Source organism: Lacerta agilis, chromosome 15 (genome assembly GCF_009819535.1).
Source record: "Lacerta agilis isolate rLacAgi1 chromosome 15, rLacAgi1.pri, whole genome shotgun sequence".
Lineage (NCBI taxonomy): Eukaryota > Metazoa > Chordata > Lepidosauria > Squamata > Lacertidae > Lacerta > Lacerta agilis.
The window spans coordinates 37910860-38037793 of record NC_046326.1 but is presented as its reverse complement, the minus strand read 5'-3'; the positions used below and the strand labels follow the sequence as shown (position 1 = coordinate 38037793).

The 126934-nt window shown below is 46.4% G+C and overlaps 7 protein-coding genes across 14 annotated transcripts in view; 6 read left to right on the top strand and 1 right to left on the bottom strand.

The window, feature by feature from the left end:
- Positions 1 to 1171, top strand: part of LOC117059831 (lysophosphatidic acid receptor 3-like) — a 1982-nt gene extending 811 nt beyond the window's left edge. The window contains exon 1 of the mRNA XM_033171690.1: positions 1 to 1171. This exon is cut by the window's left edge and continues 811 nt beyond it. Within this exon, the coding sequence (XP_033027581.1) occupies positions 1 to 869 (869 nt within the window). The 3' untranslated portion in view covers positions 870 to 1171.
- A 4188-nt stretch (positions 1172 to 5359) lies between these two features.
- ZNHIT3 (zinc finger HIT-type containing 3) lies at positions 5360 to 12953 on the top strand. The gene is made up of 6 exons (XM_033171693.1): positions 5360 to 5496; positions 7050 to 7081; positions 7960 to 8043; positions 8454 to 8534; positions 9710 to 9925; positions 12849 to 12953. Exons 1-5 carry the CDS (start codon positions 5402 to 5404, stop codon positions 9898 to 9900), a joined length of 483 nt encoding a protein of 160 aa, XP_033027584.1. The 5' UTR covers positions 5360 to 5401; the 3' UTR covers positions 9901 to 9925; positions 12849 to 12953.
- MYO19 (myosin XIX) lies at positions 10379 to 37653 on the bottom strand. The gene is given in 33 exon segments (XM_033171691.1): positions 10379 to 11860; positions 12356 to 12664; positions 12833 to 12918; positions 13896 to 14025; positions 15088 to 15263; positions 16344 to 16453; positions 16991 to 17061; positions 17617 to 17724; positions 18603 to 18761; positions 19630 to 19806; positions 20895 to 21002; positions 21132 to 21188; positions 21190 to 21227; positions 21230 to 21253; positions 22198 to 22215; positions 22218 to 22270; positions 22606 to 22667; positions 22669 to 22734; positions 22736 to 22768; positions 23130 to 23219; positions 23566 to 23602; positions 23604 to 23640; positions 24058 to 24129; positions 25326 to 25441; positions 25664 to 25733; positions 26539 to 26671; positions 28121 to 28234; positions 28741 to 28850; positions 28853 to 28888; positions 29390 to 29450; positions 29452 to 29535; positions 30164 to 30305; positions 37371 to 37653. Coding segments are annotated over 32 exon segments (2934 nt in total). The 5' UTR covers positions 30224 to 30305; positions 37371 to 37653; the 3' UTR covers positions 10379 to 11731.
- An 88-nt stretch (positions 37654 to 37741) lies between these two features.
- Positions 37742 to 45352, top strand: PIGW (phosphatidylinositol glycan anchor biosynthesis class W). Of its 3 annotated transcripts, none has more exons than XM_033171687.1 (3): positions 37742 to 37871; positions 39246 to 39432; positions 42533 to 45352. In XM_033171687.1, the coding sequence occupies exon 3, from the start codon at positions 42554 to 42556 to the stop codon at positions 44063 to 44065; it is 1512 nt and encodes a 503-aa protein (XP_033027578.1). In that variant the 5' UTR covers positions 37742 to 37871; positions 39246 to 39432; positions 42533 to 42553; the 3' UTR covers positions 44066 to 45352. The 3 variants fall into 3 exon arrangements, with proteins under 3 accessions (XP_033027578.1, XP_033027579.1, XP_033027580.1); XM_033171688.1 differs by having other exon boundaries at positions 39243 to 39432; XM_033171689.1 differs by lacking the exon at positions 39246 to 39432.
- A 3251-nt stretch (positions 45353 to 48603) lies between these two features.
- On the top strand, positions 48604 to 79793 carry GGNBP2 (gametogenetin binding protein 2). 5 transcript variants are annotated; one of them, XM_033171683.1, is made up of 15 exons: positions 48604 to 48690; positions 52069 to 52206; positions 62013 to 62093; positions 63465 to 63718; positions 64317 to 64415; positions 66009 to 66134; positions 66257 to 66370; positions 69253 to 69456; positions 73234 to 73408; positions 73666 to 73860; positions 74623 to 74767; positions 76855 to 76980; positions 77304 to 77449; positions 77881 to 78123; positions 79005 to 79793. In XM_033171683.1, exons 1-15 carry the CDS (start codon positions 48640 to 48642, stop codon positions 79206 to 79208), a joined length of 2301 nt encoding a protein of 766 aa, XP_033027574.1. In that variant the 5' UTR covers positions 48604 to 48639; the 3' UTR covers positions 79209 to 79793. The 5 variants fall into 5 exon arrangements, with proteins under 5 accessions (XP_033027574.1, XP_033027572.1, XP_033027577.1 ...); XM_033171681.1 differs by having other exon boundaries at positions 48605 to 48690; positions 69253 to 69462; XM_033171684.1 differs by lacking the exon at positions 48604 to 48690 and adding an exon at positions 49102 to 49227 and having other exon boundaries at positions 69253 to 69462.
- Positions 79794 to 84033: 4240 nt separating this feature from the next.
- On the top strand, positions 84034 to 106553 carry DHRS11 (dehydrogenase/reductase 11). The gene is made up of 7 exons (XM_033172198.1): positions 84034 to 84231; positions 98082 to 98291; positions 99901 to 99995; positions 101065 to 101194; positions 102609 to 102701; positions 103971 to 104036; positions 106299 to 106553. Exons 1-7 carry the CDS (start codon positions 84100 to 84102, stop codon positions 106338 to 106340), a joined length of 768 nt encoding a protein of 255 aa, XP_033028089.1. The 5' UTR covers positions 84034 to 84099; the 3' UTR covers positions 106341 to 106553.
- Positions 106554 to 108683: 2130 nt separating this feature from the next.
- Positions 108684 to 119805, top strand: MRM1 (mitochondrial rRNA methyltransferase 1). 2 transcript variants are annotated; one of them, XM_033172380.1, is made up of 6 exons: positions 108684 to 108770; positions 110131 to 110936; positions 111941 to 112034; positions 114809 to 114929; positions 119207 to 119326; positions 119746 to 119805. In XM_033172380.1, exons 2-6 carry the CDS (start codon positions 110152 to 110154, stop codon positions 119790 to 119792), a joined length of 1167 nt encoding a protein of 388 aa, XP_033028271.1. In that variant the 5' UTR covers positions 108684 to 108770; positions 110131 to 110151; the 3' UTR covers positions 119793 to 119805. The 2 variants fall into 2 exon arrangements, with proteins under 2 accessions (XP_033028271.1, XP_033028272.1); XM_033172381.1 differs by lacking the exon at positions 119746 to 119805 and having other exon boundaries at positions 114819 to 114929; positions 119207 to 119325.
- The last annotated feature ends 7129 nt before the right edge of the window (positions 119806 to 126934 follow it).

Here is a 126934-nt window from a genome sequence, read left to right as displayed (position 1 = left end):
TCTCTGTGTTCTTCAACTCTGCTGTCATCATTGCCGTGGTGCACTCCAAAGAATTGCACAAGCCCATCTTCATCCTTTTCTGCAACATGGCCTTCTCTGACCTCTTCACTAGCTCTTCAGGCTTCTGGATCGCCCTGTTGTTCATCACCAACCCTCAAAGTACCATCAGTGGGTCCAAGGAACTCCTCACAGCGTATGCCTTCCACGCCATGTCAATCCTGGCCACCATCTACAACTTAGTCCTCATTGGGATTGAGCGTTACTTGGCTGTGGCGGAATGCCTGAGGAGAAGATGGCGCCTTGGCAGGAACCAGATCCTGGTCATGGTGCTGGGTGTCTGGGGGCTTGGCTTCTTTTTGGGCTTCCTGCCCCTGATGGGCTGGAATTGCTTGGATAGAGACAATGCCTCTGCCCTTTACAGCCCTCTGTGTATCGACTACCTTATTTTCATCACTATCCCTCACTGTGCGGTGGTTTTGGTCCTCCCTTTCTTCACCTACTGCAACATCATTGGGTTTTTGAGGAAACACAAGATGGCAATGGGTGCCTTGGGGCAAACCCATGCCACCTACAGGCTGGCCGAGATCCAAGTAGCCCGGACAAGTATATTCATCTGGCTGCTGGCTGTGCTGTCTTACACACCCTTCTTTGCTGGCGTTGTCCTGGATATAACCACTCAGCAGTGCCCCAACGATTTCTCCATGAGTGTCTACGTCTTCCGAAACCTTACTGCCATCATGATCACCATGAATTCGTTGGGGAACCCCATCATCTACACCCTGAAAGTGAAAACTTTGTGGCACAGACTCAGGTTTTTGAAGTCCCCTTCCAGCAACCGCATAGAAGTGCAGGCCATTGGGAAAATGTGACCCTGCTCGGACACTGACCAAAGTGAATCCAGTCTTGTGCGTTTTCACCCAAACGTCTTTAAATGTCCGCACTGAGCAGTCGCTGAGAGTTCAATCCTATGCATGTCTACTCAGAAGTTCAGTGGGATACATTCCCCAAGGACATGTGTTTAGAATTGCAGCGTAAATCTCTTTATAGGGGGCTACGGGTAGTTGGCAGTTGCAGAGATCTGAATTAATGTTTCAGCTCACCAAAGCGAGCCAGCTTCAGCACTGGACAGTTCTCAAGTACAAGGGAGAGGGGGATTTAATTCATGGGCTCTCTCCTATTGACAACAGAAGTGCTACCTACACCTTAGTAGCATTCATGAACAGGACCGTGTTGGGTTGAAATTATTTACTGTGAACTAAATTCAGAGTGAAGTTATTAGACAGTAGCATTTCGATTAGTTGCTTAAAAGGTTCACACCACCCTGCTTTTGATTAGAATTAACAGCAACATTCAAACTTCAAGCAGTACAGGAAGTTGGGCAGGTGTAACAGGAGTCTGGGAAACACCAGCTTAATGTAATTATATATACATATATATTTGGACAGATTAAAATCTTGTTGTTGATTGAAAAAACATATTAAGATAGGATGAAAAATAAATGCTGCATCAAATTGTTTGTGACGCAAGGTGACTTTGGATAATGCGCTTTCTTATGGAACAATCTGGGGCAGCCTTTGGCAACCTGGTGGCCTCCAGATATCTTGGACTACAACTCCCATTGGCCTCAATCAGCATGGCTATACAGTGCGGGGCTGATGGAAGTTTTAAGTCCAAAACATCTGGAAGGTTGGCAAAGGCTTCAGCATGAATAAAACTCAGCTGAGAAACCTCAACCAATACATGTAGCAGAACTGGAAAATCTCATGCAGCAATTCATCTACTAAAAAGCAGGCCCCATTGGGTTCAATGGGATTTACCCTCAAGCAGAACAGCCTTAGAAGGACTTTGTGTGTGTATAAAACCAATGTAACATCAGAGCCAACTGGGAAGGCTTTGCAGTGTTTGCTTTGGCATGACATTAATAAAATGCAATCCTTCCTTTTGGTATCGTTAACCTTTCTCCGAGCAAAGCCAAGCTCACCACATTTAATTTAATTCACTGGTACATCAATGCACAGGAGATAGTGATGTTTCACAATGTTTACAGAGGGCAAACATTAGCATTTTTATGTGGCTTAGCTCCATCATCTGGCCTCAAAGGCAACCTCAAAGAATACACACACATGCACGCATATTTCCTGGTTTTGAACACATTGGTCACCCAGTTATTTTTCTGACTGCAACTTGTTTATTTCATAAAAATTACATCACTTGATTGTGAAAAACTGCAAAGCAGTTTATAACAAATAAAAAACAATAACATTATCACTAAGAAAAATTAACAATAATTTAAGACATTAATTTTTTAATAACAAGACTAAAATAGATTAAGAAAAGCAATAAAAAATTATATCCTGCCTTTCCTTTGTCATAAACATATGCAGTTTATGCAAGACTTCACAACATGACTACAAAATCATTAAAACATCAAAGATTCCAAAATGCACAATCAGTTTACAGCTTATGATGATGGTGTAATACACCCGGTAGTAGCAGTAGCAATACTACTGAGTTTTATTTATTTATTTACTTACTTTGTCTAGCCAAAACCATTACAAAAGATAAAATATATAAAACAGAATAAAATACATAACACAGTTAAACAAATTATTAAAACCAGACATTCTGTCGAATAAGAGTTTGCGACCCCCTGAATAATATAACAATATCGTCTGTAATTATACCTTGCCATTACTCTTGGTTCATCTAGTCCAGTATTGTCTACTCTGACTGGCAGCAACTCTCCCAAGATTTCAGGGAGAAGCCTTTCCCCATCAACTACTGGCTCAATTGAATTACGAGAATTTCTGCGCATGTTTGGCACCAGCTTGGCTGCAAGGAGTTGCCAGAAGGAGGCATCCACAGTGCCAGCCAACCTTCTTAGTGACTCCATCCCAAAGGTGTGTGGGATTTACCCCTTAGCCCTGTTTAGGGAAGCTTTTAATGTTTGATGGATTGCTGTATTTTAATATTTTGCTGGAAGCCGCCCAGAGTGTAAATTTGTTGTTGTTCAGTTGTTCAGTCGTGCCTGACTCTTCGTGACCCCATGGACCAGAGCACGCCAGGCACCCCTATCCTTCACTGCCTCTCGCAGTTTGGCCAAACTCATGTTAGTAGCTTCAAGAACACTGTCCAACCATCTCATCCTCTGTCATCCCATTATTATTATTATTATTATTATTATTATTATTATTATTATTATTATTATTATATTGAAGAAATCCTTATTCTATTGAAAAAATCCTGCAAAGCAGCGGAGGTACAGGATCAGCGTTTTTTTCCTTCTGCAAGATGGGCTACCTTCCCACTCTTGGTCTAGTAGTCCACTCAATCCGCAGGAGCCTCTCTTCCCCTGCAGGAGAAGTCCCTAACACCCCGAGTGTTTGAGACCCATTGGCTCCCCTCACCTGGTTTATCCGGCCAGGGTGTGTCTGCTGTCACATGCCGACAGCTTCTAGGAGCCACACGTGAGAGCCAAGTACAGGGTGGGGACCAAAGAGGCACAGACGACCTAGGAGGAGCACTGACGTGTCTCCCATCAGAGGTACTACCTCTCCCCTAACACCCCATACACCCCAATACCGTTAGCATGGGCGTACCCGGGGGGCAGGATGGGGGCAGGTGCCCCCCCAGAAGCAAAAAAATTTAAATGGTTATCGCCAGCCTAAAAGGAAACAAAAGCTCTCTTCCTAAAAAAAAAAAAGCTCAACGACTGGTCTTTCTCCCCCTCACAAAATCTCAATAACAATTGAGCTCTTGCGAGAGCCAGCTAGCCACTATGTGTGTTTGTGTGTGTGTTGTGCCGGCTGTTTTCCCCTCCCTCATGCCGACAAACAGCTGATGTGCCTATCAGAGATGGTGCTGGCAAGAGAGGAACAGTTTCTGATTTGGGGGAATCATCGTTGCAAGGGAGCTTCGGAAACTGAGTTCCCTTGCATGGTGAGTAGTTCCATTGCGAGGGCTGAGGATCCAGGGAAACTGAGTTTTTCAGCCAATTGGGGCTTTCTGTTGGGGGGGGGGGAAGTTTCCTGTTTTTTGAAGCTGTTTTTGTTTGATGTTTACATAATGTGGTCAGTAATCAAATAATTCAGGATTTTGTGAGCTCTTGCTTTCCAGTGCTACTGCTTAGAAAATTAATTAAAAGGAATAATTTTTTTAAAAAAATAATCATTGTGCATTTTATGTTATCAAAGAGGGTAATTGAGCCATTGGTGCTTCAGCTTGTCCCAGGTTCCTTTTGTGGGGCAGGTTCCAGCCTCCATTGGGGGTGGCATTGTTGTGCAGCAAGGTTTGATTTCTAGGTGGTTTGCCTGTGCAGTTGCAGGGGAATACAGCTTTTGTTTTAAGTTCAGTTCTGAGGTTTGCTACTGCATTTGCTTTTAGCTTTTTGGTTTACTTTGGAGGTAGTGTGGTGTGGGTAGAGTTGTTTGGGCGCCATATGTGAAATCGAAGGCCTAGCACGCATCAACTGGCTCCTCAGATCTGTATAAACTAGTTAGCTGAGTTGCTTTTCCTTGTCTGGGTGTTTTGTACCTCAAAGGCTGTCACACTTTACAAAGCAGGCAGTCTTCTGTCTTGCTGAGTTAGTTTTTAAATCAATTATTTTAGAAGGTCTAGTCCCTAAAAAAAGCTCAACAACTAAAAACGAACCGAACCCCTAAAAAACGGGGCATTCCTCATCCCCAAAAAAGGTCAACAACTTTGAGCTGAACCCCCCAAAACGGGGGTAGATCACCGCCAGATTTTAATTCTGAAAGTAGATCAGTCTCTTGGGAGTTGGCCACCCCTGGTATTTTTCAAGCAAATAATTGTAATAACTACCATAATAAAGCACTGCTATAATTATATATAATTTCCCTAAAATTTTGGTTTCATTCGCCTTTCCGTGCTGAAACGTCACAACCTGAATGACCATGGCTTGCCCCCCCCCCCCGCTAGTTTTGATCCTGGGTACGCCCCTGGCCGTTAGCCCTATTATTATTACTGCTACTGCTACCATTCCTAAGATTTAACAACAACGGTATATGATTATTATTAATTACTTCTGCCACTACCACGATTTACAGCAACCACCACACACACACACACACACACGAGATCGGGGTTACAAACTTAAAGGCAGCAAGAATCCCCAAAAGAACACCTTAAAAACAATGCAACTGAGAGAAAACCATTCTCTCCCCGCCTGCACTGGGGCTTCATCAGAACGCGCAACACAGGACTTCTCTGCCATTGCAATCGAGCGCGATCCTGTTTCGAATGGATGCAAGAGCAGGAGGCGCGGCCTATCGATGGGCTCGGGCGCTCTGCTGGCCCGGCCTGGCCCCAGATCCCCGCCGGCCAGGAAGGAGACGCACGTGGGTGTTTTTCCCCCAGCCGAGATCGGGCAGCAGCGTCCGCCATGCAGAGGCCGGGCGGCTCCCGCGTGTGCATCGTGTGCGGGGAAGGCGGGCGGGGCGGCGCCAAGTACCGCTGCCCGGGCTGCCGGGAGAGATAGTAAGTAGCGGGCCGGTGAAAGCAGCGGCCCCCGGGAACCCTTTGGTGGGCTCCTGTTATTTAGGAACGGGAGGAACTCTGTGTGTGCTCAGAGGTGGCTCTGCGGGACGAGGGCTCGGGGGTGGGGAGCCCAATTTTTGTCGCGAAAGTGTGTATGGGGTTACAGCCCCAAGGGTGAAAGAGATCCCGTGTTCGCTTGGATGTGGGGGCAGTGACCCCCCAGTGGTGGTTTAAAGTGTTGGACGAGGCCCTGGGAGCCCAGGGTTTAAATCCCCACTTAGCAACGAAGCTCCCTTGGGATCACATCCACACCAAGTATTTTTAAGCGCATGACTCCCGCATCTGACCCGGAAGAATTATTATAGCTCATTCTTGATTGAGCTAATGTGCGGTTCTTACTTAAAATCAGTCCCTAAGGCAAATAAAAAGTAAGTGAATAGCAGAGGTGAGTAATATCTGTTCCATAACTCAGGAAGTGGAATTCCATGTACGCTTCTGCCCCCCTCAAGTAAAAAAAAAAAAAATAAATGGTGGGAAAAGTTAGAAAAGGGCAACCAAAACAATCAAGGGGATGGAGACACTCCCCTAGGAGCAAAAGTTACAGAATTTGGGACTTTCTAGGTAATAAAAAAAGCAAGTAAGAGGTGACACAATAGTCATTTATAAAATTATGCATGGGATGGAGAAAGTGGCTGGAGAAATCCCCCCCTCCTTTCATAACACTAGAGCTTGTGGATGGTCTGGGTAGCTGAATGTTGGAAGAGTCAGGACTCAGGACAGAGAAAAGATAGGACTTCTTTGCACAGCACGCGATGGCAATCAACTTGGATGGTTTTGAAAGAGGATTGAACAAATTCACGGAGGATGAGGCTATTCATGGTGATGGAAAGTTACCGAAGTGCTGTACAATAAAATATCAATGAAGACAAACTAAAGCCACTGAAACCGTTTCTGCCATTATGCAATTATACAGCTGAGAAGTGGCTAATATATAAAGGAGGAGGCCGTTTTTGTGATCCTGTTCATTGCCCATTATGCACTGACCTGCTGCTAATACTATGAAGGAGCTGCAAATGTTTTGGTTTTAACACACATAGTTATCTTACTATTGTTGATGTTGCAAAATTTTCAGGAGTAGCCAACATGGTGCACTCCAGATGTTGCAGACTTCAACTCCCACCATCCCTGTTTCGCCATGGGAATCCAGAAGGCACCAAGTTGGCCACTGCTGCATATCTTATGTAGCAGAAACCAATTTTTGAGGAAGGGCAATCCATATAAATAATTGTGCAGCGGTAATATAAGGAGCCTTTGTGGTGTAATTGTGGCATCAGACCTAAGTCTTGGGACACCTGGGTTCAAATCCCCGCTCAGGCATGAAGCTCACTGGGTGACTTTGGGCAGGTCATATTTTTTTTCATCCTGATCTATCTCAGGTTTGTTGTGAGGATAAAATGGTGGGAGGGGAGAGAAACACCATATAGCCTGGCCTTGAACTCCTTGGGATAGAAATAAATGCCTCCACTTAAAAATACTTCTCTTTGTTGTTGCAGTTGTTCAGTGTCCTGCTGCAAGAAACATAAAGGTAGGATTATATTTTTTTAATAATGACTAGGCTTGCTTGAGCACAGTGGTACCTCGAATTACAAACACTTCAGGTTACAAACTCCGCTAACCTGGAAGAGTTACCTCGAGTTGAGAACTTTGCCCCGGGATGAGAACGGAAATTGTGTGCCAGCGGCGCAGCAGCAGCAAGAGGCCCCATTAGCAAAAGCGCGCCTCTAGTTAAGAACAGTTTCAGGTTAAGAACGGACCTCTGGAACTAATTAAGTTTGTAACTAGAGGTACCACTGAAATTTGCTCTGCAAGGGTGCGTTTATAGTGCACCTTTGTGATGTACCATACTTCTTGACAGATGGCTACTTTTTTGGTCACAACATCAGCCAGGGGCACGAAGGGCTGCGAGGAGTTTTAGAATTCCTTCTAATTCTGATTTTAGCCAAATCCCCCCCCCCCGGTGCACAAGAAAATTGGTGGACTTAAAAGCCTGAGGTTTTCAGAAATAACAATAATATCCCAAAACCTTAGTTGGGTGGTGGTGAAATAGTTTGAGCCTGAGGAATTGAAGGTGCTGCCAGAAGGAGGGTCCATGTTGCCTCTAACCGCCGACAAATCTGGAATTATACTTCATAATTGATGACATTTGTTATTTTAACCCATGGCAACTGTACTCATTCTATTGTTTTCCATATTTTAATTTTTGTCTGTTGTTACAATTGTTCTCTGTTATATATATATATATATATATATATATATATATATATATGTATGTATGTATGTATGTATGATATAAATGGCAGGGCGGGAAAAACATATGGCGGGGGCAACCTTAAGCAAAAAGAATGGCCTCAACCCTTTTCTTCCTCTGGCTTGGATGTAATGAGATGTGTGGCGTTTGAACAGAACAATGTGCCCCCAAAGCAGAGCCGCGTCCGCAGCCTTCAAGTCAAGAAAACTTCCCAGAGGATGGCATCATGAACAGTGAAGGTATTTGCACCCTTTCCAGCTCGCTTGCGAAAACAATCAGGCTTTTAATTGGCATTGATAGTTGGGGGGGGGGTCAAACTTGAGGGAAGAGAAACAGTTGAGTCAGAGCATCATAAGGACCCTTTTGGATCAGACTAAAGTTTCTTCTAGGACAGTATCCCGTTTCCCCACTGTGGCGAGTGGCAGGTGACAAAGGCACCATAGACAGGCATAGGCAACCTTCGCTCTCCAGATGTTTCGGACTACAATTCCCATCATCCCTGACCACTGGTCCTGTTAGCTAGGGATCATGGGAGTTGTAGGCCAAAAACATCTGGAGAGCCGAAGGTTGCCTATGCCTGCCATAGACTGATTGGGTACCAAGTCCCGGCACTTTTGCTGGCCACTACTTTATTCCTGCTTTTTTCTTAGGACGTTCTGGTCAGTGGATGACATTTTGACAGAAGATGATGAGGACGATAAGGTGCCCCTGCAGAACCTTCGGCTCTTGGGTAAGTTTTCAGTGGAAAATATTGTTAACTTTTCCTGTGAAACAGGGATGGGGGAGCTTGTGGCCCTCTTGCTACTTTTGAAATACAACACCCATCATCTTAATCACCTGCTTGCTGTGGCTGATGGGAGCGGCAGTCCCAGTAGCCATCTGGAGGGTGACTGGTTATTCCTACTATAAATAAATTCCTATGTGTGAATTGAAGCAGTTGGTTCTTACATGAGCAGATGACCCTGAGATTGTTATTTTATGGGTAGGGGGACACCACTGCTTTAAGAATCCATTGTCTGATTTCATGCCCAAAGTTCCTGCATAGCGGGGATGGGGAGCATGTGACCCTCCCAGATGTTGTTGTCTTTCTGTCCCTGACTGTGGGTGCGTGGGACAGATGAGTCTTAGGACCACAGCTCCCTCCATAAGCCTTTGTCCAGTATTTTCTGCTAAAATAAAATAAAATAATAATAATAATACATTTTAAGTTCAGATAAAATAAATCAAAATTACAAGGCTTGGGAGCAGCACAAAAGGTGTATTTTTTAAATAAACAGAGGGCAGATAATGTATTTTTTTAAATAAACAGAGGGCAGATAATGTAGAAAAATGAAAGCAACAAGGCACATAATGAAAACTAAATGATGCAGTTTGTTGGGGGAAGAGTTTGTATACCTGAATTTGACATTAGAAATGAAATCCCACCAAACAGCATAGAAATGTTCTGGATCTTACCCTTAGAAATATGTAATTTGGTGTTTCCTCTGCAATAGCCAAATTCCACATATTTGGGGGGGGGGGGTGGAGTGAGAAGTTTAAGTTCTGTAGTGTCTTCGCTCTATTGTCTTCTCCTGACAATGGCTCTTCAGGGTTTTGGGCCAGAAAATGGTTTTCCCCATCATCTCTTACCTTAGGGATGGGGAACCTTTGGCCCTCCAAAAGTGGCTGAGCATTGGCCCTTGCTGGCTGTGGCTGATGGGACAGGATGAACAGCAGGATGGATACAGGTTCTCGGGCCCTGTGCTATTTCATCTGGAAATGCCAGGGATTGAATTTGGGGTTTTCTGGATGCAAAGCCAGCACTCTACCCACTGAGCTCCGGTCCTTCTCCTAAGGGTGGGCAACAGTCACCAAGGATCTTCCCACCCTCCTTCTTGGAGTCATCTCCCTCTTTTTCTGAAACAGGAGAATCTGAAGAACTCAAAGGCCTCCTCCTCAACCCCCACCTTGGCCAGCTGCTTCTCACTGTCGACCAGGCCAAAGACAAGAGTGCCGTCCTGAAGACATACATGCAGGAGCCCCTCTTTGTGGAGTTTGCAGACTGTTGCCTGAGGATTGTCGAGCCTCCCGAGAAGGAGAACGAATGCCCAGAGTGATTTTTTGTCTGTTTGTGCGGAGCAGGTAGACGATGCCCCTCTGGATGGGGAAGCTTGTTATTTGCAAGGATGGAGGGAGGGCTAACCCTTGGAGCACCATAAGCTATATTCCTAGCCCTCTTTCCTAGGGAGGGCACACCATTCCCCTGGTAACCATGCGCCCTATATTTGGGGGGAAATTGTTTACACACACTGCCTTTTCTGTGTTCCAAAAGTAGCCTCTCCACCACCTTGGATTATCTTCAGGCTGTAAAGAGAGTTCAGGTTTGGAACAGGAGCAAGAGCCAAATTTCCCACTGCCCTTGCCGTAGCATCTTGATCTTGCATTGGATGGGAATTAAATGCAATTGCAGCTAAAGTTGCATTGCCCTATTGATTTCAGTGATAGGCTTCCTTGGGGTGAACCTCTCCCCTGGTTTTGCTCCCATTAGTTCTGGAGCCATTGACAGAAGCAGGCTGGAGAAACAAACACAGTAACTTATTTCATAATCATGGACGTTTTTATTGAGTCTTGATTTGTAGAAAATGGCCTAAATGTACGAAACTGATCCCTGTTTCTAATCCTAAGGAGTGTACTTACAGACTGAATCTTATCTTCCTGACTGAGCACTGTTTGGAATTCTGCTTACTGAAATTTTGAAATGACTGAACCCATAAACTTGGTCTTGACCCAGAGTAGATTTGCCCACCTGGTGTCCACCAGATGTTTTGGATTGCAGAATCCCATCTGCCCTAGCCAGCATAGCTGCATGCCAACTGGGGTGAATGGGTGCTATGGTCCAATATAGTTGGAGAGAACCCAGTTGGCAAAGGCTGCAATTTTTTTTTTTAAAAAAAAGTCCCAAAGCAACAGTGGGTTTGCTTCCCTCTCTTTATCTGAGAGAACAACCACCCTGTATTACAATAAAGTTTAAAAATGTTGTTTAAAACAGACCTTTTCACAATACTTTTAAAAAGTTACCTTTGGTTTAGAACTCAAGACAGTAGTTCACGATGTGATTTTCCTGAGGTATGGCCTTGAATTCTAAACCCCAGTTGGTTTAGAGATTTTGCTTCCAACTCCTGATTATATAAATTGGAGTAAGAGAACTGACGTTTAAACCAATCTGGTGAATAAGTTGCTCACCTGCCATTTTAATTTTATTTTTACTGGACAGGAAGCTAGTAGCCTACACAGCTGCAGAGGAGGAAATACTGGCTAGTAAAAAATAAAATAAAAATTAAAGCTTTTGCTTAAACAGGCTTGTGGTAGGATCAGGGAGATGCATTCCACCTCCACAAGTCTTTCTGAGGAAACTGCTTCATTTCCTCTGTGGCCAGAACAGCCCTGAGGGTTGCCAGTCTGCTTGCTCGCCTGCATGGAATTCCAGATCACCTATGGTGACCAGGCAAGTTGTTAAATGCAAGGCTGGGTGAAGTGGAGTCTCTGTCTCTGGCAGGTGTTGGTGTAAGCCGCTCAGCTTTTGTACATTGACACGAGGCCCCCTTGGTCCCCAGAGAAGTGTGTGTATGAGGTACAGCCTGTCCTTCTGTATTTTGACAGGATGGACAGAACACGTATGTTGCACAGAAATTCTGTGATAGGACCCCCCCTGACATCATGTGTGTATAGTGCTTGTAGTAATGGGGAGGTGTGCCTTCCCCAGAGAATTGCCCTTTGTCCTTCCACCAAGAGATGCTACATACCACATGACAGTCTGAACCATTTTTGAGGAAACAGTATCCTAAATGCAGTGGGAGAGATGCAGCTTGATGAAGGTTCTTGGGTGAGAAAGCCACAAAAAAGGTGCAGTAAATAGTATATAAAAGCATGTACAGTAGAAGTCAGTTTTCAAGCTGAAAGGAGCTTGTAGTTGTCGAGGAGAATCTGGTTGAAGCCGGTCATGGTGCAGTTGTGGGTGTGCGGCCTGGTGTCTGCGTAAAGCAGCGGAGATTTCCTGCAGTGGAACTTGATAGAGCCCTAGGAGGAGAAATGGGTTACTCTGGTGAGCCATGTCCAGGCAGCATGCGCAACACTGAACGAGGTGAACCAATGGACTGACTCGGAATAAGGCAGCTTTCTGTGTGGTTGGATTCCCAACTTCCATCAGCCGTGGGCAGCATGGCCAGCGGTTAGAGATGATGTGATATGTAGTCCAGCGACATATACATTGCAGGGGGTTAGACTAGATGGTTCTCAGGGTCCCGCCCAACTCTACAGTTCTATCGGGAGGGACACAGGTTCCCCACCCCTGCCTTCTTTATACAAAAGGATGAGCCTTGGATGTTTCAGGGCAGAGTTTGGCATCAAGCTTCAGAGTTGTGCCTTTTTATTTTTACGTACGTTTTGAGGTTTTCTAACTGGCACTGACTCTGAAAGAGTTCTGTCCACCTCCCTTCCAATTAAAGCAACATGGGAGACAGTAACCAACCAGTTTTTTGGGGGGGAGGGGGGTGTTAGTCGCATGGTCCTTACCTGTGGGAGGGCTCTGATGGAGGTGACCCCTTGTGTGCGCTGCTTGGTCTCTGCCTGGTGGTGGTGGTTCTGCTGTAGCACTTGGAGGCAGGCCAGGAGGGCGAGGTCTCTCTGAAAAGCACCCAGTGTCACTGGGCCGTTTGAAAGGACCAGCCCAAGAGGCCAGAACTGGATTGCTGCATTTAGGGGGCATGGTTTTTCCAACTTGCTATGTGTCTCACTTAATGAAACCGTTGCCCTAAGGCTGGAGGAGAGGGGGCTTCCTTCTAAGTCATCCAACTCCTCTGCGGCCAGGACATCCATCTTGGCCTACAGAAAGACAGAAAGTATTTAAAACTTTTTTGGAAAAAAGAAAAAGCAGAGATTCTCAGAAAGCAGAAATCTGTGTTGGTACTATTTTTTTCTGTTGTGTAACTGCAGCCTCATTTCCAGCTTTCCAAAAAGCTGCTGGGAAGACTTTGTGTATAAAACTCTTACCTTCCATTTCTTCCAGGTCCGTTTTATAACCCTGACAGCTTTCCGTAACCTCTGGAAATGTTTCCTGGCCAACCACGAGCGAACAGCTGAGAAAGAAAGACATTGCATTAAGGGAGTATAAGGAACAGCAGGAAAGGACCTGGTACCAAGTGTCCATGCAGCCTAGTATCGTCTGCTCTGACTGTCCGGGGTCTCGGGCAGAGAGAAGGCTCCACCCCATCCCTTGCTACCTTATCCTTCCAAATGGAGATTGAATCTGCAACCTTCTGCATGCAAAGCAAGTGCTCTCCCACTTAGCAAAGTCCCCTCTCTAAAATGTACATAGAAAGCCTTCTGCCCAGTCAGACTGTTTGTCCACCTATCTAACCTAGGGGTGGAGAACCGTAGGCCTGGGGTCTGAATACAGCCCTCCAGGTCTCTCTTCTCTCCTCAGGTCACACATTCTCTCTCTAGACCACACCCCTCACCAGGCTTTTTGCCTGGCTGGGATGTGTCCTTGAAATCTGACATACCGCTTTTGCTCGTCTGGCTGGAGCATAGAGAGAGGAGTGTGTGTTAGAAGTGTATGCATTCACAAAGCCCAGAACAAGCTAGGTCCAGGGCACCTTAGAGACCTCCTGAACCTTTCTATCCTAGTTCGATCACTGAGATAATCTGCGGGAGTCTACTTGGTCATTTCCCTCATTTGACAACATCAAGAAACCAAGTCTTTAGTGTCATTGGCCCAGCCTCGTGGAACACACTGCCAACAGAGATTCAGCAAGCACCTTCTGTACCAGCTTTTAAATGCCTGCTGAAAACTTTTGTTTTGCTAATCTTATGCAGGCAATTAAGAAGACATTTGCACAAAAGTTAGCTGATCTTTGATTTTATGTATAATTGTTGTAAACCATTCTTTTGTGCTTTTTATGAACATTTGTATAGGAGTATTTTTAAAAATACATGAAATAGCACAGTGCCACGGTAAAATTTGCCTTTATTGCTGAGGGCATGTGACCCTCAGAAGGGAATGGAACCCCTTGGCCTGAAAAAGGTTCCCTGCCCCCTCCTACTTTGCCCTCACCTGACTGGATGACTGTGGCCGACACTCTCTCTTGAGCCAGCTTCCTCCTCTTGAACCTTCGCCAGCAGCACTGGATGCAGAAAGCTTTGTCAGCTAAGACTCTGGCTCGCCCCTCTTCGAGGAGCTCCAGCTACAGAAGAGAAAAAGTCTGTTAGTTGGAGCCACATGCAATCAGGCTTCAGGCATATCTGGCCTTTAGACTGCCCCCAAACAAAGGATTTTATTTTATTTTTAAAGGGAATGATTTAACCTCTGAGATGAGAAGAGTTTCAGAGTCTAGAGGAGGAAGGAGATAATTTAAACCTTTCATCGTGGCCAGATGCCCTGTTCTAAGTACAAGTAAGCAAACCTACCTGAGTGGAGATGCAGTGTGGTGTAATGGTTAGAGCAGAGGCAGCTAGCCTTTTCCTGGCAGACCCTTTGGAGGCCACATGCCAAGGTTGGCATGATAAGAACTGTAGTTCTCAATGCTAACTTCCAAAACACTTTCTTGCCAGCTATTCTACACTATTTAAAATAATTTATATATATTACTGAACAACATTTTGGCATAACTGCGGACATATGGGAGGAGCCACTGAATTAAAAAAAAAACCTATTTAAAAACACATTTTAGCTTGGGGTGGGGAGGAGTACAGCCTGCAGGTGAGTGAACCTTGGTTGAAAGTGTTGGATTAAGATTTATTTCATTTTTAAAAATGTATTTGGTACATTCCTATCCAACCTCCTTGTGCAAATCCAAGAAAAACAAACCAAACATTGGCTCGTTCCTGTTTTTAAATGAAAACCAAGGCTACATTCACACAATACATTTAATATGACACAGCCATGGCTCTCTCAAGGAATTCTGGGAGCGGTGGTTTGTTAAGGGTACTAAGAGTGGTTATGAGACCCTATTCCCCTCCCATAGCTACAGTCTCCAACGTTCCCTGACAAGAGGGACTGACTGTTAAACCACCCTGGCACTGCAGTTCTGCGAGGGGAATGGTTTCATTGACAACTCATTCAGAATCCCTAATTAATGGCAGCTCCCAGAATTCTTTGGGGGGGGGGAGCCATGTCTGTTTAAAGTGGCATCATAGCACTTTAGAACCATTGACATATGGTGTGATTTGCAGGAAACTGAATCCTGTTTATGATGAGAGTGAGGATGGCTCCGAGCTGAAGAACCCACTGAAAGTGTCCCCCTTACCGTGGAGTTGGTCATAAATACTTTGGTTTTTCCACAATATACTGGCACAATACAGGGTTGGTTCTCTGTAGGCTTGAGGGGAGGGGCATCAGGGGGGCACATTTGCTGAAGGATCTCCTGGACTGCAGAGCGTAAAGCATCGCTTTTGTCCTCTGCAGAAGACGCCGTCATCAAATCTGAGAGAAAAGAAAGGGGAGTATTTTATAGTGTATTATTTTACTGCTAGAATCAGAAATTGTATTATTTTGAGGGGGGAAATGAGGCTGACTTTAGCTTTTAAACATCTGATTTCATTGGTAATTTTAATATTTCATGTAAACCGCTAAGAGGTTTTAGGATGAATGAGCAAACACATCTTGTAGAAATAAAAATAAAGACCAAAAACACAGCAGACCACTTAAGACATGGCTGGCTTGACACATATAGCTCCACATATAGCTTGACCTAACCTCATGAGAGACCTGACCCTGTGCTTACCTCCGCTGGCTGGCCTGGTCTGCTAAAGCAAACAGAGAAAGAGAGATGCGGTTCGTTGCTTGAAAGGAGAAACAGCCCCGTAGAGAGAAAAGTGGATTTTTGCAAGAGCAGCAGAAGAATCCAGGGTGGAGCTGGAGAGACGAAAAAGTGTAGTTGGAAGGGTACTGGATTCATGCACAGAAGAGGAAAATAAAGTAGCAGTATTCCTTACATAAAAGCAGGTTTCTGACAATGCCATTTTGACATAATAAAAATTCCATTCTGCCACTTGTATAAAATTTTGGCTTGTATAAGATCATAAGAGGCTGCTGGACCAGGCAAAAGGTCAACTAAATGCCTACAGGGAACCTGGGTGCAAGAGTGCTCTTCCCTTCTCGTGATTCCCAGCAACCGGTCTATAGAGGCACGCTGCCTCTGACGGGAGGGAGAACACATTTGCATCATTGCCAGTGAGGGATGATAAAAATGTGCATCAAAACCCACACCAGAGCTAGACATAAATACAATCTTAAAAGAATGTGAAATAAAGATTCCAAGGTTGCTTATCCACACTCAAAATGGGACAGGCGCAGGAAACATGACCCTGTGCCCAAGCATTGTGCTCTTCGTTTTTAGCTGGCTCCCAGAAATAGCACCAGAAAGTCTGAAAAGAAAGACAGGAATTTAAAGTGGGGGACAGAGACTCTTAGATGGCTTTTCAGTGCACCAAGCTGGGAAAGATCAGTAGATTTCAGACATATTTCAAGTTGCTAAGGAAAGACTTGATTAAAGAAACACACCGTTCCCCATAATGTGCGAGAAGCCATTCTCCTGATGCGTGGTGTTTGAGTTTTGCTTTGGTGATCTCCTCAGCACTTTATAACGCTCCACGAAGCTTTCAAAGGAAATCCTGCCAGGTCAAAGGGGAGGGAGAGGGGGGGGGGAAATCAGTCCAAAGCATTGTTGATTAAACAAGTGCAGCCCGAGGCATCCTGAACACAACTCCCACTGCTCAGCCTCTCCTACACCAAACATGCCCACATTTCATTGGATGCCAGGACTGAATGCCCCACCTCCCTGTCTGTTCTGAATAAAAGAGAAGTGCTAAGAGTTTCTGTCTGAGCAAGAGTGGTAGTGGCCTTTCCACACAATGATATTGGGGGGGGGCGTGCACACCCTGTTTTGTGATCCCCCTCTTTCTACTTTTTTAGACATGGCAGCACAAGATCTCCCTGTTGTGATAGATACCTTATCTACTTTCAATCTACTTGTATTATTGGGGGGGGGGCACAGCGTAGTGTGGTTGTTGCCAGCAATCAGCCTGAATTTATACAATCTACTCCCCCACCTTAAAGGAAGGGCGAGGGAATCCAGATGAACATGGGCAAATCAGTGTCCCCCGAAATAAAAAAAAACAAGGGGGAAATGCAACTCTGCACGGCCTTACCGAATTGGAAAGCCTGCAGCGCTGATGTGGACAGCTTCCACGATGCCACACGCCTCCAGCTGCTGCAGAACCTGACAAAATAGGATGATTTTTTAAAGGCAGGGTTGAGAGCTGGTGCCCATTGTAGTGAGTTTAAATTAAAAGCCAGAGCTATGATGCTGGAGGAGACTCTTCAGAGACCCAAGGACTGCAAGAAGATCAAACCAATCCATTCTGAAGGAAATCAGCCCTGAGTGCTCACTGGAAGGACAGATCCTGAAGCTGAGGCTCCAAAACTTTGGCCACCTCATGAGAAGAGAAGACTCCCTAGAAAAGACCCTGATGTTGGGAAAGATGGAGGGCACAAGGAGAAGGGGATGACAGAGGGCGAGATGGTTGGACAGTGTTCTTGAAGCTACCAACATGAGTTTGACCAAACTGCGGGAGGCAGTGGAAGACAGGAGTGCCTGGCGTGCTCTGGTCCATGGGGTCACAAAGAGTCAGACACGATTAAACGACTAAACAAAAAGAAATGAATTAAGAGGTCCCTGGTTCAAATGTCACCTGTGCCACAGGTACTTATGTGGCCTTGGCACTGAACCCCCTCCCCCAAGCCGGCTTCGAAAGTTCAGTTCTGAGTGCATTACCTCATCCTTTCGGAAAAGAGCTGCCTGGCAATCTGCATTGGGCTTGATGCAGCGGATGTAGTGTGGGGTGGTGCTGTGCAGGATCTCCATCAGCTTCTCGAGCGACCCCTGCGAGACAAACAGGACAGGGCATTGTGCTCATCATTCCCTCTATTTCCGATGCTCAGGCTGTGAGCGCTGATGCCTAGGGAGGTAAAATACTGCCTATGCCCAAGGGTCGGGACGGGGCAGAAATTTGTTTCAGTTTGTGCTTAAAGGCCAATTCAACTAGTTTGCACTTTCTGTGCAGAGTGAAACACAACCATCCTTAGAAATGCACACGCCTCTGAATTTTGCTCTGGAGTTCTCCAGCCAAACATTAATACGTTAGGGTGGAGTGTGCATAAAAATGCAGACGTTAGTAAAAATAATACAGACAAATGCATTGTTTAGGGGAAATTGCATAGCAAAACTGTCCATTAAGAGAAAGTCACATCATGACACTGATGACATTTAAAAAGGTAGGTATATATTGCAAACCGATGTGGAAATGCAGAGAGCTGAATTTAAGATGGACCAGTGGGTCTCACTCAGTGTAATGCAGTCTTTTGTTCCTAATACCCTGACATGGTGAGAGTTGTTGGCACTCTAGGCACACACAAACACATACCCAATTTGTGCAGAGGAACAGTGAGTCTGATCCTGCATGGCCCGAGCCTGCAACCTAGCAAACTGCCTAGAATGCTCAGCGAGACACAGCTCTATGACAGGATGCTTGGGAAACTGGTTCCCAGCCGCTGGGCATTTTGGAAACATCTAATCTAACATTACTGGCGATTGATCTGTGTACAGAATCACCATTTGTTCTGAGAATCCCAGGTTTTATTCCGTTTAACAAACACTAGCTTCTAGCTCTCACTGTTGTACAGAGAAGTGTGGAAGAAGAAAAACAAACAACAGCTTTAAAGGCACTTAGCTTTAAAAAAAGGTATAAATATGGGGCAAACCTTGAATTTGGAGACTACTGTAACCACCACAGGTTTCATCTGAGTCCTGATGTCATTGGTGCTTGTTTTTTGGCTTGTGGTTTCCACAGGAAACAATTTCTGAAGCAAAGAATCCTGGGACTGCTGTAGCAACAGAACCAGTTCTGGGGGAACGGGGTCCTTTTTTGAGGGCAGGAAAGAGAAGACAACCGTACAATTGTTATTATTTTCTGAGGGAGAATTGTATGAAACATTTACAGGGAGCAGGAGGAAATATTATAGTTCGGACAACATATTTGCAAACAACTTGGGAGAAACTGGATGGAGAATACTTCCAACTTAACAAAATACTGCTACTTAGGGTAACATCCTGGACCAGGAGGCAATAACTGGGAGGCGATTTGGCACCCAAAGAGCTCTTTGCGCATACCAGAGGTTTTGTTATTTCTGCAGCAGGGTCCCTGTCTCCAATGCCTTAGAGCCACCCAAACAGCATGAAAGAAGCTTTATTGCTCCTGAGAATAAGTCTTCTCACACCTGGGCTGATTGGAGCCTATCAGAGTGAAAGGTGGTGAGTCGGCCACTGAGGATGGGCTCCTGCGCAGAAGAACATCAAGGAGGAGCTGTTCTATATGCTCCAAAGCTAAGCATTTAGGAACACTGGAAACACAAGGTGCCTTGGTTTCAAGAGAACAGCATGCAAGTTCTGTTATGTGCAATGGAACTTCAAGCAGCACGCTTTAAGGAGCACTCCAAATCATTTGCCCATGTTTGTGTGCAGAAAGCTGTAGAAATAGCTGAAAGGCAACACATGGAGATCTGCAGTGATCATGGCAATGCATCCCTAATTATTATTGTTGTATAAGTTTAGTGTATAATCTTAGAAGTTTTTTGTTTTTGTTTTTTAATTGCAGAAGGGGGCATGGCTGTGACTATCACAAAGGAACCCTGCACATCTGAATTGGCCACTGGGGAAACCCAGCCAGATGGACGGGGTATAAATAATAAGTTGTTGTTGTTGCTGCTGCTATTGCATTACTGAGTGTACCTTGTTCTTTTCCACCATTCCTTCCACCTGATAGCGGACATCCCCAGCGTAATGGGAAACGATGAAGTTGGGCTCCTTACTAAACCGGTCCCTGCTAACACACCGGTTATCAGACAAAGCCACGTCAATCCGGGTTTGGAGCTGGCTGGTGTTGGAGGGTCTGTTGAGGCGGCATTCCTAAGAGAGAGAGATGGCAAGAATGGGGAAAGTTGGACTGACAGAAGTGGGGAGGGGGTGCCAAGTGAATTTTAATTGACGCTATGGAGAGCAGCTCTATCAGTAAAGTAAGTGTTTGCCATTGTGGGTAAATCAAACCTCTAACTACAAAGGCATTACCTCTCGAGTATTAGATCTGAGTGTCGGACTAGGACCTGGGAGACCAGGGTTCGATGATGATGATGATGATGATGATGATTATTATTATTATTATTTGTATCCCATCTTTTCCCCAGGCCAGGACTCAAGGTGACTTACACAAATTAAAACACACAGATAAAATACAAAAGCTGGAAACATGTAAAAGATAATTGCCACAAAGTAATTAAAATAATATTAAAAACTAATCTATTAAAATACAGATAAAGGTTCAAATCTCCACTCAGCCATGAAGTTCACTGATCATTCTTCCTGCTGTGATGTCAAATGTTTTTTTTGTGACCCACTCCACCCAAATTGTGTCCCTTAACATTAACATTTCTTGCTTTGCAAAACCCACCTTTACACTTTGGTCCCCGGAGGTCAACCATCGGTCAATGTGGGTCCTTGGTCAAAAAAGGCTAACCACCCATGTTCAAGACAAAATCTCTTACTCCCCTGCAAATAGGCTATGCTGCCTTTGTGAAAAAGTTCCCTTTATTACAGATGTTCAGGGTGTGAGTGCTAATGCTTATCAGCCAATGGGGAGCTGAAATATCACTATCCATGCACAAGATGGAAGATTACTGTTTTGTTTGTTACTATGGTATGCATTTTTGTGTTTTTATATTGTAAACTGCCCTGCGATCCTAGGATGAAGGCGGTATAAAAAGTTAGTTAGTTAGTAAATGACTGAATGAAGAAGACTGCAGGCTTGGGCTAGGGAACCATGAGATTGGCAGAAGCACAAGAAAATAAATTGCTTCTCCCTAATCCTAGTCCAACATTCTAACCACTATACCACACATATATATCCAACAGGGCCTAATCCATGGATGTCAGCACTCTCAGAAAGCCAGGAATGACTAGTGGTTTCAAAGCAGACCCAAATCACTGGAAACTGAGCTCACCTCATTCAGCAGAGAGAAGATGCTGACTGGACTGCCTTCGATTACATCCAGGCAGCACTGGTTGTCCTGGTAGTTGATGAAAGACCACTCCAGGCCTTCTGCAGCATACTCTCCTGGGGAAACAGAAGGAGGAGGAGGTGGGGCCACTCACAACATGTTGCCCAAGGCCCCCCCCCAATGTTGGAACTGGGTGTTGCAAAACAGCCCTCGTGAGAAGAACCCAAACATGGGCATTACCTGCTGGGCTTTGAGGAAATGGCCTACAAAATGCTGCTGCAGTTTCTCGTTGGCATAGGTTGATGCACAGCTGCTCCAGGTGGTTGTGCGGAAAGATTCAAAGCCGTAAACATCCAACAGACCTGGAAGTTGGGGTGGAGACAAGGCGGCTGATCCAGCAATCTGGGGTGCTTTGATTAAGACAATGTTCTGCCCTCCCCCACCCTGCTGCTCCAGGGTCGCCAATGTGGTGCCCGCGAAAAGTCTCTAGAAATATCCTCTCCAAACTCCACAGTGCACAAGAGAGGCTGTTGCTCTTCCTGCTCAACTCCTGTCTGCACTGGGGTGTAGAAAGCTGTCTCATATCAAGCAAGACGGTTGGTCTATATAGCTAAGTACTGTCTACACTGAACTGACAGCAGCTCGCCAGGGTTTCAGCAGGGAGTGTCTCCTACTCTTATCTGGAGATGCTGGGGAATGAACCTGAACAGCAGATACTCAGCCACTGAGCTGTGGGGCCCTTCCCACCAGTTGCCAGGATTGGACACCACCCGCTTTGAACAGAGTAGAGGAGCATACAGCTTCTCTCTATAAGCAAGCATGGAGGTGGCTGATGGAAGTGCCTTTTCCACCACTGATGGGGATGACTGAATTTTGGGGGGGTGGGGAGCAGGGCATGTTGACATCATTTGGTGGTCCTATCTCTCCTGCTCTTTTAGATGTGGCAGGCATTTTGTGTCATGGTGCATGTCCCATGGCAGCAATCTTGTGACTGGTGCCCACAATACTTCCTCAAAATTCAAAATATGCTCCGTGGCCCAAAACCCCACATTGTCAGCCTTCACCAGCAAGCAAAGGTGTAGTGGGATTCATGTGACCAATCTAGAAAGAAAGTTATTTGAAATTGAAAGTATTCCCCGCCTCCAACCCTTCCTCGGTCTGAATGATTTACATCCAGGCTGCAGAATCCAGCTTTTTAAAAGCACAGAGTCTGGATTTCATGGGTGCAAGATTCATACACATTTGTGTACACAGTCCAAATAACCCTTTCAATACCCCACACCCAGGAGGGATTGAAAAATGTTACCTATGAAGTTGCTCCAGACGAAGGATCTGCATTGATGCTTCCATTGATCACGGCCACCAGCCAGTCAAATACCCTGCAACAGAAAAACACTACTGTGCCATCCCAGTCGGCTGCAGAGACAGACACCCCGTTTGAAGCAGCTACAAAGGGAGGAGGCAGACACAGAGAAGCCTAAAAGTTTGTGGCACAGATCTTGTGCAGGGCTTAATCTTCTAGCCTAAAATCTGTTCAGTATTGAGACTGAGTCTTAGGACAAGTGAAAGAATGATCCCTTCCCCACCTTGCCTCCCCCAAAGCACGCATGCTTTGTGGCAGAGTTAACTTTGCAAAGATGGGCTCAAACCAACATTTAAAGCAATGGCCCTGCAAAGGTTGTCTGATAGCAGCTACAAAGTCCAGAGCACTTACTTGGCATAGACGAGCTTGGCAAGACAGTCCCTTCTCGTCCCACATTCGACCTTGGGGCAAGCCCTTCTTGAATACCTGCCGTTGCTTCCCAGCTGTTATCGTCCGGATCCGCAGTGTTTCCAGCAACCTGCTCTACAGGCACCTTTAATAATCTGGAAGCAGTCTTTGCAAATCCTGGGTTTGGAAGATTTTTTTTTTTTTAAGGTTCTGTGGCTATTTTAAAAAAATATTCCCACATAATCTTGCGGTTGTCCTTGGTTTAACCACTCATTCTTTCTGGGAGCAAGACAACTCAAAAGTTCACGACACAACGTTAAGCCAAAACCACACTTTAGTGATTTCCCTCTAAATACCCGCATGATGCTCTCTGTCTAAGCCATGGTTTGGAAGAATAAATTAGTGTGAAGGGGGCTACTGTAATTGTTGCCTACCATCCTGGGAACTTTGGTTGAAGGCTGTTCTAAAAAATATAATGAATAAAAAAACCAATTTGGTCAGGGATCGGAGGGATCATGGCGACTCACCTTGGCGCTGTCGTCCAGTTCACAAGGCTGCGACTCGTCCTCAGCCTCAGAGAACCAGATGTGACCCAGGTGGAGAAGAGCTGCTAATATCTGGGGGGGGGAGGAGGAGAGATATGAGTGCTTCAGGGGTGGGAGGAACACTCCTGGGGCACACAGCGACGATTCAGGTTAGCTAGGAGCCAGCACTCCAAATGTCCCTGCAGAATCTGGGTAGGAAGTCATCAATGTTCACACCCGCCAACAATTTAAGCCAGAGGTAGGGAACCTTTTTCACCTCAAGGACTGTAATTCCCTTGTGGGCAACTTTCTGAGGGCGACATACCACTGGGGAGTGTGGCCAGAGACATGCCACTCTCCATCCCTCCTTCCAGGCATTAGGAAGAGGCATTATCATAGTAAAGCCACTAGCAGGGCACAGATCTGTGTTTCAACCAACCTTGAAAACATTATTCTGCGTGGAGCAGTTCAAGCCCCGAGCGACATCGCCTCTCGGTCACCTCAAAGGAGTCCTCTGTGGAAGAGAAAGAGACCCCAGTTAGAGATGGAGATGGCATGTCTCTTAAGAGTATTATCCCCATTGGGAAGAAAGGTGTGAATGGTGCCGCTGGTGGGCGGGGCCTGAGGCAAATGTGGGAAGAGCAATGACTGCAAAATTTATCTTTGAATAGTAGCTTAGTTTCATACACACATTCACACACACCCCTCTCTAGCCTCCATCCAGGCAAAAATGTGGTAACAGTAACAACTCTTGAGGACCACAAGTTTCTAGTCCTCAACGCAGCAGCAGTTGCAACCCCCCTGACAGATAACCATCCAGCCTTTCCTTAATAGAGAGCCTACATTTATTTAAGCTGATTCTTAAACTTCCCCACTGCTTCCCCTAAAGCAGCTGAGGTTCCTTTTGCAATATATGGTCCCAAAGCAACACCTTCTAGAGTCTTTTCAGGATTTGGAAGCCAGCAGAATTTTGCTCCTTCGGGGACATCCCATTCCAGTCGTTCTTCGTGCTGGCACCTTTTGCATCTGGAAAGGAAGAGTAACAGTTCAGGCAATTCTCCTCAAAGCAAGCAATGGTAGCATAAGCAGCAAAATTATATCTGTGTGAATGTAGGGGAATGAGTAGAATGAGGCAAGAAAAGGGGAATCGGTCTTTCACATGAGATTTAAAAGCAATGGCACAATATGAACATCATGCCAAAACTATGGTGGTTGTAGCCAACCCCGTTCTACTCAGACCTGTTGAAATGAAGTGGACTTAAGTTAGTCATGCCCATTAGTTTCAATGGGTTTACTTTCGAGTAGAAGTCAGATACAACCCATGGTTTCCAAAGCGCACAACAGCCAAACAATGGATTTTGAGCAGCATGTCTGCTTTCATATTCTAAAATTTGTAGCTTATATTAAGAGAGGGAAAAGTTTGCATACAAACAAAAGAAGTAACGAAATGTATTACATCATGTGTTAGATAAAATTTAGCTGAAGACAAAACAATTATAATATTTCCATGCAAAGAGGCATTTGCCTAAACTAAGGAACTTACATACAGATTTGCCAATTTAAAAAATATGAAGGAATGAGGAGTTAACATCATTGTTTTCTTTACTCCCCAATTACTAGCAACATACAGAAATATAAATAAATATAAATAACATTGTTGTTGTTGTTCAGTCGTGTCCAACTCTTCGTGACCCCATGGACCAGAGCACGCCAGGCACGCCTATCCTTCACTGCCTCTCGCAGTTATGCACATACGTGTGCCTAAACTTACTTGTGCCTAAACTTGTGCCTAAACTTACACATACGTGTGCCTAAACTTACTTTCACAAAAACCCACACCTTGGAATAAATAAGAGCGACTACACAGAATCCATCCCTAGAATCGCCAGACAGGGCAGGGAGAGATCCCTGCCTGAAACCTGAAGTGCTGCTGCCACCCAGTGTAGACAATACTGAGCTAGATGGACCAATGATCTGACCTGGTATGAAGGCTGCTTCCTGTGTTAATTAACTGACATTAAATTATTTCAGGGGATTTGCTCTTTGTGTTCAGTTGATTTAGTAATACTAATCAAGTTTAAGTTACCGATTTTGGGACCCTCAAAGGAGCAGAAGCTAGTTACTAACTGTGCATTCCTCCACATGTAAACATACAAAAAGGAAAGGTCATGTATTTGAAATAATAACAACATAAAAGACCGATGGCACAAACCTGGTAGAAGATATGAAAGTTCCTTTCACAGGGGGCTTGGTAGGCAACTCTTGTTTTCTCTAGCAGGAAAGTCTGGATGGAAGCGCTTGTTAGATGCTGAGACCTGGAGAAAAATGCTCAGAAATCATTTTTCATTATATTTCTAAATATGTGGTAGTTTGTGAACCTCATCAACCCCAAGGATGCATGCCAAGTTCAGCACATGTTTTCATGGCAATAAAGACAGCACAAAATTTGCAGTCTGGAACTGGTGGCAATGTCAGCCAACTTCAGTGCTGTCCAGTTGTATGTGTGTATCTCTCTGTTTTTGTTTTTAAATCCATACCTGTTTAACTGAAGCTGGATGTATTTGCCGAAACGGCTGCTGTTGCTGTTCCGAAGGGTACATGCGTTTCCTGCGAAGTCCAACCCAAGTAGAGAACAATAGAAGAGGCAGATAAATTATCAAAAATCAAAAACAACACACCAGTCAAGGCAATTCTCCCTCTTAAGGAAGCAAATGTAGCGGATTGACAGACTCTGAGAATAGACAGTTCACCATCCATATGGACACAATGGGAAATCCCTGTTACTGTAAAATAGGGTTGCCATATGGCTGGAATTTCCCGGACATAGCCGGAATACTGCAGACGTAAACAGTGTCCAGGCGGAAATCTCAAAAATGTCCAGGAAAATCCGGAGGTATGGCAACCCATGTCGGCAGTGTCGTTTTTCCTTTAAAATAGCTCCAAAAAAGCTCAATAACTTTGGGCAAAACTAAAAATTGCTCAACAACTTTGGCAAAAAAATCCCCTTTCTGTCTGGATTCTCACTTTTTGAAATATGGCTACCCTATTGTAGAACAGAAATGCGAAACTCCTGGCCTGCTAGACCATTGCCTCCAAGCCACACACATCTGTACCACCTGATGTCATATGTGGTATCAGGTGTGCAGCACACTAAGAAATGGCTGCAGATCAACAACTGGGAGCCTTAAAGTGTACCGATTGGTACTTGGAAGGCAGTTTTCTATTTGGTGACTTTTTAAATTCAATTTGAAATGAAAGCCCAACTGGGATTCTTTCCACTCAGGAAGCTTTCGGGTCATGGTTCGCCTGCTGTCCACAGAACCCAAACCACAGTTCACACAATCTGTGGTTTGGCAGTTTGATCTGTGCTGCTACACTTGCAGGAATGTATCTATTCAAAAGTCATATTTACCAAAGGCTTCCATCACTGGGTTGGAGTCCAACACCCTCTTCTCTATCCTTTCCACTGCCACACTGCCTTTGGGGATGGTGGAGGACGAGGCGACCGTGGCGTAAAATTTCATCAGGCAACGGGAGGTCCATGTCTGGAAAGATGGCCATGAATGTGAGCTGTGGGCTGCTCTTGACAGATGTCATTGAATCAAGAAAGGTGTTTACAGGGAGGAAAAGAGGGGGAGCTGCTTCAACGAGGCCACAAATGAAGAGCTAGCATTTTGAGACTGTTCCCACATGCACAGAACTTGCTGCTGAATGCGTGAACAGGCACTGCTCAAGTTACAGGTAGGTAGCCATGTTGGTCTGCTGTAGTCGAAACAAAATAAAAACTTCCTTCCAGTAGCACCTTAGAGAACAACTAAGAAGTGTGCATGCACACGAAAGGTCATACCAATAACAAACTTAGTTGGTCTCTAAGGTGCTACTGGAAGGAAGTTTTTTTATTTTGCATTTTGTTTAGGCACTGCTCAGCTCACCTATGTGCTAAACAGAATGGCCAATGACTGTGGGAAACTTGGACTCATATGCTCCAACCTTCCTTCTCCTTCCACATTTATCAATATAGTAAAAAATGTTACCTCAACTGCCATCAGTGCCAATACCGGGACAGGGAACAGGAAATAAATGCCAGCCAACCAAGTCTTAAACATACCAAACACATACTAAAATGTTCAGAACAAATAAAGCTGCAAAAAACTACAGAACAAGTAAAACAATCCACCACCTCGAACCCTGCGATCAGCAGGTGAGGTGTGGGTGCTGCCACGGGGGGCTGGCTGGCGCCGACCTGCAGCACGGCCTTTTCCAGTGGTGGCTCCCAGTTTGTGGAATAGCCTCCCTGGGGAGGTGCATCTGTCTCCCTCAATACTGACTTTTCAGGATGATTTGAAAAAAATTCATGTTTACCCAAATGATTGATGGCTGAAAGATACTGATCCAGACAACCCTGAAATCATTGGCTGAGGGAATGTGATTGCTTTTATGCTGTTTTTGAATGTTTCTAATTATCTTGTTTTAATGATATGTTTGTGGCCCTGGTGAGATATATAATAAATAAACAGTTTACACAGCTCTAAAATGCCTGAGCATATAAAGAAGGTCTTGGCCTGGGGCCAAAATGACAGCACTGGCACTGGTTGAGGGAATGCGGCCCTTGAGTCGAAAAAGGTTCCCCACTCCTGGGTCAGAATAAGTCACGGTTTCCCAAGCTTGGATTCAATAGGAAACTGCAGTGTTTTATCAAAACCAAAAGTAGATGGCTCATAAGGACACTTGGAGAAAGCTCCCTGCATGTGGCAAACTATGACATCAGGGCTACATCGCACCTTTCTCAGATATGGTAGCTGTCCACATGCAGGGAACTTTGCACAGATCGGAAAAAGCCTTGCACCTTGAGGTAATGCATAAGAGATAAAAGAAAAAGTTCTGTTCGCTGTTCACCTACACAAGCCACCCATCCAGCAACATGGCCTTCACCCAGAGATGGGCAGGCAGGCAGACGATCCCAGAAAGATGCCTGAAGGAAGTCTTTCCCTTACCTTCCCAGCTCCGCTTTCGCCACTCACAATGATGGACTGGTTTACAGGCGGGATCTGGCTCTGGACATTCCTGTAGGTCTCCTCTGCTACCACGAAAACATGAGGTTTGAGTTCCTAAGAAGCAAAAGAACGAACACAGGTGTGTTTTTGGAAGGAAAAAAGCTGCTGTCAGGTGCAGCTCACTAAATACAGGGGTGGAGAACCGGTGGCCTCTGGATCTTGCAGACTTCGGCCCCCATCATCCATGACCATGGGCCACCCTGGCAAGGGATGATGGGAACTGTAGTCCCTTGGATCCCTAGATCTTTCTGCACACCAGCTCTCATCATCCCTAACCATTGGGCCAGCCAGACTGGCTGGGGCTGATGGGATTGGAGTCCAAAAGGCAGTGGAGGGTTGCATCTGTTCCCCACCCCTGGGTTAATGCTTAGTGGGAACTTAAGGGCGATGATGGATGCAGGGCAGATGGGAAGCCTGCAAACCTTCCCTACCTCATCATGCCTTCTGTTCCAAAAGTGCAGCATTTACAGCTCCTTTTTAAAGCCACCATCTATCTTTGGGGAAAGATCTCATTTGGCATGGGCTGAGCTGGTGCAGTTCTCCCTCTACCCCTCACTCACCTGAAGGCGGGGAGCAGTGTGGTAGTCCCTCATGAGCTCCAGCGAGTAGAGAGGCGGTATTGGCCGAAAGGGGTTGACTGCTACCAGGCTGCTGCCGGCATTGGTGTAAACACGTCGATGGTGTATCTCGCTTGCAGGCACTTCAGGACTGAGGACAGTGGAAGGTTCATCAATGGCAAGAAATGTGCTATTTCATGTTTCCAAATTCAACCTCCTTTTTTCCCCACACAAGACAGGAGTGGGGAATCTGTAAGACTTCAAATGTGGAGCTGTAGCCCAGCAATATCTAGAGAGATATAGCTTCCCTCACTGCTGGTATAAATTATAGACAGCTGGGGGACCAGGGTCTTTTTAGTCAGCCCCAATCCTAAGAAGAGGAGGGTTTATTTGGGGGTGGGAGGGGTGCAATGGAAGAACTGCACTAGGAGAAATGAGTTTCTTCCTTGCATGTGGGAGAATAATCCAGTCACATCCTGCTGTGACCAAAAAAACGGAGACCATGGCAGACAGCAAGAAGTAGGCCCACAGCCTGGGGTGCCGGGTGATGCTGAGGGCTGCATGAAATTGGACCGAGGGCCACAGGTTCACCACCTCGGTCTGCTATGACATGTGAATGTGCAGTGGTTGTTTGTTTGTTTTTAAAACCTACCAGTTGTGGTGGTCACAGGATTCACTTTGGTAAGGTCATCAAAGCAATGAAGCTGCCGTTCGGTCACCCAAGAAGGATTTGACATCTTCCCCGAGACCATTCTCCTCATCACAACTGGTGGCCGGGTGACTCTTTGTGCCATTCACCTGAAGGAAGAGGCAGAAGGAAATGCCACTAAGTGACCAAAACACCAGGATTGTGATTTGCCATATAAAAAGCTGCCCTGAAGTAAGTCTACAAGCAGGTAGGGCTGGGATCAGCTCCTGCCTGAAACCCTGGAGACCCGCCACCCAGTCGGAAGTCCTGGGTTCATCCTTGGCACCTCCAGGCACAGAGGAAAAAACTCCTCTGAAATTCTGGAGCCTCTATCCATCAGTGTACACAATACTTAGCTAGATTGATCAAAGGCCTGCCTCAGTTTAAGGCAGATTCCTATGTTTCTATCAGAGTTGGCCCTTAAATTCAGAACCATGAGGACTAGATTCTTGCTTTAATTTAGGGAAGAGCTGTAGCTCAGCACTAAAGGCCCTGTTCTGTTTGGAGAAGGTCTCAGGGTCAGTCCCCAGCAGCTAGGAGAAACTCGCTGCCTGGAACCCTGAAGAGCTGCTGCCAGCCAGTGCAGATAGTACTGAGCTAGATGGACCCAGTGGCAGACTCGGTATCAGGCAGCTCCTTAGCTTCTGGACAGGCAGCCATATGGTCTGCTCCCTGGATGGCTTGCTGGCACTACTGGAAGCCTTTCCATATTACCATCTTAGCTTTCCCTGACATTACCTGCTTGGGCATTTCCCTTCTCATTTTGGGGGGCTTTGAAGTTCGTGTTGGAGAATGCATTGGAGTACTAGCAGCTTGGCAAAATCTCAACGGTGGTGGACTTCAGGTTGCAGGAAATCTCAGGCAAGAGAAACGAGGAGCCCTGAAAAGAATGAAGAAGGTTGTTTACTTGAAGCGGTTTTTGGCAACCTGCAATATGCTACTGAGTGTGACAGGGAAGACTCAATGGGCCGCGTGAGAGATAACTCATGGGGTGGGGAACCTTTTTTTCAGCCTATGGGCCACACTCCCTTCTAGGCCACATGCCAGTTAGGTGTGTTTTGTTGTTGTTCAGGTCGTTCAGTCGTGTCCGACTCTCTCGTGACCCCATGGACCAGAGCACGCCAGGCACGCCTATCCTTCACTGCCTCTCGCAGTTTGGCCAACTCATGCTAGTAGCTTCAAGAAACACTGTCAAACCATCTCATCCTCTGTCGTCCCTTCTCCTTGTGCCCCTCATCTTTCCCAACATCAGGGTCTTTTCTAGGGATTCTTCTCTCTCATGAGGTGGCCAAAGTACTGGAGCCCTCAACTTCAGGATCTGTCCTTCTAGTGAGTACTCAGGGCTGATTTCTTTGAGAATGGATAGGTTTGATCTTCTTGCAGTCCATGGGACTCTCAAGAGTCTCCTCCAGCACCATAATTCAAAGCATCAATCTACGGCGATCAGCCTTCTTGATGGTCCAGCTCTCACTTCCGTACATTACTACTGGGAAAAACCATAGCTTTAACTACACGGACTTTTGTCGGCAAGGTGATGTCTTTGCTTTTTAAGATGCTGTCTAGGTTTGTCATTGCTTTTCTCCAAGAAGCAGGCGTCTTCTAATTTCGTGACTGCTGTCACCATCTGCAGTGATCATGGAACCCAAGAAAGTAAAATCTCTCACTGCCTCCATTTCTTCCCCCTTCTATTTGCCAGGAGGTGATGGGGACCAGTGGCCATGATCTTAGTTTTCTTGATGTTGAGCTTCAGACCATATTTTGCGCTCTCTTCTTTCACCCTCATTAAAAGGTTCCTTTAATTCTTCCTCACTTTCTGCCATCAAGGTAGTATCATCAGCATATCTGAGGTTGTTGATATTTTTTCCCGGCAATCTTAATTCCGGTTGGAGATTCATCCAGTCCAGCCTTTCGCATGATGAATTCTGCATATAAGTTAAATAAGCAGGGAGACAATATACAGCCTTGTCGTACTCCTTTCCCAATTTTGAACCAATCAGTTGTTCCATATCCAGTTCTAACTGTAGCTTCTTGTCCCACATAGAGATTTCTCAGGAGGCAAATGAGGTGATCCGGCACTCCCATTTCTTTAAGAACTTGCCATAGTTTGCTGTGGTCGACACAAGTCAATGCTTTTGCATAATCAATGAAGCAGAAGTAGATGTTTTTCTGAACTCTCTGGCTTTCTCCATAATCCAGCGCATGTTTGCAATTTGGTCTCTGGTTCCTCTGCCCTTCGAAATCCAGCTTGCAACTTCTGGGAGTCTCGGCGTCCACATACTGGCTTAAGCCTGCCTTGTAGAATTTAAGCATAAGTAGAATTTAAGCATAAAAGGTGTGTTTTACTTAGGCTAATTTCTCCATATACTCACACACACTGCTTTCTCTCCTCCATCCAAGCAAACAAGGGGCCCTTATCAGAACCAAGGGCACCTTACAGCCAGATACCAACACTCAAGGAAGGTGCAAAACAAAACAGAGAAGAGGGTGTGACCTAGAGGGCTGCATATGCATCCAGTCCAACTTTTTTAGATTAAAAAACGGGGGTGCATGTTTCCCAGGTCATGCTCCTGGGTGAGGCATGTGACCTGCGCTGCTATCTCCCCCCACCCCACAAGTGCTTTTTCAGGGTGTGAGATCACAGCCACCCAAAATACCTGCCACGATTTCACATGGAGAAATGGAACTGCCCCCCCTTTTTTCTCATACCAAGAACAAACTCAGTTGGTCTCTAAGGTGCTACTGGAAAGAATTTTCTATTTTGTTTTGTTTATATCCTGTGAGGGAAGATCTGTAGCTTGGTCCTGTGTTGTATCGCCAGCATCTCCAGGTACGGCTAAGAATGCCGCTACCTATATTCCAGCGCTCTGAGCAACAGCAAGCGTCTGGGTCTAGCGAGGCAAAGTGGGGCCTGGGGAATTTTCCCAGGGCCAATTATGCAAAATTGAATGGAAGGGGCAACATCACAAATCCCTAAATGAAAAAACAGTTTAGAGGAATATCTGTTTGCACTCTGGCGTCCTTTTGGATTAAGGTAGCAAAGTGGATCTTCCTCCTTCCTTAAATGTAAGGTTTCCCGGCTGTTATAAACAGATTTGTGGGAGGAGGGGAAGGCAGGCCTGTGGGGGGGAAAACGGCAGCAGAACATTTTTGCACGGGCGTGACCGGTGGAAAGTTACACGCCAGGGGAAAAACAAAAACAAAAAAACCATCCAGCAACCCAGACTGCTGGTTCTATCCAGCAGCAGCAAAATCAGCCAGCTGCAGCCAGCAGATTTAAGCTATGGGATGTTGTTTTAATTAACCTCCCCAGTGATCATTCCACTGGTTAGGATTCCCCCATCAAAAATAATTATGCTTAAGAGATAGTCCAATATTATTCACTGGACAGCTACTATTCATGGGATTTGCAATAAAATGTTGCAGCATGGAATGTGCCCATTCAGGCTTCCTGCAATCCTGGTTATTCCATTCCCAGTTACCCACTCTCCAAGTTATCTGCAGGAGGCTGGTTTTACCTCTGCTCCCTTATGTTGGGTAATATCCAACATCAGCCATGCTGAGAGTTACACCCATTCTTCTTGCTTCTCTATACTCCTGCACTAATGAGAGAAGACCCTGAACCAAGTCTTCAGTCCACACCAGAGTATGCAGGAGAGGGGACTGGTGGCAATCACAAATCGTGGCTGGCTAGTAAGCCAAAGCAGGATTTGTGGACCACCAATTAGGATTCCCTTATTTTCTGATGTTCAGGGGGGTGAGTGCCAGTCCAATAAACCAGCCCCATCCACGCAAATCAGCAGGCCCAGGTGTAGGAGGTAGGGAGAAGCACTAAGTTTGGCAGCAGTACAAAGGAGTGGGGCGCAAAGAGGAGATAGGGCTCCAAAGACAGCCCAAACGAACACTGAACATGCTTAGTGGTATGGAATGCTGACTGTCTGAAGTCAATAACATTGGGGGGGAAAAACCCACATCGGGAACACTAAAGGTATTCTTTCCTTAACTCTGAAGATCCATTGTTGGCCTCTTTGTGGATTACAAGTTACCCTTTAAACAACCTGTCCTGCTTATAAAGGATTATTAGAACAGATTTCCACACACAAACACACTCTTCAGCTGGGTGCCAAGGGCAGTATTTGCGGTAACAGCAATGTGTGATATCTCATTCAGGATTCAAGAGCATTAAAATCCCCTTGGCGGACCAGACCAAAAATCCATCCAGTGGCCTGTCTCCAACAGAAGACAGTTGTGATGCTTCTGGGAAGCTCCCAAACAGGACACGATGGGAATTTAACCACTTCTGATTGGTGCAGTCAAACCTCTTCTTACGTCCGCCTCCGCTCACGTCCATTTCGCCCAATGTCAGCAGCAAACCCGGAAGTAACTGGCGGGCTTGTCGCTGTTCGTGCCTGCACACAACGGCGCCTCTCCCAGTGACCCGTTTCGACTTCCGGACGGGCCTCCGGAACGATTGTGGTTGTGAGTAGAGGTACTTAAGAAATGTTAAAACAAAATAAAAATTTCTTTCCGGTTAGCACCTTAGAGACCGACTAGGTTTGTTCTTGGTATGAGCTTTCGTGTGCATGCATGTTGTATTTTAAGTATGGGAGGAGAACGTAAAGGCAGCAATGAGGGAGGATTCCCGCTTCTGTGCAACAGCTGAGAAGCCAGTGAGCATTCGAGAAGTGACTCAATAAGCTTGGAACATTTTAAGGCCTTGCAATCAAGTGTTCGGCCACGACCCTGGGACCTTAGATGTCAGTATGAAGGCAGAAGAGCAGAGGAGAGAAGGAAGGGCCTTTGTGCATTAGGAGACACTAACAGATCCTTGCCCCACCCCTCCCTCCTTACAACAGCCCCCCAGTACATAATTGTTGGCCAACGAACTAAAGCAATCCAGCCCATGTATCACAATATAAACAGCACAGCTCCCTGCTGCAACCACACTGCTCTGGTCAACTTAAGTTTGCACTTTCTCTCGCCAGAAGCAGAGGAAAATGAGGAAAGATGGGCAAACAGCTCAGTGGTACAGCAATCTACTCTGCAGGCTGAAGGTGCCAGGCTCAGTTTCCAGGTGGGGGATGGGAGGACTTGTCTGAAATCCCAGAGAGCCACTGCCAGTCAGTGTGAATGATACTGAGCAACAGAGACTGATAACCCAACTGCAACTTTCTATGTTTCAAATACTTTCATTAATTTCTGTAGACACTTAAGGGCTAGAAATTTGGGTTGTTGTTGTTGTTGTTTACTATAAATGAACATCTGGAGTCTATACAAAATGGCACTTAAATGTGTGGAATGAGCTTAGGTCAGTGGCAGACATATTTTGCATGCACAAGGTTGCAGGTTCAATCCCCGGCATCTCCAGGTAGGAAATGGGCAAAACAGTCGTCTAAAGCCCTGCAGAGCTGCTGCCAGTCAGTATAGACAACAATGCGCTAGATGGATGAATGGTCTGACTCGGTATCAGACAGCTTTCTATGTTCCTAAAAAGCGAAATCTGGTTTACAGATGTGTATTTTTCATTTCATCCTGAAAACTGGATACTCTGTTACATCTGTTTAGGCACCAGGCAAAAACATTCCTCTTATCACAGGCCTTTGGCTAATTAAACAATCTATGGTCTTTTAAATTGCATTTATGTAGGTTACTATACTATGGTAAGTATTTTTGTATTTTTATATTGCAAACTGCCCTCTGATCCTCAGATGAAGGGCAGAATAGAAATAAATAACAATAACAACAACAACAACAACAATAATAAATAATACAGTGGTACCTCGGGTTACAGATGCTTCAGGTTACAGACTCTGCTAACCCAGAAATAGTACCTCGGGTTAAGAACTTTACTTCAGGATGAGAACAGAAATCGCGCGTCGGTGGCATGTCGGCAGCGGGAGGTCCCATTAGCTAAAATGGTACCTCAGGTTAAGAACAGTTACAGATTAAGAATGGACCTCCAGAACGAATTAAGTTCTTAACCCGAGGTACCACTGCACTGTCTTTCAGCTTTAGTGTATTCAAGGCCTTCCAAAGTTTTATTTACAGTATTTATAATTTATTTATTCTGTTTTTAGTCAACAATAATCTCCCAGATCAAGTAATGTCAAAAATAGGAGAGACAGGCCCTGGCATCAAGCTTACAAACAAAAAAGGCCAGAAACAATAAAGGAAAGGCAGAGTGGAAGGAAAAGGAAAGGGAGCGGGATAGGGAGAGATCAGCACTTCAAGGCCCAAACTAAGTTGTGAGCAAACTGGTCTCCTTTGGACGCTGCTGGACTCAAACTCCCATCAGCCCCAGACAACATGGCAAATGATCAGGGATTATGGGAGACATAGTTCAGCATCAACAGGAGGGGGGGGACAGCTTCCCCATCCCTCATCTGTGGTGATCAGCTAAGAGAGCAAACTTTGAGCCTCCAAGTAGAGGGACAGTCTACCTGAATACTGGGGTCCCACAGCAGGATGGAAGAGCTGACACCTTCTTGTTCCGCTTGTGGATTTCCGGAGACCCCGGATAGTCATCATTGGCAACGGATGTCCTGAACTTTGGGTTTGATCAAGCAAGGTCAATGTACTTTTTTTTTTAAGTCACGTGATGTGACACATTGTTGTTTCAATGACAGAAAATGCTGTATTTCGAATTAGCTTTACCCAGTGTGCCTTGCACACTTTTTTTGTCAACAAAGAAAAGTCCAAAGGCCCCAAAAGATTCACCCAGTTATTAGCAAAGCTTGCCTAGACACACACTCCAATTTCAAGCAAGCCTCTGCTCCAAGTGGGACATGTTTTGAAACCTCTAGAGTTCAGATTAACAAAGGATCTGACCTATCCACTCTGAGCCTCCACAGCCAGAGGGTATAAAATTGACCACCCCTTTATAACTAAATTTCACAACAGCCCTATGAGGGAGGTAAGACTGATTCTCCCTAATCCCAGTTCAATGTGCGGGGAACCTTTGGCCCTCCAGATGTTGCTGAACTACAATTCCCATCATCTCTGACAATTGGTTATGTTTGCTGGGGCTGATGGGAGTTGTAGTTCAGCAAAATCTGGAGGGCCTAGGCATCCTATACCTGTACATGTTTAGTCAGAAGACAGTACTGCTATGTTCAGTGTGCTTACTCCCAGGTAAGTGTGTTGATATTATAGAATCATAGCAGCCTATTTGTAGAGCTAAAATTGAAAAGGGGTGGGGTAGTCATTGAAAAGCCAAATGAAAGAAACCCCCAAAAGGTATAAACATACAACATTGGACAGGAACACATCAGAAAATGTAGAAGCTTAAAGCCAGGGATCAGCAACACTTACACTTATTATTATTATTTATGCAAGTTTCTCTACCCCACTCTTCAAGCCAATGCCTAAGTGTGACTAACCAAAAATAGTTAACACATAAAATCAAAATAGATGAAACTTAAAATATAACAAACAACAAACTAAAGGCAGTGATTTATATATTCAGTTATGAGAGAGGGGGTACTGAGGGATTTCAAAATCAGACCCTCGCTCACCTTGCACAGAAATAAAGGAGATGTCTTATACAGAGTCAGACTACTGGTCTATCTAGCTCAGTGTTGTCTCCACTGACTGGCAGCAGCTCTTCAGGCAGAGGCCACTCCCAGCCCCACTCCAAGATTCAGGGGATTGAACCTGGGACCTTCTAAATGCCAAGTAGATGTTCTACCACTGAGCTATGGTCCTTTCCCACTAGGATCCTTCCTTTGCTCTTCAATGAGTGGGGAAAGAACTCTGCACACCCTTAAGGGAACTCTTGCTTCATTCCCTTTCTGAAGCAGCATGTGGAGTAGGGGGGAGGGAATAAGTTGTGGGGCTTAAACTAAGAGATCTGGATTTTTGGAGAGGAAGAGAGAAATAACTACATTTATAAGGAACAGATGAAAGACAGCCGACAGAGAGAAAGAGATTTCAGACTAAATGGTCTCACCCGTTCCATGTACCGGTATATACTGTATGGAGAAGGAGAGGATCGAGAGCGACCGGCGAAAGGCAACGTCCTCCGGAGGTAGGCGAAGGAGAGGCTAAGGACGGCTCAGCCAGTCCCGGGCAAAGGCGGAGCTGGAGGCGGAGGCTGCTGGGTTTGAATCGGAAGGGCTTCCAGACTCCCTGGAAGATCCGGATTTGACGCCCCGCCTCTGGGACGCGGAGCCCCATTTCGGACTCCAGGGGGAATCTGGAGCGCGCACAGCACCGCAGCTTTGCAGCGTCAGCCTGTGCGCGCTTAACTCGCGCATAATCCCATTGAAATCCAATGGGGCTCACTACCCAGAAGGGATGCGTGGGGTTTGCCGGCCTCATCCTGTGCCTGTTTCCTCCCGAGGAAGCAGGCAGCGCTGACTGCCATTCACGTTCAGATAACCGTGGCGCAAGTTTTCCTCGGAAGGAAGCTCCACCGAGTTCAAGAATGAGGTTTACTCCTAAGAAAAGGGTGCGCAGGGTCGCTGCATGCTTTGCGGGGAAATTAGTGGGATTTCCCAAGAAAATGTGCGGGGTGGGTGAGTTCCAGTTTAGTAGCTGGGATCCGTGTCTCATCGGAAGCAAAGCATGCTTCCCCGAAGCAACAACGCAGGCTTTACTCGGTAGTAAGCTCCGCTGCACCTAGAAAGCGTGTGTTGCACCACAGCCTAAAACAGTTGTTTTAAATTTTTACATGTAGTGTTTTAATTGTTGTGACCCGCCCCTGGACCTTAGGACGAAAGGCGAGTAGTCCTAAATAAGTAAATAACAATAAAATTCGGATCGAGGAGGTGGGGAAAGGAAACGCACTCTTACCAGATCGGACCCACGTGGAGACAAGGAAATTCGCAGCTTGTTCTACACGCGGAGCACCTGGGGAGTTAACACTCCCTAGTATCTCATGGAGGGGTGGGATCAAAAGCGTGAACACTTCCTTGCAGGTTGCCCCCCCCCCGCAAGCAGAAAGCTAGCACAGTAAGGAGAAGTGCTAGTAAAAAAAAAACTTGTATGGAGTTTTTTTTACTGAAGGTGAAAACTTACTGGGGTGGGGAAAGGCATCCTTCAGCTGAAATGCGAAGTGATCCACTCCAGTCTGTGTCGACCAAACCTACAATCGGTGGCTGGCAAACAAGCAATGCAAATTATTTTATTTTATTTGTTTTTAAAAGATATAGAAGTACAGTATAGTCAGTCGTACCAACAGGCTAAAAAACAGTTTCTATCCGTGGGCTTTTAGGCTGCTGAACGGAAAATAATATAGTGCAACTGACTTTCGGGGTTGGTGTGTTGTGTGACAAGCACACAGAGTGCAATGAGATTGAGTGTTTGGTGGGGGGGGAGGCTCGGTTAATTTCATTGTAAGCAGGTTGTACATTGACAAGAAACGTATTATTATTATTAAACCACTAACTAAAAGAACCATGGGGTTGTACAATCAAATAATCGGAACCTCATAAAATTGTAAAATACATTGCCTCTCCACTACAAATCTGTGTTGCTGTTTTAGGCAAATCTCTGGTGAGTAAATGAACGTGATCACCAGGAATTGCCATTACATAGATGGCACCGATTGTGTGCCATTCAACCGCTGGGGAGGCTTCACCTGCTCAGTATCTGCCTGCCATGCAGCCTGTTATCACAGGTGTAGGATCAGGATGCAGTTCTCCCTCCCACCTCACCCCGCCTTTTCTTTTTAGTGCCTTTTAATATGCCATTAGTAACCTTTATATTAAACTTGGCCATGGCTGAGCAGTCTGATGAATCAGGCAATCTCGTTTAGCAGGCTACTTGCTCTGATGAAAATGTCATGAGGAAACAGATCACTGATTTACCTTTTTTGCAGCAGGAAGTATAAGCAAGGAGCTGTGCAGATCTAAGGAGAAACTCTGCACCTGCTTTAAATGCAGTTTTCATTCTCAGAGAAGCAGCAAAGACCTGCCTCTGACCAAGCCTTTCTGATGAGAATGTTTTCACTTAGCCAAACAAATCCTGCCGTCTTTCTTTGCTGAAACTTAACCTCCATAAGAATGCAGGTAATTCTTTCAAAATGTTTTTGCTGCATATTTTCCAGTTCTTACAGCTTTTATTTGTAGGGCTTTTGACTAGTGGCTGAAACCTTCACAGAGCAGATGTTTTGTCCTGCAGTGTGTAGGGTTTGGATGAATTACCCATTATTAATGTTTGTACAGATGTGATTATTTGATAACTGCAATGATATATACCGCCCTTTTCTCCAATACATTCAAGGCAGCTTACAATTTTAAATAACTGCTGCAGTCTGATACATCATGTGATTCTAAAAGGAATGGGGAGGAAAGAAGGAAATGGGCAAACCTTGTTAAAATAGCAGGTGTGGGTGCAGCTGGTACTTGAATCAGCTAAAGGAGCAAGAGAGAGATGGGGTCTCTGCCCCAAGACACAGCATGAGAGGGCGAGAGACAGGCCTCTGTTTCCTATGTTTCTGTGATGATGGAAAGTGCAGCCAAGAAACATCTGGAAGGCCACATTCTCATAAACCATTATTTAGCATTACTGTGGTATAGTGGTTAGAGTGTCGGATTAAGATCTGGGAGACCAGGGTTCAAATCCCCGCTCACCCATGAAGCTCACTAGGTGACCTTGGGACCAGACACTGCCTCTCAGCCTAACCTGCCTCACAGGGTTATTGTAGGGGATTAAATGAAGTGGGAGAGAACTGTGTGCGCGAACTTGAGCTCCTCGGAGGAAAAAGGTGGGATATAAATGCAGCAAATAAATAATAGTGATTCATTTTGAAATTCCTGTCTATAAGTATGTTAAAATTGCAAAGAATGTTACGTCTCTGGAACTAAATTTTATTTATGTTCTTTTAAGCTCTGTTCAGAATTTGATTTATGTTTTTAAGTTGTGTGCTTCTGTGGATAAAATCCATGTTAAAACAAGCAAGGAAAAATCCAACTAAATATCTGAAGGCTATGTTCTACTTCTGTGTTCAGAAGTGGCATACTTTTGAATACCAGTTGCTGAGGGATCACAAATGGGGAGAGCCCTGTTACATTCAGGTCCTCCTTGCAGGCTTCCCCAGAGGGACATCTTTTTGGCTGCTGTGAGAACATGATATCGGACTAGATGGGCCTTTGGCCTGATCCAACTACAGTGCTCTTCTTACTTTCTTAACCCGCCTTGTCCTGAAGGCTTGCCATCTCCAGGGGAAAGTGAGCAAAGAGCCTTGAAATGGCCAGTCAGTAAGGTTTGCTGGCTTGCAGCTTTTTATCAAGGGCAATCCTGAGCTGTAATTAAGCTGGCAGACTTGCAGTGCTGAAAGACAAAATTGCAGTCTTGCAGGGCTAAGAGGCGAGGGTGTGGTGAGCTCTTGCCTTTTAAGCTCCCTCTTCAGAGACGCCTTTCCCTGACGAGCTGCAGCTTGTCTCTACTGAAGATGCGTATCGCAAAAACGTTTCTAGGGAAAAAATGAAGGTGGCAGTCGATTGTAGGAGGCCTCACGAAAAAGAAGAGGAGGAAAGGTGATTAGACAGAATTTGGCGAGATGCGTTCACTAGTGGAAGAGTACTACATGGGAGTAAGAACATAGGAAAGAAGAGCTGCTGGATCAGGCCAATGACCCACCTAGTCCATTATCCTGTTCTCACAGTGGTCAGCCAGATGCCCCTATGGGAATCTCACAAGCAGGACACGAGCATAACAACTCTCCCTACTTGTGATTCCCCAGCAACTGGTATTTAGAGGCATACTGCCTCCCACAGTGGAGTGAGAACATAGCTGTTGTGGCTATTAGCCTCCATGAAAATGTATGTGAGAGTAAGCCCCATTGAGTTCAGCTGGGCTTGCTGCCAAGTAGAGGTGTATAGCAGGGTGTCTGCCGCACATCTGGCTACCCCTATTGTATGGCCGTTGTCATGCTGGAGTTCCTGTGGCTGGCTGTTGGTAGCCAAGCAAACTGCAGTGTGATGACACCCTTACAATTTTATTATACAGTGGAGCCCCGCTAGACGAATGCCTCGCTAGACTAAAAACTCGCTAGACGAAAGGCATTCGCTAGCGGAAGGCTGTCTTGCAAGACGAATTTGTCAATGGGCTTGCCTTGCAAGACGAAAAAATTGCCGATTTTTTTTTTTGTCAAACTGCTCTTCCCCCGTTGGTGCTTCGCAAGATGAAATGTTCGCTATACAACAACACTCGCAGAACGAATTAACTTCGTCTTGCGAGGCACCACTGTATAGCAAAAAGGCCCCACACACTTTGATGTGGTCGTTGGAGGGTTGATTGATTCAGTGTGACTCTCGGACCAAAAAAGTGTAGCAATCTAAAAGATAGGATGACAACCTTAGAGTGTTTCAATCTTCTTGCCCTTACCTCCTCTCTCTCCTACAACTGAAATTGAGAATATAAAATATTTGGGGTCCTCCAGACTAGTGGCGTTGGGTTGTGGGTTTTTTTGGCAGGGGTATTTTGTGACATGTTATTAATGTAATAATAGCGCATTGTTGGTGGATTTATACTGGACTGTCCATACACCATTTCAGTATTGAAAGCGGGAGTGCGTATAACCACCCTGATAGCGTTGTGAGCATAAATTACCATGAATGTTCAATAAGAAGGACATCTGGAGGGGCCCTCGTGTCTTACGATTCCCTGTAAACCTGAAATTGAGGGTGCTGTGTAAATTTATGTGAATAATTTCACCGCAATAATTTTACTAGTGGCAGTTGCTAAGAATGTTGGCTCTGACTTGTTAAAAAGAAATAAAATATCCTCTTCAGGTGTTTGCCTCGGAAGTATGAATAAGAGCTGGTGCATGTTGGGATCCTATGGTATGTGGTTCCTAGGCAAGCTCTTTTAATTTCTTGCAAGTGTGTTTTGCAACTGCTTGTAAAAGTAGCAGTTAAAACATAATGTGGGCTGCTTGCTGCCCGAAAACTCGTAGTCGTGCACAGAGAAAGTGACTTCAGCATGGAATTTTTTTTTATTTCTATCCTGCCCACTGGTTTAAAAAGTATTGGAGCAACTTACGGTGGTACCAAGAGAGATTCACCAAGGTGAGGATTTACCTTGGGGTGGATGCAGTTGCCTACTCCTGATTTTTGTTCAGTTTGCTTGCTGCTAACTTGATTTCTTCTTTCTTTCTTTTTTTAGTGACTTAAAAAAGCAGAAAAAATGTCGCAAAAGCAAAAAGAAGAATTTATAAGTAATTTGAATGGAACTACCTTGCTGGAGATCTCCATTGGCTTACCCCTAGCGTCATTATGCCTCCTTTCCAGAGGACTTCTGTTGATCATGTATTTTCTCTGCTATGGAAGACCACTACAGTCAATGGTTGGCCATTTTCTTCTAGACTTCACCATCTTAGTTGTCCCGCCAGTGCTCTCATGTACAATTTTGGCTCCTGTCCTACCTTGGGTAATGCTCTCCATCACCGTATTCTGTGTCAGCTTGGTTTTGATCATATACAGTCGGAGGACCAATTATGTGAGAGTGCCACTTAAGCAAATCATAAGCGATTTCTTAAGGACAAGCTTGGAACCAGAGTACATTCCTTCGATAACGGTGTTCCGAGTCTTTGTCAATGTCTTGACATCCATCAGCATTCTGGCTGTAGATTTTCCACAGTACCCTCGGCGGTATGCCAAAACGGAGACCTATGGAACAGGGGTAATGGATTTTGGAGTGGGATCATTTGTTTTTGGGAATGCTGTGGTTTGTCCAGAAGTCCGGCTGAAGCCTGGCATGGCACAGCACAAAGTCTCTTACCTTGCCAGGCAGTTCTTTGCTGTGTGGCCTTTGCTGCTTCTTGGCTTTGGGCGGGTGATGAGCATCAAGGCCATTGACTATTACGAACATGTCTCGGAATACGGTGTGCACTGGAACTTTTTCTTCACTTTAGCCGTTGTACGGATGGCTGCGTCATTGCTTTTGGCTGTCTTCCCCGTGCACAGAGCATGGTTAATTGCAGCAACACTTGCTATAGTCTATGAAGGCTTCCTCAGCTTCACGCCTTTGAAGATGTTCATCTTGCATGGAAGCGATGGCCAAGATTCAAGGGACGGGTTTTTCAATGCCAACAGAGAGGGCATATTTTCTGTCATCGGCTACCTAGCTGTTTACATGGCTAGTGTGCAAGTAGGCTTATATTTGTTAAAGAAGAGGAGCTTGGTGAGAGATTGGCTTGGCGTGATCGGCTCTTTCCTGATTGCAGTTTTCTTCCTCTTTATCTGTCTTCATGTAACGCAAACTCACATAGACACCGTATCCCGACGGATGGCAAACCTCTCCTTTTGCATTTGGGTCATCGCTCACGGCCTGTTACTCTTTAGTTGCTTTTTGATGGCTGATCTTGTGCTGGTGTTTGGAAAGTTTCTGGTGGCTGGGGCTAGCATTCCTTGCAGCTGGAATTTCATGAAGCCGGCGGCGGCAAGTAAAAAACACGACCCGGAGCCCCAGGATAGGAAAATGGTGCCTCGGAGTGTGTGCATGATCAGCGCTGTGAATAAGAATCAGCTCCTGTATTTCTTACTAGCGAATGTCTTGACTGGCTTCGTGAATATGGTGGTCGACACGATTCACAGCAATGCATTTTGGGCTATGTTTGTCCTGCATCTATATATGTTTACAAACTGTTTGGTTATGTATCTGTTGCAAGCAAGAAATATAATCTTAAAGTGGTGGTAATTTTATATATACTGTCTATATAAAGTTGTAACCGAAAAGAAAAGGTTTTGCCTGCTGGGATTGCATTGGTTTTTATAAGACTTCTCCATGCATGCTGGTATACTGGATTATCTAAAGGAAGGAATGTGGACTATAGTTGTTTAAAACTCATGGTCACTTTCGTCTGATGAACTGTAATACATTTCCATATGACTGTAGCATCGGGACCAAAGCTCAAGCTGGAGCCAGAGCCAATGGAAGGCAGAGCCACCTCATTCTTGTTTTGTCTTCCTCCTCCAACCTTCTGTGTTCTATAAAGGGCAACAATGAGACTAAGGAGGGGCAGGAAGCTTACAGCCAGGGCCATCCCCTGGGCTAGTTGTAAGAAGGAAGGCAGGACAGGTGGGGGCCGTTTGAGGGAAAACTGAGGTTGGTCACCCTTGCAGACCAGACATTAAGCTTATTTGTCTCTTTGTCACATTGGGATTCCTGTGCAGTGGGTCTGCACACACACTGAATGTCTAACATGCTAAGAAGTGGTACTGAGGCAGAAGGCACTTTGTGCTTGGTGAAGGTTTACAGCATGTGAATGGATCCCTCCAGACTGGTATTTTTGCAGATGTATTCTGCAACATGTCATTGACACAATAATAGTGCATTGATGGTGGATTTATACTGGACTGCCCAGACATCATTCTGCTTTACTAGTTGTTCTGAGATGCTTCCCCAATCAACGTTGCTGCATTATTGCCACCTGGAGGGGCACTATTGTGCAATAAAATCAGAACTAAAAAAAACCCCCAAAATATTTGTGGCATTAAATGTAGCAAGCTTTCTGCCGGAAGCTATGGGGACATGCACCAATTGGAAATAAAGCAGTATGTCTGCCATTTAAGTGCAAAAAGAATTGAAAGTGAGATCATGTAGAACTGCTCCAATAACATAATGACCACAAATCAGGAATGCAATTCATAAATGCATGATAACAGGATGCCTGGAAGGGCTATAAGTCCTTCCACACAGCTACATTCACCTATTATAATTTAAAATGTGTTTGTTGTCAAATGCAATGGGCAATCCAATCAAATATATTTTCCAAAAAACTAAAACTTACAATGAGGAGTGTCGGAATCATTTCTCATAAAAAAGACAAATGAATTTAACTAGAGGCTGTGTGTGAGAGATAACTGAAAGAGCTCAAAATAATTGGAGGTGTACGTTGGATTGAGTCAACACAAAGTTGATTATAATTTGCAAATAAAATGCATCAAAGCCTTCAAGCAAATAAAATATCTATATTTAAGATGATACTGTAATGTGTTATTGCTTTACTGTCAGACATTTGAATTATACTACTTGTTCACAAGAAACTGTTTCCCTGACCCTTCAAGAAATACTGAATGACCTAACAAAGAAAAGGGGAATATTTGATTAAGTTCACATTTAAAGGCAAACCTACCTAATTCACATGTTCCAAAACAAAACACAAAGCAAAACACTTGCACTTCTCTGAATTTTGCAATGCAGTTCTCCAGCAAAGTAATCTGTAGAAAAGGAAATATATTAGGGTCAAGTGTGTCTAAAAATGCATGTATGAAGATAGAATAGAAAAATGCATTATGTTAGGGGAAGCTACTTTACAAAAAGCACAAGAGGCAAAATTGCATACAACATTTTTATAGTCTAGAGGAATTTTAATTAAAAGCTTGATATTTCATTAGGCTTAAAAATAATAATCACAAACTGATGTGAAGAGCTGAACTTAAATTTGGAAAACTGAAAGAAACCAAACTTGACAGATTTGCCCATTCATAACAAAGAATTGGACACCCTTTGAAATATTGGATGTCATCCATCACAGGCCAGTACATCAAGCCATCATTCCCAGTCTGGTGCAAAAGAATTGAAGACTGCCATGTTGATTCTATTTTGGGATTCTGGGAACTGCCCATTGGCCATCATAAACTGGATTAGAGTTTGCCATTGGCTAGAAGGAAACAATTTTCAGCCAGTAAATCTCTGGCATGCAAATAAATGGCAAGTGAAACTTGCTGGCTCTCATTTCTGAATGTCACAGGCTCAACAATAAGCAATTCACAGTGGAACCATGGCCAGCAACAGTAATTATGGGATAGACAGCCATTTTCCATTGCAATAAAGTAAGGCATTCCATGCTGAATGAGTGACAATTAACTGGCTGTATTGTCCATAATTAAACACATAACTGTTCCTGGCCAGGGGAGATAGTGGCCATAAACTTGTTAGTACTGTACACTGTATGTTTGTGAGGTACAGTATGTATCATAGTTCTTCTCTAATCCCTTTTTTGAAGCAATTCTTAACAATTTTGTGACCAAATCACTGCTCATAGGAAGCTGCCATATGAAGAGTCAAACCATTGGTCCATCTATCTCAATACTGTCTACATTACATGGCAGCAGCTTTCCAGGGCTTCAGGCAGCAGTTTCTGCCTGCCCTACCTGGAGATATTGAGGACTGAACCTTAAACCTCTATTAAAAGCAGAAACACCCTACTGCTCTTCCCTGAAAAAACTGGAGACTGGAGTCCTCAATGGTTCTGAATGAAGGGCTGATTTGATACAGGAAGCTGCCATATGCAGACTCATGACACATTGGCCTATGTAGCTCAGTGCTGATTACACTGACTAGTAGCTGCTCTTCAGGGTTTTTGACAAGACCTGGAGCTACTGGGGACTGAACCAGAGACCATCTGCATGCAAAACGTGCTCTGACACTGAGCTATTAATGCATGATAGCTCTGAGTGTTCTTTAGATTTTTGGATTGTGTGTGCTCTATCACTGTAATCTTATGAATGGTGATTCCCAGGCAATTATGGGATTGCAACCTAAGCCATTTATGAAGCTCTTGCCTGTCCATCAAATGCTTGCCTAAATGAAGTGGCTGACTTGCTGGCAGATACTGGTAGTTCCTGTTGCAGTGGCAAAATTCCTAAGCAGAATGTGTAATAAGTTGTATGTTGAGATCCACATATGGGCAACTGCTCACGTATGGGCCAGATAAGCAGGCAAATGTGGCAGGAACCTATGAGCCAATGGCCAGGTAAATGCAGTAATGTGCAGGACACTCCAGTTCTATGTATACGTAGATTCTGTGCCCTACTGTGGTATTTCGGGGAGGGGGGTATTCCCAACACCACCTGGGGATTGAAGCTGGGACATTTTGCCTGCAGATCAGATGCTGTACCGCTGAGCTGCTACGACACTTTCACAGGACACTGGAGGGCCCTTGATGAATGTCCAGTTGGCATCTTTGGCGCTCCTGTCCACGTCGTCTGGAAGGCAGAGATTATATGGTTAGTTGACATGATTGCTCTTTAAACACCCCTTTTTCTCTGATGGGAGCCTAATCAGCTCCTTAGTGTTCTCTGCTTCCCATGCACAAAAGCTTATTATGCTACAGGTTTTGAAAGAGAAAAAGTTTCACCCCTTTTAAAATTCTGGTAAACCCAACCAGATGGGCGGGGCATTATTATTATTATTATTATTATTATTATTATTATTACCACAGGACTCTTATTCCGCCACCCTTTGCTTTGAGGTCGGTGGAGGGGGCCCTGTGAGTTGCAGGCACAGAGTACGGCATAGTCAATGGTCAGGGACGATGGGTGTTGTAGTCCACAACCTGGAGGTCCATGGATTCCCCACCCGATTTATATTACTTGGGGCTTCAAAGCATTCTGCCCTCACATCATCCTCGTAACGGAGGCTAGGCTGAGGGCTGCGGCCGCCCAGGGAGCTTTGTGGGCTGAGTAGGGATTTGGACCATTTTCGTTCCATCGTCACAGCCTTGCGTGGCGGGCTGGTCTGAGAGCGGCTGGCTCAAGGCCACCATCAGCCAGGGAGCTTCCTGCTGCTGAGCTTGACTTCAAACCATTTTTGTCCTCTTGCATGACAATCCTGCGCAATAGGCCAGCCTGAGAGAGATTGTGAGTGGCAACACCAGTCACCCCATGAGCTTAATGGCTGAACCATTTCAGCCTCCCAAAAACCCTGTGAGGCAGTCTAAGCTGACACATCGTCCTCAGGGCGGCCATTTGAACCCAGGCCTTCCTAGTATTATTCCCCACACTACTACTACTACTACCACCATTATTTCTCCACGGTGGTGTACATAGTTCTCCCCTCCGCTATTTTCTCCTCGCACAACAACCCGGCCAGGTAGGTGAGGCTGAGGGGACAGTGGTTGGCCTGAGGAGTCAGACTAAAACCATGACATAAACCTTTACTGTATAGGGTTTTGAGAGGGAGTTTTTATTGACTGGCTTCTGTGGAGTGGAAAAAGCGGGAACTGGGCCCTCGTCACGTTTGGAGGTTTTGGGGGCGAAATGAGGGCAAAATGGCTCTCCTTTTCCACACGCGCGAACTATTTCGCGAGGCGGAGGGAGCCGTTTATTGATCACGTGGCCATTCACTTCCTTCTCCCGGCGTTCTCAGCGGAGGCTATTTGTGACACGCGGAGGAGGAGGAAGAGGGATGGGCTTCTTGATATAGATCTATGTTTTCTCCCTCCCCCTCCCCCCCCTCTCTCATAACGCCTTTCTTTCTGCTCGCGCATGCGCGAGAAGCCGCCAGACGGATCCTCCCCTGTTTCTCTTTCTCTAGGGGTGAGGGAAGCGCGCCCTCCTCTCCCCTCCCCTCAGCTGCGTGCCGAGGAGCGCGAGGCGGAGGAAGGATTTAAAATACGGGGTGGGGAGAGAGGAAAGGGGCGGAGCGTACATAATAAAACGCCGAGAAAGCGAGAGCGAGCGCCATGGTGGGTGGGGCTTGGGCGGAGCCAAAGGGCGAGCGAAACGGCCGTGCCCTGAAGTAGGGAGGGGAGGAGAAGGAGGAGGAGGAGCTCGGCCAAGCAGTTAATCTGAGAGGAAGGTGGTGGCGGGGGGGGGAGTGGGCGGGGTTGAGGAGATGAAGGGTGGGGTGGGGAGTGGGCGGGGTTAGGTGAGTGAGGGGGCGGGGCAGGCCGAGCGGTTGGTTGGGGGCGGCGGGTGGGGAGGGCTGGCCGGCCTTTTTTTCTTCCTCTCGCGAGAGGAGGAGGGGCTAAAGCCGGACGTGGAGGCCCGAGGTCCGCTGTAGCAGCGCTCCTGAAGGGGGTGGGCGAAGGAAGGGAAGAGAGACCGGCCAAAAAACTGCCCGTCCCTTTTGAGGTTTGTGCGCACATGCCAGTCTCTCGGCTGCGACAGGGGCAGCTGAGCCACAGCCAATAGGAAAAGTGGGCTGGGGGTGGGTGGCATGGTAAATTTGCATATAGGTGTGGAGCCTGTCAAGGAAATTTGGAGAGGGGGCATTTGGTTTTCTCTCTCCCTTACGCCTTAGTTAGCCCCCTCCTCATTTATTCCCTTCTTATAAGGATTAATTCTTCCTGTAGATTTATTTCCTTTTTACTTCCACCCCCCCCCCAAAAAAAAACGTTCTCCAGAATCTCTTTAGGGGTTAAGGCTTGAGATCGTGAAGGATAGACCTTGAGCGGGCTTTTGTTGTTGTTGTTGCTTCAATTATTTCCTTCTAACGTCTTCAGGGTGCATGGTGGTTTGCAAGCTGCAGAGCAACAGGTCCTTGCCCCGAGGTGTTTGCATTTGGAAAGATTTTTTTTTTTTTAATCGACATCAGAGGGAGTGGGTGAAAGTGGCTTTAAGGAGGTTGAAGGGGCTGAAGCAGAAAAGCAAAAAAGGGAGTTGGCTGGTAGGATGAACCCCACTCTTTCTCCCTTATTAAGGAAAGTTTTCCCCGCAGTTGGTTTGACGGGGTGCGGGTGAAGATAGGGAGGATTTCTTCAAATGTGATGGTGGGGAAGGAGACAAAGTTTTAAAATTTGGTGTGTTAGATGGGTGCATAGATGTGCGTACATCTACATGTGCATGAAGCTTGTGGATAACTGTAGAATGGCAGCAATTCTGCCCAACCCCAAAGAAGACCCATCTTTTTCAGACTGAGTCCCCCCTTTTTTAAATGCCTGCATTGGTTGGTGTCACAGAAATGCCTGTGCACACTTGAGTGGGAGCTTCAGTCAATCCTGGTGCCTTGATTAACATATCTGTATGTGGCATTTGCATAGCACAGGTTTTCATTAGGTGTTGGTTTGAACCCTCTTGACTGTTGTTTTTAATTGTAGGTTTTAAAATACTATGTGTGACAAGGGCTTTACTGTGTACCTGAGGCAGGCTATTTATTTGTAAAGAGGAATTGTTCCTTGCATTGCGTGAGCAGTTAAAACATGCATTTTTCTTAGGGAGGGTGAAAGGGACTGGGAGAGACCCACCCCCCTGCTGGAAAACCGCTGCTAGTTAGTGTACAGTTCTGGGCTAGATGGACTCTCAGTCTGACTTGGTATAAGGCAGCTTTTTGTATTGTGGCAGTCCTGGTCACAGTATCATTTTTGAAGGTGGCATAGAGCTAAGGAGCATATGCATTCATGGGGTTGTATCTAAAGCTAGTCCTACTCAGAGTAGACCCATCACAGATAACATACAAAACTAATTATAGTTTGTTAATTTAAATGGGTCTAACTCAGAGTAAAACAGAGTTTTAGGCAACCCTTGGTCTTGAGGTAGTATGTCTCTAAATCAGTGTTTCTCAAACTTGGGTTCTCAGGTGTTGTTGGACTACACCTCCCATCATCCCTGGCCAGTGGTCATACAAATCCTCAAATTATTTGAGTATCTTTTTCCTGGCTCAGTGAATTTGGGCTGATGGAAGAGGTCTCTGCTCCTTTGCTAGGATCCATAAGCATTGCAGGAAATAAGTTTTAGCAACATCCTTCCAAATGAAGGCTGAACTGTTCTTTGATAAACTTCCTCTTCGTACCTAGTGTGTCCACTGCTCTGGCTTTTAACAGCCAAGCCTTTTGGAAGGTGCCATTCTGTGAGTTGCCTTTCAGCCCTTTGTATTTACTACTGTTACTAAGGGTGATCTGCAATGTGGAAGAGTATCAGGGAGCGTGCGAGCTCTCTTTCCTAGTCAAGCCAGTGATAAAATGAGGGTTACTGAAATAATGGGTGCCTGCTTTCTTGTGCTGGGACCTTTGTGGAAGAAGGACATCCCTTGCCCACTATAAAAATAAAGCCTCACAATGCTATTGCCAAAGATTTAAGGTTTAATAGACATGACTAACTTGGTTCCGTTAATTTAAATAGCTTTACTTTGTTGGATTCAACACTGATTTATTTATTTCAGCTGTTTATATACAGTACTGCTTAATCCTCAGAGCATCTTGAGGGTTATACTCAATATTACAGAAATGTACACTGTGTGTGTGTGTATATATATATATATATAACTATAATTATTATAATATAATATAATATAATATAATACAATGTTTTGATTGATCAATTGTGCATACTGCATTTTTACTGTATATTTCTTTTGTAATAGCATTAACGCTGTTCACTGCTTTGTAGGCTTTACTACTCAGCCTTGAGCCGTTTAAAATAATGTACAATGCTAACTTGGGTTGATTAATTTCAGTGGGTGTGCTCTTGATTAAATGTGGCTGGATACAACACTATCATAAACAAACTATGCCATACCAAAATTAATAAAAACAGGAGATGAGAGTAAATACGTCTACTTTTTCTCTGACATACACGTTGATGTTTTTGTCCTCCAGTGACCCCCCCTTCGCAAACTCCAATATCCCATTTTTAGTGTCGTTTTCTGGCTTAGAAGTATTCATGAGCTCTTAGATTTTCCAGAAATTCCCAGACCTGGCAGTTCACTGGCTGTAAGGATAGAAAGCAGAAGCCCTTTTGGGGGGAAATAAATCCAGGGTAAAACTCTGTCAAGTGTCCTCTTCTTCCTTTCCTCCCCCCCCCCCCGCCCCAAGAGGCCTTTGCATTTTATTGGGGGCACTCTGTTGTGCATTCACAGGATCTCCCCATGCCGAATCATCCAATGCGGCAAGGCAGGCTGAGTTTCCCTCTTGTGGTGAAAGTGCAGTGGCGAAACCAGAGCTTGCATTTACTTGCCTGGGGTTTGGCTGTTTTCAGGCTAGGAGCTGGGAGGAAGAAGCAAGAGTAGCGGCGTCGGCAGAGATGGCGCGGCTGGTGGCAGTTTGCAGGGACGGCGAGGAAGAATTCCCCTTCGAGAGGCGACAGATCCCCCTCTACATCGATGACACCCTGACGGTAAGCGGCGGTTGTGCAAGTTGGGCCGTGCGCTGGGTGCACAGAGGAATTGCAACATACCGAGGCAGTATTTTGCAATGCCTAGGCGAGCTCTCTCTTTCTCTCTCTCTCTCTCTCGCTCTCTCTCTCTCACCCCCCTCCCGCTCCACTCCACCGCCCTCCCCGGGCTCTAGAAAGGCCTCAGCCCTGCCTTGGAGTTCTCCCAGGACAGTAATTGGTGCGCTTTGCTGCACACACTGTTGCATCAATTGTGCACAGTGCGCTTTCCCTTAACCACGTCTCTGACACACGCGCATGCAGGGGGGGGGAGAGCCACACACACATACACACAGACGGCCTAACCAGAAGATAGTCGTAGCCATTTTGGAACCTAGGTGTCTGCAAAGAAGCGGGAGGCCTCTGGTGGTTTTGCCTGACGCCTGAAAGGCGATAAGGTTTCTGTGCTTCTTACATGACCTGTTAGCTGCCTTGTCACTCAGGCTGTCTCCGTCCCAAAATCAGTTCGTGAACTTTCCAGGATTCGGTTGCAGTGGCCGTGCTCCGTGCAGTTGTGTGGCTTGAGGTTTGGTGTGTGTAGCTATTGTGTGGTGTTCTTTAAAAACAACAATGCACCGTGCAGCTGAAAAGGGATTTCTTCCTAGCATTATTCTTGCTCTTTTTTATTGCATTTGTATCCCACCTTTCTCTCTGAGGAGCTGAAGGTGGCATACACCGTTCCCTCTCTCCTCATTTATCTCGCACAACGACCCTGTGAGGTGGGTTAGCTAACACAAGGTGGTCCAGTGATCTTCATGGCCAAGTAGAGATTTGAACCTTAGCCCCTCAGGTCCCAACCACTGCACTGCACTGGCTCTTGAAATGGTGCAAGAAGTTTTTTGGATGTGTTACTCATATTTATGTAAGGAGATTAGTGACCTGGCGTATCTCTCCCTAACATGTATTTCAGGACTGTTTGGGGGGAGAGAAAGTGGTATGAGATGATCCAAATTCTGTGACAGCAAAAACTAGAACTCCCATCTACAGAGAGAAAGTCTGTCTTATTCTGCAGCCTTCGGTTTGATATCCCAAAGATGGATGTGTATCTGGCACTTTGGGTCTGACACTTGGATTATCCACTGTCAGAGGGAGGTTTGGTTAGGAAAAAAGACCAAACTCTCCCACCATTCTCAGTGCCAAATACAGACTACTTGTGATTATGGGAGTCTTAATTTTTGAGTAAGCTGAAATCGGCCTCCAAAAATATGTAGGCTTTTAAAAGATGCTTAGGCTCCGATTTTGGTGAACCTCCACCAAGAGGAAGTTACTCAGGAAAAGGAAATAGCTGGGCAGTTTCTACGATTACAACTCGGCATCCCTTGGCAGTCCCTGGTGATGTGGTTTAAGAATGTAGGAGGAGTTAAAAATAAATAAATATATAAGAATGTAGGAGGAGCTCTGCTGAGTCAGGCCAATGTCCCGTCTTGTCCAGCATGCTGTTCAAACCAGATGCCCACAAGCAGGACCTGAGTGCAACAACACTACTCTCCCACCTGTGATTCCCAGCAGCTTTTATCCTGCACCTGGTATGCTGGAGAGAGCACCAAGCCATTGTGGCTTAATAACCTTCTGCTCCATGAATGCCACTATCCTTTGGCACTCTCTGAGCCGGGTCCTCTTTCCTGGACAACTGAACGGCACCTTTTAATAGCAATTTTTCACGCCTGTTAAGCCTCTTCTACACCACTGCTGCAAGATGTAGCTGTGTCCTCATACACATCTCTCCCCCTCCCAATAAGAAGCAGATGTGCCCGCAGCCTGGGCCTCACTGGTGGCCTCATTCTGCACAGGGTGCTTCCTTCCTCTTCCCGTATGCAGATTATGTCATAATATGTTTGGATCCGGTAGTTCATCCACTCGCTGCAGCCAGGCTTAATGGAGTGATGTTTACTCTTAAGGCTATGTACATGCTACACCTTCAACATTCTTTCCCTCAAAGAATTCTGGGCACTCTAGTGCGCCCCTCCCCGAGTTACAGCGCCCAGCAACCCTTAACAAACTATGGTGCCCCTAATTATTTGAGGAAAAGAACGGGCTTCAAATGGGCTTCAGAGACATAGCATGTACAGTGGTACCTCTGGTTACGAACTTAATTCATTCTGGAGGTCCGTTCTTAAGCTGAAACTGTTCTTATCCTGAGGTGCGCTTTCGCTAATGGGGCCTCCTCCTGCGCACGCGCCTCTAGCGCATGATTTCTGTTCGCATCCTGGGGCAAAGTTTGCAGCCAGGAGCACCTACTTCCGGGTCAGTGGAGTTTGTAACCCGAAGCGTTCGTAAACAGAGGTACCACTGTATATAGCCCTACAAAGCTGCAATCCTGAACACCCTTAATTGGGTAGGGCATAAGATCCCATTAGACACAGTCAGTGTTAGAAATTAGCCAGGCGCCACGTGTGTTTTGCTACTGGCATGGGTCCAGTTGCCACTACGTGGAGATTTCTGGGCAACCACAGTTGAAAAACCTCTGCCTTTGTCCATAGTTAACACCATTTCAATTTCTACAGTATGTGTTTCTCCGTCTTGGATACTGGGACAAGTGAATTGTTGTAAGAGGAAGCTACAGTCAAGCAATGTAGTTGAGACTATAGAATTGTAGCATTGTAAGGTTAAACCACAGAGCCTAGGGCTTGCCAATCAGAAGGTCGGCGGTTCGAATCCTTGCCAAGGGGTGAGCTCCCGTTGCTCGGTCCCAGCCCCTGCCCACCTAGCAGTTCGAAAGCATGTCAAAGTGCAAGTAGATAAATAGGTACCGCTCCGGCAGGAAGGTAAACGGCGTTTCCGTGCACTGCTCTGGTTCGCCAGAAGCAGCTTAGTCATGCTGGCCATATGACCCGGAAGCTGTCTGCAGACAAATGCCGGCTCCCTCGGCCTATAGAGCGAGATGAGCGCCGCAACCCCAGAGTCAGACACGACTGGACCTGATGGTCAGGGGTCCCTTTACCTTTACCTTTTAAGGTGCCCCTGAGGGTCCTCTAGTCCACCCCCGGGCAAATAGACATTCCGTTGTGGCGACCGTAACCTAGTTTTAAGGTGCCGTTTGGCACCTAGCTTATATATCAAAGAGTTTCTAACACTGGACACAGTGTCATATTTAACTCCCCACCAAAAAATGGCTAGGATTTCACTCTACTTTAATAACTCTTTGAGATGTTGAACATCTCAAAAGGTGCTGAAATGGGTCACTGTGTGTCCTGCAATGTGGTTACCAGTTGCAGGCCTTGGATTGGAGGACTCTGCGCTATGGCTTGGTGTCTGCTTTAGCCACAAGCCCAGTTGAGGCATGTTGCATTTCGGTGGAAGGATTTGGCTGAGATGAACCTGGTTTCTGCTGAACTGACAGCCTTTGCCTGATCTAAGAACTATCTTACACTTGAGACTTAAAAGCTTGGTCTAAAACACCTGCAGAGCCCCAAGCTGGGGACACCCTGATGAATGTGTCACTTCAGAAGCTCGCTGTGAAACCTTCCCTCTTGTTCTGCTGCCTCTGTGCCCCCAGCTTCTCCCTGACCGAAGCATCCTTCCCACAGCTGCCTGGACTTGGACAGTGGCAGCCGTGCAAATCCATACTATTTGCCACGTTCCAAATATATTTGGTAGTTGTCAACAGTCAACTCGTACCAGGATTGGTTTGTGGCCCACTGGAAACATGAGCAGAGCAGGACGTGTGTGCGGTGGGGGGAACATACTTTTCTTCCAGGTTGCAAAACTTTGTTGCTTGGTCACCTGGAGGTGCTGCTTGGGTGCCCTAGGTGAGCAGCATCTCGCAAGCCTGCTAGAATTGTGGGCAGGGAGGGAGAGAGAGCTGGTGCCAGTCAATGTAGAACAGAAGCATCGCACACCAAGTATTTTGGACTGCAGCTCCCATAATCCCTGACTGTAGGTCATGTTGGCTGGGACTGATGGGAGTTGTAGTTCAGCAACATCTGGAGGGCTCTCCCAATACCTGATAACCTGGATATGCCAGGATTTGAATTTGGGGCTGCCCTGCTGCTGAGCTGTGTCCTCTTCCCTTTGCATGAGTGTTGCTCAGTTTCTGTGTCCTTTGCTTTGATATAGTGGTGATTGGTTACTATAGTGCAGGGCTAGTCCCCTCTCCTCATGACGCACCCTCTATGCAGTGTTAGAAATTAGCCAGGTGCGTTTTGCGACTGGCGCAGGTCCAATTGCAACCACATGGAGATCTCTAGATGCCAGGTTGGCGACCATCATTTCCAACTAACTGGCCCCTACAGCTTTCTTAAGCAGGTAAACAGGAGAGCTTATTTATCACATTTATACCGCACCTTTTCCTCCAAGCAGTGCATGGTTTGCCTTCCTCGTCTGTTAATCCCTGCATCAACCCTGTGAGGGTAGGTTAAGAGGCTCTAACTGGCCCCAGGTCACTCAGTGAGCTTTATGACTGAGGGGATTTGAACCCTGATCTCCCAGGTCCTGGTCACACCACACTGGCTTCCTAGAGCACTTCTGCTGTGGGTCAGCTCTATAAATTAAGTAGGCAAATAAATATGGGGAAAGCCAAATGTCACTTATAGAAGGATTGGAAATATTTTCCTTCAAGTTTGAATTTGTAGTATTTGATGTTTTGATGTATTGTAAACTGCGTGAGTTTTTTCCTTTAAAATATAAAGCTGTATAGAAGTGAGATTATTATTATTATTATTAATAATAATAATAAATTAAATAAATATCGTTGGGAAAAAGGCACCTAGGCATTCCATTGTGGCGACTGTTACCTAGGTTTAAAGTGCCATTTGGCAATTAGCTTATATATCTGAGTTCCTAACACTGTTTGGAAGAGCTGTCCCCATCTACTTTTAAATACTTCTGTGTACGTTGCATAGGGCTAGAGAAGGGGTTAAGCAAATATTTAAGAAAAGCTCCCATCATTCCTGGCCCATAGCCACACCAGCTGGGGCTGAGTTGGGAACCCCCAACAACATCTGGGTGCTGGTCGTAACAGGTTCCCCAACCTCAAACTTTAAAGGACAGAAAAGATCCTTGCAAACCAAAGGATTCTGTGTTTGTGCTCATAAGGCAGCGGGAATGTTGGATGGGACCAAAGTTCACTCCTTTGCCTTCTGGGAGCATGAGTCATTCTCCTCTTCTCAGTGACCTCTGACCTTCTGAAGGATCAAGGCTGCCACTTTCAAGATAAGGTTTTCTGTGGTTGGCTTCGAAGAGGGAGATCTGGGGTAGAGTTGGGGATTGGTAAGGTGTGCTCCTCGCCTTCCATAAATTCATTCTGGGGATTTCTTCCCCTTGCCCTCCAAACACTGAGTGGCTTTCCACATAAGCCAGATATACCATAAACACACAAGCAGTGAATCTAGAGAGTAGTATAAAAACAGCAATATATATATTTATTTTATTTTAAGAAACCAGAAACCATAAAATGGCCTTTGACTTTGTGATGGAAAATGAAACAAAATAGGGACAAGCAAATCTCTCCATTTCGGTTTCTTCTTCTTCTTCCTGTCTTAAATTCAGCTCTCCAGAATTCCACATCAGTTTGAGGTTGTTGTTTTTTTAAAAAGATCTTCATGAAAATGACTATGAAAATTCTTCAATGTTTGCGCCTGAATTTCTAATGCACATGTTTTCCTATGCAACTTTGCTGAATATTCCCATTTTTGCAAGCCGTCCCCCCCCAAATACAATATATTTTTGTACATTAATTTCATTAATAAGTGCTTTTAAAAATGTACACCTGGCCTACCATGTGCATTTTTGTGCATATGACTCGGCTGGGGAACTGCACTGCAAAATTGAGTGAAGTGGCAAGTTGTGATGGATAGCTGAGTTGGTGCATTGTTTCAGAAAGTGCAAATTAGGTAGAGTCTCATTTAGATGCAAACCAGGTCAAATTTATTTCCCATCCCTAGCCTCAAGGTAGGCATCGGGGGGGGGGTCTCCTTTGGAAGGTTGTTCCAACACCAAGGTGTCACTACTGAAATGGTTCTTCTGCCAGTTAACCACCCATTGCACTTCAGAGGACAGTGGCACCACAAAGAGGAGAAGGCAATGAAAGTAGGAGACTCTAGTCCAGTTTGCTGCATATGTGCCCAAGAGTCCTCTACTGCTCCTTCTTATTTGGACCTGGGATATTGGTTCGGTTTTGCTCCCCTGAAACCATGTTGCAGAACAAACCTTTACGTATAGATCATGGTTTCTTAAGAGCAGAACAAACCACAGCCCTTGGTTCAGGCAGGTTGCTAAGTTGCTAATGGGGAGGATGAAGTGGGTGCAGTTTTGCTTATGCTCAGTAAACCATGGTTTGCGGCTTACTGCGATGTGTGAACTTTGAGCGAAATAAATTGGGGTGCTGTGAAATCCAGAAGGACAAATTCTAAGAATATTCTTGCACACTCATAACCAAGGCAGGGCTATTTCGGATGTGGGTATGTGCTGTAGTGGCAAGAGTCGGTGCAGGGTGGTAATTAAAAGTTATATTTCACAGGGCAGGAGCGCAGACCTGCACACCAACTAGTTGTCACTGTTAAGCCACAGTTGCAAAGCACATGGAATGCTGTCTGCGTAGGGTAACTTTTGGACCTCTTTGAACAACTGCCGAGCCAAAGTACACAGAGAAGAGAAAATGAAAGAGAACTCGTTTTTAGCTAGGCTGGTTTAACACTACCTATAGTTACATAGAATAAAGAATTGTATAGATGGAAGGGAACCAAGGGTCATCTAGTCCAACCCCTTGCAATGCAGGAATCACAGCTAATTAATCCCTGACAGGTGACCATCAAACCTCTCTTTAAAAACCTCCTGTGAAGGGGAGCCCACCACCTTCTGAGTTAGTCTCTTCCACTGTTGAACAGCTCTTACCATCCAAAAGTTCTTTCTAAGGTTGAGTCAGAATCTCCTTTGTAGCAATCTGAATCCATTCATTTGGGTCCTACCCTCTGGAGCAGCAGGAAACAAGCTTGCCCCATCATCCATGTGACAGCCTGTCAGATTTTTGAACATGGCTATCATGATTTTTGTTTGGAAAATTAAAATAACAAAAGCCAGGCCGCTTTGCTTTCACCTGTCACACCTCAAAGGGGCCACCAGCCATTCCACTAAAGAGAAATGTGTTAAAGGTGTTAACTGAATTGCAGGTTTTTATTTTTAAGTGCCCAAGTTTGAAGCTAGATCTTAATTTGGTGACCCCTCCAAAAAAAGAACCACCACATGCACCCTATTAAAAAGCACTTTGATTCTTTCTGGTTCTGCAGTTCTGGTTCTTTCTGGTTCTCAAGAGCCACCTGTGCAGAACTGGCTTTGGGATGTGTGTTTTCATTAATGCCACCCCCAACCCCAATTTGAAAGGCGATAGGGAAATGAAAGTGTGCTGGATCCATTACACAGACGGTGTTATCATCCAAATTAAGGCAGAAGGGGGTGGAGGGTCCTTGGAGAAGGGAGCCACAGTTGTACCTTGTGTGTTCAGGACTTTTGTAGTCCAAACTTCTGATATGCAGAAGCCTTCTTCACACACTCTCTGCTAGAGAAGGATGCTTCTGCACACACTTCCAGCTTGCGTTTGCCAAGAGCTCAAAAGCGAGAGATTCTCAGGGAATGCCTGTTTCCGTGCCTCACAAGGCAGACCTGCCAGCCCTTGTTGGGTGTAGATTTACCAAGTAGGAATCAAATCTGGAAGTGTCACAAAGCACTGTGCCAATTAGTGTAAATCTGGAGGGTAGTCCTTGCTCCCAGCCGTCCCCCCCCCCCATTTTGTAAGGCAACAGGAGTAGAAAACATTGTACCTTGGAGTCACTTGTTTTTAATTAATGCGCTCCTAAATTGGCACTTTGGGAGAATTGGCTTCTCCCCCACCATTAAGCTGTCACACGTGTGTGATTCCCACTCTGTAATTTTGTGGCTGTAATTAAGCCGTTGGATCACTTACTCTTGCGTGGCATTTGGAGGCTGCTGACTACTTAGGAATTGCACAAGCCCTTTGATAAGCAGAAGGACTGTATCTTAGGGGTTAGAGCAGCTGCTTTGCATGCAAAAGGTCCCAGGTTCAATCCCCAGCATCTCCAGGTAGGGCTAAGAAAAGACTCCTTGCCTGCAGCCCTGGAGAGCCACTACCAGTCAGTGTTGACAGTACTGAGCTAGATGGACCCAATGGTCTGACTTAGTATAAGGCAGTTTCCATTGTTCCTGTTTAACTGGCCGGCTAAACCAGATGAGAGTAACCGATGGGTCTCAAACCCTCGTGACTTCCCCTGCATGCGAAGACAGGTTCTGGCTGATTGAGTGGATGAGACCAATAGTGGGTCCAACAGTCAAGAAGGCAGTTTCTGCACGTGCTGTAGAGGGAGGTGGGGGGCAGATGGGGCTCATCCGCCTGGGAAGGCAGCCCATCTAGGAGATGAAAAACTCTGATCCTAAATCTCCGCTGCCTCGTGGGACATCTTTGGGAGAAGAAAAGGCTAAGGAGTAAACCCTCCACAAATTGGGAGCCGAGTCCCTAAGATGGTTGGATGGCATTTTGTATGCCTCCTTCGGTCAACTCCTGAAGCCAAGGTGGTGCCAGACCTATTGCTCTGCTTCCCTTTGGACCACATCAGCAAGGCTGAGAGGTGGGTGTCTTGTCATCTGGGCAGCCCAGGACCTCTATACACAGTGCCCAGGCTTGCACCCCAAAGAGGTCATTTTGGTGCTACAAATGCAGCAAAAACGCAGCATGACAGATCTCCGCAGCCACAGCAGCTGCTGTGATTCTCCAGCAGCTTGACTTCACCCCCAGAGGCACACTCCACTATCTTTCAAGACAGACGGATGCCAACATGCTTAATGCTGAACCATGAGGAAAGAACCTGGTTAGGAACAAGCTGCAGTGCAGTGTTAGGGCATCTGCTTTGCATGCAGAAGGTCCCGCATTCTGTCCCCGAAATCGACAAGGCTGAGAACGTCCCCAGTCTGAAACCCAGGAGAGCTGCCTCCAGTCAGTGTAGACCAGAGTTCTTCAGTCTTGGGTAGGACAACACTTCCCATCATCCTTAGCCAGTGTAGCCAATGATTGGGGATGATGGAAGCTGTGGTCCGACAGCACACAATCCTGAGCTAGATGGACCAGTGGGCTGACTCTGTGTAAGGCTGCTTGCTGCCTACCTTTCTAGGAGCATAAATGCTGTCCAGTACAGCAGATCCCTCGAAGCGGTGTAAAAATTATTATGAGTGAAGGGAGCTGCGTCTAAAGGATCTCTAGAAAGTGGGAACCAGGGGCAGATCTACACTTGTAGTTTATAATGTTAAAAATGCGTTGTTAAAATGTGACATCAGAGGGCGCTGCAGAGCAGCAAGCCACCGGCAATAGAAAACTGCTATTAAGCATTATAGAACGTGTTGTTTTCTAAAAACGTTTAGAAGGTCAGTGTAGATCCAGCCCAGGAGAAAGCTGAATGTGCAGTAGACCACTTCAGTTAGTGAGTTGGGACCTATCACAGGTAATGGCGTGATCCAAGATAGGGTAGCGACAAGAGCACTACCACCAGGCAGGTATATGGTAACATAATTAGGAAATGGGTCCCCAAATGCATGTTTGGCTAAAAGGTGGATCCTGAGTCTGTTAAGACTGCTGCGGTATATGGTTGGACTTTGAAAATAACTTTTGCTTAAAATCAAGATCATTGCTAAATGCACTATTCCATATCATCTCAAGTTTGGGCTTTTTCACACTGCTTACAGCTTTTTTTCCTGCACCCCTCTGGCAGCATCTGGCTGGGTGTGTGACACCTGGAGGCCTCACTCCTGTGTCTTCTTTTTTCTTGCAGATGGTGATGGAGTTTCCTGATAACGTGCTTAACCTTGATGGGCATCAGAACAGTGGGGCGCAGTTAAAGCAGTTCATCCAGGTAGGTTGCTGCCATGCACCTCGAAAGCCGAGCACCAAAATGTCCCCAGTAACATGATTGCTCTTCTAAGATTATTTTCATTTTTGTTTAAATTGTGCATTTGTTTAATCGTTTGTTGCTTAATTGGACAAATGCCACGGCATGTTTAGTTGCTTTGCTTTGACCGCAGCAGCAGAAAAAAACACAAAACATTTCTGCCGCGATTACGACTTTGTCACAACCGCAACACCAAAACAAAGATTAAGAAAAGAAAAATATTTCTTTCACAATGGCAAACTTACTGTGTTACAGTCAGGGGGTAAAAAAATTCTTAGCTTGTGCTGATATTTTTAAAAACCCTATCCATTCTTTATTTTTCTTACTTAACGTTGAATTGTCTTTAGCAGCATGTGTGTTTCTAACATTAAAAAGTTTAATCTCATGAAGCATATCAAAACCGCATGGAATATTAGAGAGGTAAAAGTTGCTCAGTATAAGCAGAGGCCATACTTGCAGAAATTTGTTCCGTCTACCGGTATATCCTGCTGCTTTTGATCTTACACAATAAATTAATTTTGGCATTAAAGCTGATTGCCATGGCTTATTTATGTAGTCACTGCATAGAGGTAATTTTTGGATTTTCCAGATTTCCATTGGGAGAGGGGTCGCTTGTTAAACCCCTCTAGGAATTGTAGCTCCACTAGAGGAGAGGAATTAGGGGTCTCCTAACAACTCTCAGTGCCTGTAACAAAGCACAGTCCCCAGAATCCTTTGGGGGAAGCCACAGCTGTTTAAAGTGAGGTGATACTGCTTTAAATGTATCATGTGGATGGGGCCCATGTCTCTTTACAAAAGGTGTTTCAAGTGATCACCCTTCTCTGAAACTCTTTTGCTTATGTCAGTGAGTTTTTAACATGCAAATGAACAAAAAAAGGAGTTTGTGAGGCAGGGGTAAAAGATAAAAACAAACAGGTCAGTTAAATGCAGTAGAATACACTGAATAAAGCACCCAGCGCTCTTTGGATCCTATTTTGTTTACTGTGGAGCCAAAGAGGTACCTTTTTGAAGAGAGTGCAGCTTCTGTGTATAGAGTTCTGCATTGCATTGTAGTGGTTAGTATCAGAGGGAGCTGGGAGGCCAGGGTTCAAAATCCCCTCTTGACTATGGAGCTCAGCTTGGTGACCTGGGGTCAGTCACTCCCTCTCGGCCTGTCCTACCTCACTGGGTTGTTGTGAGAATGACAAGGAGATGCAGAAGGAACCGAAGCATGCCACCCTGAGCTGCTTGGAGGAAAGGTGGGATGATACAAATGCAATAATGAAACAGAATAAATTTAATCAGGCCTTTACAGAAAGAGAGAGAGAAGAAGCTCATTTCTCTCTTCCTCTCCAGCGGCACAGCATGCTCAAGCAGCAGGACCTGAATATTGCCATGATGGTGACATCGCGCGAAGTCTTGAGTGCTCTCTCTCAGCTTGTCCCGTGCGTTGGCTGCCGCCGGAGCGTGGAGCGCCTCTTCTCTCAGCTCGTGGAGTCGGGGAATCCTGCTCTCGAACCCCTCACCGTCGGGTCCAAGGGAGTCCTCTCTGTCACTCCAAGCTGCATGAGGGATGCAAAGAAGCTCTACACGCTTTTCTACGTGCATGGGTACGCTGAAGGGGGCAGCGTGGTGGTCACTAGTTCGTGGGCTGGCTTAGGGCAGAATCATAGAATTGGGAGGGACCCTGAGGGTCATCTAGTCCAACCCCCTGCAATGCATAAATCCTGTTGCCCAACATGAGGCTTGAACCCGTGACCCTAAGACTAAGAGTCTCAACTTGGAGTGCAGCTCCTATCATCCCTGGTCATTGACCCAACGACTGCTTTCTAGGGCTGATGATGGGATGGAGTCCAGCAAGATCTGGAAGGCTGTTCGACTCTCCACCCCTGGTGTAAAAGCAGATCGTGGATGGAAGGAACTACTGTTATTACTAACAACACTAATGTGTTGCTGTTACTAATTTGTTATTAATTCATATGCTGCTTATATGCCAGAATGGCTTCTAAGCAGTTTAAAACAGTAAAACCAACCTGTAATTAAAAGACGTAATAAACATTTATTAAATCCTTAATTAAAACAGGCAACAAAACAAGCAATTCAAAAGCACGACAATTAAAACAAATGCTAATACTCAGCCATAAGTTAATTGTGCAGCGGGCTTCTGCAATATCTTCTATACCTCTCTGTGGCGTTTTTTTTTTAAAGGTCCAAGTTAAATGAAATGATTGATGCGATTCCGAAAAGTAAGAAGAACAAGAGGTGCCAGCTGCACTCCTTGGACACGCACAAACCCAAGCCCTTGGGGTAAGTTCTTCGGAAGCAGCGTCCCTCTGTGCAGAAGCCAGAAAGGGGGCTCTTCCATGAGCAGGAGGGGTTGCACCTTCCCAGTCAAGTGGGCTTTGTAAGCTGCTGCAAGCAGGGCACCAAGGAAGGAGGGTGGAAGAAGCAGGGTAGCTGAAATGTGCAAGGTTTAACACACAATTTAAGAAGCATGCCTATACACGGATGCTCCGTTAAAGTACCCAGAATAGTTCTGGGACATCCTAAAAGTGGGGGTATGAAAAGCAAAGCAGTCTGTCTCACTGTGAACAGCTCCATGGGTGGAGGGCAGTATACAAATTTAATAAATCATCCCACCAGGCGGCCCACCTTCCAGCTTTTGGGTGGCAGGGTGGGGTAGAATTTAATAAATCATAATAAACCTAAGTAGAAACTGCTCCCCTCCGGCAAATGTGACTCTAGAAAGCCAAGCTGAATCTGGCAGCCTGACTTAAGCTGTTTTGCTTACGATTCATCCAAAATAAGAGTATGAAAAGAGCTCTGCTGAATCAGAGCAAAGTCTTGGGAAGAGTCCTGCTGGGGGCCCATTTGGTCCTGCATCCTGTCTCCATAGTGGCCAACCAGATGCCTCTTCCGGGAAGCCAAAAGCAGGACTAGAGTGCAGCAGCTCACTCCTACCCGGTTGCGATTCCCAGCCACTGGTGCTCTTGAGGCGTATGGCCTCGCACAGTGGAGACAGAGCCTAGCCGCCGAGGCTGTTGCAGCAGACCTCTAACAGGCTCCTGGAAAAGTAGGTCTTTGGTGTTTGTTCCACCTCTGCTTCAAAATTATCTTTTATTCAAATAGTTGTGGGGTTTTGCCCCCTCCCCTCCAATACCTCTATGATGCTAGTTCAGCCTCCCACAACCTGGTGCTCTCAGATTGCAGTTCCTGGTGCTGGCTGGGACAGGTGAGATTGGCAATCCCAAACACTGCTGTCCTGGCTGGGGCTGTCCTCCAAAACATCTGCAAGGCACCAAGTGTGTAAGGCTGCATTGGATCTTACGGTTTGCTCCTGGGTTGGAAGGAAATCATTCCATTCAATGTGGGGTTTTTAAATGAATGAGGTTCCCTTGCTTTTCCCCGGACCCCAAGAGCTGGGGCAAACTAAGAATAATAACAACAACTATTATTATTATTATTATTATTATTAATTTAATATCCCACCCATCTGGGCAGCTTCAAACAGATATAAAAACCATAAAACTTTGCTATACAGGGCTGCCTTCACATGTCTGCTGGGGGGGCATTCCACAGGACGGGCACCCCAGCTGAGAAGGCTCTCGATTCCTGGTGGTTATTATTTATTAGATTTATATACTTCCCTTCATAACAAGATCTCAGGGCGGTTCACAGAGTAAAAATACCAAGTTAAAAGCACATATTACAGCGAGGGAGATGCCAGAAGGCCCTTGGAGCTGGATCTCAGTGTCCGGGCTGGATGATGGGGGTGAAGCCATTTAGGGCTTTAAGGGTCAGCAGTAGCAGCACTTTGAATGGTGCTCCTAAGGGTCAGGAAAGTTGTTTGTGCCCACTGACGTAGCCGCTAAATTCTTGTCTTAACACTGTGTGCTGCAGCGAAGGGAACAGTAGCGCCCTGAGTGCAGAGAAGTTAGGTGCAGATAAAAGAAGTAGTGAAGACGACAGGAAGGAGAGCAGGTGTAGGATCACTTTCTACTATGGACCTTTCCAAGGAGCAGCCAGGTAAACGGAACCGGCGGCAGCTGGGCTCAGGGCGCGGCGTGTTCCCGTTGCCTCCAGCCCTCCACACTTGGGGCGGCTTCGTTCTGCTTTAACCCGCGCCGCTTTTCCCTCCTCCCCTGCAGGGGTTGCTGGATGGACGTGTGGGAGCTGATGTCTCAGGAGTGCAGAGACGAAGTAGTTTTAATCGACTCCAGCTGCCTGTTAGAAACATTAGAAACTTACCTCCGGAAACACAGGTGAGCAAATGGAAAAGTGTGTTTTCTTAGCGTGGCGCTCGAGTCTCTTATCTCTCTGTCCTGCAAAGTTGCTCCAAAGGTGGGTTTTTGTTTTTTTAAAGACGGCTTATAAGCATGTGTGAAATCTTGGCCAGTTTCTGAAGCTCCTTCGAGTTCATGTAACCTATTTTTGCGTCAGCAGCTAAGGAGCTTATGGGGCCCTTCCTGGAGGAGCACACTGCTGAGGGAGAGGAGGGAACGGGGCTCCCAGACGGCTTGATTATTTAGCATTTGTCCTGATCTGTTTGTACAAAGCTTGCACTGAAGTTATTCCATGTTGTATCAAGCATTTCTCTGTGGTGCCAATGTGCTGCAGTGGTTAGAGCATTAGACCGAGACTTGGGAGAGCAGGGTTCAAATCCCCACTCAGCCCCAAAGCGCTCCCTGAGTTACCTTGGGCCTAGCTGTTCATTCTCAGCCTAATTTACCTCACAGGTTTGCTGTGAGGAGAAAACGGGGAGGAAGCAGAAGCATATAGGCCACCTTGAGCTCTCTGGGGAAAAGGTGGTCTGTAAATGTAATAAACAAATAAATACTGCTTCTTGTCATTGTACTTAATGTAAAAAGTCTGCAATGTTTTAAAAGGCGAGTTATGCACAAGCTCCAAATCAGCTTTAATTGTATAATCCAATTTCCCCCCCAGTATGTGGTTTGGATCCAGCCTGACAATAGCGGCTGCCTGGAAGCGCCCTAACAATTCTTCTTTTACATCTGGCACAGTCTGAGACTGGATGAGACCCCTGCTCAAAAGCATGGTGGGTGAAGAAGATGAGCAGAAGCTGGCCCCTGTAGGACCCAGATGCATTAAAACGATACACAGGGGGTTGTATCCGACATTAGTCCTGCTCAGATTAAACCTATGAAAATTAATGGACATGCCGCAGCTTCACTTTGTTAATTCCAACACGTTTTACTCTAATTCAGTTGAATGCAACCCAGTTTTTGTGTGTGTCTGTTTTGCTTAGAGTTTTGTGTTGTTGTTTTTTTTTGCATAAAGGAGGTTTTTGAACTATTAAGTGGTGTATAATTTTTTTCAAAGCAATAGGTAAGTTGTATGTGTCACAGTGAACAAAAAACCAAAACCAAAAAGATGCAGTGGCGCTCTTAATGCGGGTGCAAATTAAGATTTGAGATTATGGAAAGGGAAGAGGAGTGGTCTGTTCCACCCCAAATTCAAGATGCAGCCACATAGTGCAGGAAGGGACCTCCTGGTTGCTTCTGACTGGCAGCAACTCTGGGCAAAAGAGTTCTCCCAGCCCTGCTGCCTTAACTGGACTATCTATTTTTTATTTTCTTACTAAACGAAAAGTTCAGTTAACACAGGCATTAGCAATTAGCTATAAACAATACAATTTGATTTTAATCACGTCTTCTAAAATATTTTGACATCCGTTTTGGTTTCATGCTTTTGAACCTGGGAGCCAACTTTCACCACTGTGGTTTTGTATTTTGGTTTGTCTGCAGCCATAGTTTCCTGGTTCATATGTAATGAGAAACCATGGTTTAATGGACACTTCCTAGTTTTTCCATTCCAGGAGTGGAGCAGGAGCCTAGGGGGCTCCATGTGGGTGCACAAAACTCCCTTGTTTCTTGGCTTCTCAAGCCGAGATTTGGCTTAGTCACAGCTGGCCCCTGCTTTGTCTGCGAAAGGCCCTCGGTTTAATTATCCCCACCTCCTGGGAATGTCCCTTGCTCAAAACTCTGGAGAGCTGCTGCCAGTCCTACAACTGGAGGTAACCAATTTATACCAGCTGCCTTTCAGATTTTTCAAGTTAAAGTGTCGTCCCAGCTACTTTTTGGGATCCCAATATGGATACAAGCATATAACAGTGATTTAGATAAGATACACTCAAGTTTCTTGAGACGTATCCTCGGGCTCCCAAATTCAATCAAGTATGAGACAATGTGTGCAGAATTAGGTACACACATGATGGAATATTGGGCGTGGACTAGCACTATAAAACACTGGCTGCGTCACCATTTTCATTCCCAACCTCCAAGTCCGCTTTCCAATTTACTTAAGGACTCCTATGAATCCAGATGGCTCCAATCATACCCAGCAAAATTAAATATTTTGGTATTGACTTGGAATTATTGTATAATTCTAGTGAGCAATATATTTGTCGCAATATCCAAATTAGATTAAGGGATATTGAAAAACAAAACATTGAGTCAGCTGTAAATAAAATCTGCTCCCCCAGGGCCTATGGTTTAAATACACCCGGTAACAGGATCACTTATATCTCAAAGTTAATAATTCCAGCCCGAGGAATTATTAACTTTGAGATATGTTAGCCCGACTGAACGTTTCCCCCTCAGCTTTTGTTAAGGGCAGATATTTAAACATCCCTAGAAATGATAGACATTGCGGGTGTTATTTGAATGTGCCGGACATTGTAGAACACATTATTTGCTACTGTCTACTGTACAACCAGCTGTGTAAATGCATGTTATCCCCCTTTTTGGGTAGTTTACCATCATGGCACAATGAAAATATCAGATTCTACCTGTCTGATATTAACCCGAAGGTAGCTGCAAGGGTGGCTAAGTATATGTCAATACTGTAGTATCTCTTGGCGTGGTAAATGGCACGGTTTAGCAGGACAACAATGAAATGAAAATTTCTGTTACTATATATTTTAAAATTTGTGTATATTTTAAGATGGCCTATATCTGTAATGCCTAATAAATGTTTGGAGAAAGAAAGCTGCTGCCAGTCAGTGTCGACAGTGCTGGCCTAGATGGCCGGACTACGCTGAATCCAGCTTTCTCTGTCCCTGTGTACAAATCCTTCATCCTCCACCAGAGATAGGTGACATGTCCTCTTTCCCCTTTCCAAACAGGTTTTGCACCGACTGCAAGAACAAAGTCCTGCGGGCTTACACCATCCTTATCGGCGAGCTGGACTGCAGCAAAGAGAAGGGCTACTGCGCCGCTCTCTACGAGGGGCTGCGCTGCTGTCCTCACGAGCGCCACATCCACGTGTGCTGTGAGACCGACTTCATCGCCCACCTCCTTGGCCGAGCCGAACCCGAGTTCGCAGGAGGGTATGAGTATGTAATTTGCTAGAGTGGGCTATCTAGCACTTTTGCTTCCTTTTAAAACATTTATTTCTCCTTTTTTACTGAATGTATATTTCAGATATATACATGTGGTGTGCGTGCCTCTCTTCCATCTCTCTCTGTGCTGCGTTGTTGACCCTTTTGCGGGGAGACAAGCTCACCTTCCTCGTGCAAGCGCTGCTGCTGAGTTGTGTGTGTGTGTGTGTGTGTGTGTGTGTGTGTGTTGTTTGCGGTGTCATCTGGGCCCTGACTTGGTGTGTTGACTTGCAGGCAAACCTGGAGGCGTCTCTAGCTTTGTTTATTTGCATCTATTTTTTAACCCGCCCTTCGCCTTGCGGTCCTGGGGCTGCTTATACACACAGCTCAATGCAATTAAAACACGCACCCGGGCTGCCCGTCCATGGCCGAGCTGGAATCAAGATCCTTGTGTTAATTTACAAAGCCCCAATCAAGTTGCCTTGCCCAAACCCTTATACCCCAGCTTGATTGCGGAGATCTCCTTCAGGAGTGTTGCTGGTCATCCCCCCAAGTTGGAAAGGCTCTTCTGACATGGACACAAAACTGAAAATGTTCGTTGCCGCCAGGCTTATGCAGACAACGAAGAAAAAACGTTTTCCGCAACACTCGGCTGGTGGTATTAATTTCCGCATGGTTTTTCTTAGTTGCATTACAATTGTTGCACATCACACCCCTAAAGGCCTGTGCAAGAAATGTGTACGATGAGGCCAGGTGCGCCTTTGGATAGTTTTTGAAATAGTTGTCTGCTTGCTGACTGACGGAATAGGAGTTTGCTGGATGAGGCCAGCGGCCCATCTAGCCTGGCATCCTGTTTTCACAGCAGCCAACCAGGTGCCCAAATGGGAATCTCAAAAGCAGGACCCAAATGCATGTGCCCGCTCCCCTTCTGTGATTTCCAGCAACTGGTATTCAAAAGAACTACTGCCTCCAGTTTTACTTAGGAATATTGACATGCTGCACTAAACCAGCTCCAGGGGGCTTATTATTTGTTATGATATGTATTTTAGTGTTTTTATATTGTAAATATCCCTGTGATCTTTGGATGAAGGACGGTCTAGAAATTTAATAAATAATAATAAATAATATTATAGGGCTACGACCGCAGATTCTCTCTCCCAAAATATCATTGGACAGCTCTTCCTATGGTACCTCTTGTTCCCTTACATTAAAACTAGTTATATAAGTACTAGGGAACCCCATGCTTTAAAAAGAAGGAAAGAAATGGTGTGGGATGCCTTTCTGTCATTGTCCCCGCAGCACCTTCCCCCGCTCAAAAAAGGGAAATAGATCTAGCAGAAGGCATTATTTCATCCTCCTCTAACCATTAAGTTGAGCAAGTGAATTCCACATTTCCACCCACCTCCATGCTTGTTTGCAACTAGGTTAGGAGTGCAAGAAGAGAAGTTTCTAAATTATATTTTTTTGAGCGTAGATGCACTTGGTTGGGATAGCTTTAGTTGTCAGCTAATGGGTGTGCATGCCTCTCTCAGCTGGTTGCTGGGCAGTTTTCTCTTTGCAAAGTGGCTTCAGCAATTTCGGTTGTGAATTGGTTGCTGTGATTTCCTCCACACGCTGGGGCGCGAGAGCAGGAAACCCGAAGTATTTGTGCGTCCTCTGAGGATGTGTAGAAACCTAGGCCAAGCAATTTGCTAGCAGGGCTCTCCTCTGCATAGGTGATGGTGCAACGAATGCCATTTTTTTTTATGTGTGTGTGATTTCTGGCATCTTAACATGCGTGTGGCATAAACTTCATTATAACTAGATGATGCTTCTCAAATATCTTTCCGGGCTCCAGTTTATCTGCACACAGCTGTGTGGCAATTTGCAAGACCTGGCAGTTGGCTGACCATCGGCACTTTTGCAGAGTTTTCCAAGGCCTCCACAGATTCCCAGGGCTTCAAAATGCTTTACACAGCTCTCTCTAAGCCGTTACGTCGAGCGATTGACAGCTCCACAGACCTGCGCACATGTCAAAAAGTAGCCTGTAGGGGTGAGGGAGATAAAACAGGGATGTGGGGGCTGGTTGACTGCTGCTTAATGGCCACTGAATTGCACCTTGATGAACAGGTGTGCACACAATTGATTTGCTTGGGCATAACTCCCAACGACACAGAACATCTGTGGTTGTAGTCTTTGTCTGCAATTCACAGTGCTGTTTGATCTACACGTTATAAGACTTTAGGTTTTAAGGCAAAGATGGGGAACCTGCAGCCTGGGGTTTAGTGAGGCCCTGCCCATTTGGTCTGAGGCTGTTTAGGCCAGGCTAGGCCCACCCGCCGTACACCTGATACCATATGATGCCAGGTGTAGAGAAACAAAAAATAAATAAAATTCCTTCCAGTAGCACCTTTGAGACCAGCTAAGTTTGTTCTTGGTAGGAGCTTTCGTGTGCATGCACACTTCTTCAGATACACTGAAACAGAAGTCACCAGACCAGTGTGGTGTGGTTAAGAGCGGCAGACTCGTAATCTGGGGGACCGGGTTCGCGTCTCCGCTCCTCCACATGCAGCTGCTGGGTGACCTTGGGCTAGTCACACTTCTCTGAAGTCTCTCAGCCCCACTCACCTCACAGAGTGTTTGTTGTGGGGGAGGAAGAAGGGAAAGGAGAATGTTAGCCGCTTTGAGACTCCTTCGGGTAGTGAAAAGCGGGATATCAAATCCAAACTCTTCTTATATATAGTGTAGGGACCCACAGACAAAGTCTCACGCACCGGCAGCCACCTGGTTGTAGAGGCTTGTGCAGCACTTTGGTGTCAGATGCGTGGGTCAAAGCTGGCCCGTGGAACAAATCCATAACCCTTACCCCTCTTTGAAGGTGCTTAGGAGACCCCGTCCACCACCGCCCATTTCCATGCCACATCTCAATCCGTTTCCGTTTTAAAGTCTCTTGTCATTTTCAAAAGCAGCCTGCCATGTGACATTGGAGGACCACTTGCTGTTTTGAGAGGCAGACAACTGAGGCACACAAAATGGATGGTGTAGTCCCCTGGATGGAGGCTTGTATCAAGAACGCAAAGGGAGGGCCAGGTCTCAATCTGATGCTTGGAACGAAGAACCATGCACTATCCGCGTACTTGGCTCTTTACAGTTTTAATTCCGATTGGTACAGATGCTTATTTTTAATGGTTCTCAATATTATTCCCATTACACACCCCTAAATCTGGTGCTTTCTCCACCACCGAAGATCGTGAGCACATCAAGAGAGCCCTTGATCAGACCCAAAGCTTGCTGTTCTCAGAGTGGCCAACCAGTCAGATCTCTGCATCACTCCCAGTTCTAATCCAAAATACAGCGGTGGCAAAGAAGTCGCTTCCATATGTAGAAAAAAAAACACCGTGGGACTGATTGGACTCTGTGAAATTCATCTCTGCTGGGAAGGCTCCCACTCCAACTCTTCCTATGAGGCCAGCTTAGCTCCTAGAACAGATACGAGAGGAATCAGGACTGCTCTGAGTACATTCCTGTCTTAGACCATGTCAGAATCATAAATTGGTTCTGAGCATGCTCAGAGCTGTTTCTTTGAAGGCCAGAGCTGGTATTCAGAAGCGTACCACCTTTGACACTGGAGGTAGGGCACAGCCGTCGTGACTAGTAGCCATGAGTTAAGAGAATTTAGAGGCAGCTTTTGAAAAAGCGTTTTGCAACAAGAGCAATATAACTGGCTCCCTGGTAGCCGTGCTGAAGTTTTACACTGGTAAATAAACCCCTCTTTTAACAACTCTCGTTAACCCTTTAACCCTCCAGGCGAAGGGAGAGACATGCAAAGACAATTGACATCGCCCAAGAGGAGGTCCTGACTTGCCTGGGGATCCATCTTTACGAACGGCTGCACCGCATCTGGCAGAAGCTGAGGGCGGAGGAGCAGACTTGGCAGATGCTGTTCTACCTTGGCGTTGATGCTTTGCGCAAAAGTTTCGAGGTACTGAAAAAGCAGGGTGGATTTTTCCCACTTGCCTGCAACTAAGGTTTTAAGAGCTGTTGGAGAAGACTCAAGTTCAAAAGTTGAGCGTATAATGTGTGGGGCGGAGAGAGGGAGTGAGTTGCTGCATTTTGGGCTGAGAAGATGTCATAATAGTCGCTTTGGGGAAATAAAGTCTTAAAGGAAAACCAAGTCTCCCTTCGGCTCCCAGGCTCGTGCAACTGAGCGTTTCCTCCTCCTCTTTCTTTCCTGCATAGATGGCCGTGGAAAGAGTCCAGGGCATCAGCCGGCTGGAGCAGCTCTGCGAGGAGTTCTCCGAAGAGGAGCGGGTGCGAGAGCTCAAGCAGGAGAAGAAGCGCCAGAAGCGCAAGAACCGGAGAAAAAATAAGTGTGCGTGCGAGATCCCCGCTCCCTTGCAAGGGGTGGAGGAGAAGGAGAGGAGCCAGGAGAAGGTAGGTGCTGGCCTTCCAACTTTGTACGTCCACTCCCTGGGTCCGGAAAGGAGCCCGCAACCCATGCCGTTGTTTCAGAAGGGTTATATGAGATCTGAAGGGCACCACAGCCAGCAACCTGGCTGCTGCATTTTGGACCCCTTGAAGATTCTGAGTCATCTTCAAGGGCAGCCCCACATAGAGCCCAGTGCAGTAGTCCAGCCCTGGAAATTACCAGAGTACGGAGTACAGAAGCCAAGTCAGTTCAGCCCAACAGGGGCTGTAGCTAACGAACCAGCCGTAGCTGGAAAAAGGCACTCCTAGCCCCCAAGGTCACCTCGGCCTTCAGCAACAGTGTTGAATCTAGAGGGCACCAGGTTGGCAAACACTGCTGTTGCAGCAGATCTGTCTTAACAGATCTCCACATAGGGATCTCCAATTCTCAAAATGTTTCAAAACGTGCTGCTATGTTTTTGTGTTCTGAGATTTATTTAATATTGCAGTGCTTTGTAATTTAGATTCTCAGTTTTCTTTGTTAGCTGTACTCATGACTGTTTGGTAAACTGCTTAGAGATTGCCTCTAAATTTCAAGTGGTATATATAAATACCGTACCTTATAAACAAATAAACCACCAGGCCTGCCTGCGTTGAGAAAAGGAATTCCTCAAATGACATTTTTAATTTGGTTGCACAGGCTTGTCGCTGGTTGAGTCCACGCCCGTCTCTTGCCCTCTGTCCTTCAGTTGTCCTCCATGTGTTCCCTCTTTCCCTCTCGTCCTCCAGGAAAACTTCTTGGAAAGCGGTTGCAAAGCCTGCGGCAGCACAGAGCAGAGAGGCAGCTGCATCGAGGTCATTGTGACCAACGAAAACACTTCCTGCACTTGTCCTACTGCTGGCACTTTACTGGGTTCACCCAAAATAAAGAAAGGTATGTTGAGCCGATTTGGTGGGATTCGTCTTGGGGGGGGGGAACCCTCAAGCAGTAAAACTTCAGCGCTGTTCCTCTCGATCCCTTAGCCCTGATGCATTATGAGCTGGTCTGCGCTCTTTGGGCAGCCCTTCTACACTGAAATAAGGAAACGAATGTTTTGCAACAATATATGCCTACTAGGGGCTGCTTGCCAACCCACTACCCCTTCCCCCACAACTCTCCCTCCACAGCTCACACCAAACCCCCACCACCTCCCCTTGCAAGCAAGCCACTCTGAATCGCCTCCCACCCCCCTCCTTTAAATGTCATTCCTTATGGAATTATAACATTAAATTTACAGCATGTACAGTATTAAAGGAGAATCTGATGAAAATGTTATACTGTTGGTATATAACCCCAACCAAATTAGCTAAAATGTATAGAACAGGAAATAAGAAATGCTGGAAATGTAAGACTCAAGATGGGGATTTTTTCCATATGTGGTGGGGGTGCGAGAAAGTGAAGCAATATTGGGAAGCAATATACAACGAGTTAAAAAAGATGTTGCAATATACCTTCCGCAAAATACCTGAAGCCTTCCTACTAGGATTAATGGGAAATGAAATTATAAAAAACAATCAGAAGGTATTCCTTTATGCTACTACGGCGGCCAGGATTTTGTTGGCTCAAAAATGGAAAACTCCAGACCTCCCAACAATTGAAGATTGGCGGACTAAATTATTAGAATATTTGGAATTGGCTAGATTGACAGGAAGGATAAGAAACCAGAGAGATCAAAAGGTTATAACAGACTGGAGTAAATTTATTGAGTATTTAAAAAAGTATGGTAATAAAATGACAACAACAGGATTTGACAAAATACTTGCAATGTGAGAATATTAGATAATAGATTTAGACAAGAACAAAATAAGAATCAATATGTTAAAGGTAAATGAACAATAATTAAAGCGAGAGAATGATGAGAAGATTGAAAACCAGTGATGGAAGGGAGGGAAGTCACAATACTCGGTAAAGTATAGGGATATATAAAGAAAATGTATGGATTTACAATGGTTTGCAATATGTTTTGAAATATTTTTTCGTTATGTGGATTCGTTGTAATAAATAAAAGCAATAAAAAGATTTAAAAAATAAAAATAAATGTCATTCCTCAGCAGCTCACCTGGTCTGCCCAACACCTGCCCCACTTATTTGCCCGCCCGCCCTTCTGTCCTCATGCCGCAGTTGGCATGGCCACCTACTGGCAGACCAGAGAACTACAGCACGATACTTACAGGACTAAGACTGCAGTGGTACCTTGGTTCCCGAACGGCTTAGTTGTCGAACAAATCGGCTCCCGAATGCCGCAAACCTGGAAGTGTTCCGGTTTGTGAGCGTTTTTTCAGAAGCCGAACGTCCAACGCGGCTTCCGCTTGAGTGCAGGAAGCTCCTGCAGCCAATTGGAAGCCGCGCCTTGGTTTTTGAACGGTTTCGGTAGTTGAACGGACTCCCAGAATGGATTAAGTTCGAGAACCAAGGTACCACTGTATATACAAAGTGAACTGAAAACACTCTGTGTGTTGTATGCTACCTCCAGCACATCCCCTTTAAAACACCTCATTTAAAGTACCATAGTCATTTGTAAAGTTTGCAGCAGATCCATTCTTTGATCTAGACCAGGATTCCAAAATGCTGTTGTCTAAGACTAGATGATGATGATGATGATTATTATTATTATTACTAGTAGTATTCTCTTGTACCCCACTCCTCTGGCTGGGTTGTCCCAGCCACTCCAGGCAGCTTCCAACTGTGTATAAAGGAACACACCAAAAAATCAAAAGTTTCCTGAAACAGGGCTGCCTTCAGATGTCTGCAATATGAGGGGATTGGCTCTACTAAAATATGCCAGCTAAAATATGGGAGGGCATGATATTTTCAAAAGTGTAGTGTTTTTCTTCAGAACTATTATTCTTACTGGTATACGGATGTAAAAATAAAATAAAACAACATTCACGGAATACTCTCAGCTTTGATGCTACACAATGTGTTTTTGCTCTGCTGAGCAATCCCCCTTTTTCCTTTCTTTCTCTGTTCCTCCCTTCTAGGTTTATCTGCACATTGCAATGGCAGCGATTGTGGCTACTCCTCCAGCATGGAGGGCAGCGAAACGGGGTCGCGGGAGGGCTCGGATATTGCTTGCACCGAAGGGATTTGCAACCACGACGAAAACGGTAGGTTTAAAACGGCGTGGGGCAGGGGGGTAGGATACATGTGGGACTCCAACTCCCGTCAGCCCTGGCTGGGCAGGGACCAGAGGCAAAAGCAAGCAGAGCAATGCATGTAAATTTTGTAGAGTAGCTTCTACACACCTGCACACACCCCTCTCAACCATCCAGGCAAGCCAAGAGGACATGCTGGCATTCAGTGAGGGTGCAGAGTAGGGCCTGTGTGTCTCCTGGGAACAGCCCCATGGGCCAGAGAGAAAGCAACCTGGAGGGTTGTGCCTGGCCCAGGGTTTCTTTTTAATTAAAGAGGACCACCTTCTGCCTGGCAGGCGATGACCCCTGCCTCCATCGCTGTGAGGACAAGGAGGAGGACGGGGACAGCTGTGTGGAGTGCTGGGCAAATTCGGAAGACAACAACATGAAAGGCAAGAGCAAGAAGAAGAAAAAGAAAAGCAGGAAGGGCGAGGCCGAACACGTAAGTCTGAGGTTTTCTTGGGGAGCCTGCTCTGGAAGGCCGCATGCTGCTTCCGTAGCCCGATGTCACCCAGGGGGAGCCAAACCAAATCCAATGATTGCATTTTCATTTCATCACATTTTCGTCCTGTTTTTCCTCCAAGGAGCTCAAGGTGACATACGTCCTTCTCCCCCACCCCATTTAATCCCCATCACAACCCTGCGTGGTGCAGGTTAGGCAGAGAATGAGCAACCTGCCCAAGGTCACCAGTGAGCTTCATGCCACACCAAGGTTGCCCTCCCCCTCCCCTGCTCCTGCCCCATCGGTGAGTGGCAGCAGAGCCACTGTCAGGAGGGTGACTCCGCGGCGCATCGCCGGTTGCTCCTAATTTGGGTGTGGGTGTAAATGAGTAACCCTTCCTTCCTTCCCTGGATGCGCGCTTCCGGCTTCAGATCCAAAAGCTGAGCAACTGCGCCGTAGACCCGAGTAGCCACGAGAGCTCTGGCAACGCCATGCACACGGAGTTCCACCGGGACAAGACCAAAGACCCGCACACCGACACCTGCTGCCGTGCGGAGAAGGGCGGGCAGGCGTGGTTGGAGCACAGGAAAACAGCGCTGTCATGTGCAGAACTCCCAGAGGCAGCCTCCGCTCCAGACTCTGGGAAAGGTGCCAAGAGCTTGGTGGAACTCCTCGTAAGTAGCCAGAGAGGCTTCCTTTTCTGGGTGGATGATGGTGCCGAGTGGGCCGAGGGCTGTGTTGGTTTGCCTCTTAGCTGCTGAGCCGTCCTCAAAGGTTTTGCTGCTGAAGTGTTGAGCCTTAAGCAACTTGGGACCAGGCTGGCTAAAATGCCAAGGGGCGGGAGGCGTCCAGCCTGGGGGCCGAATGCAGCCTGTCAGGCCCCCCCAGTTGGCCTACCAGGCGGTTTTGCGAGAACAGCACCCTTACCTGACAATGCTCCCAAGTGAGCTTCCGGTTGTTCTTTGGTGGAGCAAAGCACACTCCCTGTGCCCATGAACCAGCGGTTTAGACGGTGGCGAGTTTCCTAGGCCCAGCCACCAGCTCCTCAAATATCGGCTCTGTATTTTGAATAAGAGCATAAGACAAGCCTGCTGGGTCAGGCCAGTGGCCCAACTAGTTTTAGCATCCTGTCCTCACGGTGGCTAAGCTGATGGCCAGTCGCCATCGATAGCCCTCTGCCTCCAGGGGAGTGAATTCTGTAGTTTTAACTATGCGCTGCTTGAAAAATGACTTTTATCTGTCCTAAGCGTTCCAACATTCTGCTGAAGAAGGTGGTACGGCTCTCCTTCACTGGAGGTTTCTAACCAGAGGTCAGGTGGCAATCTGTCGGGGATTCTGTAGATACGATTCCTGTATTGGATCAGATTACCCTGGGGGGGATCCCTTCCGACTCTACCTTTCTGTTACTTTTAGCGGCTCCACTCTGAATAGGACTAACATAGAATGCCACCTGTAAAGTTTAAGAAACTGGCAGAAAGTAGGGTTGAGATCAGCACCGGGATGCCCTGTGCGTCCTTTTGTTCACCTTCCCTCCACCGCCTCTTCTCATCTGCAGGATGAATCCGAATGCACTTCTGACGAGGAAATCTTCATCTCGCAAGACGAGATCCAGTCGTTCATGGCGAACAACAAGTCTTTCTACAGCAATAGAGAGCAGTACCGCCAGCACCTGAAGGAGAAATTTAACAAATACTGCCGCTTGAACGATCACAGGAGGCCGGTTTGTAGCGGCTGGCTGACGACAGCCGGAGCGAACTAAACCCAATAAAATTAGCTCTGTCTTTCAATGAAATCTTTCGAGACGACTACTGCGCCTTTTCTGTCTTCGAAAACAAAACACTTTCTTTAGCAACTAAACAAAAAATCTTACCTTTAAAAGAATCAATGTGGCTTTCTGTTTCCTTTCATTCTTTTTCTCTCTCTGATGCCCCCACGCCTGTGCAGGAGGCTGGTGGAGGTGATAACTTTTAATTTGGGGTTTCTTCTCCCTCCCACCCCTCCTGGCACCCTGTTTCAGGCTTGGATCTTTAGTTTTGGCTAGATTGAGGCAAGCCCTTAGACCTTCATAATTTAAGCCATTTCTGTCTCTCTGTCTCTTTCTCTCTCTGTCTTTTCATTCAATGTTTCTCTTAACTGTGACACTTAACAAACAGACAAAAAAAAAAGCAAGTTAGTGGCAAAAGTAATGTTGTACTTATAATTCTGTACAGAAATGACAATGAACTCAATATAAAGATTTTACAAAGTAGACATCCATTTGCAAAAAGAGGAAAAAAATGTTCTGGATGTAATATGTTGAAGCGCAATGTGCAAAATTTAAAAATAAAGAATATTTATTAATATGCATAGTAAAATCAAACAAAAAAAAGGTGTGCATGTTTCTACTCCTTGCGGTGAAAGAGTGCTGAAATGTCTCCAGAGCCAGGCATGTTTTCCCTATGTTAGAAGAGGGCTGGGAAATCTGTAGCTGACCAGTTGGTGCTGGACTACAACTCCCACCATTCCTCTTTGCTGGCTGGGGCTGATGGGAGTTGGAGTCCAACAGCATCTGGAGGGCCACTGGTTAATCACCCCTGCATTGGGACTACTATTTGTAGTTGATTTTTTTGTTTATATCCTGCTGTTAGAGCAGCTCACAACCGTTCGTTTCTAAGCCGCCGCCCCCATCTGCACAACACAGTCATGACTCCTCCCTGAGAATCCTGGGAACCGTAGTTTCATACAGGTGCTAAGAGTTGTGAGGGCCCCTATTTCCCCTGCAGAACTACAATTCCCAGAATTCCCTGGTAGGAAGGATTGACTATTAAACCACTCTCAAATATTGTAGCTCTGTGAGGGTCTCCTAACAACTCCTTAGCAAACTACAGCTCCCAGGATTCTTTGGGGGAAGCTATGGCTGCTTAAAGGGGCATGGCACTGCTCTGAATATAGAGCGCAGACAGCAGCAGATTGTGAACCCATTGGATGCCGAATGGGGCAAAGAAATAGAGAAGAGGCCAGATGTGATACAAGACAATACACTACCAAATCCTCATTCCACAAGAGGGTAGTGAAGGCGATTAGGCAAATTCATGGATGATAAAGCTACTAATGGCTGCATCCTACTTCCAGTGTCGGTTCTGAACACCAGGGGAACCGGAGAGGGAAAGAGCCTTGTATGATGTCTTGAGCTCCTTGGAAAGAAAGGTGAGAAAAAATTGAAGTAAGCTGAAAATAAATCTATTATATAACGTGTTTGCTGGAATTGCCAGGTGGGTGGCCGTCAAAACCGGCTAACGTATTTAAACACCAACTCTGGACAGGCCGTACACAAGAGTGTCTTAGGTTGACGGTTCTCTTGACTTAAGGGTGGTTTTTTTTTGTTTTTTGCTGCTTTATATTGTCAGTCCAACTGTGCCCCCGTGGTGGAGCATCTGCTCTGCATGAATGAAAGTCCAAGATCTCTGGCATCTCCTGGTAGGGCTTGCAAAGATCACAGTTACGCTTACCAGTTTGTGGGAACATTGTGGAGCTAGCTAAGGCCACTGCTCTGACGAAACCTCTTTCTGTCCATAACATGCTATCAATCTTCTGAACTAGTGAGGCTCCCACAATCCCTGACCGCCCCCCTGGTGATTTGCGGTGTCCCGTGGCACGAACCGAACCACCACTCTGAACTTGTTTGCACGGTTGCAAAATGGGTGCTTTTCTGATGGAGTCGAGCTGCGTAGCCTCGGGAGAGGCGTCAAGTGAAGAGCTCTCTGCGTTGCACGTAGGAAGCAGGTTGAGTGGCCCTTTCTTTCAGCAGCAAAATGGGCAGCTTCACCTGGAATGGCAGGTGGTGAAGCCAGTATTAGATTTATCGTGATAGGACTTGGATGTTGGATGTCTTTAGGTGAACAAATTCCCTTTTACACACACCCTTCTCTGCCTCTGAAAAGGTTTTGACACATCTGCTATAAAAGACACAAAAGAAAAGCTGCACCTCTAAACTCATCAGGATTGGTCTCCCTCCCCCCTCCCCCAGAGAGAGAAGGGGAGCCCTGTTTGCAAAAGAATAAAACCCCATCATTCCCTTTATTCTTAAAAAAGTGAAGAGGGCAACCTACGCCTCCCCCATTCCAAGAAACGCATACCCCAGTCTAATGTCTAATAAGGCACGCACACATGTTCGAGAGCCACAGGCTGTTAAACTAACGGGGACTGCTCCTGTTGGACAGATGCACTGCAACAATTTGTTGCAAATCTCATTTCCTTTTAAGTGCAAATTTCCCTGTGAGCTTTTACCACAAATACTTTTATTGGAAAGGTGCATAAACCTCATTTCAAACAAACCGCTTCTCAAAAGCAAAAATGCACACTGGTGAATTGCAGTACAATTTAAAACCCCTGGTTAAAAACTGCCTTTTTGTTATGTTTAAATCAGTACAAAGAAAGCAGAGCGAATTAATATGACTCTATAGACCAAAACCCCAGTAACAGCCACTGGCTACCCATTTAAAAGCAGCCTTAAAGAGGGAGATCTTTAGGACCCATTAAGGTGTGCATGGACCTTTTAACAAACTGAAGGACATTGTCCTCTTTCTATGCACCTCCCGATGGAAACATGCAGATGGGGACAGATATACCCCTGCTTTAAGCTGTTTACATACTGTCTTCTCTTGTATATTATTTACAACAAAGCTCGATGACTAAGCACTTTAGCGACGAAATGTCTGGTTACCGGAACGACGTCTGAGTACATCACAAGTGGACTCTTTATTATTGCATTTGGAATTGTTTAAGATAAAACCTATTTTGGAAAGAAACTACTTTTGCCATTTTTATGGATGTTGTTTGTTTGTTTACAGATAGTTGCCTTGGTGATATTGTGTCAATTGGAGTAGTCAATGTATCACCACCCTGTCCCTTGTTTTATTATAAAAAATACAACCAGTCTAGGGGGTGGCACTGCCTGTTAGCTTCTGTCTTCTTAGTGTTACCCTTATAGAATCCAGCAGATGAGGGGACAAACTTATAATCAGTTGGCTCCACCTGCCATAGGCTATAGTGCCATCTACTGTTGGACTCCCTGTTTTCCACCCTATGAGTTCCAGCGGTCACCATCCACTGCCACCACCTCACTCCTGGATCCCCTGTTAGGGCTGCTGCTACCCTGATTGTAAGCTGCCACCTAAGATCCACTTCAGAGGCCCTGGTTGAGGTGGGTCTACTGTGAGGTCAGGGATTCAGCTCACGTTTCAGCTGAGCAAAAAAAAGTGGGGAGCGGGGCAGGTCCAGGGGGGCCTGGGCAGAGTAGGTGTGGCTTGGTGTGAGTTCTGAGGGCCAGATAAAGAGATGCTAAGGGCCACAGCCAGCCCACTGGACCTGAGGAAGAAATTCAGCCTCTGCTGAATCACCTCCAGAAAAGAGGTATCAATTTATAACTGTGCCAGGATGCGTATGTATATAGAATATTCCACCTTTTCTCTAAGGGGCTCAAGGTGGCACACATGACTCTTTCCCTCCTCATTTAATCCTCACAACAACCCTGTGAGGTAGGGTAGGCTGAGAGGCAGTGACTGGCCCAAAGTCACCCAGTGAGCTTCATGGCTGAGTGGGGATTCGAACCCTAGTCTCCCAGGTCCTAGTCCAACACTCTAACCACTGCACCACACTGAGTTTACCCAACGCTGGAACATTTGCAAACATCTGCTAACTCATAGACAGGGTTTTCTTCTGTGCCACAGTGGCATGGGGAAAAACCGAATCCCCAGACCCACGTGCTTCCATGGGGATGCTGGCAGTGTTTTAAAATCTCCCCCCGCCCTCCGCTTGGTGGTTTAGGTTCTGATCCTAAACATACATGCAAGAGAGTAAGGCTACTTAATATAGGTGGCTTGAACCATGCAAAGAACTGTACTGTACTGTAAAATTGTAGGAGTCTTTAGCTGCAATTTTGTTGTATTTTATTACAGTGATGGTCACGGTTTGCCATTAAAAAAAAAAGTAAACCGCTCTCTTTTATTGAGGATTAAAAAAACTATGAACAACTTGTGGTGAATAAATTACAAGGAAGATCAAGCTATTTTTATAGGAAACCAGAAGGCAGGGTTGAGAGAGGCAGTGTGGTCTAGTGGGTAGAGTCTTGCTCTAACGCTGGGGGGGGGATCCCGGTTCAAATCCTCCACCGCACTTCTCCATGAAGTTAATGGGCCAGTTAGGCGCTTTCTCGCAGCCTGACCTCCCTCGCAAGCTTGTTGTTTGAGGATAAAGCAAGGGTATGCGTTTGATGGCCACAGCGGCGCATGGGGCGTCTGTTTGGCGGGGGTGGGCCGGCGGTGGCTTTAGAGCAGAGGAGCCTTCGCCAACCTGGTCCCCCCCCCCCAAAAAAAAGGACCAAGACGAGCCAGGCTGGGCGTGGGTGCAAAGAGTTCTGCCCGATCTGGCCGGTTTTGCCGAGGAGCCGAGCTGCGCGCTCTCGTTCTCTGTGTCTCCAGCAGAGGCTGCCCTTGGCGAAAGAGGCGCGTAATTACGCTCGTCTGTCCCGCCTCTCGGCGGGGATCGTCGCTGGGGTCTTGCGCCTGGGCTGGCGGAGAGGAAGGAGGCGGCGGCCGAGGAGGAGGCGGAGGCTGGCCGGGGAGCCCCGGCGGACGGGCAGCCGGGGCAGCAGGCGGGCGCGCGGGCGGGCCATGGAGCGCTGGAAGGGCCGCGTGGCGCTGGTGACGGGCGCCTCGGTGGGCATCGGCGCGGCGGTGGCGCGGGCGCTGGTGCAGCACGGCATGACGGCGGTGGGCTGCGCCCGGAGCGTGGACAAGATCGAGGTAGCCCGGGAAGAGAGGAGAGAGCAAGAGGAGGTGTGGGGAAGAGGAGAGGAAGGGAGGAAGGAAAGGGGGATGGAGAGAGAGGAGAGGAGAGGAGAGGAGAGGAGAGGAGAGGAGAGGAGAGGAGGAAGGGAGGGAGAGAGGAAGGGAAAGAGGAGAAGGAAGGAAGGAAGGAAGGAAGGAAGGAAGGAAGGAAGGAAGGAAGGAAGGAAGGAAGGAAGGAAGGAAGGAAGGAAGTGGGATAGAGAGGGGAAAAGGTAGGAGGAATGGGAAAAGGGTGAAAGGAGGGGAAAAAGGAAGAGGAGAAAGGAAGAGAGAGAGAGAGAAGGAAGAAGAACCGGAAAAGAGAGAAAGAACGAAGGACGGGAAAAGGGGAAGGGGAGAAAGAGAAGGAAGAAAAAAAAAGGAAAGAGAAATGGGAGGGGAGAGAAAAAGAAAGCAAGGATGAAAGGAAGAAGGGAGGAAGAAAGAGGAAGGGGAACTGAGAGAAGAAAAGAGAGCAAATAAATGGGGAGATAAGGAATGGGAAGTAGGAGAGGAAGAAAAGGAAGGAAAAGATGGGGAGAAAGAGGAAGAAAAGAGAGATACAGGGAGAAAGGGAAGGAAAACTGGGGAGGAAAGGAAAAGGAGGGAGGGCGGAGGAGGCGCAAGAAGGGGAATGGATGAAAGGAGGAAGGAAACGGGAAGGGGGAAAATAGGGATAGGAGGAGGGAGAGGCTTGGGGGGAAGAGAGGCAACCCAGGGGAGGGAGAAATGGAAGTGGAGGGGGGAAAGAAGGTGGAAAGACACTTTTGGAAAAGGAGGAAAGAAGAAAGAGAATCGGAGATAAGGAAAGAGGGGAAGGTGTGTGGGGAGAAATGGGTGCAGTTATCGCGAAGGGAAGGTGTTTTAACCAGGCCTTTTAAAAAACTGCAAAACGGTGGATGGAATTGTGTTAAGAAGGGACAGGCTGAAAGAGGGGAGGGAGGAGGGGGGCTTAAGGGTGGTGGGGATTTTTTTGGGGGGTGGGGGGAATCTTCTTTATTGGTTCTCTCAGAAGGGGAAGAAGACTCTAAAGTATGTAGGGGGAAACCTCTGCCTGACCTCTCCCCGCCCCCTTCCTCTCCATCGCCTTCTTTCTCTTCGCTGCTCCCGCATTCATTCATTCATTCATTCATTCCGCTAACAATGCTCAGAACACATGGCGTGGAGGGCGGACGAGATTCTGCCTCGCTTGGATCTGTTTACTGAGCGGGGACGTGGGGGGATGCGTGTGTTAAATTGGTGAATGAGGGGGAGCTGCGCGTAGCAAGGGAGGGGGACAAGCACGCGCCGTTGGGGTGCAAAAAGCAGAAAGGGATGGGATCGGGGCGCGTATTTTCCATTAACTGAGCAGATAGGGCAGAATGGAAGGCAGACAGAGGCGTCTTTGCTTGCAAGGGGTTTCCCCAAAGCAACCCTTCTCCTTTGTTGGGGGGCGGGTGAGTGGGTTAAAAAGTGCAAAAACAACCCCCCCTCTACTTTTAGCCTTTTACAGAGGAAGGTGTTCTCTCTATGTGGTTTTCTTTAAATTGAAAATTAAATCTCCCAGTGTTAGAAGAGTTTCTCATCAAAAGGATTGTCTACATATTGAGTCGTACACCTTTTTTCCTGGTTTCTAAGATGAAGACACCTTTTTATATTGCCGGGATATATATAAAGTCCCGTTACACTTTTTCCAAAGATCATCTCGACTTGGAATAATTAGTTTCGGTTGAATGGCGGCATTTACTTTTCGCAGAAAGCTTAAAGGCAATGCCATTTCCTTAAAACCAATCTTATCTATCTGCCTGTCTGTCTGTCTGTCCGGATAGATATACGGCACGCTTTTGAATTTATTTCAGGCCCCATCAGCACTTTACATTTAAAACAGCGTTATCCCACTTTTAAGCAGCCATGGCTTCCACTCAAAGAATCCTGGGCACTGTAGTTTGTTAAGGGTGCCAGGTCCATGGCAGAGAATCTGCTTTGCACGCAGAAGGTGGCAGGTTCAGTTCCTGGTATATCAAATGAGAAAGACGCCTGGCTGAAGCCCTAGAGCTGCCAGCTAGTGTAGGTGAGAGATGGGGAACTCCACCTGTCCCAGGTGGCATGGTTAATGGTATGAATTGTTGTGTAGGAGCATCTCCTGGAGGGTCACAGGTTCCCCACCCCTGTTCCAGCATTCTTCAAGTTCCCCCAGACCGTTGTTGGACTCCAACTCCCTTCCTTCTGGGCCATTGGCTGGCTGTGGACAATGGGAGTTGTAGTCCAGCAACCTGGGGCTCCTGAGGTTCGACTAACGCTAAGCCTAAGATTGTGCAGAGGCAGAAGGACTTATTTTGAGCCAGCTCAAAGTGGAAAGTGTGCCAGCACCCAGCTTCCCATCCTCAGTGGGGCAGACCCAGAGAGTGTCTTAAAAAGGCTGGAGGAGTCCCTGTTTAGCGGGCGGTTCTGCAATCTCTTGGAAAAATCAGATAGAATCTCTGAGGGCAAAGTGTGCAGAGGAGTCAAAGGTTGCAGGTTTCAAGCAATTGCATGGTTTATTTGTGTTTGGAAGGAGGGAGTAAATATTGGCATTTCCACAGTGCGCTCTCTCTCTCTCTCTCTCTCACTCTCACTCTCACTCTCTCTCTGTAATACTTTGAGCTGGAGGCTCTAAAAAGTTAAATTGGGGAACTCAGTGCCACAAAGTTTGGTGATGGTCCCCAAAATAAGGTCTGTTCACAGGTTGGGTTTTAAAAAACAACAACCAGGGGTGGGGGACTCCCGGCCCTCCAGGTGTTTATGGACTACAACTCCCACCTTCCCTGATCGTTGTGCAGATTGGCTGGGGCTCATGGGGGCTGTAGTCTGACAACACCTGGAAGGCACCAGGTTGGGGAAGGTTGATGTCTAGATTGCTTCTGAACCAGGCTACTGGTTTCTCTGTCTGAGCCTCTGTAGCCTTGCCACCCCACTCAGTTTGCCCCTGTGGCAGTCTGATGCTGCTGGACTCTCTGAAACTGGGGGGTCTCCTTCCCTGCAGAAGTGTTGACTGACACCTTCATTATACTGTACAGCTTCCAGCTTTTGACACTTGAGGTGTATATTTTAAGGACCCACCTTGTTTTTGTTGCCGTAAGTTGTTTTTAGGCTGCTTTACTGTTGTCACAGGGACGCGGGTGGCGCTGTGGTCTAAGCCACAGAGCCTAGGGCTTGCCGATCAGAAGGTCGGCAGTTTGAATCCCCGCGATGGGGGTGAGATCCTGTTGCTTGGTCCCTGCTCCTGCCAACCTAGCAGTCCGAAAGCACGTCAAAGTGCAAGTAGATAAATAGGTACCGCTTCAGCGGGAAGGTAAATGGCATGCTCTGGTTTGCCAGAAGTGGTTTAGTCATGCTGGCCACATGACCCGGATGCTGTCTGCGGACAAACGCCGGCTCCTTTGGCCTATAGAGCGAGATGAGTGCCGCAACCCCAGAGTCGTCTGCGACTGGATCTAACGGTCAGGGGTACCTTTACCTTTACCTTTTACTGTTGTCACCTGCCCTGATTCATTGGAAATGTTTAAGTAGAAGTTGGATGGCCACCTGTCAGGGATTCTTCAGCTGGGATTCCTGCATTGCACGGGGTTGGACTAGATGACCCCTGGGGGTTCCTTCCAATTCCACAATTCTATGATTCAGTAATAATAATAATAATGATAATAATTTCACACTACAGATACAGTAACCACCAGTCCATGCATCTTCAGTTAAACATATGTTAATATAAACCCTCTAAATAGGGTTTTGGTACAAAACTGATGTCTCACTAAATGTGCCTCGCCTTACCTGCTTAGAACAACAATACTTTACATCCGTTGTAGGCTTAAAGGATTAAAAAAAAAAACCAAAATCAAAGTCACAATAATTTCAGTGCCTCTCAAATGGAGTGAATGTAGAAGCCGGTTAAAATGCCAGATCCTCGTTGGTGTAAAGTTAATGGCACATCTTTTGCTGCGTGTGGCTCAGAGATGCCTGCATGCAATGAGAATGCAGGAGAAAAACTCATGCATGTATTTCCGCCTTCTGTACAAGATGCGCAGGAGCCCCCTTGGAAATATGGAAATAAAACTGGTGCTCTGTTATCAGGTGGTTGTGGCAAGCTCCTCAAGCGCCAGTATCCGTGTCAGTGTAACCAGGCCGGCATTCCCGGTAAATTGTCCACAGTTTAAAAGTCGTTTATTAATAACCCAACCCAGGTGAGTGAATGGGTTGCGTGCCGCCAACAACGCGTGTCCAAAATAATTTCCAATATGTTGTTCCACTTTTCCCAGTGTTTGACATTCTTATGGGTCCATTTTTTTAATTGTTCTGTATGCTTATATCCCACATTTCCTCTAGGGAGCTCAAAGTGGTGTGTATGGTTCTCCTCCTCCCCCTTTCGTCCTCACAAAAACCCTGCGGGGTAGAGCAGGTCGAAAGCCTCTAACCATTACATCCCACTGACCCTTTTATTCCACCAGCCCAGTGTTCTGCTTGCAGGAGTGTGGCATAGTGGTTAGAGTGGCAGTCGTGAAGCTTAGCGGGGGGGGGGGGGAGAGACTTGAAACTGAATCCCGATACCACTGCAAAAGGTCAGTGGGTGTCCCATTCACTGTCTTTCAGCTGAACCTACCTTGCAGGGAAGCAGAGTGGAAGCAGAACTGTGCCTCTGGGCTTTCCATTCCCCCCCACCCCCACAAATCCTTGTCATTATATATGGCCAATGGACAATCCCCCCCCCCCAAGGCAAATTCCCCCTTCTAGCTTCTACAACCTGCCACCTTTCTGCATTCTCCATCAGGATGAGCAAAGGGCAAAGAATGATTAAATCATAGAAATGTTGAGTTGGAACGGACCACGAGGGTCATTTAGTCCAACCTTCTTCAATGCAGGAATCTCTTGCCTAACGTGGGGCTCGAACTCACGACCCTGAGATTAAGTCTCACTCTCTACCGACTGAGCATGACCAGAACAGCATTAGAAACTCAGATATATAAGCTAATCACCAAACCTAGGGTTATGGTCACCATGACAGAATGCCTAGGCTCCTTTTTTTCTTCGCAGTGAAATTTGTTGCTGCTGCTAGTATTTGCTTCATTTATATTTTAAAGAAAAAAAATCTAGCGGTTTATAGCACATTCAGTATCAAAGAAAGCAATCCAGAATAAAACAAAGCCAAGCTTCAAATCCTTCTCTAAGCAACGTTCGGTTTTCGCCATTTTGTGGTTTGCCTCAGGGGCCGAAATGTCTTGGGGCGGCCCTGCAGAAACGCAAAAACACAAAAAGAGGGTTCTGGCGAGGAGGTTTGGCTTGGTAAGAGTCTCGAGGGCCAGAAAGAAAGGCATTTGGCCCTCAGGCCTCAGATACCCCATCTGTGTTTGAAAGTGTTTTCTAGGGTAGGGATGGCAAAATATCAACTTCACCCACCCTGGGTCTTCATGGACAGCAAGGGCGGTCCTGTTTGAGCTGAGATTCGGCCTGCTCCATGACAACATTCCTAATATATTGTGTCCCTTTGACTGCGATTCCTGGCTTTGTCCCTGCAGGCTGCATGCAAACTACGAGCCCTGGCGTGGCAACTGGCTCCCTTTTGCAGAAATACTCTTTTGTAGATATGTTATTGCAGGGGAGTGCTATATCTTCCACGTGGCGTTGGGCACTCCTGGCTCAGAGGTCAGCATCCAGTGTATATTTAGCTCTCGGCGTGCACGCCCAAGTAGTGTGGGCGTTATCAGCCGGCGCTGTAATCCTGTCTTGCAAGGTAATCAACCCTGGGTTGGGCCAGGCTTTGGGGGATAAGGTATCCTGCAGAGCCAGGCACCAAAGAGAGTGATGCTTATCAGTCACTCCCTCTGCATGGCCCTGGTGTGTCACCCAGGGCTTGAAGGTTGGAAGGTTCAGGACCATCAGAAAAACATTCTTCTTCTTCCTTCTTCTTTGGCCAAGTAAGATTGTCTTCCATAAACATGGTTTTAACAATGAGTCCGTAAGTGGCTGTGGAGGCCAATTCTGGATCCACACGTCCTCCCACAGTGGGGACACTGGTTCATCACGGTGTGGATTTGTCAAGCGTGCCTTCCTCTTAGCACGTTTCTCCCTTGCGTCCTGAGTTCGAGTGTCTTCAAAGCCCATGGCACCTTTGGTCAAGGCTGTTCTCCAACTGGAGCTCTCGCAGGCCAGTGTTTCCCAGTTATCGGTGTTTATACTACATTTTTTAAGATTTGCCTTGAGACCGTCTTTAAACCTCTTTTGTTGACCACCAGCATTATGCTTTCCATTTTAAAGTTTGGAATAGAGTAGTAGGGCATGTCATTTAAGGACGGAAAATTTTATTTTGTGAATTTGCTCAATGAGGAGGTCTAAAAATATGTAATTGCACATGAGGAATCCAAATCTGCAATTATTTTTATGATTGGTTGATGATTAGCTTGGTAAATTGAGATTTGTTTGAAATACACTAAAAAAAGCCAAAAATTCGCATTTTGAAGCAAAGTTAAAGTTTTTAATCATTTTATACAAGCGAAAATATAAAGAAATTTTATTTCCAGCTGTAACAACATATCATTACTTTATCTTATAACGTCCTATTATGGTAAAAAAAAAAGAATAACATTAATTGGAATTAATAACAAGTTTCATCAAGTCCTGTTTTGATTCATTTCTTGACAAAAGCCGACGACCTGCTTCTTGGCCTCTCTGCAGCCTCCGTGACTTGTTTCACACATCTTTCAATCCCTTGACCATGACAAGGCCACTGAGGAACTTGCATAGGCTTGTCAATAAATTCCTTTATTTCTGTCAAGGTCATTTTGCATGTTAATGGAGGTTCATAAACTCCATCAAACCAGTCTATCAACTCCAATAAGTTTGAAGCAGAGGTGTTTATAGAAGGTGTCTTCCTTGGACGTTCTGAAAGGTCTCCAAATATATCATCATTGCCACCTCTCAAATCGATGATCTTTTGAATTCCAGCTCTCCTTTCTTCCTTATTATTTGAGCACAGCAGTGTCTGAATTAACATTTCACTAAATGCATACCACGCTGAACGCTTAACAGTCGGCAAAACAGCAGCCTTGTTTTGCAGTCTAAGCTGTTGCAATTGAAACAACAAATGACATGGGCCTTCTATCCACAAATGTTTTACTTTTATATTGAACCAACACGGATAGTACACATCAACAATGTATTCTACAATCAGCCTTAAATTATTGAGGTTTTTGCCTTTTAGGCCATGTTTGGAAACTCACAAGCGACAAAGTCTGTTTGCTGTTGTAAGCCACCTTACAATGAATTTGAATTTCAAATTCATTAGACAATGAATTTGAATTTCTTCAAATTCATTGTCTAATGATGACATCAATTTCTCCTGTGCTCTCTTTACTTTATTGTGGTCAACAACAAGTTTCGTATTCTCTTCAGTGATCAAGCCAATATCAATAAATGCAGTGGTGGTAATTGCAGCTGTGGCACGAAGACCAACACCGTATCTGATGCTCTGCATAGCAACATTAGGAATATCTAATGTATTGTACTGTTTCTCTCCATTAGAAGTTGAAGGAGCTGCTAAATCATAATTTGATTCACTTCCATCTTCTGTATCAGATTCTTTTTCATTTCCAACCCCGGAGGAACTTTCTTCATGTGATGGAAAGTGAAGAAGTCTGCAAACATTCCTTTTTCTATTCAGCATCAGCAAGTCTTGTTCTCTCAACTTCTCCTCGCTTTTGCTTCTTTATCAGTCTGTTATGTTCTGGAAAATCTGGCAAACCAATTTGGTGTGGTCCAATAGAACCAATATTGTTTCTCTGGCCTTTAATGAAAGCAAGTTCTTTCACTGGGATCTTCTTGTCTTTAGAGCATGTGCAATTAATGTGAGCTTCTTTTGTGCAATCTGTAGCACAGCCAAATTCAGAGCACATAATGATTTCACATTTGCAATTGAGAATTGAGAGCTTGTCAAGTTTTGAAGCAAAGGCTTCTTTAATATCTAACTTGCCCCTTCCAAGAGATATGTTTTCTGCTTGCTCTCAACTTTCTTGAATCTTTGCTAATACTGTAACTCTTGAATTCACAACAGGGAAAACAAAAGAACAGTTTGCTCGTTCCCATTTTTCAAGTACTTTAGGCTATAAGTCTTTTGCAACACTGGCAGCTGGATAGTTTCTCATATCCTCACTTACTTTGTTCTCTCAGCAACAGTCCATATCTTAACATGTCTCGCAAAGTTGGTAATTCAGAAGGCAACATGTCTCTTCCACTTCCAATAAGGTTGCTCATATGTGTGAATGTTCCCTGTCTTGTTCTCTTCTTTGTAGTCATAGTGAAGCAGTTATCACTGGTTGTAGAAAGCAAAAAAGAAATCGCATACCATTGTATAATATTAGAATCATAGAATCCTAGAGTTGGAAGAGAGCACAAGGGCCATCCAGTCCAACCCCCTGCCAAGCAGGAAACACCATCAAAGCATTCCTGACAGATGGCTGTCAAGCCTCCGCTTAAAGACCTCCAAAGAAGGAGACTCCACCACACTCCTTGGCAGCAAATTGCACTGTCGAACAGCTCTTACTGTCTGGAAGTTCTTCCTAATGTTTAGGTGGAATCTTCTTTCTTGTAGTTTGAATCCATTGCCCCGTGTCCGCTTCTCTGGAGCAGCAGAAAACAACCTTTCTCCCTCCTCTATATGACATCCTTTGATATATTTGAACATGGCTGTCATATCACCCCTTAACCTTCTCTTCTCCAGGCTAAACATACCCAGTATTAATAATACAGATAACTACATATTAACAATTAATAATATTAATATTAATAATACAGATAACTACAATACATATATAACAGAACTACAATATCTTGTAATCAATTTTAGGCACTTATCAACATCTGTTTTCATGAAAATTTGGGAATAACATATACGTTTAAATGACAGAAAAATAAAAAATAAATAAAAAGTAGGAACTTTTCACATAGATATTTACCAAGCAAGACCTAAATATTTACAAGTAACCAAAATATATTTCAAATTACCTAATCATACCACAACTTTTTAACACCCCTCAAATGAGGATTTTTAAAGATGAAAAATTCAACACGCCCTAATAGAGTAGCTTCTTTGGAAGATGATAATCAGGCATCCACACAACGTGACCAGTCCAACAAAGTTGATGTTGAAAAACCATTGCTTCAACACTGGTGATCTTTGCTTCTTCCAGTACACTGGTATTAGTTCGCCTGTCTTCCCAGGTGTTGTGCAAAAATTTTCAAAGACACAATTGATGGAATCTCAGCCTGGATATATCAATTGGTTGGAGCATGTTCTGCTGGTTTTGTTCCACGTAGAATTGCAGTGAAACGAAGCCCTCTCTCTACATGACTGAGAGAGATCTGGGCATCAACCGACTGTATAATTGACCTCAGCATCTTCTTCCAAATCTGGTTTCTACGAGGAATAGCTGGCGGCGAGGAAGCCTCGCTTCTCTGCCGGAAGCCTCGTAAATCAACCTGCCTGTGGGTGTCACCCGTTTGTGTACTTTTGCTTTTTTTAAAATTCAAAAGGGGTGTTCGCTTCTCTCTGGAAAACTGTTTTGCAGTCCCAATTGGAAAGTCGCATACGGCTCTGTCCACACCCCCACTTTGAAAAAAATCTTTAAAAAGGATGATAAAATGCAGGGAAAGGTGCAGAAAAAGGCAACCAAAATTATCAGTGAGGAGGGGAGGGTTGGAGTGCCACCTGACCTTTGGAGAAAGAGCATAAGAACCTCGGAGGAGTCGTGCATATGGGTCAGGCCAAAGCGGAGCCCCCCTAGCCCAGCATCCTGTTCTTACTGTGGCCAAGCAGATGCCATGGAGGGAAAACTGAAAGAAGGTCCTGAGTGCAAAAGCAGCTTCTCCCCACTTGCAATCCTTGTATCTCAGAATTGTGCCCCTTTCTTCCCTGGATGGAAGATGGAGAGGGTGTGTGTGTAGAAGCTAGCCCGCTTTGCAAAGATGACATTTGCATTCATCTCCCCACCCACTTTTGTGCCTGGCCCCATCCACACCAGCATGCGGCCCCTGGGAAGTTGCCTAGAAGGAATGCGGCCCTCAGTCTGAAAAAGTTCCCCGTCTCTGATCATTTCGCAGCGATGTTGGTTATGAATGGGTTACTCTGCCTGCAATTGCACTGGTGAGCTTATCCCATCTTGGCTAACTTAATGAGTTCTAGTTACAGGTAGGTAGCCGTGTTGGTCTGCCGTAGTCAAAACAAAATAAAATAAAAAATTCCTTCCAGTAGCACCTTAGAGACCAACTAAGTTTGTTCTTGGTATGAGCTTCCGTGTGCATGCACACTTCTTCAGATACCAAGGTGAAGAAAGCACATGAAATTTTCATGCATGCACACAAAAGCTCATACCAAGAACAAACTTAGTCGGTCTCTAAGGTGCTACTGGAAGGAATTTTTTATTTTGTTTTGTTTTAATGAGTTCTAGGAACCGGTCTCTTTTAAAATTTGAGATTATGTCTTCCTTCTCTTTTCCTTCCGGTCCTCCGAGAACCTGACCAAGGCAGTCTTTGCAGAGATTAGCAAACTCATTTAATAATCTGCAGCTGTTTGGAATCTCGCCTTCAATAAGATTAAATCGGATTAATAATGGGTTTCAATGCCCCCTTCAGGAATTACATTTTTTATGTAAAGGAAGTGCATCATCAGTGAGCCTGAGCATGCTAGTCCACCTTCTTTTGTCGCTGTTCAGATGAACCTCCAGCTTCTGGGCATTGGGAACCTTGCGTTAACAGATTGGCTTGCCTGTGCTTAACCGTTCTGGGTAGAAAATGAGACACAGGGAAACCTCTTTATACCAAGTTAGACCACTGGCCCATCTAGCTCCATATATTGTCTACACTGACCGGCAGCAGCTTTCCAGGGTTTCAGCGAGGGGTCTCTCCTGGAGACGCTAGGGATTGAACCTCCTGCATGCAAAGCAGATGCCCTACCATGGAGCTCTTGTCCTTCACCTAAAAATAAGTTAAGATTCTAGTCCTCATGCCAGTCCGGAATCAAATAGGAAAGTAGGGGGCCACCACCTTAGTTGGCTCATTAAAGCTCTCTATTGTCTACACAGACCTGCAGTAGCGATTCATGGTTTACTTGGAGATGGTTGGGATTGAACCCAGAACCTTCTGCATGCAAGGCAGATGGCCTACCCACTGATAATAATAATAATTTATTTTTTTTATACTCCGCCCATCAGATTGGTTGCCCCAGCCACTCTGGGCAGCTTCCAACAAAATACAAAGGGAAAAGGGGTGGGGAATCAAACATTAAAAGCTTTCTGAAACAGGGCTGCCTTTATATGTCGATGAAAATGTATATAGTTGTTTACCTCTTCGACATTGCTGGGAGGGCATTCCACAGGGCGGGTGCCACTACCAAGAAGGCCCTCTGCCTGGTTCCCTGTAACTTTAATTCTCGCAGTGAAGGAACCGCCAGAAGGCCCTCGGAGCTGGACCTCAGTGTCCGGGCTGACAGATTGGGCGGAGATGCTCCTGCAGGTAGGCAGGGTCAAGGCAGTTTAGGGCTTTAAAGGTCAGCACCAACACTTTGAATTGTGCTCAGAAACATACTGGGAGCCAATGTAGATCCTTTAGGATTGGTGCTATATGGTCCCAGCGGCCGCTCCCAGTCACCAGTCTGGCAGCCAGGTTTTGGATTTGTTGTAATTTCCGAGTCACCTTCAAAGGTAGCCCCAGGTAGAGCTCATTGCAGTAGTCCAAGCAAGAGATACCGGTAACCAGAGCATGCACCACTCTGGCGAGACAGTCTGCAGGCAGGCAGGTAGGGTCTTATCCCTACCTTTAGAGCCACAGCCCTTTTGCTGTTTGACCCACCACTAAGTTTCCATGCCAACGAAATGCCGCTACGGACATTGCTTTGTGCCATCGATTCCTGACCGTCAAAGTGGCAGAGTAAAAACAACAAATTGCTTAGATCTGATTCTTTATTTTTAGCATGCCAGCAGTCAAAAACCAGAGCCCATTTTCCAATCACAGCAATTTCTCACTTGCTGAGGGGCTCGCTCTCTCTCTCTCTCTCTCCCCCCCCCCCAGTACAAGGTATAATCACTGTGTGAATGATTTTTAATTCTCCCCTTCCTTAAATGCAAGTTGATCGATTCCTTTGATTCTTCCTTATTCAAATGATGCTCAGAAAAAAGAGAAAGGCTCTGTCAGCTAGAGCTCAAACCTTCGCCTTACCTCGCCTGAGGATTGCGCTCCCCCCCCCTTCTGAAGAGCTTTGATGCTCACCGGAAAGGACACTCCATCTCTGACCTGTCAGCCCGGGAGACGGTGACAAGCTTCAGGAGAGCGAGGAAACGTCATGTGATGTCTGGATTCCACAGCCTCCAGCGGAGGCACAGAATCTGGTCAACGTGGGACCTCAGAACCTCAGGGCTGATCCCCTTCCCTTTCCTGGCGAAACAACAAAAATAACCCAGTGGTTGTTTTGCTGTTAACTGGGGTCAAGGACTTCTTTGAAATGTGGGATGGATCTGTGCAATAATGCCCTGAAACTCTTGCCTGCTGGTTTCATTGAATGACCTTGAACTCTTCTTATTGCGATGAGAGAGGGGCGAAAACAGACGTCCACTTTGTCGTCGACATCACCGTCATCTGCACTCCATGCTCTGGTAACTTCCAGACTGGACTACTGCAGTGTGATCCATGTGGGGCTGCCCATGAAGGCGACTTGGTAAACTTCAGTTGGTTCAAAACGCAGCGGCCATATTGCTGCCTTCAGATCCCACAGAAGCCCTGTTTGAAAACAGCTGCACTGGTGGCCAGTTTGCTTCTGGGGCTGACTCAAGGCGCTCACAGTGTTTCAAGCCCTAAATGACTCAGGCCCCAAATACCTGAAAAACTGCCTCCTTCCCTACAGACCTTCCTGGGAGCTAAGAACGGCAGGGGGTGCCCTCTTTGTTGTTCAACCACCCTCACTAGCTCAGAGGGTGGTGACCCAGGACAGGGTCTTCTCTGTGGCAGCCCCTAAATTGCGGAACTCCTTCCTCACAGAGGTGCATCTTCATTGCACAGCTTCTGGTGAACACTGAAGACGCACCTCTTTATAACAGCGGCACTTGAGGTGTATATTTTTAGGACGCCAGCTTATTTCTGCAATTTTAAGTTGTGAAGCCTTCCTATAGCTAGTGCTCAAGGATGTGTTCCAAGATGGTTCATTAACCCAGAGGAAGCTTTCATGCGCCATCCATGAGGCACTTCCTCGTGTCAGCTCCAGGCTAAAACTAAGGAGAGCCAAGGTCAAAGGAAGCCTGTCTGGGAGAAACTTTGATGTCTTCTGATTTGTCACCTGAGGCAGTGATGGCTGCCTGGCTTGTGACTGAGCAAATTGAGGGGGGGGGGGAGGGAGGGAAATGTCAACCGATTCCCCTTCTCTTTTTCATACGTTGTTTTCATCCCAGAATCTCTCTTTCTTGCCACTCCTTTTCTTGCCTTCGCTTGTCTTGCTGTCATGGCCTTGTTCGATCACCCTTAGTCAACCTGTGGCCCTCTGGAATGTTCTTAGACTCCCATCAGACCTTGCCGCGAACATGGGCAATGGTCAGCCATGATGGTACCTGTGGTCCAGGGTTTCCCAAACTTGGGTCTTCAGCTGTTTTTGGACTACAATTCCCATCATCCCCTGACCACTGGTACTACTAGCTAGGGATGATGGGAGCCATAGTCCAAAAGCAGATGGAGACCCAAGTTTGGGAAACCTTGCATGGTCCATCAACATCTGGAGGGCCCTTGATCTCCCACCCCTGCCTTTATTAATTCCACCCTGATCTTTTCACCTATGTCTCTTCTAGAAATTGGCAGCAGAGTGCCAGAGTGCTGGCTACCCGGGCACCCTCATCCCGTACAAGTGCGACCTCTCCGTTGAAGAAGAGATCCTCTCCATGTTCTCCGCCATCAAGACCCTCCACCAGGGAGTTGATGTCTGTATCAACAACGCTGGCTTGGCCCGGCCAGAGCCCTTGCTCTCTGGCAAGACCGAGGGTTGGAGGACGATGATTGACGTGAGTAGATAGACCAATCCAATCTGTGGTTGGTTTTTTTTTTTTTTTAAGTGGGTTTGTTGGGTGCGAACCCCTGTTGTCACTTTTCACTCCCTGGCCTAGATCAGCACCCACCGTCCTGCGCCTTGAGAGGCAGAAATATAGAGAGTGCAAGCACATTGCTTTCCCAAGGCACCTGTGTGAATGTCAATGCCAATAGAAGTCATCTGAGCCTTCCAGAGCGCAATAGAGTTGAAAGAGGAAGTGGGGGAAGAGTGCCATTCTTCCAACTTCCTCCATCAGCTCTATGTGTTTTTTCAAGGGAGAGAAGGGTAGCCACCTGCAAGGGAGCAGGGCGTGATGGTGGCGAAAACTTTGCAAAGTGAAAACTTTGCAAAGATGCTGAGGTGTTATCTCCTGCTATGCAAGAGCTAAAGACCAAGCACTCATTCAGAATCATAGAATCATAGAATCATAGAGTTGGAAGAGACCACAAGGGCCATCCAGTCCAACCCCCTGCCAAGCAGGAAACACCATCAAAGCATTCCTGACAGATGGCTGTCAAGCCTCTGCTTAAAGACCTCCAAAGAAGGAGACTCCACCACACTCCTTGGCAGCAAATTCCACTGTCGAACAGCTCTCACTGTCAGGAAGTTCTTCCTAATGTTTAGGTGGAATCTTCTTTCTTGTAGTTTGAATTCACTGTGCAGTTAATTTACAGTACAATATGTAACCCGCCTTGAGTCCCATCCAGGAAAAAGGTGGGGTATAAATAAATTAGTAATAGTAGTAGTAGTAGTAGTAGTAATAATAATAATAATAATAATAATAATAATACTACAATGGGATACATGGGATACATGTCTACTGAATAATCTCTTTATGTTTAATGGAGCTTACTTCTAGGTAAGTGGATACAAGTTTGCAGCCTAGACTTTGGCATTGGGAGAAAGCAGGATCCTTGTGCCTTTGACGGCTCAGTGGCAGGCAGAAATTCACCAGGTTAGAAATGCCTTTTCTAATAGGGAAATACCGTTATGGGGGAAACTTCCCCTGTTCACATTCAGTCTGATATTTTATTATATGGGTGATTTATTTTGGGCCCTCACTCCACCTGCAAAAGACTGCACACATTCATATATGACACAGAGCACAAGTGCAAATTCTGCAAATCTCTTGAGAGGGGTTGGAGGGCCCAATCCACATATGGTGTACCAAGCCCAGAAGATCCTTTGGGCAACCGTGTTTGGGGAGTTAATTTTCATCAGGATCAAGGCATATGCCAAGGGAACGTTAAAAAGCCTTCATGCCTGCATCTCATGGTGCTGATCTTTATCAACCACCCAAGCAATTATTTAAAAGGAGAAAAAGAAAAAACACCTTGGTGCGCAACTAAAACCCTCAATTAACTTACGCACCTAGTTTTGGCTCTAAGGTATTCTAGCAAAATAGCTAAACCTTATCAGTTTCTAGGTTTGCAAATGTAAAAAAAAACCACCCCAGTATTAAAATGATAAAAGTTGGCAATGGAAAGGAATAGCACAGTGCTTCCCTAGCCTCAAGAACACTTACCGAAATGCAAAAGCCTCGATTAATTTCTAGATGGCGTTGGGCTTCTCCTGCCTTTCAGGTGAACGTGATGGCTGTGAGCATCTGCACTCGGGAAGCCTACCAGTCCATGAAGGAGCGAAGCATCGACGATGGCCATATTATTAATATTAACAGGTGGGCAAAAGCAGAGCGAAGGGATGGCGCAATAGCAATGCCCTTGAGTTAAATTTTCACGCAAGATGTCTAGACTAGCTTACCCAGATGGTGGTGTGTTTGTAGGTTATTGGTGGCTTTGTTTTTTTATGTCTTAAATCAGGGGTCGGCAACATGCGGCCCATGGGCCGAATACGGCCCACGAAGACCGTTTTACTGGCCCACGAAGACCGTTTTACTGGCCCACGGGCCGCCCCCAAAGCGAACTGCCCGCTTGGCGAGTCCCCCGCTCGCTGCGCTAAACCAGCACAGTGTGGGGACTTGCCGAGCAGCGCCGGAAATTGCATCTATGGATGTGCAGATACCGGAAATCGCATCTGCACATGTCCAGACGCCAAAAATTGTTTCTGCGCAGGCATTTCTGGCATTGCACTGTGGCAGTCCGGCCCATGGACGATTCCGTGGGAGTGATCCTGCCCATGGCCGGTAAACCTTGCCAACTCCTGTCTTAAATAGTTGTTTCAGCTGCTTTTGCCAATAATTTTATTGTTTTATTCTTTTTGTCAACCGCTTTGAGGTTTTTTGGGTTTTTTCTTTTTCTTTTTACAGTTAAGCAGTACAGTGGTACCTTGGTTTGCAAACAGTCTGGTTTGCATACGTTTTGGATTACAAACATGTCAAACCCAGAAGTACGTGTCCTGGTTTGCAAACATTTTTTGGATTACAACCCATTTTTTTTTGGATTACGAACAAAATTTTTTTGGAGGCCCCATTGGCAAAAGTGCGTCTTGGGTTACAACCTGTTTTGGTTTACAAACGGACCCCCGGAACGGATTATGGTTGTAAACCAAGGTACGACTGTATATAAATTGTAGGGGGGGAAAAGATAAATAAATGTGTGAATTATAGTGGCTAAGCTAAATGCTGTCAAGTTGAGGGCTTGTTTGCCAAACAGGGAGGCCCAATGAGTCCTGCACGCCAGAGTTTCCGCACACCAGTTTATAAAGTCATTACTTTCTGTGGAGTTTTACTCTGTTGTTCTGCATCGAGGAGTTTTATTTTCTCCTCCCCTTTCTGGGTTCCTTTGCAGCATGAATGGCCACAGCGTGGTCCCTCAGTCCGTCGTGCATTTTTACAGCGCCACAAAATACGCAGTCACGGCGCTGACCGAAGGGCTGAGGCAGGAGCTCAGGGAAGCGAAGACGCACATACGAGCCACGGTGAGTTTAGCTCATGCCCACTCTGGGTTCGCCAGCCTTTAGCTACTTGGCGCATCAGAGATGGTGCCGTGGGCGTCAGCGGCGCAAACGGCGTGAGACAAAATGGCTGCCGTGGGCGAGGACATAGCACAAAATGGCAGCTGGGCTGGAGGGTGCAATACAAAATGGCCGCCACACCTGAAAGAGCAGGGGAAGGGCCACAATGGTCTCTGACCATTGGCCATGCTGGCTGGGGCTGATGAGAATGGGCCTACATCTGAAGGACACAGGATCTCTCTGCTGCGACGTCACTTGAGAGGAGATGGTCACATCAGAGCTCAGCGAAGTCAGGATGAATCCTTGCTGACTTAGGAACGCAGAAATATGCTTTATACCGAGTCAGACCATTGGTCCATCTAGCTCAGTAATGACTATGTCAGTGGATGGGGAACCTTTGGCCCCTTCAGAGCTTGTTGGGACTACAACTCCCATCATCCCTGACCAGCGGCCATGTTGGCTGCAGCTAATGGGAGAGAGGCCTGCAGGTCCTCCATCCTTGGACTACAGGGACTGGTAATGGCTCTCTGGGGTTTCAGACGGGTCTCTCTGTGTCCAGCCTGGAGATGCTGGGGATTGAACCTGGGACCTCTACCACTCAGCTCTAAAAATAAAATAAGATGCTAGTCCTCATGCTGGTGCTGAATTAAACAGGAAGGCAGGAAGGTGCTTTATACCAAGCAAGACAACTGGTCCATCTTGCTCAGTATTGTCTACACTGATTGGCAGCAGCTCTCTAGGACTTCTGGCAGAGGACATTCCCTACCTGAAGATGCTTGTGGTAGAACTTGAGACCTTCTGCATGCAAAGCACACACTCTGCCCCTGAGCTCTTCCCCTAAAAATGGAGCAAGTTTCCAGTCCTCATGGTTCTGAATTGAGGGCCTGTTTAAAGAATATCCCAGGAAACTGCCTTCTGCATCTAGCTCAGTGTTGCCTACACTGACTGACAGGGGCTCTGCAAGGCTTCAAATCGGCACTTTCTCTCTCGGCCCTACCTGCAGATGCCGGAGATTGAACCTGGGACCTTTTGCATGCAAAGCAGATGCTGTACCACTGAGCCGTTCCTCCTTGACCTAATGCAGATTACAGAGCCCCAGCATCTGCCGCGTTGCTGTTCGGCAGCCAGGCCTAATCTGCAGTTATTTTTCTCATCAGTGCGTCCGATCTGTCCCTTTGGATTGTGTATGGGGGAGCTCTATCCACTAGACCTCGAGTGATCATTAAGGGCTGTCTTCTTGGAAACACTGCAACAAAAACGGCCAATCATTTCTCCCCCCTACCCAAATCTTTTGCTCTGTAATGAAAAGAGGAGTTTGCAAATCCCGTTAGGGTGCTGTGTTTTGGTTTGTTTGTTCCTTCCCTTTCTCTTCCCTTAGTGTATATCTCCGGGACTGGTAGAAACTGGATTTGCTTTTAAACTCCACGATAATGACCCGGAGAGAGCAGCAGCGACGTACGAGAGCATTAGGGTAGGTGGCTGGGCGCGCATCGATACAACAGGCGGGGGAAGCAGATGAATTGTACACATTTGAATAATTTCGGTCTACGCGAAGAACCTGCTCTTGTCTGTGCACTGAGATGCCTTCTCAGCACTTCTGGCGGGGGTGGGAGAAGCGATTTATTCATTTACTTACACTCCACCTTTCATGCAAGGAGCGCAAAGTAGTTCTCTTCCCCCTGTTAATTCCTCACAGCAAAGTAGTTTAGACTGAGAGCGAGCGATTGGCCCAAGTTCACCCAGTGAGAGCTAGTCTGGCACACTAACCACTGCATCACACTGCCTCAATCTTTTATCTGTTGTCGTTACCAAAAAAAAGGACCTGCCTGCTGGATCAGGTCAAAGGCCCATCTTGATTCCTGGGGGTTGGACTAGATGACCCTTGGTGTCCCTTCCAACTCCACAATTATACGATTCTATGATTCAAGCCCAGCATCCTGTTTTTACAGTGGCCAAGCTATTTACTTGCTGCTTTATTTTCTGCATTTATATCTCACCTTTTTCTCCAAGGAGCTCAAGGTGGCATTTGTAGTTCTTCCCTTCCTCATTTAATCCCCACCACGACCCTGTGAGGTAGGTTAGGCTGGGAGGCAGTGACCAGTTCATGATCATCCAGTGAGCTTCACGGCTAAGTGGGGATTTGAACCCTGGTCTCCCAGGTCCAAATCTAGGGCTCTTAACCATTACGCCACACTGGCTCAATCTATGATCTGTTGCTGTTGTTACATAAAATAAACTGGCTGCTGGGTCGACCCAAAGGCCCATCTGGACCAGCGACCTGCTTTCACAGAGGCCAACCGCATGCCCCGAAGTGAAACCTGCAAGCTGGACCTGAGTTCAAGAGCAACTCTTCCCCACCTGTAATTCCCAGCAAATGGTATTCAGAAGCCTCCTGCCTCCTCCAGGGGAGGAGGTAGAACATCGCTCTCATGGCTTGGTAGCTGTGGATGGCCTTGTCCTCTATGGTTTTGTTCCTTCTGAAGTGACGGCCAGTTGCACGACTTTAAATATGAAATATACAAATTCATGAAGGAGAAAGGCTCCCGGGGGCTACTTATGATGCCAGCAAGCAGGCCACCCTGTAAGAAGCAGGAGATGTTGTGGGGTAGCAGTCTTTCGGAGGCGAGGGCCCAAAACCGTGAAGTGTATGAGCTTAGCAAGAAGTCTTTGAGGGTGCACGTACTCCGAGATCTGCTGCAACCAAACTAATTCTCGTTTCTTCATTTTCCTCTCCTTCCAGTGTCTAAAAGCAGAAGATATGGCCAACGCGGTCATATATGTTCTCAGTGCTCCACCTCACGTGCAGGTCAGTCGAAAATCTATGGGAAAATCTATGGAGGAGGGATAGCCAACTGACACCAAACTATGATATCAAAGAAAACATACTAAAGATGCAATACAGGTGGCATCTGACACCAGTCAAGCTGGCCAAAATGTATAAAACCATAAACAACCAGTGTTGGCGATGTAAAAAAGAAATAGGCACGTATATGCATATGTGGTGGTGGTGTAAGGAAATCAAAGTGTTCTGGGAGATGATATACAAAGAACTAAAGAAAATGATCAAATACCCTTTCAAGAAAAATGCGGAGACATTCCTCTTAGGTATGGTGGGCAGGGATATCCAGGTAAAAGACAGACTTATAATTATGTATGCTACAGTTTCAGCAAGGCTACTGATAGCAAAAAAATGGAAGTCACAAAGAGTACCAGATAAAGAGGATTGGCAATTAAAAATGTTGACATAATTTGGCATCAAAATACGAGGAATTAAAAGGGATAAGTGAAACGGAGAGAGAGAAAAACTGGAAGTTATTTAAGGATTATATCAAATTGTGTCGAGAAAGCCGATCTCTTGGCAGAATGGTAAAGGCTCAAATAAATGGGATAAGGAAAAAATAAATAGATATAAGGGCATGCAGACAGAACAAGGAACGATATAAATGCTGTAATGGGAAGGTTGAGAAGCAACAGTGAGGGAGGGAGGGGAACTAGTGAGGGTGGGGGGAAAGGGAAGTGAAGGTAAATGCGTGGTACGATGTATGTTTTGTTTATGTAACTTTTCATGTAATTTTTTGGCAATGTAAGGTATGAAATTAAATAAAGTGTAAAAAAAGTCAAGGCAAAAAAGAAAAAGAAAAAAAAGAAAAAGAAAAACCAGCGCAACCCCTTCAATTCAAGAAGAAGAAGAAAGGAAGGCTCCTAGGCCTCTGCATCTGTTGGTTGTGCTGGAAAGGACAGAGATACAGGGGTTATCTTTCCCTTCAGCTCGATGCGTTCCTCAGGATGGAGGCTGGCTCCGTGACGACCAGCCCTTGTCTCCTTCGTGCAGGGGATGCAGAAGAACCATAGAATTGTAGAGTTGCAAGGGAGGGTCATCTAGTTCAGCCCCCCGTGATGCAGGGATCCTGCCCGCAGCTTGCAAGCGGATTCTGTGTGTGGACCTCAGGCAAGTGCAGGAAAACTTTGGTCCTCCATATGTTGCTGAGCTACAGCAAGAATGGGATCAAGGGAGTTGTGGTTCAGCTGCCTCCGGAGGGTCAAAGGTTTTCCCTACATCTGGTCTAAGGATAGGCAGTGCTCAAAACTGTGGCAAACACACACACTCACTCTCTCTCTCTCATTGTGGCAACCGAGATTTCTCTCTTGTGTCAGAACCAGGGAATCTGTGGCTCTCTAGATGCCACTGGGCTCCAGTTCCCATGAACCCGGATTGACCGAGTGAAAAAAATTGTATACCGCTTAACTGTAAACGCAACCCAAAGCGGTTTACAAAACACCCACAAAATATACCAACATGAAATTACCATTTAATGTCAACATTAAAAACATCAGCTGGAGCTGATGGAGATTGGAGACGAAAATGTTTGAAAGGCTGTAGCTTCCCGACCCCTGATCTGAATGAAAAGGTCTTCATTGGTCAACAGAAGACCATTGGAAAGGGAGTGAAAGAAGGTTCCGGAACATAGCAGCAGGCCTTGAGAAAGCCCTTTCTTGAGTTCCTGGCAAAGGAGACTCAAATATCGGCAGAACAGAGAGAGGAGTTGTGGTATTCAGAGTCCTCTTAATAATAATAATAATAATATTTATTATTTGTACCCCGCCCATCTGGCTGGATTTCCCCAGCCACTCTGGGCGGCTTCCAACAGAAACCAAATACAACAATATCAAACATTAAAAACTTCCCTAAAAAGGGCTGCCTTCAGGTTTTTTCTGAATGTCAGGTAGTTGTTTATTTCCCTGACCTGTGATGGGAGGGCGTTCCACAGGGCGGGCGCCACTACCGAGAAGGCCCTCTTGTCTGGTTCATGGTCCGGCAAGAAGTTATTTTCTGGTTAATGGGAAATTCCATCCATCCTCCAGCAGAATCCATTTTCCTGGTACTGTGAGACACCTCACAGAGAGTGTGGTGCCATTTCTGGAAGGCGTCCAGAACAAATGCAACATAACCCCCAGATAGATGTACCAGTGGACACACACACTCAGAGCCTCCTTAAAATTCCTAAAGTGTTTCGTTCTGTTTCACTTCCACAACACTTTGGCTGACATGTGCCATTGTCTCTTCTAGATTGGTGACATTCAGATGCGGCCTACCGAGCAGGTATCATAGCAAACGGAAGAGGATTCGCTGCTGGTGCGGCACAGCAGGGGGTACGGAGCGCCATTGATCCGCTCAGGGTTTTCCTTCTGTGACGTTTTAAGTGCTGCAATAGGAAGAATTGATTCTCCCTCTCCCCCATTACTCTCCCATTTTGAGCCGACGTCAGCTGAGCGGAAACTCAAAATGGAAAGGCAGTGTTGATTGCAGAAGTCTTCTCCACCGTGATCCAATTCACGCGGACGTAACAGAGAAGCCGATCCCAGAATCCAACCTCAATTGATTTCAGGGGTGTGGGAGCTTAGGATGTTCAAGACAGCCTAGCTGGCGTTTGATGAATGACTTACCAGCTTCCCTCCATTGCTGAATTGCCGCCAACGTCACTCTTCTCTGTAAATGCCACGCGGAGCATTCTTTCCTCATTGCTCTTTGCTACCGCCCCAAACTCTCGAAACCACGAGCCTCGGTTTCTGCGTCTCTCTCCAATCCACCTGCGATGAGCACTGCAACAACAATTTCCCCCTTTGGAACTGCAGGTGCTGAGGATTCGCCTTAATATCCATTTGGCTAGAAAGATGCTTAAGCCACGAGTCGCCATTTTCTGCCGCAGAACAACTCTTGTGTCCCACCGCCATTTTAGCTGTTGTGACTTCCTTTCCAAAACAGAATCCTGGGAAGTACAGTTTGGAGGAAGGGAGTAACGGCGCTGTTAGCGACCGCTTAACAATTCCCCGATCAGAAAACTATACTTCCCAGCGTTCCTAGGGAAGATGGGGGACGGCTGTTGAACCAAATTGTCTGTGGTGAGGCTAAACCTCCTTCAAGGCCAGCCTTTGCCAACCTGGTGCCCTTCAGCTGCTTTGGACTACAACTCCCATCAGCCCCAGCTGTCGTTCAAAGGAGCTGAAAAGGCACCCGGTTTGTGAAGGCTGCTCTGGCCAGTCATGGGTTCCCGCACCACATTTTATGAACAGCAAAGTAATACAACAATTTGTTAATGGTGTATTCGGTTCATGTAAAATGTTGGGGAGGGGGTGTTTGTGTGTGGAGAGCAAACACATTTTTATAGAGAGAAGTGTGTATGTTTGTGTGTAGTGCAAGGGCATCTCATTGCTACTACCCACCCTTTTAAAACACAACAACACTACCTGGTTGTGCATTCCAGGAGAGGAACAGCGTACAATGAGACAGAGGAGATTTCTAGCTGCCTGATGGGGCCACCAACTTAGATGACTTAGGCAACATTTGCAGAGGATGAACCTACACTCATGGAGCCTCCAGGTGTAGAGGTAGTCTACCTCTCAATGCCAGTTGCTGTGGGGCAAACAAGAGAAGAAGGAGGTTGCCTTCAGTCTCTGCTTGGAGTATCTGGCTGACCAGTGTCGGAAACAGGATGTTGGGCAAGACAGGCTTTTGATCCGATTTAGAAGGACTCTTCTTACATTTTGTCCACCTCTGTCTGAGGCTTTAATCCCAAAGGCACACAATAGGGAGTAAACCCTGCTGAGCACAATAGGACTTCCTGTTTGACTTGTTTAATTTCACAGAACCACTTCTTTCCCTTGAATTACTAGCCTTATTTAGAAGTTATAGAATTGTAGAGTTAGAAGGGATCACAAATATCATTTCACCCCACCCTTTCTTCAAAACACTCCAATGTGTTCTGCAAAGGTACTCTTTATGTTTTATTATTGGTTGGGCTGCCTCACGCTGCCAGTTGCCTTGGTGCAAATTTTCTGAACAGGTATTTCCCCAAGCCCAGACTCTTGGCTATATTTCTGCTGCTTGTTCAAATCTCCCTTTGGGTGGGCTTATTTGGAATCACCTGGATGGAACAGCTGGGATTCCAGCACTGCAATGGCAAAAATAAAGACTAAAGGAAGAATTCTCTGTGTGTTTTAAAAATCCCTCAAGCGTTGACAGTGATGCAGAAAACGCTCTAACTTATCAGTGTGTTCTTTAACTGTGAATTGTAAAATAAAAAAAACAAAGGGGAAAACTGTGTTTCTGATCTGTACTTCTTTTAAAGAAAAATACGAATTTAATGATGAACATGGAAGATGGATGAGGAATCGCAAGCCCTTCCTTCCGAGCCAGGGAGGAGCGTAGCTCAGGGCAGGGCAGAAAGCCCCTGGTTCAATCCCTGACATCTCGTAAGTAGGGATGGGAAAGACCCCTGTCTGAAACCCTAGCAAGCTGCTGCTGCTGCTGCTGCCAGTCAGTGTAGTGTAGGCAATTCTGACACACACCCGGCGGGCTTCCTTCTACACAAGCCAGGCATCTTTCTACGCTCCTCGACGCCCGGATGGGGAAACGCCGCTAAATGGCTTAGCCAGCAGGTGGCGCTGCGGGACAAGCACGACGCTCTCTCGCATTGGCCTCTATGGTTGGAGGCCACTTCCTCTTCAGGCGGAGAAGGCAGCGGCCCACGTGGGTGGCCAGGTAGGTTTGCGCGCTGCCAGGAGGGCATGCAATCCTGGACGGGTTTGCTGCAGTTTGGATAGAGAGCAGCTTGGGCAGGGAGGCTGGGCTGCAGATTTCTCTCTCTCTCTCTCTCTCCCCCCCGTTTTCAGCTGAGTTTGTTACTCAGACCACAGGGACTAGCAACTTGGAACTTTTCTGTTTGCAAAATCAGGGAGGGAAGGAGGAACAAACCCAAACCAAACCTTTCGAGCCTTCGACCCTGGGGTGGGGTGGGGGCAACTGGAAGGGCCCCGCGGTGCTAATCCTGCGTTATCTCTGCAAGGCTTTAGCTGCTGTTATCCAGGGTGCGGCGATGACCTTCAGACGTGGGTGGCTTTTAAAAGGATTACCATTTACTGTATTGTGCCACCACCTCCAAGGAGCTCAAGGTGGTGTGTGCATGGCCTTCTCTGCTCTTCTGCTCCCCTTTTTATCCTCATAACAACCTTGTGAGGTAGGTCAGGATGCGAGACAGTGAGGTCACCCAGTGGCTGACTGTGGATTGAAACCCTGGTCTTCTAGAGGCTAACACACTAACCATCACACCACACTGGTCAGCCAAAACAAGTTCTCATGGTTCTGAATTAAGGGCTGCTTTAATATAGGAAGATGCTGTGTATGGAGTCAGACCCATTGGCTTGTCTAATTCAGCATTGCCTACATTGACTCACTGTGGTGTTTCAGATGGTACCCAGAGATGCCATTGACTGAACCTGGGTCCTCCCACGTGGAAGCAGATGCTCTGCTTTACTAATACTTAGTGAGGCTCCTACCAATGCTTTCGGAATTATTCAGCCCCCATTGCAAATCAGGTTTATTATCAAAATTTGCAGTGAGCACATAAAACAAAAGCAATTGAAGTGGCTCAGCACAACGGATGCTTCAAGAGGTCCCCCCAAATTCAGCTGAAATTGCTTAGCAAACTAGGGGTGATTTATGAGTGATAAATAATAATTCCTGCATGAACTGCTGGGTTGGGGAGTCAATGCCAAGTGAAAAAGCCTAGAGCACATCAGATCAAAGTTGATTTGGGGATTTATTATTATAATGGTTATTTTATAATTATTATGCGTGCTCAGGTAGGGCTTACAAAGAACTAATTGCGCAGTTCTCAAATTAGCTAAAATACAGAACAAAACCAAGTCGTCAGGCCGTTAAAATATAAATGCCCATGATTCAAATATATGATAATGTAGAACACTGTTTAAAAGTGGAGACTCTGGGCAGGAGATAATTGGAAAATCATTTTGCAGAAGAGTTTCTGTTTCAGGATTTTCCAGAAAGACCACAAAATCCATGTCGATTTAGCATCTTGGTCCCCTCCCCCCCTTTTTTTAAGGTTGAGAGAAAGGCATATTGAATGTCAGAGATGGCACTTCTCCTGTCTTTTAAATCTGGCCTCTGGGACGCCGTGAGACTGCCCTGCGCCTTTGGAACCATCCGACACCTCTCCACTCGCAGAAAACCTCAGGCGGGGGAGCGTGAGCTTCCTGGTGGGGTGAGCGGCCGAGTGATTCCCGATCATGGGCTTGAAACAGCCAAGGACCAGAGTGAGGCCCAGTTACGTAAACCCTGGAAGGGTCGTGTCCTTCGGAACGAGTTCTGGCGGCAATTTCGCGCGCAGACCACGCCGCCTGACAGGGAGGAGCTCAAGAACTTGAGGAACGACGATTTCCCCGAGAGGAAGAGGAGCCCCACGCAGAAACCCCTCCCCGTCGAAAGGACCAAAGGCTCAGAGATCTTGTTTGGGGTTGCTCCCTGCTCCTTGGCTCTGGCCAGGTCCAGGAGGAACTTTATCCAACTCTTCCTCAAGGCTGGCAAGGGCACTCCATCGCCTGCGCTGGAAGAATTCTCCCGGCGCGCCAAGGACCGGGGGATTCCGGTGAAGCTGGTTCAAAGGAAGGTTCTAGATGCCCTCTGCAAAGGCGGTGTCCACCAGGGCGTGTGCCTAGAAGCCACGCCCCTCCGCCCCATTGGCTGGCAGGAGGCGCCGCCCCCTGAGGCAGAGGGAGGGGCCGCTTGCGTGGGGTCGCAGCTCCTTTGGCTGGCTTTGGAGGGGATACAGGACCCCATGAACCTGGGAGCCGTCCTGCGGTCTGCTCACTTCCTGGGCGTCGACAGGATTGTGATAAGTCAACGGAACAGGTAAAATAGCTCTAGGTGAATTATTTCGGGGATGGGCCTGTAGCTTAGGGGCAGAGCATTTGCTCTGAATGTGGGGAAGCAGATCCTTACCTGCCTATTTGATTCAGCACTGGCATGAGGACTAGAATCTTAATTTGTTTTTAGCTGACAACTAGAGCTCCGTGATAATAGGAGTATAGCATCTAGATCAAGGGAAGTAATAGTACCACTATATTCTGCTCTGGTCAGACCTCACCTGGAATACTGTGTCCAGTTCTGGGCACCACAGTTCAAGAAGGATACTGACAAGCTGGAACGTGTCCAGAGGAGGGCAACCAAAATGGTCAAAGGCCTGGAAATGATGCCTTATGAGGAACGGCTTAGGGAGCTGGGTATGTTTAGCCTGGAGAAGAGAAGGTTAAGGGGTGATCTGATAGCCATGTTCAAATATATAAAAGGATGTTATATAGAGGAGGGTGAAAGGTTGTTTTCTGCTGCTCCAGAGAAGCGGACACGGAGCAATGGATTTAAACTACCAGAAGGAAGATTCCACCTAAACATTAGGAAGAACTTCCTGACAGTAAGAGCTGTCCGACAGTGGAATTTGCTGCCAAGGAGTGTGGTGGAGTCTCCTTCTTTGGAGGTCTTTAAGCAGAGGCTTGACAGCCATCTGTCAGGAATGCTTTGATGGTGTTTCCTGCTTGGCAGGGGGTTGGACTGGATGGCCCTTGTGGTCTCTTCCAACTCTATGATTCTATGATAAAGCGTCTGCTTTGGGGGCAGAAGGTTTAGTCCCCGCCATCCTGCCTGCAGTTACTTAGGAGCAAGTGCCATTGACCTCGGTGGGGTTTACTTTGGAGCAATCCTGCGTCAGGCCAACTTGAGCACAGGCCGTGGGTTAGATGCAGTTTTTTCAATCTCTCCTGTCCTTTGGGGACGGGTGTTGCTAACAGAACCAGCTTGTGGAGATCTGCCGGGAAGCATTTAATAATTTTTGCCCCTAACCCAGGCTTCTCTCTTTGCAGCTGTCCCCTGACACCTGTGGTCAGCAAAGCCAGCTCAGGGGCCATGGAGGTTCTGGATGTATTTAGCACAGATGATCTTCAGAGCCTTCTTAAGGTAAACTCCCCCCACCCTACAAACTTTCCCCTCTCTTTCTTTTAAATTAATGGTTACAGGCAGCTTCCTGTACGTCCAAGGCATGCACAACTGCACTCATCGCCACAGGCCTGGATGTGGCACGAGGAGGGGCAGGGATAATGGGAATTGTAGTCCCAAAACATCTGGAGGGCCGAGGTGGCCTATGCCTGTGCTTGTCCGACACTCAGACCCCAGGGGTGACTCTCCTGTAGCCCTCCGGATGTTGCTGGACTCCAGCTCCCACAATCCCCAATCATTGGCGGTGCTGGGAGGGTTAATGGGAGCTGGTGTCCAATGATCTCCAGAGAGCTACAGCTTCCCTGACTTTGCTCTGATTCAGCAGCAGCGCTCCTCTTAAATCCACACGGTGAGATTGCTTGCAAGCAAAGCACCAGGGAAGGACGCTAGCTTGTCTGCTTTGCATGCCAAAGATGCTGGGTTCATTCCCCGGCGTCTCCACGTAGCGCTGGGGGAAAGCCCCAAACCCTGGAGAGCTGCTGCCAGTCAGAGTTGACAGCCCTGAGCTAGATGGACCAATGGCTTGGCTCGGCCCAAGGCAGCTTTCTTTGAACCCATTTTAAACCCCCTTTCGCCCAGAACCAAGGGGACTAGAATCTTTGTTTCTGAGCTAAGATCGTAGCTCAGCGGTTTGCATGCAGACGATCCCAGTTTTCAATTCCCGGCGTTTCCAGGTAGGTCTGAGCAAGGGGGGGTGGGTTGCTGCCGTTCAGAGCATACTGCCTTGACCTGGATAGACAAATGGCCTGACTCCGTAGCAGACAGCTGGTCTCTTATTCTGCTCTATTCCTTTTGCTGTGATGCATTCCAGCGTCTCCTCCGCCTTGCTTGGAATGGGCGCTGTTCCCCGTTCGGCCACCCAGTGGCAGCCTTGTACAAGCTTTTAAAAATAAAGTTGGGTTTCGCTAGGTGGCTAGCTTGAGGTCCACACGATGTGGGGTGGGCACATAAGATCGAAAGCTGGCTTTGCAAAGCTGGGAGAAGGATGGAATTTATCCGATGAGCACCTGCCAGGTGCAACTGGGCGCCGGGGGGGGGGGGGGGACACACATGACATAAGCCCAAGCCCCGTCTTCCCACCAGTTGGGCATTGAGTCGGCCAGGAGACGATTTAACGCTGGCTGGCCTTTCAGACAATGAAAGGCAAGTGGCCTAATTTTTCAGCCGCCTTTTCTCTGCCCCCTTTCCTGCGGATCTGGGGAGCCTCCCCCTCCGATCTCTGCCAGCCGCCGCCCCTCTCCCTGGAACGACCCAATAAAGAGGCCATTAAGAAGGTGTTGCAACTTAATTGAAACATCTGTGCGGACCGCTTCCCTCTACTATAAATGTGCAATTTATGAACATTTGGGCCATTGAGGCGCTCTTGTTTAATTGGGTCCACATTGGCCAGCTTCACCTTTGCCGCGGAGCGGGCATAAATCCCAGCGTCGTTACGGCCTGGAAATGGCAGGGTTTTTTTTTTTCCTTTTCAGAAAACGAGGCAGATTTTCTCCCCCCCCCCCCCAAATAGATTTTGTAGCTGGTTGTGTTGAAAGGGATGAGCTGGGAGCATGTATGCAGTAGCAACTTATTTTCCTGGATCAGAGCAAAGTCCTGTGTCCGGGAGGGGCAGAACTTGCTGCCCTCTGGATGCCATTGGATTCCACCTCCCATCAGCCCCGGCCAGCATGACCAGTGGTTAGAGATGATGGGAGTTGTAGTCCAGAAGCTCCCTGTGCTAAGCTGTTCCTCTGCCCCCTTCTCACAGTATCTTAGAGGCGATGCCTTTCCTAATTTCCTCCAAGGAGCTCAAGGAGGAGTACGTGGCTCTTCCTCTCCTTGCTTAGTCCCCACAGCAACCCTTTGAGGTTGGTTAGGCTGAGAAGCAGTGACTGGTCCACGCCTGTCTCTGCAAGCTTCACGGCTGAGTGAGGATTTGAAAATAATAATAATAATAATTTATTAATTATACCTCGCCCATCTGGCCGGGCCTCCCCAGCCGCTCTGGGCAGCTTCCAACAGAATATTAAAAACACAATAAAATATCAAACATTAAAAACGTCCCTAAACAGGGCTGCCTTCAGATGTCTTCTAAAAGTCAGATAGTTGTTTACTTCCTTGATATCTGGCGGGAGGGCGTTCCACAGGGCGGGCGCCACTACCGAAAAGGCCCTCTGCCTGGTAACCTGTAACCTCACTTCTCGCAGGGAGGGAACTGCCAGAAGGCCTTCCTTGGAGCTGGACCTCAGTGTCTGGGGTGAACGATGCGGGTGGAGATGCTCCTTCAGGTATACTGGGCCAAGACCGTTTAGGGCTTTAAAGGTCAGCACCAACACTTTGAATTGTGCTCGGAAACATACTGGGATTTGAACCCTGGCCCTTGCTCCACATTGGCGCTCAGTTTGATGGGTCCTCCGCTCCATCGGCTGGAGAGAGACTCCCAGCTATCAAGGGATACTTCGACTTCCTCTGGGTTTGAATTCCTGGCTGCGATGGAGGTTGGGCCCACCTCGCACCAGGGAATAGTTTGTTGGTTCCGTGCTGAGGTTTCATTTATTGTACTTAACCCGTAGTGCTTCCTGGGAACCCATGAAGTTCGAGTTTCTGATTTAAACAGTGAACAAACAGCAAACCAGCGCAGATGTACCTTTTCCTTCCATATCATGGAGTTAAGCTGTTGTGGGAATTTATACGAAGTAATCCTCAAGTTTGCCTTTTCCTCTTGCTCCTATCTCACCCCCCCTTTCTTCTGGAAGGCAAAATCAGAGCAAGGATGGGAAGTCCTTGGAACAGCTGCCCAAACCAAGGACCTGGATTCTGTGCCCACCATGAGTTGCTTAGATTTCCGCTGGAAGAGACCCACCATACTGCTGCTAGGTATGTAACATCGCGGCACTTCAGTTTTCGGGAAGCCCTGTACAATGGCACCTCGGAAGTCAAACGTAAACCATTCCGGAAGGACGTTCGACTTCCGAAACGTTCGATTTCCAAGGCACGTCTTCTGATTGCCTCTTGCAATCGGAAGAGCCAACCGGAAGCCGCTTGTCCGCGGTTTTTCGATGTTCGGCTTCTGAAAAACGTTCGCAAACCGGAACACTTACTTCCAGGTTTGCGGCGTTCGGGAGCCGATTTGTTCGGGAGACAAGCCGTTCGAGTACCAAGGTACCACTGTATTGGGAAGTTTTTAATGTTTGATTATGTTTTTATATGTGCTGGGGCAACCCAGCCAGATGAGCGGGGTATAAATAATAAAGTTGATGTTGTTGTTGTTGTTTTGGAGCGCCAAACTTTTGTGGAGAAGCTGGCTGTAGCTCAGGGACAGAACAGGTGCCAGGTTCAATCCCCCAGTAGGGTTGGGAATAATTCCAAGCTGAAAACCTTGGGGAAGTGCTGCCAGTCAGTGTAGACCTGGGGGTGGATGGGGAAGGGTTTGCCAACTTGGAATCTGAGGCCGCTAGTGTCTTATGGCTATTTCCCTGAGCAACAGCCCTGCAAGGTAGGCTAGGCCAAGAAATAAACCGGTTAGATATTCCACCCCCCACCCCCACCCCGTTCGCCGGGTAGCTGGGAGAGGATTTGAACTCGCCTGCCCCCCACATTTACCACGATACCACATTGCCTCCTGAGAAGCTTGGAGGTCTTGTGACACCCCTGACAAATGAAGGAAGACAGGTAGGAGACTACAAGGACTTGGGTCTGAGGTGCGCTCCAGTTTTTATTTTTTATTTGTTCGATTGATGTACCGCCCTTCATCGCAAGATCTCACAGCTGTCCGCAAGATAAAACACGAATTAAAAGCACAAATAAGTAGTTGAAACCAAAACAACATAGTGATAGCCCCCTCTTCCACAAACGCCATTTAAAAGGCTGTAGAATATTAGACCATGGGGTCACGAAGAGTCGGAAACGACTGAACAACAGAATATTAGACAGGCAAAGGCTTATTGTGGGATATCGTACCTTAGACAGCCCTCCCTAGACTCTCAATGTCCCTAGCCATTGGCCGGCCAGGCAGAGGATGCTGGGAGTTGTAGTTGCACAACCTCTGGAGTCTCACAGGCGGCTTTACCTGTGCCAAACCAAAGTATTGTGCACCCACTGTCTGCCATCCCATAGACTTTTGGAAAGCTGAAAGAGAACAGGGAAGACGTCTTCCCTGCTGCCCTTTTATCTTCAGCGCCTGGCTTTTAAGAGAGAGAGACTGCATTCGAACATGGAGGGTCCCTCCCAACCCCCAGGGAGGGCCGCTGGTTCCCCTGTGTTACAGGACAGAGACAGGGACTTTTTTCCTTCCACCGCCAAGGAGTCTCTCCTGAGTTATGCGCCGGGGGCTGTTTGCCCGCGGCTGGGAGCATGAGAGATGCTTTGGGTTATTCCGCTGCGGTGGGAAAGGCGGCGGTGCCCCAGTGGTCCCGTTTCCTTTCCTTGCCAGGCTCATCTTTAACCGAAACGCTGATTGAAGCCGGGGAGCTGACAGGACGCCGCGGCGTCGCTCCCGGGGCTCGGGTACTTTTTCGATTACAGAGAGGAAAGAGATACTGGCAAGTCAGGGGCGGGAATGATGAGCTGAGGGGAAATCCATCTCCACGACGGGCGGCGGGACGACGAGCCGGGGACTCTGGTGACAGTCGGGGGCTGTTACTTTGAAGGACGGCTCGGCTCGTCCCTGCGAGGGAACGGAATCTCTTTCGCTGGGGCTCCCGAGAGCGGGCCGGCCTCTTCTCGCCGGCGATGATTTCCACTCTCTGCTGAGCGCTTGGCAGAAGAGAAAATTGGACAGGACAAGGGAGCCTGGGAGATTTGGGGGAGAGGAAGGCGCTTGCGGTTTGCAGAAGCGCGAGGAGAAAGATAGGAGAATCTGAAAATTTGCGGCAGCTGGATGGGGACAGAGGAGGCCCATCTGTCTGTCATCCGCCCTGAGATCTTGTGATGAAGGGCAGTAGAGAAAACTAATGAGTAATAATAATCTAGTCTCGCATACTGATCTCACAGAGGCAAACTAGAAGCCTACTGTCCCTACTTGACTGTTTTTCAGAGACATACTGCCTCTGTGACAGTGCATAGCCATTGTGGATAGTAGCCATCGATAACCCTTTCCTCCATGAATTTGTCCCATCCTCTCTTAAAGCCCTCCAAGTTGGTGGCCATCCCTGCTTCTTGTGGGAGGGAGTTCGGTAGTTTAACGGTGTGGAGAAGTCCCTAATGTCTGTCCTGAGTAATTGTATACACCTTTATCACGGAGGTAGTGTTGCTATCTCATGCTCTGGGACATTGGCATGGATCATGGCCCCCCAAACATGTTTTAAAAAAGCACCTCAAGTGTTTCTGGGTGGGTGGTCAATTCGAGGGAGATTAAATTGGGCAGGGGAATGATCTTGTGTAGGATATTGTTGCGGGGGGGGGGAGAATAAATTAATTTAAGATGGATGTTAATAGAGAGGATTTGAGGGAATGTAACGAATAAGTGCAATTGACCTGATCTGGAGAGCAGGATCTGTTGGGGAATTAATTAGGGGACAAATGAATTGGAAGAAAAAATGATCTGGGGCGGCTGTGGCAGGGGAGGAACAGGACAAATTAATTGTAAAAAATATTTGAGAGAATTGCAAATCGGATGCCTTGCCTTCTGTGGTGGTCGAAGTTTGGATCTACCCATATGAATTCTTTGCCAAGTTGTGTTCTTTGGATCCAGGCCCCAGAAGCTGTACCCGGTTAACAGTTACTCACTGCACATCCATTGAAGTGAATGGTCCATTCATTTCAATGGGCCTGTTCTGAGTATGAGTTATGTTGAACTGCAATCCTAGATCTTTTTAAAGGATCTGGCAGCACTTGGCCAAACTCCATTGGCCGTTTGTCTCGGGACAAGCGCCAAGAGAAGCAGTTTCTCATCAGCTGTTTTCCAATTACCAGAGAGCCTGATCTTAATTATCGCCAACAGCTTCCTGAAACAAATTCAGCCTAATCCCAAGTTTATTTACCTGGGTGTTTCTGCCCTGCCTTTCAGCCCCAAGGGCTTAGCAGTCTTTCTAACAAGAACACACAAGCCCTGTCTGATAAAATCCATAATCTAAAATACAAACACGCCCTACTTTAAAAAGAGCCATGGGGAGTTGGAAAAAGGCAACTGAACTAAACTCATTGCCTGTTAATCAGACATGTTGAGATCAGGTTCAGGGGATGAAGATGGTGATGTTAGGGGAAGAGGACCTATGGGGGAAACGTGATGCATTTTGTCTGGAGAACACAGAATCGTAGAGTTGGAAGGAACCCCAGGGGTCATCTAGTCCAACCCCCTGGAATGCAGGAATCACAGCTTGCACGATAGCCCCTTTTTTAAATATCAGAAGGGGTGTGGCATAGAACAAACATTTATTTATTTATTCAGTTTACATACAGTTGTACCTCAGGTTACGTCCGCTTTGGCTTACGTATTTTTGGGTTACGTACTCCGGTAACCCGGAAGTGTTTCTCGGCGCGTGGACGCTTCCACGGAAGCACAGAAGCGCGATATTGCGCTTTGCACATGCGCAAAATGGACGTTCAGATTGCGTACTTTTCAGGGTGCAAACGGCACCTCGGAACGGATCGGGTATGTAACCCGAGGTACCTCTCTACTGCCCTTCATCGGTGCCTCCCTCTCTTATTTCAGTATCTTTTTGGTTCTGATTTGCTTTCAGATATTAAAAAAAAGAAAAGGCACAAATGCTAAACGACAACATATCATCGCACTAATGAAATAAAAGCAGCTTTAACGCCAGCTTTTTTCAGCCCATAGGCACATTTGGATTTTTGAGTGAGTGTTTTGGGCTCCCTCCTTGTCTGGTCCATTCCCCCCCCCCTCCTGCGAGTCAGCCCCCACCTTGAAAGAGAGAATCTTACACACACACACACACACAGCTTTTCCCAAGAGATCTGTGTAAAAGTCGGAGCCTTGAAATGGCCATAGAGCCAAAAGAGGAAGTGGGAAAGAGCGCCACTCTTCCTACTTCTTTCTCCAGCTCTATGTTTTCTTAAAGGGACAGAAACGACGTTATTTATGTCTAAGGGTGTGGTTTTTGTATGTGTCCCTCAGAGGCTTCACGAGCACTTAGGGCAAGACCATGAAATTAAAATCCTAGCGTTTTATTGCTTTGTGTTTTGCCCGTGTGCAGGAAATGAAGGTTATGGCCTTTCTCCAGAGACTAGAAGCTTGTGCCAAAGGATGTTGACCATTTCCCCAGGGCGAGAGCTGCCGCCTGGGATCGAATCCTTAAATGTGTCTGTTGCAGCTGGTAAGAGATTCCACCCTTGAGCTCATCTCTCCTTGAAGCTTCTTCCCTCCTGAACACGCAAGTAAAATCTTGGCGACTGTTAAAGGTAAAGGGACCCCTGACCATCAGGTCCAGTCGTGTCCGACTCTGGGGTTGCGGCGCTCATCTCGCTTTATAGGCCAAGGGAGCCGGCGTTTGTCCGCAGACAGCTTCCGGGTCATGTGGCCAGCATGACAAAGCCGCTTCTGGCGAACCAGAGCAGCGCACGGAAACGCCGTTTACCTTCCCGCTGGAGTGGTCCCTATTTATCTACTTGCACTTTGATGTGCTTTCGAACTGCTAGGTTGGCAGGCGAACTGCTAGGTTGGCAGGTGGCGACTGTTAAAACTCTTCTAACACTTTTTTTTTTGTTATTTTCTTTTGATAAAATTCTTCCGCAGGAATCCTCTTGCACTCGATCTGCAGCCAAAGAGAGAGAGACCTGTGATGCTTCTATAAGAGGAACAAAACAAAACCACTGCGCCTTTGAGGAACTCACCCAGAAGTTCTGGGATTAGGGGAAGCTCCATCCGGGAATATTCTGGGCCCGAAAGAAAGGATTGGAGCACAGTCCTCACTTCTACTCCCCTCCACCAAACAGGGTTGGTGGGGCAGCAGGGCCACAAGGCATCCACAGCTGTTACGGGACAGAAGGTGTGTGTGTATGTGTGTGTGTGTGTGAGAGAGAGTGTATGTTGTCTTTCAGCAGGCCAGGAGGAAAAAAGCATCAGCTTCTCCAGGCCGATTGCCAACAATCATAAATCGCCCGGCACTCTCCTACTGCGTAACTTCTGCTGGCTGCTTCCTTTTGCAGAGTAGATGCGCAACGAGATGTTTGAAGTGAAAAAGTTATGTCTGAAATAAGGCTTCTTGAGACAAATGCTCTAATCTAAAGCATTTTATTGTACAAACAAGTATAAGCAGTCCCAGCCTGGAGAGCACTACATTTTGCTTCCTCCAGCCTACAGAAACACAAAGGCAAAAAAATATATGTATATACACAAAGGAACACCCATACGTGGGTGGAGCATCCATTGTCAGAACATACTTCCTGTGGACTATTAACTCTGTGTTAACTAGAAACCACTACAGTGTGTGTGAAAGAGAGAGAGAGAGAAAGAAAGAAAGAGAGAGAGAGAGAGAATGTGCTCTGCAAGACTTTTAGTCCTGATGATGATGCATGATGACAGGGAGTAAACCCAGCCCCCTAAAACTCTAGTGCATCTCAGTGCGTAGAGTCCAGGCATGTCCGAAGCGTCGCGCAGCGTAAATTAATAATGCAGAGTTTTTCAGTGAAATAATAAAAGCTTTGCTGAATTAAAGTAAACCTCATAAACAACATGGTTCCAAACAGTTTGACTGAGATTACATATTGACTCTGCTCACAACTGAGACAGACTGACTCTGAAATCTTACTGAGAACTTACTGACACAGAGAGAAAATGGTCGCTACTTTTAAGGAGAATGAGTCACATGTTAGCAGTTAGGCCTGGATAACTTTAGTAGGCCCGAACGATTGTGCAGTCCCGGCACTCCCCAGCCTGTTTTTCTGTGTCTTTGTCACATGACACAAAGTCCGTTTCGGGGGCCTAATCCGGCCCGCTGGTTGGTTTAATCCGGCTCCTGCAGCAGTATATTTCCTGGGGTAAAATTCTACAAAAAAGCACAACTTCAACCCTAAAAACAGGTCAACAACTTTGGTCGGCCCATCACTTCATCAAATCTGGCCCTATTTGAAAAAAAGTTTGGACACCACTGGACCAAGCATCACACACACACCTCATGTATCTCAGTGGGTAGGCCAGTTGTCTCTAAAACCCCATGCGTTACAATGGCTGCCCAAACCTCCGGTGTATTTTGATCTGTTTGTGTGTTGGCCAGTGGGAGGTGAGCTCAAGCTGGGCAGAGGAACGACCCCGTCTCATCCAGCCTGCCTCTCTTAGCCTGGCGAAGGTGGTTTTGGGTTCCTCTCCTCTGTAATCTCAAAGGTGGAGGGGTTCTGGGGTTGAGCAAGGGGTTAAGAGCTGCATTGAGCGCAGTGCAAAATCCCAAAAACGCTTTACAGATATAGGAAGATTCCCTACGGAGTCTGGCTGGTGGTCCACCTGGGCCAGCTTTTCCTTCCCTATGCAATCGGAAATATTAGATCCTGTACTTGGTATCGAGGATCCATTTCAGTCATGCGTACCTTGGCCTGCAGCAAACTATTAAAAGAACGCAAGCGAAATGTTTCATTGGCTTTGCTTTCCCTGTTCTGCAGAAGTCTGTTTTTAAAAAAATAAAAAATAAAAATAAAATGTAATAATACAGCATTATAAAAACCTGGGAATTGGTGTGAAATTTCAGATTCTTAGGAAGGAGGAAGAATACTCTTCCCACTAGGTGGTGGTAAAGATACAGATTGCGGTTTGCTTCACTATGGACAGAAAACAGTTTTATAGCAAGATATCATTTCATCCTTTCTTGTTTGCTGGAAGGAGATGAGAATAAAAGCCATTTCTTTATCCTTGATACCAAGATCTGATTCTCCGTATTTTTGTGTGTGTGTGTGTGCGTATTTTGTATCTCTTTGCATGAGAAATCCATTTTTTTTAATAAAAAAAGGGAATGCCATTTTGAGGGCAACGATTTTATATTATTAATGATTATTTGAGAGATTTCTAAACTGCTTTTCAAGAATACCCCCCCCCCAAAAAAAAGTGGTGTAGGAAATAAATATGAAAGTATAGCAAACTCTGAAACTTTTTTTTTTTAAACCACCTATTCTGTGGTAAAAAAATAACGACAGATGACGCCAGCAAAATACCTCAGTGTACAAGACTGGCTTGTACCCAAGTTAAGCCATGCTCGGAGCAGACCAATTGAAATCACTGGACTTAAGTTAGGCCCTATATTGCGCTATACTTTGAAAGTGGGATTGTACTACTTTAAACAATCCCGGCTCTCCGCAAAGAATCCTGGGAACTGTAGTTTGTTAAGGGTGCTGAGAGTGGCTTAGGACACCTCAATTCCCCTCGGAGCTGCAATCTCCTAGAGTGGTTTAACAACCAGTCCCTCTTCCCAGGGAATTGCTGGAACTGTAGCTCTCTGAGGGAAATATGTGTGTGGGGTCTCTTAACAAGGTCCTGAGCCCCAGTTAAAATTTCTAGTTATAGGTGGGTAGCCGTGTTGGTCTGCCATAGTCGAAACAAAATAGAAAATTCTTTCCAGTAGCACCTTAGAGACCAACTGAGTTTGTTCTTGGTATGAGCTTTCGTGTGCATGCACACGAAAGCTCATACCAAGAACAAACTCAGTTGGTCTCTAAGGTGCTACTGGAAAGAATTTTCTATTTTGTTAAAATTTCTAGTTTGCTGTGTCATAAGAACAGGAGGGGAGCCCTGCTGGGTCAGCCCAAACTATTCAGAACAATGAGGACTGGAATCTTACTTTATTTTTAAGGGCAGGGCTTCCACTGAGTGATAGAAAACTTGTTTTCTACGCAGAAAGCCCCAGGTTCAGATTTCCAACTAGGCCGGGGAATGTGTCTTGCCTGAAACCTTGGCAAGCTGCTGCCAGTCCGTGTTGAGCATAAGCTAGATGGACTGACGGTATGGCCGAGTACAAGTTTGCATCCCGAACTCCTATGTTTCTAAATGCAATCATTGCCTCCTCCTGCTCCTCCATTTAATTTCCTGAGTATTTTGAAATGTCAAAAATGTCATTTTTATAATCTTCCTTTTGCCTTCAGCCTGAATATAATTGTCCTTGTGATATAACTGTAGGAAAGCACACCCCAGTATTATTATTATTTTTTATGAAAAAGAAAAACACCCTCCCAGCTCCATATCATAAAGGAGAATTTTAATTGTCACTTTTTGCACACATCAGCACGATCGGAAACAAGCTCCCTGATTACTTTTGTGGTTTTGTACACAGCCAATCTTTTGATACCTGGAGAAGGAGGAAGAATTGTTGTGATGGTAATTTGAAAGTGACTTTTCTCATCCCGGTTGTCTTGTCAGGGATTTGTTTCAGGGATGTCTTTTCCAGAAAGCAGATAATAATTTTTAGGCCATCGGTGGTGGTGGTGGGAGGTTCCCCCACCCCTGGAATTGCTCCTCTCAAATGCTGGTTCAATAATCAAAGCGTCTCTGAAGACCAAAAATAAGAGAGCTGTTAAAATGTTTGTCTGCATATGGTATTAGATTTTTGCTAGACTCGCCTGATAACACGGAGAGATCTCGGGAATCTTTCATGTCCGGTTTCATTTAGAAACGCAGGACTCTTCCGAGAGTGGAGATTCCTCGGCTTTTGAGGTTTTCATGGTCAATTGTCAGCTTGTCTCTCCAAGACCACTGAAGAAATTTCAAGACGGGTGGAGAACCTCAACCTGTGATGCACTGAAAGTGCGGCCCTTCATAATCTCCATCTGGCCCCCGGGATTCACTCCCAGGCCACGCCCCCTTGCCCCAGGCCACACCCTTCTCTGGCCCTGTGCCACACTCTCCTTGAGTGTTTGTATCTGAATGGGCTATGTCCTTTTGCTCTGAGAACACGCTCTTCCTTGCCTGGAGAATGATCTGCGCACGTGTTTGCAGGAGCTAGCCTGATCGCACAAAGGTAAAATTGAGATCACTTGCTCCACCTACGTTTGCCTCTGGCTCCGCCTACCTCCTTGCATGTGGGGAAGAACCGTGGCTCACTGGTAGAGCATCTACCTTGCATGCAGAAGGCCCTAGGTTCAATCCCTGGCATTTCCAGGACCAGGAGAGACTCTATCTCACGGTTGTGGGTTCGAGCCCCACGTTGGGCAAAAGATTACTGCATTGCAGGGGATTGGACCAGAGGACTTCTGGGGTCCGTCCAAACTACAATTCTATGACTGGGACACTGACACACTGGGGAGCCACTGCCAGTCAGTGCAAAAAGGTAAAGGCAAAGGACCCCTGGATGGTTAAGTGCATTCAAAGGTGACTATGGGGTTGCGGCGCTCATCTCGCTTTCAGGCTGAGGGAGCTGGCGTTTGTCCACAGACAGCTTTCCAGGTCATGTGGCCAGCATGACTAAACCGCTTCTGGTGCAATGGAACACTGTGACGGAAACCAGAGCGCACAAAAATGCCATTTACCTTCCCGCCGCAGCGGTACCTATTTATCTACTTGCACTGGCGTGCTTTCGAACTGCTAAGTTGGCAGGAGCTGGGGCAGAGCAAAGAGAGCTCACTCCGTCGCAGGGATTCGAACCACCGACCTGATTGGCAAGCCCAAGAGGCTCAGTGGTTTAGACCACAGCGCCACCCGCGTCCCGTCCAGTATTGTGTAGACAGTACTGAGCAAGATGGACCCAATGGTTTGACTCGGGATGAGTGTTCCCATGTGCTCTCCCCAAAAACTAGCCCCTAGTGCAATGTGGCCCTCAGGCTGGAAAAAAGTGGCTTCCCACCCCTACTGTAGCTTGCACCCCACTCACTCTCCCCAAGGAGTTCTGAGAAGCCTCCAAGGAACCCCAGAAAACCAATGATGCAAAGGAGATCATTGCATTTCTACGGCATGACGCGTGCCTTGTGTGTGTATGTCACATCAGCGGGATTTAGAACATAAGAGGAGCCTGCAGGATCAGGCCAGTGGCCCGTCTAGTCCAGCATCCTGTCCTCACAGTGGCCCAGCAGATGTCCGTGGAAAACCAGTAAGCAGGATCCGGGTGCGAGAGCCCTCTCCCCTGCTGTGGGTTCTAGCAACTGGGACTCGGATGCATTACGACCTCCAACCATGGAGGCAGAGCATAGTTATCGTGGCTACCAGCTACTGGTACTCTCTCCTCCATCAATCAAAGAGCTCCAGGTGTGCTCCATCCGACATTCATCACCAGCCTCACCTTCATAGTATCATAGAATCATAGAGTTGGAAGAGACCACAAGGGCCATCCAGTCCAACCCCCTGCCAAGCAGGAAACACCAACAAAACATTCCTGACAGATGGCTGTCAAGCCTCCGCTTCAAGACCTCCAAAGAAGGAGACTCCACCACACTCCTTGGCAGCAAATTCCACTGTCAAACAGCTCTTACTGTCAGGAAGTTCTTCCTAATGTTTAGGTGGAATCTTCTTTCTTGTAGTTTGAATCCATTGCCCCGTGTCCGCTTCTCTGGAGCAGCAGAAAACAACCTTTCTCCCTCCTCTATATGACATCCTTTTACATATTTGAACATGGCTATCATATCACCCCTTAACCTTCTCTTCTCCAGGCTAAACATACCCAGCTCCCTAAGCCGTTCCTCATAAGGCATCGTTTCCAGGCCTTGGACCATTTTGGTTGCCCTCCTCTGGTTGCCTTCCTTGGGAGAGTTTTGTAAAAGGCCCGTCCCCCCCCCCACCAAATAAACAAGTGCTGCAGCCTGTTATTCTATCTTGTTCCCCCCTCCTCCTTTTCAGGCGCGTCTACCTGAGTCAACGATACCTCTGGGTGCCTTGCGGAACCCTCCAGCCGCGCCAAAGCGATAATCGGCGTTTGTAAATGTAATCAACCTTGAGGTCTTGTCACTTGCGCAGGTGCAATTAACATTACCATCTGCTAATCCGTGATTAACGATGTTTACAAATATGCTACAACATGTTGAAAAAATACGTTGGCACTTATTTTGAAACACCTCCCCCCTTCCAGGCCCACTCCCCCCCCACCCCCCAACTTCCCAACCCGCCTCCCGGTTTTCTTTGGCAAATGCAAGCAGGCTCCTGCCCCATTAAGGAAAGGAAGGCACTGGAACGCTTTTCCCGGCGGAAGTTAGCCTGTGCCCCTGCTGTTAATTTGCTGAACATTTTTATTATTTATTATTTTTTAAGCTTTCATTTTCATCGTTTAAAAGCGCTGTTAAACTTCGGAACCAGCTGTAGCAATGACAGGTTCGGGAGCCGGGGGGGAAGGGGGGGTCACCCGCTGCTAAACGGGATCTAATTGCAAAGGAGCCAAGGTGCCAACTGCAAATCGGAAGGGGGAGAGGGCAAGGAAATCTTGGTTGTGGAATGACATATGGTGAGCTTTGAAAAGTTTTGTTTAGAAAATCTCCTTTAAGCCCGACGTCAAGCGACGTGTTAATGAACTGGCAAGGTGTTGCTGTTTTTATTTTTTACAGTGGAGTCGTAATGAGATGTTCACAGAATTGCAGCATCGGAAGGGATCGTCTAGCCCACTGCAATGCAGGAAGCACAGCTAAGACTTATTGACCTGGCAAAAGGATATTATGAGGTTTATGATGATGATTAATAAATTTATATTTTCTATCTGTATACCACTTGACTTGTAATAAAAAAAAACTCTTTAAGTGGTTTGCAAAGAGCTTACAGGTGGAACATTCTTATTAGATATAAGCATTGATTAAAAGCAGCATTTAAAAATATTAACAAGGAAAAAAGATCAAAACACGTGTTGGCATTTTACATGTCTAGAGAGGCTCGCCTAAATAAAAACGTTCTAAGCAGACACTGAATGTCAAGTGGCAGGGAGTTCCAAAGTGTAGTTACTGCCACACTAAAAGTTGGTTTGTTTGATTTTTAACAGGGACTGCACAAGTAATTTATTCCCCCCCCCTCATTGCATGAAGAGGATTGTAAGCAG

Coding starts and splice junctions, on each gene's coding strand:
- PIGW (XM_033171689.1), top strand. CDS start 42,554: ATGTCGCAAAAGCAAAAAGAAGAATTTATAAGTAATTTGAATGGAACT.
- ZNHIT3 (XM_033171693.1), top strand. CDS start 5,402: ATGCAGAGGCCGGGCGGCTCCCGCGTGTGCATCGTGTGCGGGGAAGGC. Junction 7,082..7,959: donor CTGCTGCAAGAAACATAAAG/GTAGGATTATAT, acceptor GCGTTTGAACAG/AACAATGTGCCCCCAAAGCA. Junction 8,535..9,709: donor GCAGAACCTTCGGCTCTTGG/GTAAGTTTTCAG, acceptor TTTCTGAAACAG/GAGAATCTGAAGAACTCAAA.
- GGNBP2 (XM_033171681.1), top strand. CDS start 48,640: ATGCGCGAGAAGCCGCCAGACGGATCCTCCCCTGTTTCTCTTTCTCTA. Junction 62,094..63,464: donor AGTTAAAGCAGTTCATCCAG/GTAGGTTGCTGC, acceptor CTTCCTCTCCAG/CGGCACAGCATGCTCAAGCA. Junction 73,861..74,622: donor AGGAGAGGAGCCAGGAGAAG/GTAGGTGCTGGC, acceptor CTCGTCCTCCAG/GAAAACTTCTTGGAAAGCGG.
- MRM1 (XM_033172380.1), top strand. CDS start 110,152: ATGTCAGAGATGGCACTTCTCCTGTCTTTTAAATCTGGCCTCTGGGAC. Junction 110,937..111,940: donor GTGATAAGTCAACGGAACAG/GTAAAATAGCTC, acceptor CTCTCTTTGCAG/CTGTCCCCTGACACCTGTGG. Junction 112,035..114,808: donor ATCTTCAGAGCCTTCTTAAG/GTAAACTCCCCC, acceptor TTCTTCTGGAAG/GCAAAATCAGAGCAAGGATG.
- DHRS11 (XM_033172198.1), top strand. CDS start 84,100: ATGGAGCGCTGGAAGGGCCGCGTGGCGCTGGTGACGGGCGCCTCGGTG. Junction 98,292..99,900: donor GTTGGAGGACGATGATTGAC/GTGAGTAGATAG, acceptor CCTGCCTTTCAG/GTGAACGTGATGGCTGTGAG. Junction 101,195..102,608: donor AGACGCACATACGAGCCACG/GTGAGTTTAGCT, acceptor CTCTTCCCTTAG/TGTATATCTCCGGGACTGGT.